The sequence below is a fragment of the Nannobrachium achirus genome, assembly GCF_963921795.1.
Source record: "Nannobrachium achirus genome assembly, chromosome: 12".
In the NCBI taxonomy this organism is placed as follows: domain Eukaryota; kingdom Metazoa; phylum Chordata; class Actinopteri; order Myctophiformes; family Myctophidae; genus Nannobrachium; species Nannobrachium achirus.
Window position 1 is genome coordinate 35,942,469 of NC_137832.1, and position 144,179 is coordinate 36,086,647.

General features: G+C 42.1%; 4 protein-coding genes across 4 annotated transcripts; 3 read left to right on the forward strand and 1 right to left on the reverse strand.

Moving 5' to 3' along the window:
- Positions 1 to 4,998: 4,998 nt before the first annotated feature.
- On the forward strand, positions 4,999 to 16,846 carry lox (lysyl oxidase; the record flags this gene model as incomplete). Its single annotated transcript, XM_080738613.1, has 6 exons — positions 4,999 to 5,518; positions 11,596 to 11,707; positions 11,978 to 12,109; positions 13,117 to 13,273; positions 13,886 to 13,981; positions 16,727 to 16,846. 6 exons carry the CDS (start codon positions 4,999 to 5,001, stop codon positions 16,844 to 16,846), a joined length of 1,137 nt encoding a protein of 378 aa, XP_080594739.1.
- A 6,172-nt stretch (positions 16,847 to 23,018) lies between these two features.
- sncaip (synuclein, alpha interacting protein) lies at positions 23,019 to 38,042 on the forward strand. The gene is made up of 12 exons (XM_080738938.1): positions 23,019 to 23,123; positions 26,237 to 26,320; positions 26,721 to 26,793; positions 27,706 to 28,259; positions 28,883 to 29,060; positions 29,699 to 29,958; positions 31,167 to 31,346; positions 31,857 to 31,970; positions 32,285 to 32,410; positions 33,784 to 33,953; positions 35,019 to 35,108; positions 36,075 to 38,042. The coding sequence occupies exons 2-12, from the start codon at positions 26,264 to 26,266 to the stop codon at positions 37,147 to 37,149; spliced, it is 2,877 nt and encodes a 958-aa protein (XP_080595064.1). The 5' UTR covers positions 23,019 to 23,123; positions 26,237 to 26,263; the 3' UTR covers positions 37,150 to 38,042.
- Positions 38,043 to 54,667: 16,625 nt separating this feature from the next.
- On the reverse strand, positions 54,668 to 66,278 carry rnf214 (ring finger protein 214; the record flags this gene model as incomplete). Its single annotated transcript, XM_080739179.1, has 7 exons — positions 66,132 to 66,278; positions 65,940 to 66,024; positions 61,918 to 62,135; positions 61,187 to 61,320; positions 58,586 to 58,814; positions 56,457 to 56,660; positions 54,668 to 55,777 (listed from the first exon to the last, which is right to left on the reverse strand). The coding sequence occupies exons 2-7, from the start codon at positions 66,016 to 66,018 to the stop codon at positions 54,668 to 54,670; spliced, it is 1,974 nt and encodes a 657-aa protein (XP_080595305.1). The 5' UTR covers positions 66,019 to 66,024; positions 66,132 to 66,278.
- A 513-nt stretch (positions 66,279 to 66,791) lies between these two features.
- On the forward strand, positions 66,792 to 101,741 carry snx2 (sorting nexin 2). The gene is made up of 15 exons (XM_080739143.1): positions 66,792 to 67,020; positions 74,248 to 74,350; positions 75,097 to 75,257; positions 76,101 to 76,167; positions 79,693 to 79,736; positions 80,005 to 80,146; positions 80,818 to 80,896; positions 86,510 to 86,585; positions 88,725 to 88,838; positions 89,900 to 89,993; positions 90,667 to 90,872; positions 95,700 to 95,843; positions 100,314 to 100,394; positions 100,532 to 100,603; positions 100,720 to 101,741. The coding sequence occupies exons 1-15, from the start codon at positions 66,922 to 66,924 to the stop codon at positions 100,768 to 100,770; spliced, it is 1,533 nt and encodes a 510-aa protein (XP_080595269.1). The 5' UTR covers positions 66,792 to 66,921; the 3' UTR covers positions 100,771 to 101,741.
- Positions 101,742 to 144,179: the final 42,438 nt, after the last annotated feature.

The following is a 144,179-nucleotide window of genomic DNA, read 5'->3' on the forward strand; positions in this document are numbered from 1 at the left end:
TGTATCTCAGATGATGCCCTGTTAGGAGATCCACACTAACAGAATCCATATATGGTCCTATACCGACAGCTGCTATAAGCCAACCCTGGCGATAAGGTCTGAGTCGAAGAAATGCTTCTTTCCTGGCAAGAATTGCCCCTTTATACTGTAGGGCTCGTTTGTGTATTGTATGACATCACGCCACATCATCGGCTGAGGACTGTGTGATGTCATCATATCTCCATATATGGAGACATAAGTTGCTCATGCCCAAATATGGGCTGGTGAGGTCAGACTTAGTGTGATGCGTAGGTTATCTCCATATATGGAGATTCAACTTCAATGAGTAACCATGGCAAACTGTCAACTGCCCGTATGTCTTGATAATTGGTAAAACAAACTTTTGGCCTATTTGTGGAGATAAGCGACCAACGGTCGCTTATCTCCCGATTAGGGAGTCTTACTGGTGTTTCCTGTTTTGCCTATAGCTACTGTTATCTGTCTTGTCTCACCAACCTGTGATTAATGAAGCGTCAGCGTTAGTTTATGCAGGACACAAGAGTCTAGCCCCACCCAGCTGTCAGTCAGCTCTTTTCCCATTCCTCATTCACATATCAGCTGGTCATTACGTCACACTGTCATACTCCAATCAAAGCTCTCATTCGGTAGGGAAGGCTCCTTTAAATACGGCTTGCTTTCTCTACCTATGCTTGGTTATCCGAAGCCTCTACCTATGCTTGGTTATCCGAAGCCTCGGATACTCACTGCTAGCTGCCTCCTCCACCCCAGCCTCCACCTTTGATCAGTCGGGCTAAGCTCAAATACAGTACTTGCGATTATGTCTGATTAAGTTACATGTCATGTATTGCTATTGTTCTGCTATTGTATCCCTATTGCTTAGCGTTCCCTGATTTTGCTTAGCATGCTCAAAAAGCATGCACAAAATTCAGGGAACATCTCCAAACGCGGAGCCCTTCAAGCGCCAAAATAAACTGTATTCCATTTATGCAATAAATGGTTAAACCTACTTTGACGTGAGTGTTCCTGACTAAATTAGTTTTATCCACTGTGTCCTGTTAGTCTCCTAGCCAATCCCTGTGTTGATGTGTGTGTTCACCTGTGTAGGCTTCCCTGTGTGTATTTAAAGCCTCAGTTCCTGGGGCAGCTGCGGCTGAAGAGAAACTCCAATTCCCAGAATGCAACGAGAGATAACGTGATCAGGAAATCCGGTTTCCCAATACAGGCCAGTGAGATTCACAAAAGTGGATTTATCTTGTAATCGAACAGATCACGATTAGGCTGCCGTTATAAAAGCACTGATGGCTGCGATTGTCATTTTTCTGAGTGAAAGAAAATACTATACGCATGGAAATACACTGATTACATTTACTCAGATTACTTTTACTCTGAGCCTCCAAATAAGGAAAAAATTAAATACAGTGGCACTCTGCGAATAAATCCTAACCCTCTTTTTTTTACTGTTACACCGCTGGATAAGGAAAAGTGACACAGCAGATAATTGTTAGCAGATGTCCTGATGCCACTGCTTAAACAAATGCAGGATCACCACAGCATCCTGGGCCACAACTATACAGTATAACCTGTGCAATTTTAGAAACCAGTAAGACAAACTTTAGAAGGCAATGGTAGCCAATCAGGAGGGAATATGGGAAATGGGACAGATTCATGTTGATGACATGAGTTTAGAGATACTGTGTACCGCTTTGCGTGATTTTTAGGGCAAAATCTGTAGGAGCAGTGTCTAAAAATGTGTTTTGCAAGGAATCAGCCCCATGGTGGCGCTAGAAGAGGGCCATGTGAGAAATGGGTGGAGGTTGTGGTTTGGCAACCAAGAAGTGTGTGTGCAAAGTTTGGCATGGATAGGCAATGGTGGCGGAGATATGAGTAGGGGAAAAGTGTGACGTGACGGACAGACTGACTGACAGACAGACAGCAGATGGAGGTTTTGATAGTAACTGCGACCTGAAGGTCGCAACTACTGCATGATGGCAAGAACACAAACAGTATGTGATTATGATACATGATTTATTATATTTTCTTTCTATGCCTTTCACTTTGTCATTATTTTATACAATCTGCAGACATGACTTATTCAGAGTGACTTACAAGTGAGTAGTTTACATCAGGTACTGCATGGTATTGCTATTATTATTTCTGCTATATGTCCTGCTTCATAATCAAATGCATTGGACTGCATTTGGAGATTGAAATGTTGCTTCCTGCATGGGTTTTCCAATTATAACTAAACTATATACTTGTGTTGACATTTTAGGCCTGGGAAGTACTTAGGTAATTTAGATTCACTTTAACTGTTATACAACTTGCTTGACGTTGCTAATTGGAAAATATTTGTAAGTGACTTACTGAAATGTAACTTGTTTGAAGTAGCTAGCAGTATAAGTTTAAAAGGAAAGAGGAGAAGCACGTGTGTGTGTGTGTGTGTGTGTGTGTGTGTGTGTGTGTGTGTGTGTGTGTGTGTGTGTGTGTGTGTGTGTGTGTGTGTGTGTGTGTGTGTGTGTGTGTGTGTGCATGCTTCCGTGCATGGGTGCATGTGTGTTTGTGTGTGAGTGAGTGTGTGTGTGTGTGTGTGTGTGTGTGTGTGTGTGTGTGTGTGTGTGTGTGTGTGTGTGTGTGTGTGTGTGTGTGTGTGTGTGTGTGTGTGTGTGTGTGAAATGGAACATACGGTGCATGCATTTTCCCCTTTTTATTAGTGTTCAGGAGCACATCAATAAATCAATAAAAGTGCGTACTGTATAAAGCAGGTGATGAGCATATGCAGTAGATAAGTTAGACATCCAGATAAGCACCATGTTTGTGTGTGCTTTGGGCCACGTGGGTGGCACAAAGCACAACTGGAGGAAACCTCTCAGTCGGTAAGTGCCTCAATTCCAGCCTTTTAAAGCATCCTGAGGTCACAGCGGGGAGACAGGAATATGAAACATGGGGAGCAGGAGGGAACGCGTTCCACTCATAAAATAAAACAAAAGCCTGGGCTGTCTTTATAACAGGGAGTTTACTGTACGTACACCACTGGGCGAATCCATTTCACTAGTTCTCAACTTAAGAATACTAAGGTCCGGGCACGTGCACACATAGACATCAAAGGGGGCTTGAGCTGTCTGTAAAAAGTGCCCTCTCCATACCATGAATGCAGTTTTTACTATGGTGAAAGAAAAGCAAATGCATGCCCTCTTTCCATGCCATACCTGAAGGCAGCATTCAAGATAATTGCCTTGTCCAAATTCAACCGGAACTTGAATGCAGCATCTTATATTAAAAGAATTGCCCGCTAGGCCACATCTCCTGTATTCACTTGATTATGCTTAGTTCAGTGTGGTATCAAGCAACGAAAATAGCCGACCTCCAAGCTCACCGAAAGGCCCTTTTAGAAATGTCAGCCCCTGCCTCTATAACATTCTCTGCACGTCCCTGCTAAAGTCCTTGTTAAACAGAAAGCGGTGTTTTAAGTATACGTGTTGTAAGGTAGGCTAAGTGTTTGACTTAACACCTGACATTTGTAACTGGTTGACCACAGGCTGCTATAACTCGTTCCAATGACAACTAAGCAAGCAAGGTGAGTTGTTGTTGAGGTTAGAGCAAAAACCTTGACAGTTTACATCTGCAGATGGTCTGGAGAAATCTCAGAAACTACAGTCAATGTGCCCTGCTCTCCACTTGAACAGGAACTTTGACCTTGACTGTTCTAGTGGAGCTGCTCAGGGCCTGTGATTGAACAATGACTGCACTGGACATCCATAGTCAAAAATGAATCAAATCAATAAGGATAATGATATTAATAGTAATAATAATTTAACATAATATGGAGAGGGAGCAGAAACAAGAAACATGTCTATGACCCATATACCATTACAACCACTGATGTACTTTATAGGCCTATATGGCACAATAGCTATTGTTTATGGTACACTGTACTAGGATACTGAAGACAGACGATACCATACATATCAATCTGAGTTTAAAATGAGAGACCTGCTGCAAAAGAGATAATTAACTAGGTCACAGCAGGACAGCCGAGTGACCAAAAGAATGCCACAAATTACACCTCCTCTTGTGGAGAAAGGAGCAAATATAGCTAAAGTGAAAGAAAACAATAGGACAAAGCTTACACAAAACAAGTTCATTTTTTCTGCAATTCTATTCTATTCTATTCTATTCTATTCTATTCTATTCTATTCTAAAATTGTCTGTTTATAAATTAGCAAGAAACTGCTGAATTAACATGGCTGGTTAAAGCAAAAGTCAGGTGTGTAGCTCTGGTAAACTTATCTCAGCATGGCTACCAGTACTTAAGTGTCTGTCTTGGCCATCTATCTTGGCCATATGCATCTGTTAGTGTGGTTTTACTAACAGGGCATCACCTGGGATACAATCCCTTTTATGCCCATATGGAGATTCCTTACAGAATCCCTTATGCCCATATTTGGAGATCCCTACTCTGAGTATCTGACATCACTGTGATGTCATCTGTTTGCCCATATATGGAGAGATCCCTGCTCTGAGTATCTGACATCATGATGTTTATGATGTCACAGTGATGTGTCAGGGGAACCACAGTGTCAGATGTTACCCTTCCGGATGGATGGATACGGTCAAGCTTTGACGGTTCTGATAGTAAACTGCGACCTCAGGCGCAATAATTGAAATATCAGTTAAATCTGGATAAAATGGGAATGATGGTCAAATGAAAAGTTCACCTTCAATACTGGTGACACTATAGTCATAGAAGTCTAATCTCACACTAGGCTAGTAGATCATCTGCCCACATGCAGTGGTTTGTGTAACACGGAATCTGTTTAAAACTGAACTCCTCCTCTGCCTCCTCTCTCACTCTCCATCAGCATGCAGCTCCTTGGTGACCACTTCAATAGAACCCTTAGTTGTGAAAAGTAGGCCTACATTTGCGCAGCAACCGTAGAACATATTATTTTTCCTATAGCATCATTTGAGTTTAATTTATTGTTTATCTCATCTTCAGTAATGAAGGGACTGTCATTTGACGCGTTTTTGCTGTCCATCACACAGTTATGTTTCCTTTGTAGTTTCTTAGATAAGGGTCGCTGTCAGGACGAATCTCGAACAGGTGAAGCACTGAGGCAGGGCTTGACATGGCAACACAACGGCCAGGTTTTCAGCATTCGGAGCGGCGGTTCTCAATACCAGCCGTCAAACCGGAGACAACAACGGAATCCCGTCGTCGTCGTCAGTAACAATAACGACACCGTGGCCGCTCCAAGGCTCCCAGCGAGCAGCGGCGGTGCGCAATTACGCGCCGCGCGCCAGCAGCGCCCAAACCGGCCACCAGCTCCCCGCGCTCAGGACGCACACGGTGATGATTCTGCACCCGTTAGGCGGGAGGACATGATGGTCGGAGATGATCCATACAACCCCTATAAGTCATCTAACTATTATCCTTATTACAACTACTACAACTCCTACTACAGACCGAGGCCCGCTGCGAGAGCCAGACATGGCCATGGCACCAGCTATCACCAAACTGGTACGGGGAAGTTCCATTCTAACATTATAACGTGTAAATGTATTGTATTAGTTTACCAATAGTTTTCTATACCCTCTTTTTGCTCATACTAAAATGAGCAGACTGCTTTTTATGGTTGCTATCTTCACAAGATTTCAAAATCTGTAAGATTGTAGGCTAATAGTGTTTTATGCTCTAAATAACGACTAGCCAGTGTTGGGCAATATTACTCAATGGAGTAGGCTGTTATGTTACTATATGTTATTACTCCTTTAAAAAGTTATATTATTATATAAGCTCCTTTTAGAACTGAATACATTTTTGCCCCTGAATAATAATCATAATAGGAGTCACCAAAATGGCTATCAATAGGCTATATAGTAATCTCTCTGCATTTAAACGAAATGTTTTCAGGAGGCAGCTAACAAAACCAGAGTAGGCTACTATGTCATAGGTCTATGTTAAGTTGTATGTTCTAGTAATATGGTATAATATTCCAGTAATATTTTACTAGTACCTTAGTTACTGCCCAACACTTCTAATAGCCTATACTGTATTCTAATCTTTGCATGCAGTCAAATGAGATTGTTGTGGCTTAGTTATTTAACACTGTGCTGTGTTGCAGCCACAGATGTGACTCATAGTTCTATCAGGCACTGGCAAGTTCTAAGGCTCTATACCTTTTTGACTTGTGGGTCGCTTTGTCACATTACTTTAGGATTTTATTCCCCCGAATTGTTTTAGCTATAGATAAAGTCTGATGCCTCTCAAAACAGCCTATTTAAAAAATCACACAAAGCCTACCTCACTTAAATGTTTGCATTTGAGTGCATGCAATGCAACAAGTCCCATGCTTGTACATGTATATGGATTAGATGAAATCCTATGGAATTAAAAATGCTTTTAGTTGGCTATACTCACTCCTAATTATTGCTCATGTTGTCCTGCTTACTCCATACTGGGTGATTGCTTCCAAACACATTTTAAACAAAAATAATCACAAGTAGAATAAAATGTGCTTTGACTTAAAGGGGAAATAGACAACATTCAGCCACTAGATGTTGCACTTTTACAACCCCTGTTGCATAAGGTTCTCTATTTCCCCATATCTCCCCATCATGATTATAAGGCAGCCTGGGATCAGTAGCATTTTCTGGTTTCTGATCCGGTCGGGAGTGGAAACAAATTACGTCATGTTGTAGTCATCAGACGGACTACAAAAAGACGGAAAGATCAAACCGGAAACAGTTTTAACTCAAAATAATTCCCCACGCTCAAGGGCATAATTTTAGGTCCCATACCCAACAAAACCCTTGATGCGGTGTAGTTTTGCTTATTTTTGGAATAGTTAATTTGGTATATCCATCTTTTAGACCAACTCGTTGCGACTGGCAAGACTATACACTACTGGAGCATTTGGGATTGGAGAAACAAACAGGGGGGACCAAAACAAAGGGATGCCGCTTCTTCTATACCTGTTGCCGGTTTAGGCCACGCCTAGACTGGATCACACAGCCCTCCTACAAAATCACACCCGTGTGAACTGAGCGGTGGGTGTGTGTGTGTGTGTGTGTGTGTGTGTGTGTGTGTGTGTGTGTGTGTGTGTGTGTGTGTGTGTGTGAGAGAGAGAGAGAGAGAATATTGCAGTTGATGCTCAGACTAGACTCAAGAGCACCCTCTCTGGTCACTGAGTGGTAGTTCAGGCTACATACACACATACATACATACATACATACATACATACACACACGGATACACGGATACACACACGGCCATGCTATGGAGCGGTCTACCACCGCTCTACCACCGCTCAAAAATGGCTTACAGAGCTGTGGAGTTGCCAGACCGACAAAAGTATTAAAATGATTATTTCACAATCATAACAATGTTATTCCACGCCTTTTTACAAGCTCTCTTGATGCCTATTATTTCCTTATTATTATTTGTTTTAATGCAATTCATTTTACAACAAATTACATCTATATAGTATATACACAAGCTTTGAGGTGCGTATTTGTATAACCGCCCATGTTCACGTGTGTAATGAGGTAAGGCCAAGGATATAAGTCCCCACCCATATCAGTTTGACAGTTACAGATGAAGATGGATGACAATGAGAGTACCTTTACCTTGCATTACCATTACCATGAAGGCTTTAGAGTCTTTAGACAGTACCTGTGGAAATGCTGGTTTCTAAATTCTAGACTCTACAGGCTTTTTCATACTTTAAATCTATTAGGCCAAAGGTCCTGCTGACACAGGGAAACAATTATTAATAAAATAGGGATTTCATTTGATTGACTCTTAAGGGTTTGAATCCTTGTTGGGACATACAATGTACGCATTGATCTCTTCATCATCATCATTTGCATTTAAACACAGGCAAACAGAGATCGGAAAGGCACTGCCAAAGTTCTTATGATGCAAGACTATACTGTCAGTAAACCACTAGGGGCCATATGGCCCATATTTATTTGTATCTCCTATGGTGATAAAATGCGGAAACAATATGATGTTCAGCTAGCTGAGGTGTTCAGCTAATTTGAAAATCTTTGAAGAACTGCCAAACAAAACATCATAAAGGCATTGCTGATGTTCTTGTGATGCCATTTTGTTCTTATTGACCTGCCATGGAGTATGCTGCAGTCTTCACTGTTGGCCACATTGCCATTAGTGTTGCAGAGTCAGAAGATTGGATATATATCTTGGAAGAACAAGATATATAGCCAATTAGCCATCTGCATAGCTGGATGTTGGTTGGTCCATCACATTAATCCCAAACTTTGTGTTTTGCGATTGTAGTGATGCGCGGAAGCGGGGATTGAGCCCAGGGCTACCACTCGTCAGACCAATGCACAAACCGTCGTGCCAATAGGGCTGGGCCTGATTGGCAGGGCTGTTGGCTGGTTCATGGCTGTACTAACTGTGGGGACTACAATCACCCCCCTGATCTTTGGAGTGTGTCCTCGCGATTCACACTTCACGCTGCGCGGACGGCCGCACACAACGTCCCTCATATCCCTCACGCGAGGATATCACGCTCCTCGTCCTGCCGACTACGCCAGATAGTAGTGATGCGCGGAAGCGGGGATTGAACCTGGGCCTCCCACTCGCCAGACCAATGCACAAGCCGTCTTGCCAAAAGGGCTGAGGCCGATTGGCAGGGCTGTTGTGGGCTGGTTCATGGCTGTACTAACTGTGGGGGCCACACAAGGGATGGTGACCCCATGGCCTTTCCTCTAGTGCCAACCACTGACCACAATGTCCACTTACCCAAGATATCTAAAAATCTAATGACCGCATTACCATGAGTAAATTCATGCTCCCCAGTGGATGAAGTGTTCTCCTTGACGTCAGAGTCAAAAGGGGTGCCGATATTGGCTCTGACCACCATCTTCTCATGGGAGAACTCAGAATGAAACTGGCAGTGAAGAAGAAAGTGGAGAACAGGGTTCTGAGAAGGTTCGAGACAAGGAAACTAAAGGACAATAAAATGTGTCAGGAATGGGGAATCCACCTTCGCAACAGGTTCCAAGCCCTAGCAGAAGGAGATAACATAAACAACAAATGGGAAAGATGCAAGATGGCTATCACTGACACTTGCAAAGCTGTCCTGGGCTACAGAGACCCCAGAAGAAAAGACTGGATCACAGATGCAACTTGGAGGGAGATTGAAGCAAGACGTGACATCAAAGCCAAACTCAACAGGGAGACAGACAACAACAACAAGAAACGCCTCCAACAGATCTACCAAGAAAAGGACAAGCTGGTACGTAAAAGCTGTAAGAGGGACAAGAAAGCACAAGTGGAAGAGCTGGCCAGTGAAGCAGAGGTAGCAGCTAGAGAAGGTAACTCTAAGGAACTGTATAGAATAACCCGTCAGCTGTCGGGGAAAAAACAAATCACAAGCCGGCCTATCAGGGACAAGCAGGGGAACCTTCTCACCAAAGAGTCCCAGCAATTAGAGCGCTGGAAGGAACACTTTGAAGAGGTCCTTAATAGGCTCCCCCCAGACAACCCCCCAGTCATTGAGGAAGCAGGTCAAGACCTAAATATCAACTGTGGTAGGATAACAAAGGAGGAAATAAGGAGAGCTAACAAAAAATTGAAGCTGGGCAAGGCACCAGGGAAGGACAACATCCCACCTGATGTACTGAAAGCAGACATCAACACTACCACTGATATCCTCCATGGGCTCCTAAACGACATCTGGGAAAAAGAGGAGATTCCTGATGACTGGAAGCAGGGGTTAATCGTCACAGTCCCAAAGAAAGGAAATCTCAGTGAATGTAAAAACTGGAGAGGCATCACACTCCTCTCAGTCCCCAGCAAAATCCTCTGCCGTATTCTCCTAGACAGAATTCAAGAACCACTTGACAAGATTTTCAGGAGAGAACAAGCTGGATTCCGTAAGAATAACTCCTGTACAGACCACATTGCATCACTCAGAATAATCGTCGAACAGTGCATTGAATGGCAGTCAGCATTATTCATTAACTTTGTTGACTTTGAAAAGGCTTTTGACAGTCTTGACAGAACCATTCTATGGAAGCTGCTTCGCCATTATGGTATACCAATAAAACTGGTCAACATCATCAAGGGCATGTATGATGGATTCACAGGTCAAGTCATCGCAAATGGTAAGCTCTCGGACAGCCTCCATATAAAAACAGGAGTACGCCAAGGTTGCCTACTGTCACCCCTCCTCTTCCTTGTCGCCATCGACTGGGTAATGAAAACGTCAGTGGATGGTCAAAGAACAGGACTACAGTGGAACCCTTTCGAACATCTGGAAGACCTCGATTTTGCAGATGATCTGGCTCTGATCTCAGGAACACACACACACATTCAACGCAAGACCACCTCATTATGCGAATGCAGTAAACAGCTAGGACTCAGAATAAACGTGGGGAAGACCAAGGTCATGAGGCTCAACACCAAATCCCACCAACCGATCACTATCGAGGAACAACCCCTGGAAGATGTGGTCGAGTTTGTGTACCTCGGAAGTAACATCAGCACAGATGGAGGAGCTGATAAAGATGTCGAGCTGCGCATTAGCAAAGCAAGACATGCCTTCAGAACACTCCGACCTGTATGGCTGTCTTCCCAACTCTCCAGAAACACGAAAATCAGAATATTCAACACAAATGTTAAACCTGTCCTCCTTTATGGCTGTGAAACCTGGAAAACCACCAGATCAAACACAGACAAACTACAAGTGTTTATTAACAACTGTCTCAGATACATACTGAGGATTTGGTGGCCCAACAAGATCTCAAATGTAGACCTGTGGAGATGCATGAAACAGGAGCAAATTACCACACAAATCAAAGCTAGAAAGTGGGGATGGATCGGACATACACTTAGAAAGGATCCAAGAAACATAGCAAGACAAGCCCTAGACTACAATCCTCAAGGCAAGAGGAAGCCAGGTAGACCAAAATCCAATTGGAGGCGGTCCACGCTTGATGAACTATCCAAGACAGGGACCTCCTGGCAAGAAGCAAAAACCATTGCACAGAGGAGAGTGAGGTGGAGATCCATGGTGGACGCCCTATGCTCCCAAGGGGGCCAAGAGGATTAAGTCAAGTAAGTCAAGTCAACATCAGGCCAAAATGTCCACATGCATTCAAGATATCTCACAATCTAATGGACAGATTTCATGAAACTTTATAAGCACACTGATGCTATTTGAGTGACCCCATGACCTTTCTCTAATGCCACTGTCAGTCAGAAGTGTCATCATTGCATGCAAGGTTATAGGGCATAGCAGTGTCGGCCATTTTATGGTTCCACAGATAGAAAGGCCATTAATGTTTCCCAATTAATTCTGTATGGAACCAAGCAAGCCATCCAGGCTCATGGTGAATCACAAAACACTCGATTCTTGCGTTTTCAGTCTCACCGCCACCAGAGAGCACGAGGATGGCAATGGCATCCAGATCAAACACATTTTTCTGGTTTGGTCAGCCTCTGAGTGCCACTGGTGGAGCTTTTATATTCTTACGTCTTTTTATTCAATGTTGGATTGGATCCCTTGTTCTCTCTTAACTGTCATGTTGGCTGAGTGATTTGTGTCCTTGTCCTGAGTGCAGGAGGTCTCCCTGACCTGTACCCTGACCCCTACTACGTCCAGGTTTCTACATACATCCAGAGACTCCCCATGTACAACCTGCGCTGTGCTGCAGAGGAGAACTGCCTGGCCAGGTACAGTACTCTCTACTACACTACTAAAGAATACAACGCAATACTAATGATTTACCATATTGTGTTTAATATGCTATCAGTATATATTATCAGTATCACATGCACTTTGCTTCCCAAATATGCAGGACCTGATGTAACAATTCCTTGTCCAATAACTCTTGTCATTCCATTTCCTCTCCTCTCCTCTCCTCTCCTCTCCTCTCCTCTCCTCTCCTCTCCTCTCCTCTCCTCTCCTCTCCTCTCCTCCTCTCCTCTCCTCGTCCTATACAGTTCAGCATCATATGCTCACGACTATGACACCAGGGTCCTGTTGAGGTTTCCTCAGAGAGTGAAGAACCAGGGAACAGCTGACTTCCTCCCCAGTAAACCTCGCTATTCTTGGGAGTGGCACAACTGCCATCAGTAAGTCACACTTGTTACCGTGAGACTTGAATCATTTTGAGACAAACAATGGAAATATTTATGAATTTATATTATTGTGCAGTAATAGGGCAGTAGTCACACTACACTACACAAATGGTCAAGTCTGAGTTTCTTAATTAGAAGTTCATAAGCATGGGGCGCCTTCTGGCCTACCATACCATTTAGGCGTTGCCACATAGGCATGGAAGCCTGGCGGCGTCGCCGGTTCGATTCCCGATCCGGACGAACTTTGCAGCGTGTCACTCCCCATCTCTCCCCCCCATCCTGTCCAGTCTACTGTCCTATCAATAAAGGCATAAAAGCCCCCCCCCCCCCCCAAAAAAAAATAACATCCAATTAAAACACTAACTAATTGTAAATCACTCGCCCACTACGACCAGGCTCTCTAATTGGCGGTGGTCATGGCGGGAGGGGGGGGGGGGGGGGATTTCGTCCTTGTCACTGCTCTAGAGACCTCTGGTTGGTTGATTGGGATGACTGTTCAGCAGGGAAGTCTGCACTCCTTCTTGTCTATCAGAGGAGGAACGTTGTTGTCTAGTCCATCCCGAGGCCAAGACTGGGACTACAGTACACATGGGGGGAATTGGCAATGGCTGAAGTTGTTGGAAAACTAACACATTTGATTTGTGTGACATTAGAGCTGTCACCTATAGTCAAACAATATATTATTTGTTCGGTTTGGTCTTACTTGATCTAGACTTTGTTAGACCAAAGTAGATTTTTTTATGCTGAATTATTTCTAAATGATCTGTACATCTATTGTAAACTCTAGATAATATGACCCTTTAATTCTAACAATCCGTAGGCCAATAGCCAGCATTGTTCCGTTCTCACCCTCACCAACCTGAAAAACATTTCAGAACAGCATTTCAGATTTGTCAATTGAATCAACATTACATACATTAGCACAATTATTAGTTGACTAAGGATGTGTTTAGTCAAGGACGGCCCTAAATGACAATTGCTCCTGTTGTGCTGTTCCTCAGTCACTTCCACAGTATGGATCAGTTCAGTCTGTATGAGCTGCTGGATGCCAGCACCCAGAGTCGGGTTGCTGAGGGACACAAAGCTAGCTTCTGTTTGGAGGACACGTCCTGCGACCCTGGATACTACCGCCGCTACGCCTGCACCTCTCACACACAGGTTGGGATAAGCCCCAGATCTCTGTTGTTGTTGTTGTTGTTGTTGTTAACTCATTTAGACCAGAGGACCGATTCTATAATTGTCTTCTAAATCCTAACAGTTTTCTGAAAAACATATCGTCGTTGTCGGGTGGAAACCTCGTATCTCCAAGTTTCAAATTTGTACGTTCTTTCGCAAAGTAAAGCCCTGCTTCATCATACAAGGCTGTCGCACAAAAGTAGTGAAAACAGCAGATCTACAAGCACACAACGCCTCGCGGCGCGAGGCGTTGTGTGCTTGTAGATCGGCTGTTTTCACTAGTTTAAATCCTTTTTAAAATGATAAATGCAAAACGAACGGTTTTGGACGTACAAGGTTTTCATCGGACAACGACGATATGTTTCCATATCAGTGGATCTTTTTAAAATCAAGAACCCCTAGAATGACATGTATTTGACCGCAGACCCCCATCTCATAGCGTGGCACTCTGTGCCGTGCTATGAGCTTGTATATGTGCTGTTTTTCAATAGTTAAAGTAGCCTATAAAATAATGGTTAAAGTGGTTAAAATATAAATTGACAAGATGCTTTCCAGGTCCCGTTAATGATGATGATAATGATTGTTTCTGTCTAGGGTCTGAGTCCTGGTTGCTATGATACCTACAATGCTGATATTGACTGCCAGTGGATTGATATCACCGATGTCTCACCAGGAAAATACATACTCAAGGTCTGAGTCACAGTTAGACAGTGTGTGTTGACTGTGTTCAGTATACACAGTACAGTATACTGTACACTTCATCCTTGTAAATCCTATGTACTGTACTTTATTGACTAGGGTCTATACTTGGTCCCCTCCTTTTGCCTGCATACCAAATCTCTTCACTGAAAATAGCCAATCTACTCTGAGATGCAAATATTTGCCTATTTTCGTGGATTGTTTGCCTGTTATGACATGCCCAGAATAGGACCTATTAACATACCCTAAACACCAAAGTGCAGTAACTATATTTTTGGACACAATGACTTTACAGTATTATTTATTTGTCTCAACGGTAAAAATGGCCTTCATGATATTGAGGGATAAACAGTTGCCTCAAGAACAGATATAATCTCCTGTTTTGATGCGAGAACTTCTAGGAACTCAGATTACTGTAATATATACGGTAAGTAGTGCAATGTCATTTATGCCCAACACTTTTGTCTGGCCTATTGAAAAACATTAAAGTCCTTTTTTATCAGTTTAATTCTTTTTGTAGTTACTGCACCTTTGCTTTGTATAGGGACACCAACGTTTGTGGACAAGATAGTATGCTTTTATTCCTATATTGTGACAGGCCCTGTCACAATGGACAGTCCATACTGTATACCATGGGTCTTCAACAGGGGGTCCCAGGACCCCTAGGGGATCCTCAGAGTTACTACAGGGGGTCCTCCAAATCTTTGAGTGATAGAAAGTTTTTTTCTCTCCACTCGAACCCCAGCATCCATATTCTCAGAACTTTAGCCAAAAATAGCAGATCTACAAGCTCACAACGGCTCCCGCTGCGAGGCGTTATGAGCTTGTAGATTGGCTATTTTCGGCAAAGGTGGTGTTTGGTGTAGAGGGGGAAAAGCAGACCACTTAGCAGACTAAGTACAGAGTGAAAGGTCAAGTTTATTAAGTAGTGACGGTTCAAGTGGTTAAATATCTGAAAACACAAATTGACATGAATCCAAAATACACTGATGACTGTGCTGTCAAACAATGAAACTACTGTATATGGAATCTATGAAAAGGTTGAGGGGGTCCCTGCTTCATCTCTCTCTCAACTAAGGGGTCCTTGGCCTGAAAACGTTGAAGACCCCTACTGTATACTTTACACTTAATCTAACCAACTCCTAAGTCTCCTATATACTTTTTTGGAGCTGTGTGAAGCACAGGCTCCCTATACGTGGCCGTGTGGGTCTGTCTGTGTGTCTGTCTGTCTGTCTGTCTGTGTGTGTGTCTGTATGTAGCCTGAACTTCCTAAACTTCGGCACGCCACTAGTCCCACAGTTTTGCCACCACACACTCGCGCCATATGTCAAATCGAACGGCTTACTCGGGAATCGTGGGCTATTACTTTTCTAAGAGAAAGGTTCTATAGTTTAATTGATATTAATTTATTAGTGAATTAATTTTCCCCATTGACTTATAATGGGAATCGCAAAAACTCACATTCAATTATTTGTCTCTCGCAAACCATAGGGGCTAGAGTTTCAAGACTTGGAGAGGAGGTTCATAATGATTTCAAGGATTAAATAAAAAATAATTGTGTCATTTGGCCGCATGGTGGCGCCATAACACCCCACTTTACGTTTTGGCCTGTAACTCTTGAACCGTAGGTCGGAAAATTAAAAATATTTTTTCCCTGGATTCCTTGGGTCATGACGCATCTCCCCATATAGGCCACGCCCATTTGCACCATGATAGATTTTCCGCCATCTTGAATTTTCTCCAAAACACACTTTTTGCTCCTTTTCCTACATATTTTCTTCAAATGTCACAAAAATCGGTACACATGATCCACACACACACACACACACACACACACACACACACACACACACACACACACACACACACACACACACACACACACACACACACACACACACACACACACACACACACACACAGCTCCACTTCACACGGGTGTGATTTTTGACTTCTGTCCCCCAAGGGTCTATACTTGGTCCCCTCCTTTTGCCTGCATACCAAATCTTTTCACTGAAAATAACCAATCTACAATCTCACACTACAACGCACTGTGAGAATTTTGATGTGCCATTTCTTTTTCTGCTATTTTTGCTGATTGTTTGCCTGTTATGAAATGCCCAGAATAGGACCTATTACACTTCACTTTCAAAAAAACTTTTGTTAATTTTATCGTCTAATCATGCTTTTATGAACACCCTGAACAGTTTTTAAGTTGCTTGATTCAATATTTAGATATTTGTAAATGTTACCAGGCCTTCCAGGCCCAGGGCCTCTCCCCATTCACCCATTAACGTCAAACATCATTTTAACCATGATAGATTCATTGAAAACACCCATTATTTTTTCTGGTGACTCATAATACCCTCCTAATACGTGAGCAGGCTGTGTTTTTTCGATAACTTCATTTATTTTTAATAATTCTTCATTGTATTAAAATGTTTCCATTTTCTCAAAGAATTATTAAAAATAAATTAAAAAGGTTATCGGACACAGCCTGCTCACGTATTAGGAGGGTAGTATGAGTCACCAGAAAAAATAAATGGTTTTTAATTAATCTTTCATGGTTAAAAATGGAGTTTGAAGTTACAATGGGTGTGTTAGGGGAGAGGCCCTTTGCCTGGAGGGCCTGGCTAAGAGTAATTTGTATACAATAATGTTTGTATTCTTATATTGCCAGTGGTATAGGCAATAGATTTTAACATTAAATTGTTGTGTGTTTGTTTGTCTTATTAGTTGACAGTAAACCCAAATCAGCAGGTTCCAGAGTCCAACTTTAACAACAACGTAGTACGTTGTGACGTACAGTACACTGGCACAGCAGCACACGTCTCTGGCTGCAGTATCACCAGGTAAGACTTTCTCCTCTGTTATAGCAGGGGGAGCGGTTTACTGTTACCACTAAAACCCATTCTTTTCCCCCATAGACCTTTACAAAAATATTGATATCAATTATTTTAAGCCTAGAATCAAGCCATCCAGGATTGCGGTGAATCATGACCACAAAACCTTTAAACCTAACCCTTCTGTGAAAAAAAAAGGAAAAAAAGAAAAGAAATGGAATTATATGTTCTACTACATTTAATAAATGGCCAATACCCTAGCAATTTTCACGTTTTTCTTTTCACAGAATCAAAGGTTTTATGGTTATGATTCACCAGGATCCTGGATCATGGCTTGATTCTAGGCTTATAATAATTAAGGGAAAAATGAATGGGAGATCTTTAGTGGCACCAGTAAACCACGCCCACTGCTATGTCCTACTACGCATGCAATGATACACAATTCAGTAAAACATATTACACACAGCTGCCCATTGCTCTTGCTAGCTATTGAATGTTGCCTTTGGATTGGAACAGAGGGGTTTAAAACTTTGCTATTGAAGAGCGATCTTAAAGTCAAGTCAATTTGTTTACAAAGCACATTTAGCAACACATGTTGACCAAAGTTCTGTACAATTAAGTAGAACTAGTCCTTACCCGTTCAAAGATATGAGCTCCGAAATAATGTGCAGTGTGTGGGTTATGGGGTGTGCACTGTGCACAGTATATGAGGGATGGAAAGTAACTTTCTGGTGCTTGCATGATAATATGTAGGAGCATCAATGTAAGAAATACCCGTTTCGTTTAATGGCTACAGAGATACTGTGTACTGATCTGCATGATTTTTGGACAACATCTGTAACAGGGCCAGACCCCCCCCCCCCCACACACACACACGCACGCACGCACGCACGCACGCACGCACGCACGCACTGACGCACGCACACACACACACACACACACACACACACACACACACACACACACACACACACACACACACACACACACACACACACACACACACACACACACACACACAGCTGGTTAAACATGTTGCCCCATGCTAGATGCAGAATAGATAGTAGATACACCATAAAATGCTAATATACAGCATATTATGATTTGTGAAAGTGACAAACGGGCTTCACAGTTATGTCAGGTGTGTTCATATGCTAATGGTGATGCGATTTCAGATCAATTGCTCCAGCCACTGAGGAGAAACGCCACACACACACACAGCTGGTTAAACATGTTGCCCCATGCTAGATGCAGAATAGATATGCCTCATGCTAGATGCAGAATAGATAGTAGATACACCATAAAAATGCTAATATACAGCATATGATTTGTGAAAGTGACAAACGGGCTTCACAGTTATGTCAGGTGTGTTCATATGCTAATGGTGATGCGATTTCAGATCAATTGCTCCAGCCACTGAGGAGAAACGCTGTGACAGACACTCAGACAGACAGACAGACAGACAGACAGACAGACAGACAGACAGACAGACACTCACTCAGACAGACATTCGGAAAATTATAGTATAGATTAGTTGACCGGGATCCCCTAGGGCTCTATATTTGGTACACTCTTTTCCCCATCTTGTAGATCAGCAAATTGAGAATTTGAAATTATGATGTAGCACCATTGTTCTGAGTGATTTAGTCTTATTACATTGTCTACTGTAACAATTCTGTCTGTCCCTGGCTGATTTAAATGTTTTTCTGTGTTTTCACAGCAACTGAGTCTGAAAACAACAATTAAACGAATCCAGTGGAGCTGAGGAGAAACAATGCTAAACATGCTGACACTCAGAGGCTGTATTTATACCAGCACTGCATGCACTGTAAAATATTGAGTGTTAATTTAACTTTGAAGGCTCTCTTTTGATTGTCTTAAGTTCCAGCTCTTATGCCTTAACTTAAAGGCCTGTCCAAACTTTTCGTCTGAGAATTCCGACTTTCCAACGTGCAGCTTTCCGAACTCTAATTCGGGGTAATGCTTTTCAGAAGATGCGAGTGACATCATTTTGTAGTTGAACCGGACCTTTCCGATGAAATGTTCGGTGGTCGGAGACAGTATGGACAGGCCTTTATGTTAGGGCATAAGAGCTGGTAATCAGACCAAAATAGAGCCCTGAGAGTGTAAAACTCTTGGAGTTACAAATTGATAAATGAACACTGAGGATTCTACCCTGTATGTGATTTTCAACTCTCCCTGAGTGTCATTGGGTCTGCCTCTGTGGGTACATTCATGATGCCTATGGAAATGCAGCCAAAATGCTGATGTTTCACTTCTACAGTAGTTTTGTAATTGCCTGATTTATTTCCGTACATTATAACAATTGTTTTTAACCACTTAAGCCCTATATAACTTGTTGTACTACGAATGGTGAAAATAGCCAACCTACAAGTTCAAGTGGCATTGAGATGGGAGATCATGCAACACCTTGTGAATTTGAAGCTTGTGGATTTGCTATTTGTTTGCCACTTTTGAACATTTGGGACATTCTGGAACATTGGGGATTTTTTTTTAAGATTTGTTTTTGGGCTTTTTATGCCTTTATTTGATAGGATAGTAGACTGACAGGAAATGGGGAGAGAGATGGGGAATGACATGTGGCAAAGGTCATCCGGATTGGGAATCGAACCGGCGACGCCAGCAGGCAACATAGCCTAGTATGTGGTATGCGCCTTGACCACCAGGCCAGCGGGCGCCCCAACATTGGGGAATTTTTTAAGATTTTCCCAATACTAACATGCCTAAAATACGGACGCCAGGCTAAAAAGTTGTTAAAGGGATATTTCACTTTCAAAAAAACTTTTGGTAATTTTATCATCTAATCAGGCTTTTATGAATACCCTGAACAGTTTTTAATTAGCTTGATTGAATATTTAGATATTTGATGTAAATGTTATCAGGCCCTCCAGGCCCAGGGCCTCTCCCCACACACACACCCATTGTAACTTCAAACTTCATTTTAACCATGATAGATTCATTAAAAACACCCATTATTTGTTCTGGTCACTCATACTACCCTCCTAATATGTGAGCAGGCCGTGTTTTTTCGATAACTTTTTTCATTTCTTTTTAATAATTATTTTTTTGTATTTCATTTACAGGTATTCAATTTTCCCAAATAATTTAAAATAAATGAAAAAAGTTATCGAAAAAACACGGCCTGATCACGTATTAGGAGGGTAGTATGAGTCACCAATATGGGTGTTTTTAATGAATCTATCATGGTTAAAATGAAGTTTGAAGTTACAATGGGTGTGTGTGGGGAGAGAGGCCCTTCCACTGCTCCCTAGTGAAAGTGGAATATCCCTTTAATACATTAATGTACAGTTTATAGCTATATATTTACAGATACAGAGAAGAAATAGAAATGAAGGTCCGTATGAGAGAGAGAGAGAGAGAGAGAGAGAGAGAGAGAGAGAGAGAGAGAGAGAGAGAGAGAGGACAGTAATAAACAAAGATAGGCCTACGGTAAAAGAGGGGTTAGAGAGGAGAAAGAGTGCAGAAATCATACACGGATTAAATGAGATACTGACATCCCATGAAGAAACATCTGTGTATTGTCAGACATACCATATACTGTTTTGATGTCTATGTAATGTATGAAAGCGTAGAAAGGCCATTTTGGTTAATTTCATGAAGATAAACATGAACAGGTTTAAAATCTTTGTTTGGTTACATTTCACTAATGGTGCTTAAATACAAAATATTGGTGTTTACTGTAACTGTGTTTTCATTATAAGAGTTGTTTTCTAATTGTGAACCTAAATCTAAAACACAAGCGTACTGAGAGATATAATGGATTTAAGTCTGAAATATGCTTTGGCATCTAATAACAAATAATTATGTATTTTCAACTGAAGATATACCTTATTTTTGTTTGAGTGACATATTTTGCACATCATTTTGTTGCAGAAGCATAAACCAGGCTTTGGAATGTGGTGGTCAGTCTGTAAGGAGAGATCTGTATATAGTGCAAGATGTCTGTTCATGAAGGCCTGTACTTGTGGAGTATATTATCTGCAGAGCATGTATATTGGCTGTCAGGTATCAATAAAGTTTGCTTGAATGTGAATGTGTGTGGTTTATTATTTTTACTATTATTATAGTCTCCGCCACCACTACTATTGTCTCCCTAGTCCCTAGAGCAGGGGTCTTTAACGTTTTCAGGCTAAGTACCCCTTAGTTGAGAGACAGATGAAGAGGGGACCCCCACAATCTTTTCATAGATTCCATATACCGGTAGTTTAATTGTTTGACAGCACGATCATCAGTTTATTGGATTCATGTCAATTTGTGTACTGTTTTCAGATATTCAACCACTTGAACCGTCAATACTTAATAAACTTGACCTTTCACCTTGTACTTAGTCTGCTCTTTTTACCCTCACCAAACCACTTTGCCGAAAATAGCTGATATACAAGCTCACAACACCTCACAGCGCGAGGCGTTGTGAGCTTGTATAGATCTGCTATTTTTGGCTAAAGCTATCAGAATATGGACACTAGGGTTCAAGTGGTTAATATCGAAAAGAAGAAAAAAGTTTCTATCACTCAAAGATTTGGAGGACCCCCTGTAGTAACTCTGGGGATCTCCTAGGGGTCCCGGACCCCCTGTTGAAGACCCAAGGTAAAACATCTGGCCTGCATTGTTCTAATCTGCCTTTGGAGGTGGACTTTTGCGAAACAATTTCTTTTCTATGAGTCCATCACATTTTATCTTAGCACGTAAATCAGTATACATGATATTTTTGGTCATGAAATCCTATTCAATCTCTTCATCACCATTCAACCCACAACATCTAGACACATTTTACACGCCTCAATGATCACTCAATACCAAACAATGCACTCTCACAACCAACATTCCATATGATTCTGTCCAAAATTCCAGCCATATTGATGTGGTATAACAGACAAACTATGATCAAAATTCAAATTCTTCTTCATTCTCTAATTGTGTAAACTTCTTGTAAATAAAGTAATGCTGATACACTTTATGGCTGGGGACCACTTGGAACCTCCTCACATACCCCAGGCCAGTGAGATATCATCCATGACCATGTCTCACTGTACGTGGCAAAAAGAAGAAGAAGAAAAGAAGAAGAAGAAGAAGAAGAAAAAAACTTTAAATTTTTTTACACTCTACATAAATGTATTAGAAGTTTGCATAGGAAAAGTGTAGACCAGTTTCCACCTGGTTCTGTCGTCTCTCACCACATGCATTATAAACCTCTTATAAGTCAAAACTAAAAAGTGGCTTGTGACTGGCCCACGGGCAAAGAGCAACGTTGATAGAGAAATGTTGTTATTTGACATATTATGTCTTTTCAAGGTCAAGGCTAAAAGTCAGCTCTCAGTGAGCATCCATTGAGAACAAGAATATGTGCATAATGTATTAGGCCTGGTGACTGAAACAGGCCTACAGTGTAGGCTACCAGTAGGTCTACTGTCTGTATACTGCACATGTCACTGCACTATGATGGAGGCCAGTATTTATATTTCGTTTCTATTAATTAATTAAATGTAGTTGCATTATTATCCATAGCTGTAGATTTCAGAATAACATGAGAGAAAGCTCCCTACTTAAACCTGTGTAAGTTTTGGATGTGACCACAAGATGGCACTGTTGTATCTAAAATCTTAATGTTGCGATCTTATAATACCCACAGGCATTCAGAAGGCTATAATTATGGAACACTATGTTTATGTCGCAGACTCGCAGTGCAACCCCCCCTCTCTTTTTTTCTTTTCTTTTCTTTTTGCTGACAGATAAAAGTATGGTTGTATTTCATCGGCCGAATATACAATGCCAACTTTAAATGTATAAAATGGCTCATAGTTACAACTAAAACCACCCCGAAAAATTATAAATGTACATATTTGTTTTAAATATATTATTATTATTACAATTATTATTACCCATAATCAGTTAAATGGCAGTTTATATAATCGCATACATTTACATAAAACAATTAATTAGAATGTCCACTTTTTTCTTTAATTTTTTCAGAATACCTTAAGATAGAGAAAGTAAAATTGTTGGAATAGCCCTTGGTGTAAAGTTAATGGATTTTATTCTAGGCTTTATTTCTAAGGATAACGGACCGATCGAGCCAACTGCAGCCACTTCCGCTCTCTCAGCAACTCCCCATCATATGTCAAAGCCTTTGTGCTTCAAGACAGCAAGAAGGAAAAAAACAGCTGGATCCAAGGATTCTATAGCTAGCGCTTTAGCTAGCTCTCAGTTTGCCAAGCTATTACTTTCCTCATCTCATCATCTTCAATAAGGTACGGTAGATTAAAGTCCTTCAGTTGTTTTCAGGAAAACAAGTCTTTGTATTTTGGTTGTGTGTCTTGTGCACAGTGTGCTGCTGTAGGACGGTTTTACCTGAGCCATTCTGTTTTGACCTAATTTTCCAAGTGCTTGACTGTATAGCTAGAGCCAGCAAGCTAACTAGCTAGCTTCTTGTGATGCTGATCAGCCATCTAGCTGTACTATAATTAGCGAGCTTTTGCTTTTTGCTAGAACTAAGCAAATTATGGCTAAACTGGCTACATCCCAGTCTACCGACCGTTTCCTGGGAAGGTACAAGATGTTACAGTAGCTGGCATATAATGGATCAGGATCACTTATAACTTGCAGGGACAAGCTTAATAATATAAATACTTAAAGGCTGGCTATCAAGAGATACTATATCTATCAGTATTTCCGATGGTTAATGTATTGATTGATAGAAGCATTTCTTAGAATGTTGCATAGGAAAAAGTACAGTTTCATCATGACAGTACAAAGAAATCACTGGTACAAGGTCAACTAAATCTGCCTATATGTTGTCAAAATGTTTTGGAAAATTTATGGTGTAACTTGTTGTTTCTGTGTGTTTGTTTGTCACAGCTGGGTATTGTCTTTTCAAAGTAACATGATGAGATGATGCAAGTCACACTTACATAAATGGTTGCAATTTTGATCAGTTAATAAAATGCTAGCCTTAGATCAAGACTCATAGATGTATTTTATCCAGTCTGACTTTTACTTCTATGTGAAATCGATCAAATACATCTATGATAGATGATCTCTTGATCCAAGACTAATCAAATGTAAAGTATAGCATGTCATTGGATATTCATCCTTATATTTTACTATAACTGTACATTTAATAATATAGTAAATTCTTGTTGAGATCTAATGACAGTCAGGGTTAAATTGTGGGCTAGACCCAATGGACTCAACAGAACAGTCAGGCTTACTAATTTGGATGACAGCTCTTTTTCCATTCTGCACCAAGTTTCACAGGTATGCTTGTGTAGTTAATTTGCAGTTGGCTAGACTTTAAGAGCTAGACAAATTCACACACACACACACACACACACACACACACACACACACACACACACACACACACACACACACACACACACACACACACAGAGAGAGAGAGACTAAAATTGGTCTAACACTGGTTTAGAAATTTAGACGTCTATATGTAGACAGACGTCTATTAGACGTCTAATCAACATATAGTCCAAGTTTAGACATCTAAAAACTTTAATTTCTAGACCAGTATTAGACCAATTTTAGACTGTGTGCTCGGACACACACACACACACACACACACACACACACACACACACACACACACACACACACACACACACACACACACACACTGACACACAGAGAGAGAAAGAGAGAGAGAGAGAGAGAGACAGACAATCGCAATCTGAGATTGTGTACTGTAGATAACAGTAGAAGACTCTTGGCGGTGATTCTGAAGTTCTCTCCCATCCTTCTCTCTCTCTCTTTGGCTGCTCTACAGATTTATCAACTTGGCTGTACCATCTAACAAAACGAAACATGCAGTGCAGTGCTTTGATTTGGTGTATCAGCCTAAAGATTTGAAGTCGACTGTAGTTGTACAGTTATCCATTGTCTTAAGATTACAGTGCTCTGAAGATTACAAAAAGTACAATGGTTAATTTAGTTGTGCGGTAAATGCCGATTGGTACGAATGATTGAAAAGAATGTGGAAAAAAACAGCCCCTTTGTAACATTCTGAGCCCTTTATCTAACTCAGAACCAGGGATGGGACGATAAGCGATATTATCGTTTATCGTGACAAAAAAACACTCATGATAATCATATCGGGGAGATTTAATTTATCGTGATATCATCCTCCGTCATCAATTCACTTTTTATTTGCCGAGCTGCATATCCGGTACCACTTAAACCCTCTACTGTATAATTGGTAAAAGGTACTTTTACTAATATACATACTCGATACAGTCTTTTTTCACTCTATATCAAATGTCTTTGCCAAAAAATAGCCGATATACAAGCTCACAACTCTTCTATTTTTTGGCAAATGTTCCGCCCCAGGATAATGGATTTTGATTATCGCGATAATATCGTAAATTGCGATTACTTTTATCACAATCACCGTGATATGACATTTTCATATTGTCCCAACCCTATTCAGAACAAAGATCTTTCCACACTTCAGTGTTTGAAAACACAACAATCCTAAATAAAGCTCTGCAAGCTTCAACCCTAACATTAGAAACTTGTGTCCAGCTGTTGCCATTGTATCGAGACCTCAATCACTCAGAGAGTTAAAAACATGTCTTATGTTTAGGTTACAAGGCAAGAACCCATCCTTTTGTTTTGAACACACAGGCCTAGGGTGGGAAATAACATCATAGTCACCAGCCAACTACTGGAAAATCTCAGCTATGGTTGGCAACGTGTGTCTACACTACCAGACATTTTAGCAAGTATAGCCTACTGTAATCATTCAAGGGTTACTATTCTATTTAGTTGTTGAAACAGCTGCACTGTGGTTGGAATGTTTTAAAACATAGTGGACTTGTAATGTTAAATATACATACTTGTTAAAGAAAAGGAAAGGTCGCCACTGTGTTGTTTGTATAGGGTGGTGAAATGCGTCTTTTTAAAGTGTGTCACACTGCCGTCTAATTATACCTGATTATCCTAGAACCTTTTGTTGGCTTTGATCTAGAGATTAACCAGTTTGCAGAGGATTAAGTAGTCTGTCCAGCATTGGTCTGGATTTCTACATCCAGGACCCAATCAGAAATAGGCTTGTTTTGTGTTTCGCTTATCAGCTGCTAAGGGGAAAATCCAATGCTCCATCGCGCAACCGTTTCACTTGCCAAAAAGAACAGATATACAAATAGCACATGCATTGTGAGCTGTTCTTTTTGGCAAGCAACAGCATCATACTTAAACTAGGCTTAACATAGAATCAAAGTGTGTATCACTATATTGTATGAGTAGGACACAACATGTATTTATTTAGTAAGAACTATGGCATATTGAATGTGACAGTCCTGTGTTGATTATACATTGTATATCAGTAATGTTGTGTTTGTGTGTCGTACAGTACAGTGGCTGATGATGGTGTGTGAAGATGGAAGCTCCTGAATACCTGGACCTTGATGAGATTGACTTCTCTGATGATGCAGTGGTCAGTATTAATTAGTGACCTTAAACGCACGCACACACGCACACGCACACGCACGCACGCACGCACGCACGCACGCACGCACGCACATACACCCACACACACACGCATGAATTGAGCCAACCTTTGGGCAAATCTGCCCACAGTTAGTTGGAGGAAAAAATGGTACCACTGTGTACTATCATTTGGAAATTGCTAAATAAAAATATTGCCCCAACACAATCATTTTTGTATCTTACTGTCATCTGTGGACCCCCCAAAATCATGTGGGGGACGACCCCAAGACGAACCAGTAGGTGTTGGCAGTGACAGGGACAATATATGCAGCACCTAAATTGGAAAGGAAAAAATAAAATACTTTCACTGTATTCATTAGCCTTACTCTCTCTGTTGCTCTCTGCAGTATGCTGTGACGTCCCTAAAGAGCATTCCAGAGCTGTCCAGAAGGAGTGATGTCCAGGGAGAAGACAGACCAGGTAGAGCTCCCTGAAGCCTCCTTGTATGGTGTTATTCAGCATGGCTGTAAATGTCCATTATTTTCTTATCGATTATTCTATCGATTGAATCAAGCAATTTTCGTATTTTTTTATATATCAACAAATCGATGCAAAAACATTCTACAGGTACTTGATTTTTTATAATAATCTAAATCAATTAGATTAACTACTTAAGCACTATTTTATTCTTCTTCATACAATAAGGTTGAAGGTCCTGGAATATAGCTTTATCGACCTCATTAAAGATATCAAATAAGATGCTGAATTTGGAGGGGGGAAATGAAGTTAATATGTACTGAACTAAATCTGTGCATAGCTTAATCTTATGTTAGTGTGTATATGCGGTAATTATCCCTTGTACACACTCAATTAGAGTGCCGTCGACTAGCTTAAAGTGGATTCGTTTAAATTAAATGACACATTTCAGGTGTCTTGGCGACTAAGGGCTCTATTTTGATTGTCTTAAGTACCAGCTCTTACGCCTTAACTTAAAGGCCTGTCCATATTGTCTCCGACTACCAAACCTTTAGTCGGAAAGGTCCGGTTCAACTACAAAATGACGTCACTCACATCTTCTGAAAAGCATTCCCCCGAATTAGAGTTCGGAAAGCTGCACGTCGGAAAGTCGGAATTCTCTGACGAAAAGTTTGGTGCTCGCCTGCACGGAGACAGCATGGACAGGCCATTAAGTTAAGGTATAAGAGCTGGTACTTAAGACAATCAAAATACAACCTGTAGTCCGTTAATGTGTTCCCCACATAACCTGTGTCCTTACCCTCTCTTCCCTGTCACCTTCTTCTGCATTGGCCAATGTAGCAGAATTACCACCAAACACTGTACATTGAAAAAAAGGGAAATAATGTCTTAACTTTTCCCCCCGGCTTCACCCAGCGCCAGCCATCAACTGGAGCCGCGGTGTCTCGTCTCACTCTGGAGGAGGGATCAAACCCACAGGCCTCGCTGACGTCCACAGCAAGTTCCGCCCGGTGAAGAGGGTCTCCCCTCTGAAACACCAGCCAGAGACCAATGACACAGACTCAGATGGCAAAGGCCAGGGCCACGGCCAAGGACAGGTACAGGGACAGGCACCGGCAGAGCAGGGGGAAGACGGCAAAGAGGACTCGGGCACGGATAAACTAGCCCAGCCTTCAACCTCTTCTGACGGTCAGGGGGGGAAGGCAAAAGGCTTGGGTGTTGGTGGAGGAGGCAACAATGCCCAGGCTCTGTTTGGAGAGCTGGAGCACTACGATCTGGACATGGATGAGATCCTGGACGTGCCTTACATTAAATCCAGCCAGCAGATGTCCACACTGCCTCGCGTGCCCCACGACAAGCGCACCATCACTGGCAGTAACCTGGGAGGAGGCACTCTGGAAAGGAACCCGCGAGGGAGCTTGAAGAGCTCAGCCCTTCCCCACAATGAGCCTCTCAGTGCCCAGACACAGGTGAGGAGGTCTATGGGCTGTGGACACCAGGCACGTGCACACATAAACATCTGAGGGGGCTTGAGCCCCTGCCCTTTTACCTGTCTGTAAAAAGTACCCTCTCCAGAACAATGAATGCCGTTTTTACTATGGTGAAAGAAATGTTAATGCCCTCTTTCCATGCCATAACTGAAGGCAGTGTTCAAGAGATTTGCCTCGTCCAAACTCTCCTGAACTTGAATCCAGCATCTTATGTTGAAAGAATTGCCCTCTCATGTGTAGAAACACGCTGCGACGCGTTGTGAGCTTGGAGGTCTGCTATTTTAAATATTTTCACCAAAAGGCCCTTTTAGAAATGTCAGCCCCTGCCTCTCTAACATTCTCTGCACGTCCCTGGTGGACACTCTTCCTTGAAACGACTACATGCACTTGCTAAGATCTGATGACTATGTTGGACTGCTCGTGTTTGTTAGGGGTAGTTTCAGATAAAACTCAAGAGTGAGTTGTAGGGTTTATTTGCATTACATCTGTCTAAATAGCTGTGATAGTGCTCTCACCATCTCTACTCTTTCCATTCAACTGCCATTCAATTATGTGCCCAAGTTAACCATAATCATCTTTTCTCATCTGAACTGGTTCTACAGTACTGTGTGCTGTCGCCAGTGAAGTGGTCAGACCTGAGGAAGTCTAAATCCATGGACCCAGACTTCCACCACCATCACCTCCACCGCTCCCCTGCTGCAGGAGGAGCGTACCTCCCTGACCACCACTCCCCTGGACACCTCAGCTGCTCCTCCTCTCTCTCCTCCTTCTCTGATGCAGGTACTATGTTTGATAATTATCTTTTTACCTCCTTGGCTAATGTCTTGATATTTTCAGGTCTTTTTGTCTCTGCCAGGCCAAAGGCTTGGCCGAGAATATGTTTTGCACCCTGTCTGTCTGTCTGTCTGTCCGTCCGTCCGTCCATGTGTCCGTCTGTTATAGTGCCACTAGGAGGCCGATTTTTGCAAAATACATGTTGTGATATAACTCCTACAGATTTTGTCCAAACATCACCCAAATTGGTACACAGTATCTCTATAGTCAAGTGATCAAGACCAATCTGTCCGATCTTTCATATTCCATCGACCTAAGATTAGCATCTAAAGTTTGCAGGAGTGGTTCGTTTTGAACAAAAGGCCTCAAATCATGAACGGTCCAATTGCCGTGAAAGTTCACACATGCTTGTTTTAGCACCACCAGGAGGCCCATGCATTCCGAACATTGCTGGCCCACAATAACTTACCTTACCTGGCTAAGACCTGTGTACCGAGGAGCACTTTTTCTAGTCTAAGCATCTCTTTTCTGTTTGTTATTTCATAGCTATCTCAGTTTTCAATATCAATATATTTGTATTGTTCAGTAAACTATAGTTAACTATATTAAATCATTTTTACCTAAATACTGATGTTCATTTCCAGATAAGCTGCTGTCAGCGAGGGTATACTCAGACTCCCAGAACCAGAGGCCTGGTTTGGAGGCTCCAGGTGGCCAGCTCCAGGGCATGAAGTTCCCCATGGCAGGCTGCAGTCTGAGCAGGCAGGACAGCTCCAAGGGCAGGCCCCCTGGAGTAGGAGTCTCCAGAGGCTACGGAGGAGCAGGAGGAGGCGAGGTGGACGAAGAGACAAAGAAAAACCAGAACATCATCAACATCATCAGAGAGGGACAGATCTCGCTGCTGGTGAGTGTGACATCGTCACAGAGGGACAAAACTTGCTCCTGGTGAATGTGACATCATAAGAGAGGGGGCTGTTAGGGGAAATAGGACATAAAAGTGTTGTTACTTGTGCCAGCTGAGCGGGCAAGTACTGCGTTCGGTGGTGTTCGGTGGCCGGCCGCCTTGCCAATGAGGGACCAGCATTCTTGGTGACATCACCATCAACAAGTGTGACCTGATATAAATGGCTGGAGGTGAGTGAAAGCGGGTGGAGGTGGTTGAAAGTGATCGGAGGTGGGTGAAACTGGGTGGAGGTGGGTGAAAGTGGATGGAGGCAGGTGGAGGTAGCCAATGTGGAAACGGCATTCTCGGTGACCACCAACAAGTGTGACCTGATATAAATAACCCTCGCTCTAGATGTGAGGTCTGAGATGTCACCACCAACCAACCACCAAGTGTCGTCACATACCCACATACCTGGCACTGATCGCAGTACTTGCGCGCTCTGCTGGCGCGCAACTACGCCATATATGGCCACGAGTGCACAAGACGCAAGTTGGCACCTTGACAGAGTGCAGTCTAGTTTCTGCGGAACTCAAAACAAGAACCCACAGAGTGGGATGCAGAGTCCTTATTTATTGTTCTTGGTGTTACAGTGAATAGAGCTGTAGATTTGTTTTAACCCTGCAAGACCCACATTAATTTCTACTTGCCAAAAAAAAAAAAAAAAATCAGATGGTGTTGTAGGAGTCCTAATCAGAGGAAAATGTAATGTTTAAAAATTAATAATGTTTTTGTAAGGTTTTATTGCCATAAATCATAAATCATGCTCTAATTTGCATTTTGGGGATATTTTTCACAATAATAACATAGGTACATGTTCTAGACATTCTAATGATCACGTAAAAAAAAATATATATATATTACATGCATTTTACTTGTGTTTTTGTGAGGAATAGCTTCAGTGAAAAAGTGAGATGTTGTTCGTCTAGACTCTGGATTCCAGAGATCTTGAAGTTGTGTGAATGTCAGCCTCTGTGGAGGGTATTTATATGCATATATCGTGGCCAATGGTATTGTAATACTAAACAATAGGATTTCATGGTGATGTTAATGTGAAAAAAAGATCAGGAAAACCCTTATAACATTTTTTTCAAAAATATTTAAAAGATGTTGCCAAAAAAGCATCGCTGGGCCTTGCAGGGTTAAACTGCCTCCTCTCTGCTCTGTAGCCACACCTAGCGGCAGACAACCTGGAGTTGATCAGGGACGAGGAGGGGAACAACCTGCTCCATATCTCAGCCTGCCAGGGCCATGCGGATTGTCTCCAGCACCTCACCTCTCTGATGGGGGAGGACGGCCTCAATGAACGCAACAGCCAGCAACTCACTCCTGCAGGCCTGGGGGTCAAGGTAGGGCAAAAGGAACGACACAAGTTCAATAAATAACTACAATACAATGTATTGGGAGAGCAGACAATCTAATAAAACAGTGGTGGTAACAAAAAGTAGGACCAATTCAATTCAATTCAAAGGGCTTCATTGGCATGAGAAAACATACGTTTACATTGCCAAAGCAGAAGTGTACACAATACAATACAATACAATACAATCTGAAACAAAATATGTACAGGTTACTTACACACTCAATACCATTGACAATATTAACAGTATAGAGGGTATGCGCATGCATAAAGTGAATGGCAGATCGAGTGGCAAAGTGAGTGGCAACGTTAGTTTAACTACGTTTAATGCAATCAGAAAGGACTTTTATGTTTGGATGTATGGGCTGTCAAGGCCAGAAAGTAGTTTTTTGCCTCTCAGTAGGCGTTCCCGCTTAACTTCCAGTTATGATGATGATGATGTCACGCATACCCTCTTTAAGCTGGAGAAATCTTGAAAACGTGTGTGTGTGTGTTTCAGAATGGCCATCTGGAGTGTGTGAGGTGGATGGTGAGTGAAACAGAGGCCATAGCAGAGCTCAGCTGTACCAGAGAACACCCCAGTCTGATCCACTATGCTGGCAGATACGGACAGGTAACCAACACACGCGTTTTATTTCTAAGAATTGCCACGGCTTGCAGATTGTGTGCCTATTTTGGGCATGTCATCATAGGCAAACATTTAAATAGTGAAAATATAAAAGTATATAGCAGGGGTCCTCAACAGGGGGGGCGCCGACTTTGTGTAATAGGATTTATTTTTGTATTACATTAACCACTTGAACGCATCCTTATTCTCGGGTCATAGAGTGAAAGGTCAATATTATTAAGTATTGCACGTGCCTGGAGGTGATGCTCTACACGTGAACGATGTCTCTGTGTGTGATTTTCATCTGACTCTCTCTCCAGGAGAAGGTGTTGCTGTGGCTGCTGCAGTTCATGCAGGAGCAGGCCATCTCTCTGGATGAAGTAGACCAGCATGGCAACACTGCTGTTCACGTAGCGGCCCAGTATGGACACCTCACCTGTATACAGGTAGGCAAGGGTGGATGTAGTATGTACAGTACAGATGGGTGATACACTAGTGGTGCTCAACCTTTTTTGTGCCAGCGCCCCCCTATCCAATATCCAGGTCCCTTGCCTCCCCCCTCCCAAGCCTCACCTGTATGCAGACTGACTGATGGATGGAAGGATAGATGGAGAAAGAATCAAGTGTCCATCTCAATGGCAACAATGCACTATTTTTATTACCTACATTAATACGAGGCACCTACTGTAGTCTGATCCGCAGGCCTTAAAGGAGTGCAAATCCCTAGCCTCCTTCAAAATTGGTATGAAAAGTCACCTTCAGACGGCTGCTACTCGAGACTTGTAAATAGACTAAGCCCCCATGTCCCCCCCCCCTTCTCTACCCCCCCCCCCTTTTTCTGCTTTTGTAATTGATGTTATCCTATTGAAAGTACAATGTTCTATCCGTCTGTCTTTCAATGTTATATGGGATACATAAAGGTTTCCTGTGTAAATAAGCTGTAAAGCTTACTAGAATCCCCTTTTAGTTGACCTTGTACCAGTGATTTGTGCTGTCATGAAACTGTACTTTTCATATTTGCAAACTTCCAATCAATCAATCAATCAATCAATCAATCAATCAATCAATCTCATTTCCTATTTTCCAGCAGTATTCTGCCTTGAACCCATTCCGATTTATATAATATATACCACACAAATACATAACATATACAACAAAACGGCATTGTATTCATTTTAACACATCGGGTGCTGTGAAAGCTGTGGCGTGTTTTCTTTTGCACGTCTATGGAGGGCCCGATGTTATCAGTCATGCCTGTTTCCTGTGGGCCAAACTGGCCACCAAACAAAAGTCTGGAATGAAGATACTTTACCTCCACAGGACCACGTAGTCAAGTAACATATTGTGTAAAACACACTGAAAGACCCTCAAAGAGACAAGAATAATGCTAATTTTTCCACTGTAAGAGACAAACTATTGTTTGCACAAACAAAATAATGTGTAACGTGCAGAAGGCTCTCAACTTTAAGCGGGCTAAACAATAAAATCCTTCCGCTTAATTTATCCATGTGTAACTGTGGAGCCTTATGGGTCCATTTGGTTCCATTTGTACCCTCTCAGAGTTGAATTAACACTGAGGATTTCTACTGTGTACAGTGCAGTGACAGAAACATGAAGTTAAATACAATGGATAATGAGTCTGCCTTGCCCAGCGCTGTAGTGCAAATAAGACTGTTGAATAGCTGCCAGTCAGGAAGTATGTCAGCCGGACACAAGCTGCTGTGGTCAGATTAGTTGGCTGACTACCTCATCTTGAACAAAACATTGTGATTCTACAGTAACCATGTTCTTAACTGTGTGTGTGTGTGTTTGTTTCCAGACCCTGGTAGAGTACGGCTCCAATGTTACAGTACAGAACCAGCAGGGAGAAAGGCCTTCCCAGAGTGCCGAGCGGCAGGGTCACACCACTTGTGCACGCTACCTGGTGGTTGTTGAAACCTGCATGTCTCTGGCCTCGCAGGTGGTCAAGCTCACCAAGCAGCTCAATGAGTGAGTCTCTATTGCTGTTAACCACTTGTGCCAGGGATGGGCAACATTGATGATGGAGAGGGCTACTATATTTCCACATTCACTCCAGAGGGCCACAATGCATACACAAGTCAAAATGTGCAAAAATAGCCGATCAGCTATTTTTGCTATTTTTGAATTGGAATCCAGGATTATTTTTAGGTATTTTAATTGGATTCCTGAGAAGTAACATTTTTATTTAAATTCAAATGAATTTATATGACTGTTCTTATGCTAACCTTTTGAACTTAAATTCAAATACATTGGACATAAAAAAGACTTGTGTCAAGTGATTAAGCTATATAGACTGAAGTAATTAAAGTGAGTCATGTTTGCGTGGGTGGAATTGTAACAGCTGAAATCAATTATATATCAGTATTCCAGTATTAACCTGTGGGCCGCATTAAGTGAAGGTGCCGCCAGTTGCCCATGTATGCCCTATATAAAAGTAGTCGTAGTAAAGTAGCAAAAATAACAGATCTACAAGTTCACAATGCGTTGAGTTTGTAGATCTTTTATATTTGCAAAATTGAAAAGAAAAACATTTTCCAAATGTGTCATTTGTACACCTACATATCTAATGACATGCCCAAAATAGGAATGCCAGATTTACTATCATTGTGGCTAACTATAAAACCTTGATATATCAGAAATAGCAAGAAAGTATCAGGCACTATTATGGTTTACTTACTAATAGAGATCGACTTACTTACTGTTATGGTCATTGTTAACCATTACAGCAATACTAAGCTTTGTCAGACTGTGTTGGTGGTCAAGCTCATTTGTAAAGACAAAGAGCATAATATTCATATTAGCCAAAGTGCATATACAATGTTTCTGAGAATGTAAGCGAGAGAGAAGTGTGTACCAGAAGAGGGACAAGAGTTTACCACTTTCAATTCCTATGTTGAGCATGTCATTATAGGAGAAAATGTAACATTTATTTTCAAAAAATGTCAAACCATTTCAGGAAAAAAGAAAGAAAAGAATGTATAGAGAAAATAGCCGACCTACAAACTCAAACGTATGTGTGTTGTCCACCTGCAGACAGGCCACAGAGAGGGTGGCTCTACAGAACCACCTGCAGAGACTTCTGGATCCCAACAAGACAGAAGGAACACCCAACAGGTCACCCAGGTAACAAACACACACATGAGCACATGCAAAACCCTGGTTTCTTAACACTGCAGATCAGAACTTAATATTGGTGGATTCCCATGGAGTATGTTTCTAATACCATGGTCCCGGGGTGAAAGACTACTTTTCAAAATTGGGTCATTAGCTGAGAAAGTTAACGTTCCCGAATGCCAAAACTGTTTTAATTCAAACTAAAACAACATTGTCCTGTTAAAGGAAAATTCTTCACAGAAAATGCAGATTAGATTGTTATCTCTCTCTTTACGGTATTATCTGTGAAAGAATGGAAGAAATGAGCCAATTCTGTCCAATTATTATTCTATGATGAATAAGGTCTTAAAGGTATTAAAATCACAACATACAATTTGCTGTCATATCTCAGCTATACCTTTTGGCTCATGTCCCCTTCAAGAGTGAACAGCACTGAACAGTGCACAGCACAGCACACCCCAGTAGGCTAAAACGCACACTTTTCAAACTGCCTTCCCACAAAATCTAAATTCTCTGAGGACAATAGCTTACTATATGAATGCACTCTGCTCAGCTACTTTAGTAAAACTGTGTGTGACAGGTCACGGTTGTCATTTCTTCATGATTTATGTAAGTGTCCCCCAAAGGGACATTTCAGAATAGAGCTTCTGTGTATCACTTCTATAGTATTGGTTTCAGCTCAGAGATAGAACATGCTTATTACGTGATCGTGATCATGTTACAGTTACATCCACATCTTTGCTAGAGATATTGACTAAAAAGCTGACTGCAGCAAATTGTTGTTGAAGCTTTCTAAAAATAGAAATAAACAGTTTTTACATATAGTTTTACGTATAGTTGGTAGCGGTGTTGGTAGTAATAATATCAAGTGCCAGTGGAAGTACCGTAGGTGTGCATGCCATTAAGAACCTAACTGCCAACACTGATTTGTGAAAATAATAAGAGAGACGTTATCTCTCCCTCTCTGGACTCCAGTTCCCATCAGCCCTCAATGGAGGCGTGGTCAGAGATGACACTGACAGCAGAGGGGACTCCTGGAGACAGCCACTGGGTTGTTCGACAAGGGGGTGTAGCTCCAGACTCAGTGATCCGGCAGCTCCTGGGAAAGGACATGTCGGAGACTCTATGTCCCAGAGATAGGCTGCCCACGGCTGTCAGCCTAGCCAGAGAGGGTCTCAGTAGCTCTGCGGCTCCTGGGGGTCCCCCTGGAGGTCGCAGATTAGGACTAGTCGAGAAGAGAGAGCTCAAACTAGCGAGACTCAAGCAAATCATGCAGCGCTCTCTCAGCGAATCAGATTCAGACACTTACCCGCCCGAAGAGGGTAAAAACCCTGGAGCCCCATCTGCAGGTGGAACACGCCCTGATAGGCCTACCCACCTGCCAATCACCGAGGAGGAGCCAGTCACAAATAATCTCAATTCGGTGACAAGGAAGCATCTCCCCTCATCTTCCGCTTCCTCTACTGTTGAACGGAAGCTGGCATTTGCTCATGGGGGTTCCAAATCAATTGACGTTGCCGGCTGCAACCCTTCCCCGACCTCTTGTGATCCAGAGACTATGGATGGTAAGCCGGCAGATGGTTCTGGTGAGTTTCATGACCACAGCAATGGTCAGAAAGTTGCCACCAGTCCCAAAAGTGCCCTGAAGTCCCCTTCGTCTCGCCGGAAGACATCCCAGAATCTCAAACTGAGAGTCACCTTCGACGAGCAGGTCCACAAGAGCTCCAACCAGGAAGCAGAGCCAACCAAGGGGCATCATGGGAAAGAGAGGACTCCTACAGGTTCTGAAGGTAAACGACCATTTGGAACATTTAGATCCATCATGGAAACATTGAGTGGCAACACAAACCACAGCAACAACAACAACAACAACAGCAGCAGCGGTAGCAATCAGTCAGCCGCTGCTGTTAAACATTCTGCTGGTGGAACACCTGCAACTAAACATTCTGTGTCGGGAAGCACTCAGAACTCACCTGGCAGGAAGTCAACAGAAAGTAAAGGCAGTCCTGGACAAGGCCCCAAGGGCAAGAACAAGAACAGTAACGTTTAGTTCAGAATAAGTGCCTACTAAAGGGCAGGGAACAAAACTGTAGCATTGGCTTTTATAATATTCAGCTTATTAAGGTCTAGATACAAGGGCAACATTTAGAGACAATGCAGTTGGGCAATTTTACCTTAAGTTATGACCAACTATTACTATTTTCAGTTTCCCTATCTAGACTTCCCTAGCCAGTCTGGGAATTCTAACTGGTAACCTTCCTCACATAAGACTTTTTCAGTTTTTTGTCCCAGCAGATTACAATGAATTTTCTTTTTATCATCCATCCGGTCCCTGCTGAATTTAGTGCTGTTAATCAATAGTAAGACTTTTTCACTCAAAATGTTGCTCATGTATGATAACCGTTTACAGTGTTTTAATACAATGTGGGGCTGAAACATTTGGAAAAGCTTGTTTCTAGTCTGTTATTTCAATGTTATCGTTGGCATGATGCATTTGATATGATGTCAACTGTAAGAGGTGAATGAATGAGAACCTGTGTATTTCATACCACTTTTGAGACGGGGGGGGGGGGGGTTTAAACAGATTCGCTGATGGATGTTATTCTATGGTTATGTTGGTTTGTTTCTATTTGCTTGTCAGCCCTACAGGAACCATATCTCCAGAACTGAACTTTGAATAGGAAAACAAATACAAAAAAAATATTCTTACCCATACATTTTACACAAATAGTTTGACCTAAGCCTGAGTTATATTTCTAATGCACGCTGTACCAAGCACCGGAAATAGCCACTCTACAAGCTCACAATTCATCGCAGCGTGACACGTTATGAGCTTGCACAGTAGATATGGATTGATGGCGCACACAACACTGCTGTGCAACTAAGTATAAATCAGGTCATAAAATAAAATAGAATAGAATTATCAGTGCATGTAATCTGAAATTGCAATATTCTTTTTTTTTGGTGGTAGACCAGTGGTTCTCTACCTTTCTTGTTTTTAAAGATAAAATATCATGACATCTTGCTCTTGGTGTTTTGCCGATTATTTGGGGGCCCACATGCAATATCGTCACGGCCAACCAGTGGGCCCCGGCCTCCAGGTTGAAAACCACCGTGGTAGACGATTTTAGATCATGTCTAATAGTAATGAGAAGAAGTCAAATTTTGAGGTTTTGGTCAGGATGCTGCTGACCCTGTGTTACTGTAACCACACGTTTGGACATTGTCCACTTAATAACACTAAAGATGAAATTGTAAAGTATTAGTATTTATGTTTTATGCACACAATTATATAATTAGAAGTTTAAAATGACGTGGTTATGTTCACCAGCACAACAAATGTATTTGAAACCACTGTATGTTTAACAGTATTTAAAGTTTTATTTTATTTTATATATTGTATTCCACTATTTTGTATTCTCTTTGTTTTTTATCTATGCAGTATTTGTTTGGCATTAATTAGAATTTAGTTGGGTGTTGTGACTATGGATATGGTGAGATTGGGACGTATAGTGGGATCGGATGCACCTTCTATTAACAAATAACTGTAGTTGACCAGCAAGCTGACTACAGGACAGAGAATGCAGATGAGAGAATCCAGAGAATGTACACTCTGTCACTAAGCTGTCCTGTCATCAAGTGGATCTGTGTTGTTAGCCTATTGAAGCCTTACAACACATAATACATAATGTTTTGAGGTTGTTTTCAATTTCTATTTTATTGCAGTGTGTGGTCACTTGGCTGCTTGCTGCTATTTTGAGTTCAGTACCTGGCCCCAACTGATTGTTACTTTATGCCTAGCCTAACATCTCTAATTCGGGGAGATGCATGTTCATATTCACATAATGAAGTTGTTTTAATTACACAACTCATGTTCACAAATTAGGTTTTTTTAAATGACAGCAGAACCTCTTTAACCCAAATCTCCTCAAGAATGGTTGCTGTAAAAATGAATGAAATACACACACACACACACACACACACACACACACACACACACACACAATGTAAAACATGCATGCACGCACAGTTAAATGTCGTTTTTTTCCCTTAAATGAGCTAGTCCAATAATTAGGCACAACCTACAGTATAGCATTTACTTTAAAATGACTGCATGTGGTGTTCAATATATCTGTTCAGTAGTCTGCTAAGGTCAGAGGTTTGGATAAGTAAGGGTTCTTCTTTGCAGTCGAGTCTTGTGTTTAAACACTGACATTGGTTTTGTGTCCATAGTTCATGAGTGATGGTGCATCTTTAGAGGCAATTGAGATGGGTAATATTTGAAAGACAGCACTCCAATTTTACACAGGGCAATCCACTCACCCACTCACAGCTTCCTAAGCATTTATTCCATGAGTTCAAGGTTTTATGATCTCTGCAGTGAAATGATGACCCTTGACCAATATTTCAGATCACGTATTTCCCTGAGCTCTGAGCATCACCAATGTCCACTTTGATTCATTAACAATGTGTGAATGAACCACATACGTGTGTCTCAGAATCTTCAGAATTGTAAAAATGTGGAGTCTAAGTGAAAGCGGTTGATTCTAGGAGTTTGATACAGGCGAAGATGGTATTATCTCAGTACACACAGTACACAGTAAGGACAGGGATCGACAAACTGGGATGAAGACATTGTCGATGACATTAAATATTGTCTTGATTGATTGAATACTTTATTAGTCAGAATTAGTCTCAGCCTTAGGGACCAGTATTATTAATGTCTCTTGAGATTTGCTTGGAATGCAGTCTTTCTGTTTGAATTAAAATCACATCGAAAGTTTTTTATTCATAGGAAATAGGATATGTCCTGTTTCAAATCATGGGATTGTCAACAGAGGTGATTTTGTTTTTTTCCATGTTTTTCTTAAATTTGTACCAAACATACCTGATTTACATGAGATTATAGATCGACTTTTTTTTCGGTGCCTGGCCTTAGGATTGATTGATATCAGCATAACCAGCCACTTGGATGTTTACTCTCAATGCAAAAAAGGATAAAACAAGTTATTACACTACTATTGCAATAGTTGTGAATGTTGAATCATGATTGTCTGATCTTAGTGATATCTTCCTTTTAGTTTTGTTTCTTAATAACCTACATATACTGTACAGAGACAGACAGAGCTCAACATTGAGCAAACACAACGTTCTCTTATCCTTTAACTATTTAAACATTTTGTTGATCAACGCAGAACTGAAATAAACTGTAACTTTGTTCTCTGTGTGCAAAATGTTTTACTTTCACTGGATACTTTTGTCTTTAAATGACTGATAGTTAATTGGAACTCAGATAAATATCTGTCTCAACAATGATGAGCCGATATACTTTTCCAATCTTAGAAGGCAGGACAATAACATGTCAGCAAATTAAAATATTCCAATTAAACTAATGTGTATGACATTGCTTATCGTATTAACTTGGTAATTGATACAAGACAATGTGCTTTGGTGTATGTTTATAATAGCTCTCATACTGTATTATAGGACATTAGGAATATCAGAGGCTTAGGGTGATGTCTTAGACAATGTTATGTTGGCTCCATGTTTTGTGTAAAGTCTTAATACTACAACCATTTGGAAAAGATCAAAGTGCTGTCAAAACTGAGCTCTAAAATTGCTCAGAGGCCATGGGGAGATGGGGTTGTTGACAGCTGTCAGTGGCAATAAGGGCAGAGCTTTAGTTATACTGTGTCATATGATATGACTCATATCATAGGCATGTGGCATTTGACAAAATGTCACCCCAGTTAATAGTAATAATAGTGCTAATAATAGTAATCCATATAGTGGGCTTTAAAGACCCAATCAGTGATACAAACTAAAACAAATGGGCAGGCTCACCACCAAAAACAAAATAGCAGTGGAGAATTCTATAGTTGAATGCATGAGTTTGAAACTATTTTGTGGCTGTAACAGGTTTGTTTAAGTTTGAAATGTAAACCGAGTAATCTCACAAGACAAATTACATTTATTTTATTTCTTTGTTTTCACCGAATGGGTTTCCAGATTAATTGGAATAAAACATATTTTAATATGTGATGCGGAAAGAAAGTTCAGCATATTTACCATCTACCAATCAAACTCTAGAATGTATGTGAATATCAACCCTAATTTATGTTCAACATCTCAGATTGTGCCTGTAATCCACAGTGCACCAGTGTGATGTAGAGGATGCATGCAGCTCTTCTCATTCATTACATTTCTTGCCTTTTGAGGGTTGATTTGTCCAGTTTCGCAGCATATGTCTCAAATGTGAATTAATGCCATCTGTAGCCTAAATAAACTTAAGTTTATATTGGCATATGAAAAAAAATGACATTTTTTGTTGGGGGGAAATCCCTAATTGGAGGCATTTAATCGATTCACAACCACAAGCCATAGCCTATAGGATCCATCTGTAAAATTCTAACCATCTTAGTAGCTCCTACTTTTCCCACATCATACAAATGTCTATGACACATATTGTGTAGTTTGTTTTGGGGTCCGTTTATCATTTTCTAAGATTAGAAGTAAAAAACTGAATTGTCCTGATGTATAGGTTACATCCGGTCTGAGTGAGAAACTCCCCTGACATCTAGATTGATTTCATCTGTGAATTGTGTCTTCTGGTTATCTAATGGACAATACATAATGGACCATATATTTATTCCTCTGAGCTTCACAGTATCAAAAACAGTCACTTAACAGGGCAGGATTTATGGTGTTTGGGTAGCAAATTGGCCTTTGATGCTTCTCTCACAGTCCATGGGTTCTCCCTGCGGAGTCTAATGGGTCTCGCACTAATAGTGTCCCTCAATCATAGTCTGGAATATGAAACATGGTTTTATTGCCTGACAATTAGCAAAACAACACTGAGAGATGTGAGGACATGAATGTAAGGAATGCAGAAGCACGCACGCACGCACGCACGCACGCACGCACACACACACGCACGCACACACGCACACACACACGTTTTTTTGTTTTTTGCAGGTCTTTCAGTCCCAGTGTATCAAAAAAGCAACTGGGTTAAGCACCCTTGGTCCGACCAGTTTAACATTCACCAGGTTATCATTCACCAGCGTCGGCAGGTTATCATTTCACCAGGTTATCATTCACCAGCGTTAGTTCTACTGAGGTTAGGATTAGGGTTAAGGTTAGGTTTGGTGTATCTCCGTCCCCCGACATTCGGCGCAGCCAATCACAAGTTTCCGCTGACCGCTGCCTTAAAGGACAACTTTGTTTTTTTACAACAAGGGTTCATATTTTAGATTGTAATTAGAGAAAAGAAAAAGTGAGTAAGTGTTTTCATTTGCTTCGTTCTATTGTTTTATCGCGTTTAAACTAAAGTTTAACCCACTTGCCTTTTTGATACACTCAGACTGAAAGACCTGCAAAAAACACTCTCCCGGGGATACATGGGGTTCCAGAGAGCTCGGGCACCCAATTACAATGGCCAAATTCTCACACCTTCCCTTTGTCCTCTCCTTGGAGGGAAACACGCACAGCACAGCCACACTCCCATAGTACTGAAGTACTGTAGCCTACTCTGCCCTACAAAGGCAGAGTGCAGTAACTAAGAATTTCACTAAAAAATGGGTTTAAAAGTATTACAGCTAATCAGACAAATGAGATAAAGGCATTAAAGTGATATTTCTCTTTGGTAGTAGAATTTTAAGGTATTTGTACTTTACTTATTTCCAATTTCCAATACTTTTACTTCTACTCCACTACAGTACATCTCGGATCCAAATATTGTACTTTTACTCCATTAGCCTACATTTATTTGAAAGGATTAGTTACCAGTTATTGTGTAGATTTGGATTTTTGGAGCGGTGAAAGCGCTCCCAATAGACAGGTATGTCCGTGGGTATGTGGGTGGGTGGCTGGGTGGCTGGCTGGCTGGCTGGCCGTGTCCGTAGCCTGGCAATACCTTGAGTGGCCACACACAACACACTAGTTAAAGGAGGGGCGCTGTTTTGTGCAGGCCAGGCACACTCACTCACACGCGCACGCAACACACACGCACACACACACACACACACACACACACACACACACACACACACACACACACACACACACACACACACACACACAGGGTATAGCTGCTCAGATTCACCGCTCCACTGCGAACCGAGGTTTGATTTTATTACAAAACATAGATTAACCACTAACACTTCAGCCCTATATACATTTCGACCCTTTGAAAATAGCCGATGTACAAGCTTACTTTGTAGATCTGCATGCGCTATTTTCAGCACATGCAGATGGGGGGGGGGGGGGGGGGGGGGCACCCATTTGAATAGAGAAAAGTCAGCGCCCATGCACACACACACTGGTATGAGCACCCCGCAGAGGCACAGACATTTTCCACCCACCACAACAACACCCGCTCCCCCAGTTCACGTAACAAAAAACAAGACCTATTCTTTTTCTCTCTTCTCCACTCTTCTTCCTCTTCCTCCTCTCCTTTCCTTGGTGGGAGAGAGGGGAGGGGAGGGGAGGGGAGGGGAGGGGAGGGGGGTGAAGTTAAACTGATAAATTAGACCTCATTTATTGGACAACAGTCTGAGTCAATACCCAGGGTGCCTCTCGTCCACACCTTGGAAGGAAGGCGCGGGAGCCGGCTAATTGGTGCATGCTGTGAGGGGAAGGAAGCGTTTAGGGTGCGAGGCGAGCGGGGCGCGTGGTGCTGCTGGCGGGCAGCGCACGCCACTAAAACGGACGAGACGAGCGCTTGATTTGACAGTTGGGGGAGTCGTGTATGGATTTTTGTGTCTGTTGTTTTGGCTTATTTGTGTGCTTCTTTTACTCAGTCAATCAAATTTAATTGACACCGCTGGGCTGGGGCGGGGGCGCGCGGCAGGGATGACAGGTCTTTTAATGCCAAAGAGAGGAGGTTCTTCTTCTCCTGAAGGGGTGGCGGTGGGGAGGGCGGTGTTCTAGCCATGCCCGCCCCGGTGACAATTCCTCCTCCGCCGTCAACGGCATTAATTGATGTAACGACAGCGATGATGGATACTAATAAACACAACCTTTAAGAAAAAGCTAATTAGATCGCCTCCTGTGCATGCCATCCCAGACACACTGGGGCCGGTGGGCTTCCATGATAAACACCATTTGTCTTCTTATGTGTGGAGGCCTTTCTTTCTCTGGTCCTGTCTGTGTAATTTGTGTAAACTAAACTCATAGACTGGATTCTAAAGTTAACCCTAACCCTAACCTTAGTCAGACTAATGGGATGAGATTTTCCCAATATGCATAGGTGTTATTAAATCAAATGTTAGGTTTGCAATGTGTGAGCATGCCTCGCCCTCCGTGTAGGCCCAGAGGCCTAGTCAAGGAGTGTTTAGTGATGGTGATGATTGGCTAAATCAATGGTTTGTTTGACTGACTTGCTCTTTCTGATATGGAACAGTAAGTATTTACATGGGAATCAAAACCAACCATTGTTCTGGTGCTCTGCCTTTGATGTGAAGTCGTGACCCATGATGACCTGTGATGTGTGTGCGTGCGTGCATGCGTGACTGCATGACTGCGTGCGTGCGTGCGGTAGGAGCACATGCGCAATGTGGCCAAAGGGCAGGGAGGACTGTAGTGAGTATGGTGTGGTCACAAATAATGAACCTCATGTTAATACATTTTAGAGAAAACCCAGACTTATATTCTTTATAGGTTCCTATCCTATCACCCACCAAATCAAATCACTCCACACGATTTGGAGTTACAGTAGAACCCATGAACGTGCCATGGGGCGCCTGCTGACCTACCGGTCCAGGTGCATAGGCTCTGATGCCTGACAGCGTGTCGCGGGTTCGAGTCACAAAATCCCTTTGTTGCGTGTCACTCCCCGTTTCTCTCCCCATTTCCTGTCAGTCTACTGTCCTATCAATAAAGGCATAAAAGCTCAAAAATAAATCTTTAAAAATATATATAACCATGCCATGATGATACTAATTTAGGCTCTAAACTAGAAAGATGCAATTGGAAATTGCAAGTGTGGTTGCCTTGAGGCGATTCACACTTGCAAATATCTCTGTATCTGTGAGTCCTTGTCTCTATTTGAGCGGAGCTAACCATTCCGTCCTTGTCCCTTTTATGCCCTTATGTGGAGATCCCTGATGTCATCAATATTAAGCCCATATCTTGGAATGCCCATATATGGACATACTGTGTCAGTCTCATGTGGTCTATGATGTCAGACATCTATGATGTCAGTCATCTCCATATTTGGGAAAAGTAAAATCTTTAATTATTACAGTCAATGGATGAAAAAATATAAATTAAACTATATAACGTATCTCTTAGCAAAATGCAAGGAATCGCGATTCACAATGAACCCGTCGATTTGATTTGGCTATGGTCCAAGTGCGTGCCACCAAAACTGTTGGAGTAGTAACGTGGCAAAATAAGTTTATCTGGGAGGAGAAAGGTGCCATAGGCTGAAGTCACCGCTCATCACCACAAAGCGTGGGGTGGCTCAAAGTAGCTGACAGAGTTTTACAATGGGCTTGGTGTGCAACTACACTTGGTGTGCAACTACACTACACCTCCAAGATACCCATATGTACCTGACAAACTACTTCCTAAAGGTCAAGGATGTCCACGATCACAACACCAGTGGCAGGCAGCTCCACACTAATCACGTTCAACCTAGATTTAACACTATAAAAGGCTAATTCGTTCCGCAGCTATACCACCAACATGTGGAACGCCCTCACGCAAGCCTTAAAGGAGTGCAAATCCCTAGCCTCCTTCAAAATTGCTATAAAAGTCACCTTCAGGTGGCTGCTACTCGAGACTTGTAAATAGACTAAGCCCCCATGTTTCCACCTCCCCCCCACTTTTTTTCGTCCCCTTCTTCTGCTTTTGTAATTGTGGGCTCACTGAAAGCGAGAACACATTGTTATCTTCATTATTTATATATTAAGTTCTCCTCAAAAATGACATAATTTATCAGTCAAGTTCTCAAGTTCTCCTAAAAAAAATTACATAACCTATTACGTAACCTATTCTCCTTGACAGTACAAAGGCAGTAGCCTACAGTCAATTTCTCCTCGACAGTATAAAGGCAGTTCAGTACAAAAGACAATATAAAAGATGAGGTGCAACCAAAAGGTAGATCTTTATGCCCATACATGGTGTTACATGCGAGCCCTCACTGTTTCGTAGGAACAGTATTTCTAGTTGATGTTATCCTATGTAAAGTACAATGTTCTATCCGTCTGTCTTTCAATGTTATATGAGATTCATAAAGTGGTTCCTGTGCAAATAAGCCATAAAGCTTACAATCTCCTTTTAGTTGACCTTGTACCAGTGATTTGTGCTGTCATGAACAAGTAGGCTACTATAGTCTGGTAGCCTACACTAACTATTTGGTGCCAACACATGGCTATAAATGGTCGATGATTATGGTTGTGTAGGCCTACTGTTCTGTTCTAGACTAGTGCAAGGAAGTTGTTGGTGAGCACAGCTTTCATCAGCAGCACCAACACTGGTAGAAATGAAGACTGTCCATTAACTGTTGTGCCAGAAGAGGGCAGCATTGCTGTTCTCATTTACCCCACTGTGAATAACTAGTGTACACGTAGATGAGCTCTTTTGGTGGTGGAAAAATGTGCTCAGTTTTAATAGGCTTAACTCCAAGTCAAGTAATCAAAGCAGGATCTGTTACTCAGCAAGAAATGAAATAGTATTGTTTTATCGGTTGGTTCTGTATTCTGTACTGCTATTGTGTGTGTGTGTGTGTGTGTGTGTGTGTGTGTGTGTGTGTGTGTGTGTGAGAGAGAGAGAGAGAGAGAGAGAGAGAGAGAGAGAGAGAGAGAGAGAGAGAGAGAGAGAGAGAGAGAGAGAGAGAGAGAAATAAACGTGTCCTAAAAGATTAAAAAAAATAAAGAAAAATATTTTTAATCTTTTGGAATAACTTTTCTTTTTATGCATGCCTGACCAGAGAGAACATCTTAAATTAAGGATCAGTGTGCTATTGAATAATATATAATAAAATACAAATGTAGGCATACATATATGTATAATACATATCATAAAATGCGAAAATGCTTGTGTGTGTGTGTGTGTGTGTGTGTGTGTGTGTGTGTGTGTGTGTGTGTGTGTGTGTGTGCGCGCGCGCGCACGTGAGAAACAATAATTATGAATCCATGGATCCATGGATTTTGCTTTTAAGACAAAGAGGAGAATGTTAGATGGGTCTCAGTCTTCTAAGAGTATTCTGGGCTTCAGCCATCCTTGATTTTGCCTAGGGAAAAGAAGCCATTTATTTACAGAGTACAACAGCTCATTGTAGCAGTGTAGTGTAGCCAAACATAAGCCTCCAAAGGGACACCCAATTAATCATTTTACTTTGACACTGACAGATTGTTTCATTTAACATTTGAGCACAATTTCATGACACTCATGAGCTCATGCCTTACTTAATTCTGGGAACTGAGCTGGCCCACAGTTTGCTGCTGAGGTTGTTATGGGGCATAATCTGGCTACCCAGTTATGACTCCCAACACCAATATTCGCTGAAGGATTTGTACATATTCATTAGATACTGAGGGTGAAGGAGAAATTCTAACATTGTTAGTGCAAACACTAGTGAAATGAGAGGGAGCAAAATAGCTTGGCACGTTCAAATTAACACAACGATATGTTGCCAATGTAGAGCAGGATTTTTACATTTTGTCATACAGGCTGGCTCAGCCATAGGAAATTGTACCTTAAATGTTTTGGAAAAATTGGTAGAGAAAGATACTGGTTAGGTTCCATTACTTTGTTGGTTTCATGACCCTGGCTGAATATAACATGGTAGGCATACACTGTAGTAGGTAGTCTTCTAAAACTGGGACTGCCTAATGTGCCTATATAGTTGAATAAAATAGGCTACACTAGAGTTGAAGGTCTCACTGCCATGTAACACAGAAAAGTTCATACATCTGTACCCCTCCATTTTCCATCTACACAAAATCTCTTTTCCGAAAATAAGATCTATCTATACGCTTAGAATTTGCTGTGTTGTGATGTATTTCTGTGCTTATAAATCTGCTATTTTCATTGAATGTTAATCATATATTTTTTACACAAAATCTCTTTTCTGAAAATAAGATCTACAAGCTTAGAACGTGCTGTGTTGTGATGTATTTCTGTACTTGTAAATCTACTATTTTCATTGAATGTTAATCATATATTTTTGCTAATTGTTTGTCTTCTATGGCATGCCCAGAATAGGGACGCTAGGCAGGCTTCATGTGTGGTTCAAGGACCATACCTGTTGGCATGTTTAGCCTGATTTCTAAGGAAGCCATGAATGGCATGGAAATCAACTTGAACAGCAACTTGAAACTTTCTTGAAATAAGTAATTCAACACATGAAACAATCATTATGATCATTATGATATTTTTTTTTAAATCAAAGTTTTGTTATGGTTGTGTTTTAAAAGTAGACCTTTTATAAAGCACAGATTTATTTTGAAAGTCTAGGTGAAAATGTTCCCAGGAGGAAAGCTTGATTTATTAAACTGCACAAAGATGTTTAGCCAACATTGAGTCAATTATTCAGCTAATTTCAGTAACATTTTTGTGACTTTGGAGAAAATATATATATATAAAAAAATGAAATCTAAAAATTAAGACATTAACAGATAAATTGTCTTTAATATGGCAAAGCTGTGAATAGCCAATGCCATTCATTGATACCACTATGGTCCTTTAAATGAACCTATTAAAAGGTAAAATCTTGAGTGTTAATTGAATTATGAGGGTGTTTAAACACTCAGGATTGTATTGTGAAGCTTGTTAATGTTTTGTTTCTGAATAGCCTATCTATTTTCATCCCCCCCCCCTGTGTTGAAAAAAAAGAACAAAAGGCAAAGAAACAAAATGTGAAGGAAAGAATCAGTCCTCTGAGGGAACCAGTATAGATCAGACTCCCTATTAGGCCTGGTATGTGTTTTTTATGGTGTTATTTGTATTCATCTACAGTCATACATACCACCCTTCAGCCTGTATTTACCCAGCGTGGGCTTCAGCCATGTGGGCAAAAATATTGACATGAATTCTTTTCATGCTACTATGGGCGAGTATGCATCAAATGGGTTTAACTAGCCACCAGAGGTTTGGCAGAATATAAACAATGTTAAAATGACATTTTAAAGGGCTACATTAAACACAGCAATAATATTTCTGCACCGTTGTTTCTCAGCCAGTGGCTTGGGACCCAAAATGGGTCACAAGATATTCTGATAAGATTGTGGACAAAGAACCACGTCATTGGTGGTTTGAATCTTGTAACTAATAAAGGATGTTGTATACTGTGAAAGTGTTCTTTAGTCAAGAAGCCCAAGTGACAGCAGTACCAACAACATGAGATTATAATGAAGCCTTTGACTAGAGTATGGTTAGAGTTGCCAGAATGTCAGAATGGCCTAGTGGTTAGAGAGGCCCTGCTCATGTGATCCCCACAACAGTGCTTCTTGGTCCCAGAAACACACAGATTTTGTAAAAGCTCATTTATATTTCATCGAGTCGCTCAACATATAACTGCTATGTTATTCTAATCTTGAAGCATACATTCGTTATAAAAAACCTTCCAAAAATAACAGATCTACCCTAAAGTACTATAAGCTCACAATGCCTTGCATATTAGTGTCACATTGTGAAGTTGTAGATTTGCTATTTCCTTTATTTTAGAAAACTAGATTTTCAGACCGCAACGCAGCTTTCAAATCTAGTCCTACATTGTGCTGAGCAGAGCACTGCATGGTCAGTGAGTTATGGCCATTCGAAGTGTTAAACACTGCTGTGACGCCCCATATGTGTGCAATTTAGATCGGTGTGACTATTCTCATGCCAGACCTCTGAACAGTGTTTGTGCCAATTTTGGTTGGTGAGGAGTGGAACAGCGGTGCGCCTCAACGTGTGGCCCCTTGGGCCCCCTGGTAGCAGTAAGCTGGGTTGTAAAACGTGGCCCCTGGCATCACTAAGCTGGTCTGTACAACGTGTGGTCCTCAGGGGCCCCTGGCAACATGTTGAACTGTTGTGCACCTGGGAATTGAAGTGGATGTGTGTTCACTACCGGTATTTTAATTTAGTCCCATGATACAAAATAATAGTCTGTATTACTGTGAGTTTACAAACAGTCAAATAAACCGATGACTGATCACGTACGGTCATTTAATAACATTAAGTGAAATAATTATACCTCAATAAAATTTGATTGGTTGTTTCACAGTACTTACATTGAATAAGAAATTGTAATTATTATAGACTACAGTGTCCTCATTTTGCCCAGGACAAATCTCTCCCAACGACATGTACAGCAGGGGTTTTCAAAGTGGGTGACAGGGCACCCTGGGGTGCCGCGACGGCAGTCCAGGGGTGCCGCGAGATCATTTGATAATATTTGGAATTTATTTGGACACTTGAAAAAATATTTAGTATCATTTTAAACTTGAAGTACAAAGTTATTTTCAGTCAGTTCTAACCAAAATGGCTATTACCGTATCTCAACGTTTTCCTCGCAATATAATCACTAAAATATCATTACTGTCAGGCAGAAACCTCTGTCGCAGAAAACTAGTGAAAACAGCCGATCTACAAGCATCGCGAGGCGTTGTGTGTTTGTAGATCTGCTGTTTTCACTAGTTTAGTACATTTTATAGATGATAAATACAAAACGAACCATTTTGGACATACCAGCTTAGCTTTCCACCCGACAACGATGATATGTTATAAATATAAGGTGCTTGGAGTGAAAATTATAATGTAGGGGTGCCTCAGATTAAAAAAATATTTATGGGGTGCCTTGAGACGAAAAAGTTTGGGAACCTCTGATGTACAGATCCCTGTCTCCCATGTTGAGAACCATGCAGGTTTACAGTGTCCAGTAATGATGCTGTAATGACGCTGGCAGCCTGTAAATCAAAGCAACATTACTGCTGTTATGGCAACCACAGGAGACACGGTGGGTCATCACTAATCCCAACCCCTGGAGGCAGAAGACTAAGGATCTATAAGACTGGACGGCGTGCAGAGAGGGCTGAAAAAATGGGCCTGCAAAGAGGTTATTCTAGACAGTAAAAATATGTAAAGCTGTGTTGTGCTATTTTCGAAGACATGCCACCACCCATCCACAAAATGGATGGGTGTTTGTTGTTTATGTCTCATAAAACTGGCTCATATTTTCTTTTCTCTAATTTCAATCTAAAATATGAACCCTTGTGGGGACTGCCCATAAGTCCGAAATCTCATTAGTCTTACATCTCATTAGTCCGAATTTAGTTAGGGTTAGGTTTAGGCATAGTTTTACTGAGGTTAGGGTTAGGTTTAGGCATAGTTTTACTGAGGTTAGGGTTAGGTTTAGGCATAGTATTTTTCACCAGGTTAACATCACCAGATTCTGACTAATGGGATGTAGGAATAATTACATTTCGGACCAATGCCATGCTGGCACCACCATTGTTGTAAAAAAAAAAAACAAAGTTGTCCTTTCATGTGTAATCCCCAAAATATAAAACACATCTTGGAAACATTGAACTTCTTTTTTTTTTTTAAACAATGCTGTAGCCTAAGTACTTTGGCATGTTTTAGAACAAAACAAACTGTATTGTACTATACAATACTTGTACAAATAATACAATAACTGTACAAATATTGTATCAAATGTACTGTACGTATGTAATGTTGCTCACTGCCACCTTCATTTGAGATTCCGCTTTGAAAAGAAGTAGTGCTGATTTTAGTAACTGAACCTTTACCATCAAAAGTTTTTATTTTCCTGACCATTATCCATTCCTTAGGCGCTGTGTGAAATGTGCTGCTTTATTGGCATGGCCAGCTGTAAAATCAGTAACTGTCAGCGCAGGGCAGAGACTAACCTTTGAAGACCAAGAGAGAGAAACAGAGAGACCGAGAGGGGAGAGAGTAGTTTGTTAGAGGAGGGAGATATTGGACTTCAGACAGTAAACAGGAGGCAGCCAGCAGTCCAGAAACACACCACAGCTTTGTCATCTCAGCACACTGCCATTATTTCACTTTCACACGCAGACACACAAAAATGTGCGCACACACACACAGGCATACTGTAAACAGACACACATACGGCGTCATTGATCAGCAAAAATCTCTCACACAAACACACACACGCACGCTCTCTCTCTGCACATTCAGCGTGCCCTGAATTGACTCTTTTCCCTTTTCGACTGATAACGATACAATTTCTACTCCACGCTGTGTGCCTGTGTCTATCCGTTACTGTATATGTCACACTGTAAGACTGTGTCTGTTCCCGACTGCTCTCGGCTCTTGAGACACTTGCAGAGCCAGCCTCCCTCTGTGGATATTTATTGGAATGCAATGGCTCCTTTAACCTATCCTATCGACCACTGAGTGGCTCCCATTAAGGCAGGCTGGGACATCCCCAGGGACCTGCAGTCAGTCCCTCACTGCCTGCATGTGATTGTGTACGGGCAGTGTGCGTATGTGTTTATCGGAGGAAATCTTCAGGGGCCCGGTCTCTTGTTTGTCAGGGTGCTTGTGTTCTCGTGTTGGAGAGGCCAATGTGTGTGTATGTGAAGACACGTTTCAGGATGTGTTCGAAAAGGTCTATGCACACATGTCCGTTTCCTAAGTTTGTGTGCTTCGTTTGTGCTCGTCACTCGATGTGTGTCCGTGCATGCTCAACCCCTCGTTCATGTGTGTATCTATGTTCTGCAAGTATGTCTCTCTCTGTCCCTGTTGTGGCCCTCAAGGGACCACATCACTTCTAGTAGAGTGTCTTCCAGGGCTGCTGGCTCGGGCCCTTTTATTTGGTGTAAATAGCAGCTCATTACCGCTCAGACAAGTGCAGCACTGGCACATGCCTCAGCGGCTGGGGGGGTGGGAGTGTGTCTCAAGGGGTACCATCAACCTGACAGGAGTTCAAGGGGACACACAAGTTTGAGGATGTAAAATGTTTGGTTGCACACATTCCAGCTATGGGAACACACAAGGCAGAGACACAGCTCGCCTCCACCTCTATGAATGTACACACACACACACACACTCTTTTGCTGTCACACACATGGCCCCCTGGTGGTGAATACCTGTTAGCAGTGACAGTGAGTTAAGAGGGGAGACAGATGTTGAGGCAGTTTTCTCTGGTCAGCCATTGTCGCTGTCGGTCAGAAACCTTGTATCTCCATTCTCCAAGCTTCAAATGTGTATGTTTTTTCGTAAAGTAAAGCCCTGCCTCATCATACAAGACTGTCGCACAAAACTAGTGAAAACAGCAGATCTACAAGCACACAACGTGTGTGCTTGTAGATCGGCTATATTCACTATTAAATCTTTTTTTTTAAATAACAAAAAGGGGAGGGTTTTGGACATACAAGGTCCCCCGACAACGACGATTTGCTCAAGTGTTGTGCTTCATCTGGCACCAATTTCTGTCTTCACCATAGTCCACACAGCACACATGGGCTATCATAGCTTCATTTGTTGAGGCTGACACCGATGACAACATTTCTCTTCACTGACCTCTATCTTCCTCAATTCTCCATCTGCACCTTTTCATCCTCCAGTCTTCTGTATCTAGCCGGGGACCTAGTCACCCAAAATATGAGATGACCTGTGATGTAATGCCGTACGAAAACATTCCTTGGGCTAAAAACGGCCCACAAAACTGAAGTGATGAGTCATCACCTTTCAGTTTTATGGGGCTTTTTAGCCCAAGGAATGTTTTTCATACAAAAGAAATGCTTGCAATGGATTCAGAATCATGAAAAAGTGACCCCTCGCACGCTAGTTAAAGCAGATTTCTTTTTTTATATATATATACACGTTTCCGGTAGAGCAGGCCTCTCATTCTGTGGACCTTATTGACCAAACTAATAGATAAAACAGAAATAAAAAGTATGGCATGACATCACAGGTTCAACCCTATTCCTTGAGCTTTTGGGCCTGTGGGTCCCCGACTAATCCCCATATAAAGTTCACGTGATTGTGAGTACTGGCACACTGCTGCAGATAGAACTAGACATTACCAATCTTTACTTGGAAAAAAGCCCAAAAAACTTTTATTGTATGTCAGTTTTATACTCATTTACACAAAAACCCAAATAGGTCTGGCTTCACTATCCCACACTATAACTTATCATTTTTAGAACATGAAAAAAGAAGAAAAAAAGAATAATAATGTAATTTTAACCTGAGTCAATTTCAATGTGGATTAAAGGCTATTAATATTGTATAACTGTTACATTAATGTCTTCACATCTGGCATTCAACAATACTGATGAGCAAATAATATTCTAGTGAACCTCCTGGTGAACTGTGGAGTCTTGTTAAAGACCGGCATCATGTTGTTGATATAGAACAGTGGTTCTCAAAGTGGATTTCAGGGACTCTCGAGGTTCCTTTATGGGGGTCTAAATTGACCCGTACAAGTCTGTAAACTTCTGTAACCTTGACAGTGTACAAATGGAACCAAATGGACCCCAACGGGTCCATTTGGTTCCATTTGTACACTGTCAAGGTTAAGGGGAGACCCTCAGATTTCAAAGTTTGAGAACCACTGATATAGAACACATCATCCTCTCATCGCTGAATCACTTGGAAGGACAGAAGGGGCAGGCCTGTTTACTGGTCTGGAGCCAAACACTGATGCAGTCCCTGTGCACAATGTGAGGGCAACTCATTGGCTGCTGGCTCTCTGCGTCCACCTGGTTCTGGCACACCAGACATAGCTTTCTGCTAGTGGTGGTGGCAGCTTGCTGAGGGGAGGGAGGTGGAGAGGGGGTGTATGCAGGCTTGTTGTGGAGGTTCTGAGGTGGGTGTGTGGGCCTCTGAATGGGCCCTGGGGAGTGCTGGGGTCCAGAGAAGCCCCTGGCTGCTGTCGTGGCACTGGCGGTGGGCCTGCTGATGGGGCCCGGTGCCGGTTTGTCAGCCAGTTTTTGCCCCACCTGCTCAACCACCTCTTCCATGGACAGACCAGCCATGGTGCCGCGAGAGCTCTTGATCTGCTGGAGCGCAGACATGAGCTGGGCCCGGGTGTATTGTGGGAACTTCACCCCCAGCTTCTCCAGGAGCTTGTCCAGTTTTCCAGCAGAGGCGGGTGGGGCGGTGGAGGAGGTGGATGTGGCGGTGGGTGCGGGGTGGAGGGTTTGGGTGGGGGGCTGAGTAGATGGAAGTGTGGGGGATGGAGTAGCAGGGTGGAGGGTCTGGACAGGAGAGGAAGAGAGCTTGGGTGGTGGGGTCACTCTCATCTGGGGTCTGAATTGTAGATGTTGTTGTTGTAATTGTTGTTGTTGGTACGAGTGGGCCTGGTTTGGTTGTGGGTGGGGCTGGTTTGGGTTTGTGTGGAGCTGGTTCGGATGTGGCTGACTTGGATGTAGCTGGGGTTGGTTCGGGTGTGGGTGGGGCTGCTGGTTTGGGTGTGGCTGCTGGTTTGGGTGGGGTTGGTTCAGGTGTGGGTGTGGCGGCTGGTTTGGGTGTGGGTGGGGCTGGTTAAGGTGTGGGTAGCGCTGGGTCGGGTGTGGATAGGGTTGGTGTGGGTGGGGATAAGGTTGGTATGGATAAGGTTGGGGTGGGAAGGGGGGACGTTGCCGGGGCATGAACCCCATGTTAGCCATATTAGGAGGCAGAGGCCCCATTTGATAGGGTAAGAATGGGGGGCGGGGCATTGGCTGCGGCCGCATCTGACTGATTATCAGATCCACCTATGAGAGTCAAGGAGAGGAGCCATTAGATCCAAGTCTACCGACATACAACATAAAATAAAATAAATGCTTTCATTCAGGACAGGAGTTCTCAAACTTTCTTTCCCAAAGGTCCAATTGAAGTGCTCCCTACGATTTACTTTTTTGCTCAATAGGAATACATGTTTTAATTGCAGTTTAAAAAAGGTAGGCTACAAATTACAACCGTCTCACTTTAGACTCCATCTCAATTCACAATTCTAATTCGTTATCATTACAACCACAATTTTGTAGAGAATAATAACTTTAAAAATCCTATTTTCCTTACAATTTTGCAAACCCCCTAGCTGGCAGTGGCAAATTCCCCCTCTGGGTTTGCGAACCCTTCGTTGATAATCCTCATTGTAGGAGATTGCAGTCAAAACCTCTTTGTGGTCTTTCGTTGTATTATTTATCACTGATAATCTACAGAGTAAGGCAGGGGAGCGTAGCGTTATTACGACGTTCAATAGTTCGACGTGACATTCGTCCGACGCTGGTGAATGCTAACCAGGTGAAATGCTAACCTGCTGACGCTGGTGAATGCTACTATGCCTAAACCTAACCTCAGTAAAACTATGCCTAAACCTAACCCTAAGTAGGACTAATGGGACGTCGAAATATCGAGATTTCACGACCGGCAGACAATCATGCAAGTTACCATGGGAGTCTGCGGCAGAGTCGGTACGTTGATCCTGGATTCAACCTCGTTGCCCTTTCGGAGCTGCAGCAGGACTTCCTGGAAGGTGATTTGGAGCTGGCCCCGACTGTTCCTGACCAGGCTCTCGTGTTTCTCCCATTCCTGTCTCAAATGGCGCTGCGGTGGCGAGGGGTCCATTCTCAGAACATTCAAATACTGACCCACCTGCAACACAGGAAGATACAATAATGGCCTGGGCGGTGGTCCAGCGGTCCAGGCACCTAGGCTGACGTGTAGCCTGACAGCGCATCGCGAGTTCAAGTCCCGTTCCCAGCGATCTTTGCGGCATGTCTCTCCCCATCTCTTTCTCCCCGTTTCCGGTCTGTCTCTACTGCGAATCTATGAATGAAGCCCAAAAAGCCCCCAAAAATCTCTTAACAAAGAAAAAAAAAGAAAAGAAAAAAAAGGAAAAAAAAGGAGAGAAATACAACACTAACCAATGGCGGAAAAATACTCACATTTTTACTTGTAAAACTATCAATACTGCAATGTAGAAATACTCTGTTACAAATAAAAGTCTGGAATTCAACATTTACTTGAGTAAAAGTACCCAAGTATTGGTATCAAAATGTACTTAAAGTAACAAAAGTAGAAAGTACTCATTAGGCTGCAGCCACACCAAAATACCTAGAGTGGAATCCACCAATGCATTTCAATGAGAATGGAGCGGTTTCATGCCAGTAGAGGATTTCTGCAAAAAACGCTCCATTCTCATTGAAATGCATTGGCGGATTCCACTCTAGGTATTTTGGTGTGGCTGCAGCCTTATGCAGAATGTCCCGTTTCAAGTTTGTAAATGTATGAAATCATTTGAAAATAGCATATCTACAAGCTCGATGCGACGGATTGTGAGCTTGTAGATCGGATATTTTCAAATGGCTGAAACGTATGCAGGGCTGAAGTGGTTAATGCATGTTTTGTAATAAACATGCATTTAGGGTTGGAGGCGGTAACCGCCGTACCGCGGTATACCGCAGTGTCATTGTGCTTACCGTGGTAAAAAGACAAAAAAAAGGTCTATTTTTTATTGGAAAACAAGCGAGTTTTAAAACGGGGGAGAAGCGAGGACCGCATGCGCTCCATGCCACTCTGCTCTGGGCCGTGTACCACACTTTGGAAGCCACATACGTCACTCAGACACAGACCTGCACACAGTGCACAGGGGAGTAGAGTACGGAGCACAACTCTATGACGGAGCAGCATAAACTTTCTCTGTAATCCACTCGACACAAGGATGTTAATACATACCTTGTGTTGTGGCATATCTTTTTTTATTCATACGGATTACTGGCGGAGCGCGGGCTGCGTGGACTAAAACCGAAAATGAAACTATTTTACTTTTTCCACCGCGTCGCACGTTGTGCCCCGTCCGGCGGCGCGTCAGCGATTTTATAACCTTTTCTGTCAAGTCTTGTAACTAAAACCTGTATATAGCAGCACTCAATCACTGCGATTTGAGAGTTGAGACGTGACGTGAGTTTACAGAATCACTGTACACGATCTGACTACCCTTCCTCTTCTGGTTTGTTCACACAGCTGTTTGTGTCTGAAAAGCCCAAGTAGCTAGCCTACGTTACTATGGTAACCCGAGTGCAGATCTAAAAGCTCAGAACGCGTCGCGGATGCGATGTGTTGTGAGCTTGTAGATCTGCTCCTTTGAAAGCCAGACCCGCTGTGCTGTACGGAGAAGTATAACTCGGGCAGTCAGGCTGTGTCGCCTCTCCACTGTGGAGAGGCGACTTTTGGGAAGATGATTGCAATATTTTGGCTTATCGCCGAACCTTAATTAATAGATACGGGGGTGCGGTAATTACCGCAGTACCGGCGGTAAATGGGAAGACGGTAATCGCGGTAACAAAATGTCCATACCGCCCCAGGCCTACATGCATTAGTTACTTTATACCAATTACAATAACAGTAACAGCCACATCTTTATGTTTTGTATCTCACAATGTTGCCTGTAAATCACTATGAATCGTTTAAAATGTTACTTTGATTGCCAACTGGATGGAAACATAAAGACACTGTCTTAAAAACATGCAAACCCATGACAATGTTAACTTGTTGGCCTCTTTGCCACTGAATCGCACCTCTTTGAGCCAGGCATCGATGCGAGCCATGGTCACCTCTCTGTGTTTTTCCACGGCTGTGATCTCGTCCTGCAAGGCAAGCACCTCAGCATCCTTGGCGTCCTTCTGCACCCTCTCCATCTCCTTCCTCAGCTCGTCCAACTCCTTTTCCCATGACTGCTTCTCCTCAGCCTGCTCCTCCTCCAGGAGCACCAGCCTTTTCTCACTCTCTTCTAGCTCCTTAGACAGCCTGGCAGCAGGAGGAAAGAATGGAGGAGGGGTGAGCAGAGGAAGTGAGAGGAGACAAGAGGGGAGAGGGGCAACAGGTTAAGCCTGTGGGGCAGAGGTGTACTGATTTTATGAGTACCTAATTTTATGCACCTACCAATAATAACATAAACAAGACGGTTACGCAACAGAACTTACCAGGCCTGCAATTTCGTCATTTTAGGGGCAAGGCCACTTGGCCTTTGGTATTGTCCATTTTTTGAGGGCACAAAAAGGCCAAATACCAGGGCAGGAAGGCCATCAAATAAAACAAGATTTTAGTCCATTGAAATAATTAATTTAATTGTAAGGGTTAAGGATGTATTGGTATTTACAATCTGATCAGCCCCTCACATATCAAAAATACTGGATTGGTTTAAAAATGGGGACAAAATACACATGTCTATATGACAAGAAAGAGACAGGTGTCTACATATTGACAAGACAGAGACAGAGGAGAAAATATTACAGTCAGCTGGGGCATTAAGGCCACTGTGGCCTCAGGGCATGAAGTACTCATGTGTATACATTTCTGGCAATGCTTTATTAAAGTGCAACAGATTCATTTTTTCCTAAACAATGTTCAGTGGTCAATACCGATATATCACCTTTTCCTTTATTCCAAAAACTGTCATTAAAGTGTTAAAAAGCTGCATTTCTACGGACAAATCCAACAGCTTATTTCTGGATTTGACACTTGTAGTCACCAAAGCACTTTTCTCCCAACCCATCTGTCTCCTACGCCAAGTAGCAATGTTTAACACTTCTATTAAGGTTAATCTATTAATCAAATAACTACTTCACAAAAACAATGCTTATGTAACAAAGACATAATCTGCAAGAAGTAGCTTTTTAGACAAGCATGGATTACATAAGAATGTTGAATGTTAGACAAGGAGTTCCACATTCTCAACCATGCATTTCCTGGTTGTTGAGGTTAATCTATTAATCAAATAACTACTTCACAAAAACAACGCTGATGTAACAAAGACATAATCTGCAAGAAGTAGCTTTTTAGACATGCATGGATTACATAAGAATGTTGAATGTTAGACAAGGAGTTCCACATTCTCAACCATGCATTTCCTGGTTGTTGAGGTACATTCACAATTCTGGCACATTTTTAATTTTGAGTGACACAATTCGAGTACTTGGAGATCACGTAGAACTCCACGCAGAACCTGTTATCAAGGTACTTGGAGGCAGTGTTAATTTATGACGATTTTGTGACTAAAACTATGACGAAACATTGTTTGTCAACTACCTTTTTCACTGACAAAACTAAATAAAAACTAAGATATGATGAGTCAATTAAGACTAAATATATTGACAAAATATTAGGGACGGACTAGCGGAGAAGAAATCCAGGGGGGGCGGGAACCGTCATTAATTCGGCTGTTCGGTGCCACCAAGATTTTGTTACTCCCAGAACCGAAATAAATTCGGCTCTAAAAGTAGAGTATGAATCGGCCCTTTGACGTCAGTGATCCTTGACGGGTTCCCAACCCATGGTGACGCGTCTATGCAGCAGACGTTGTAGCCACTACGTAGAAAGGTAGTTACTGCCGGAGTAGGATGGGCTGAGATGGCAAGCAGGTTTATCTATGGAGCACTGATCCATTTCCGGTTACCGGAGCGGACTGCCGTAGCCGTCCTTGCTTAAACTCCCTATTATGTCAGGAGTGGGGTCTGTTATTTTTGCTTGTTTGCTAGAGCTTGCAGGAAAGACTCCCTCACATATTTTAAAGTAGTTCACCCCCAAAATGACTTGAATTGAATTTTTTCCTAATGATTACTCATGCCATGGAGACTTGAGTTCAATGCATTTGGGTCCCCATCCGGAAATCAATTGGGGTAAATTTACTATAATCAATTAATTTTTTGTCTTAGGAATGCGACAAATACAAAAAACATATTATTGAACTCTCTAAGGTGTGAATCAATAGAAAAAAGTAATTTTGGGGGTGAACTAGAGCAGTGGTTCCCAAACTATTTAAGCTCAAGACCCAAAAGAAAAATTAGACCTTTGCCTGGAACCCAAACTAGTGAAAATAACAGATCTACAAGCTCACAACGCGTCAATCTGCACCACATTGTGAGCTCGGTTATTTTCACTACTTCTTAAACATTTGTTTTCTAATTTATGGAATTTATTTGATTTCTTTATGAAATTACTGGGGGGGGGGGGGGGGGATCATTGAATTTAGTTTTTATGTATTTTTTTAATAATGTTTTGAAATAATAATAATTAGGAAACAAGAAATAAACCAGTGGACTAGAGAAGCAATGCCCACTTCTTATATCAACTAACAGAATAAAGTACTGCATCTTAAAAATCATTGATGGAGTGTTTACCTGTTCCTCTCCTCCTCTGCTCTGGCCTTCTCTGTGCTCAGCTCCTCTTTCTTGGCTAGGAAGTTCTTCCTGCTGGCCTTGGAGTTATTAAGCTGGAGCTTAACGCGTACAGAGTCCAGTTTATCCATCAGGGCCTTGGGACAGAGTTGCAAAATGTTAAGTGTTTTCTCTGGATGTTAACCTGCCACAGCATGTATGGGCATGCACATGAGTGTGTGTGTGTGTGTGTGTGTGTGTGTGTGTGTGTGTGTGTGTGTCAGTGTGTCAAAGGGGGCTTGAGCCCCTGCCCTTTTATCTGTCTGTAAAAACTGCCCTTTCCAGACCATAAATGCAATTTTTACAATGGTGAAAGAAATGCAAATGCCCTCTTTCCATGCCATTCCTGAAGGCAGCATTCAATAGAATTGCCTTGTCAAAACTCTCCTGAACTTGAATGCAGCATCTTATGTTGAAAGAATTGCCCTCTGTGTAGAAATCCATGCCATTATTACGCCACATCTCCAGTATTGACTTGGTCATACTTAGTTCAGTGTGGTTTCACACACTGTAAATAGCTGACCTCCAAGCTCACAACGCATCGCAGCGTGAGCTTGGAGGTCTGCTATTTTTGGTGCTTCCACGAAAAGGCCCTTTTGGAGATTCCAGCCCCTGCCTCTCTAACATTCTCTGCACGTTCCTGTGTGTGTGTGTGTGGGGGGGGTGCGTGTGAGAAAGAATGGAGTGATCCGTACTTGTTGCTGGCGTTTCCCCTCCACCTTCTTCTGCTGAAGTTGATGTTTGGTTTTCTCGTGTTCTGCCTCCTCCTGCTCCTGTTGTGTGAGCAGAGTGCTGTGCTGTTTCTCCAGGCCCACCCCGTACTCTTCCATGGCTTTAATCTGTCCCTCCCAGTCCTCGTCTGTGTTTACGCCGATCTCTGACATTAGGCCGTTGACATGGCCGCCCTCAGGGTCTAGGAGGGGAAAGTAAGGAGAGCGAAATCAAACCGGGCCAAGTTGTCACAAATAATTGAAAGCCATTCCCACATAATCTTCTAAGGGAGGTTAATGTCTAAACTTCACACTAGCTGAGGAGGAGTAACAATTTAAACACTTAAATGTGATTATATACAGTATATAGAGTAGACTTGCAGCAACAAGTCTATCTATACTATAATTTTGCGAATGTCTGAGTGAGTGAGTGAGTGAGTGAGTGAGTGAGTGAGTGAGTGTCTGTCTGTCACAGCGTTTCTCCTCGGTGGCTGGAGCAATTGATCTGAAATCGCATCACCATCAGCATATGAACACACCTGACATAACTGTGAAGGCCGTTTGTCACTTTCACAAATCGTATGCTGTATATTAGCATTTTTATGCTGTATCTATATCTATTCTGCATCTAGCTTGAGGCTCATCTATTCTGCATCTAGCATGAGGCAACATGTTTAACCAGCTCTCTCTCAGGGTGTGTGTGTGTGTGTGTGTGTGTGTGTGTGTGTGTGTGTGTGTGTGTGTGTGTGTGTGTGTGTGTGTGTGTGCAGGCAGGCGGGTGTGTGCGTGGGCGGGTGGGCGGGCGGGCTGGGGGGTAGCCATTAAACGAAACGGGTATTTCTTACATTGATGCTCCTACATATTATCTATTATCATGCAAGCACCAGTTAAAGTTACTTTCCATCCCTCATATACTGTATGCACAGTGCACATCCCATAACCCACACACTGCACATCATTTTGGAGCTCATATCTTTGAACGGGTAAGGGCTAGTAATGTTAACACACTAATTGACATTTTTCAGATGACACTTCAAAACGGTGGGTCAACTTTTAAACTTACTGTAGGTAAAATACCAGTAAGACTCCCTAATCGGGAGATAAGCGACCGTTGGTCGCTTATCTCCACAAATAGGCCAAAAGTTTGTTTTACCAATTATCAAGACATACGGGCAGTTGACAGTTTGCCATGGTTACTCATTGAAGTTGAATCTCCATATATGGAGACATAAGTTGCTCATACCATAGCAACCATGTTTTTTACAGGGCCTGGGATTGATGACATCAGAAATCTCCATATATGGGCATGAAAGGGATTTTGTTTCTGGAAATATGTCTGTGGGGTGCCACATTTGGAATAAAACACTTACATCACACATCTGGATATCCATACAGCCCATCTAGTTTGCCTGTGTCCATTTATGCCCATATATCTGATGACATTGGGACACTGATCTCCATATATGGGCATAAAACTTATGTTAATTAGTAAAGCCTGGGGATCTCCATATATGGGCATGAGGGGTACCCTAAAAGGGCATCATCTGGGAATAGCAAATATAGTTATCCTAGAAAGTGAAAATCTTACATCAAAGGCCATAACTACCTACCTACCACCATACTGCATTCCTCATTAAACTACCTACCAGTAAGATGCCTATAGGGAGAAAAGCAAAGGGCGAGGTTGCACCATTTCTTGGTCTTCTGGCCAGTGATGTATATCGGACCATTTAACCATATATGGAGACATCTGGTACCCAAAGATATTCACAGATATGGGCTTAATATTGATGACATAAGGGATCTCCATATATGGGCGTAAAAGGGATTTGGTTCCCCTGGCATCACAGGGATCTCCATATATGGGCATAAAATGGATTTGGTTACCCTGGCAACACGGGGATCTCCATATCTCCATATATGGGCATAAAAGGGATTTGGTTCCCCTGGCATCACAGGGATCTCCATATGGGCATAAAAGGGATTTGGTTCCCCTGACATTACAGTGATGTCAGTGGCTGGTTCTACAGAGGGGATCTCCATTTATGGGCATAAAAGGGAATGTATGTATGATGATGTCAGATATCATAGACGTCATAGGACTTTCACATAACGAATAACTGAGTAAGCATGTAAACCCGTAAAATCTATATTTGGGCATGGCTGATTTATGACCTCATCATGATGACACGAGCAAACACAGCTGAATTGTATAAATGATCAGTGCAGAAACCAACAGAAGTATTTGACCAAGACTCTTCGATTTAAACATCAACAAAGGTGTGACGTTTGTTGATGGTCACAAAGGTGTGACGGACGGACGGACGGACGGACGGACGGACGGACGGACGGTGGAGGTTTTCATAGTAAACTGCTCCCTGACAGTCGCAACCAGTAAGACTCCCTAATCGGGAGATAAGCGACCGTTGGTCGCTTATCTCCACAAATATCACAGCCTCCACCTCTCACGTCATACGGGCAGCCATAGTTACACCTGGAATGTTGAATCTCCATATATGGAGATAACCTACCCATCACACAAAGTCTGACCTCACCAGCCCATACCTGGGCATGGACGACTTATATCTCCATATACGGAGATGGCCATATATGGAGATACGATGACATCACAGAGTCCACAGCTGATGATGTGGCGTGATGTCATACAATACACAAACAAGCCCTATATAAAGGGGCAATTCTCACCAGGGAAGAGAGCATTCCCCACTAGCTGAGTATCTTAAGATGGTTGGATGTGATGATAAGCCACAAATAGGCCAAAAGTTTGTTTTACCAATTATCAAGACATACGGGCAGTTGACAGTTTGCCATTGTTACTCATTGAAGTTGAATCTCCATCTGAATCCCTTTTATGCCCATATATGGAGATCCCTGCTCTGAGTATCTGACATCACTAATCCCTTTTATGCCCATATATGGAGATCCCTGCTCTGAGTATCTGACATCACTAATCCCTTTTATGCCCATATACAGTATGGAGATCCCTAACAGAATCCATTTTATGCCCATATATGGAGATACCTGCTCTGAGTATCTGACATCACTGTGATGTCACCTGTTTATGCCTAAATATGGAGATCCCTGCTCTGAGTATCTGACATCACTGCGATCTCACCTGTGATGTCACAGTGACACATCACCTCAGTATCTGTGATGTCACAGTGACACATCACCTCAGTATCAGGCGTTACATGTATACATTGAGCAGGGCAAAGGTGTGACGTGTGTGACGGACGGACGGACGGACGGCCGGTGGAGGTTTTCATACTAAACTGCGACCTTACGGTCGCAATAAGCACATGACAAGTTAACATGGCAAAAATGTGTATAGTGATGCTACAGGGTGCATCTCTCCACTCCGACATGTCTCCATTCCGACACTAACCCTATCTCTAACCCTAACCCCTATGGGAGTGTCGCCACTCCGACAATAAGAAGTCAATTTCGGAGTGGCGACATGTCGGAATGGAGAGAGCCTCCCGATGCTAAATGGTTACAGCCAACGCCTGGTCTGTTTGATGAATGGGCTCTCAATGGTGGGTGTTGCAACTTTTAGATGCAGATAGCATCTTGTAGTACCCCCCTCCAACTGTATATACGATCCCCTTTTTCAACAGTTTTTTAATCATATTTCAACACTTGGTTTGGCAATGTAAACCTATGTTTTCTCATGCCAATAAAGCTCCTTTGAATTTAAAATTGAATTGAATAGTAGTTTGCTGCAATAAAGTGCAAACCTGGACTAATGTTATAAATTAAATCGAATCTATGTACACCAAGTTCCACGTCTCTTCTGCAGTAAGTAACAGTGCGTGAAACAAAGTGAACCCCATTAAACAAAATGCAGTATGGTGGTGACGTGCATGCAGACCATCACACCAACCCTTCACTTCCCATCACACAGTTCCAAATGCAGCAAAGGAAGCAGTAATCTGGAGCCAACATGGCGGCCATTACGAAGTACATTCCTTATTCACTTTGATTACCTCGTCCTAAATGATTCCCCAGGTTTGCATGAGGACCTCCTGAAGTCATCGCTGTGACCAGCTCTCCAACACCGTCCATACCAGCCTGCTTGAACAGAAACGAAACGAAAAGTAAAGTTATAGTCTGGTATCAACACAGCGGTGAGTTGACGTTACCCCCAGTGTAAGTTTTAAATCACTCACGCGCCTCACCAAAATGATAAATTGACGAACAAACAGGAACAAGGCTTCAGTTCAGCGTTCTTCCACGTAACGTTGTTATTCGGTCGTCGTCTTATAACAATAACTACTATTACAGCTCTAGTAAGTAACACTATCAGCTACGTGCCGCTAGCACGAACAACAGGGGTTTGGTTTGACACGGAAATGATTGGAACAGGCGGAACAGGATCATGAAGAACAGGATCCGCACGAAACCCTCCAATCACAAACCGACGCAACCGCGTACATCCCATAGCCCAGGGTGACGTCCGCGCTGTCATTGGCTAGTTGACACTTGACAGTCTGTCACAGCCGAGTAGAAATGATAGAACAATGGGAGGATACTGTTTATAAACGACTTTGATCGCCATCATTTGTATATTCTGTGGAAAAGTGCAATACCAGATTAACAACAACAATAATAATAATTGTAATAATAATAATACAACAACAACAACAACAATTATAATACTATTACTACGTATATCGAACTTATATAGCGCTTTTCTAGGTACTCAGATACGCCTTACAAAAAAATAATAATAAAAATAAATATATTGTTTTAACTATGTTCTTTCACAACGTGGCTGTCCCTTCGGACACTGGGATCTACACTTTAACCTCTTTCCTGTGTGAGAAGTCACATGACAGCAGTGGGAGAAGAACCTCCTGACTGACTCCCCTCTCCTCTCTCCTCTCTCATCTTCTCTCCTCCCTATCGACTGTATTCTCGATCGGCATATTATTGTTGTTATCGAAGCCAAGGGAGTGAACACTGAAGATGGCGGACACGGCCAGGGATCCCCCACCGGAGCAGACCGACTTCCAGGAACTAGAAGACGGGGAAGATCTTTTTCCAGAGCCGGCCACAACACAGGAGGTGAGGAGTGGGTGTGGGTGAGGGGACCACTGGGCGTGATGCTTTCATCTGACACATATATAAACACTGACATCCTTTCAACGCTGAGAGTAATAACTTTACACCATACAACCAAATGGACCCCACGAAGGGTGGTTACATTTGTACACCCTCAGAGTTACAAATGCATAGAATAAAACAGATGATATATCACTATGCACACTGTAATTTCAGCTAAGAGTGTTTTCATGGAATGCCCAGTTGTGCATTAGATTAAAACGCAGAATGTGTGTGTATTTTGCCCTCTTCCGGGTTTCACTGTGTCAGGTCAGGTGACAGTCAGTCAGTCAGTCAGTCACAGGTAGGCAGAGAGCCAGCCAGTCAGTCTTACCTCATGTGAACTGCTTTTAAATGCAGTCTGTGCCCAGACCCCTGATTATCTCAGAAGGAGAGGGACCCTCCCCACAAATTCCTTGTGTCCACAAATTCTAGCTCGAAACAAATGCTATGTATGTACCTTGACCAAGCCTCTCCAAGTATGAAGTTTAACATGGGCTGAGAAAAGGGTTAGAATGGCATGGACCTAAAACACAAATTAGCTTACGGAACACAACAAATGTATATTTTGGCCACAAGAGTGGAAACAAATAGCTCTCTGGTTGTACAAATACTGTTTGTATACGGTGCATAGCAAAATGTCAACCTCTGCCCTGACATAGGCCTAAGTGTTGTTTGTGCACAAGTGCATGCTTAGTTAATAATATATCTAATATATCTGATATCTAAAGGGGAATGAAACCAAAAAAGCTATTAATAGAAGGGTATAAAAGTATGGCAGGCTGCCGCTGCATAAGGCTAACCTTATAGTACTGAGATGTAGCAGCACTGCTACAGCTAATCAGTCATAAATGGTGGGTTGGATTTAGGTGTAGCAATGAAGCATTGACATTACAGTTGACTACTGTCTATACTTGCACATTGGGACAACCTTATCACACCTTTTTTTCATGCCCCTTTTAAAGGAAAAGTCCAGACTAAAATATTTACCGTATAGCCTTTTTTCTCCTACTTATATTGACCCCAAATGACTGGCCTTGGGGACTATTTGAAGAATTGTCCATGTCCAGTTTCCCCCTGTAGACCCCATGGGTGCGTAGCCCTTAACTCTAACCCTAACCTCAGTAAATGCCTAACCCTAACCCTAACCACCGTAAGACCCCATATACCCCAGACCCCATAGCATAGAGTGAAGTCCCTAAGCATATCGCTACTTAAGCTATTTTTGAGCGGTGGTCACAACGCTCCTATACGTGGCCGTGTGTGGGGGTATGTCTGTCTCCGTCCGTGTCTGTCTGTATGTAGCCTACAGTACCTTTTTTGACCACACATGTTAAGGGAGGGGCGCTGTTGTCCAGGCCAGACACACACACACACACACACACACACACACACACACACACACACACACACACACACACACACACACACACGGATAGATAGATGGATAGATGGATGATGGATGGATGGATGATGGATGATGGATGGATGGATGGATGGATGATGGATGGATGATGGATGGATACCAGTAGCGGCCTGAGTCACATGCATTTTATTATTAATATTTTGTTTAATATTGTTTTAATATTTTTTATTTTATATATATATATATATATATATATATATATGTAAGCAATTTACCCCGAGTGAGAGGACATTATGCTCTGATAATGTCCTGTGTTAGGGTGTTATCGGACGAGGCGAAGCCGAGTCCGATAACACCCTAACACAGGACATTATCAGAGCATAATGTCCGACCCCGAGTGGTAAATAGCTTTTCTACCACTTTTTCCCTTATACATGAAAGAAAACACATAGTTGTAACTTGCAAGGATCTTAAGTTACAATCATTATTGCCTATAAAACTTCCGCGAGACAGCAGATAGTTCCACCAACAACATCTTCTACTCACCAACAGATGGCGCCAACTCCATACTAATCCATGCGTCTAGCTTACAGCTAAGCTAACGTCAGTTAAAAGCACCGTTCCGGCTGTAAATAGAGGCTGTTCGCTTCCAGAAAGTCATAGGTTCAGAGAAAAGGGGCTTTAAAGTTGGCGGATTGCATTGGATCCAAATAAATCGGCGACGATAGTACGCACGTTAGTAAACATAGGACCGCTGCGACCTTCATTTGTTGGTTGGGGGAAAGGTGTTCCGACTACCTCCTGAAGTCCCCGGATGTACACTGAGGCGCATTGATCTCGGACAAGTCTTTGCGGCAGTTGTCCTCTCATAACCTCCGGAATTTAGCCAATCAGAATCCAGTATTTGAACACGTGACTCGAAAAAGTGGTAGAAATATATATATATATATATATATATATATATATATATATATATATTTGTTTTGCTGTTGCGCAGCCTCCACGACCACCGCTCAGTTCACACGGGTGTGATTTTTTTCCTTCGTGTGAATCTGTTGTTCGTTGTCATTACACATGCATCCATACTTTGGTTGTCACGAGCTGCCACAGTCTCGTAAATCATGTTTTGGGGTGAGTGTTCGAGAGACATAGAGACTTGTTTTTTTTATTAAGAGTTAAAGCTACAATATAGAAATACATGAAAGCATTCTTTTAATCAAGCTGTACTTAATATCATTAGCACATCTGTAGCAGTGGTTGGAGGTGGTCTCACTGGTCTCCCCCTATCTCCAATAGAGAGATTTTGACTGTTGACAATGTTAGTGAAGTTATTTGAAGTGTATTTATTTATTATTATTTATACATCTGACAGAATGTAGCTGTTGCTAATAGTAATACACCCTGTAATAAATGATAAAAAGCAGTTTAGACACTACTTATTGACATAGCATGCTACAGTTCATGTATTGGCTCCCTAGTCATGGTCACACTTTGGGCGTCTATCATTGTATCCAGTGCAAAACGGTGTTGCTCAGGGGCTAATTACTGTTCTGCTTTATGTGGTTGCATCTATAGAGATCTGTCATTCGTATTATGCCGGAAGCACTTTCACCAGTTCTGGACAGAGTATTTGTGGCAATGAAGATTCTTCTTGTTCTGTCTTTTCCTTTCTCTTCCCTTCCTTACTGCCCACTCTGTCCTTCCTCCTTCTACATGTTATTATGGAAAATAATCATATATCTATGCAGAAGGTGAATGCCATGCAATAATAGACATGGCCAGATTTGTGGATGATGTATGTCACACCATGGACCGTAAAGTTTAGTTGTGGAAATGTTTGTAGTGGCATATCTCTTCTGTACAACATTGCAATCGCAACTCTCTCCCCCTATTCCACACACACATTGACAGATATATGGCGATGCTCACTGTGATCATGAGACAGGCAAGCTTGAAAAGTCCATATCCATATTATGTTTGGGTGTCATCGTGCAACCTGCTCGGTGTAGGGTTGTGGATGGGCCGTGGTTGACCTTTTTGCAATGGGAGTCGGGACGCACGAATAAGAATAATATATGTTGTCCAATATTGTCATAACGGATACTGTACATAGAAAACACAAAATAAAATACTTTTTAAGTGAATTTAGTAGTAAGGCTGGCCTATTTTGGTAAGAAGAGTTAAGGCAGGTATGTGAGTTAATCAACATCTCTCACTTGCGCACACACAAACACATAGTCACAAAGCCTTGTTTTTAGAACACGCCAGTATTCTGTCTTCTCTGTCCCACTGCCTGAGCACTGTTCTTGCACTGACATCGCTGTTTCTCTGGTGTACTGTGTATGAGTATAGGTCGTTTGTCAGTGGTTTTCCAGTTTGTGTCAATGGGTCTGTCATCTTCCTTCCTTGTGATCAGATGAGTGAGTCTGGGCTTTTATAGTTAGTACGCTCCCTAACTTATTGAGTCTAATAAACACAATATATTGGAGCTGCACGTGAATTCCTTCTACACGTATCCTACTTACATGAATACAGTACAAAAGCTTTACGCCAGTGTTCCACTGCAGCCATCACGTGTCATGCTGGTGTTGACGCAGGGAATGTTCCCTTTTTAATCAATAAAGGGTGCTCCATTGCCGACGTTGCGGTGCGTTTGGTGACGGCGTCCAACCTCAAAATTCACCCTGGTTATTTATTTTTTTACGCCGGCACAACGTCTAAGCTACAGTGGAGCACTGGCGTTATGGTGGACTGTTGTGCTAAAGTGGGGTTTTGCCTACACAGATCTGTAATATTAATCTGTCGCCATAGTTAAATTAACAGCACAGATTTCAGTGTCTGGCTTTAACCTGACACTTTTTCCTCCATGGTCTGCACTGCAGCCTGTGCAATGATTTTGTCCGAAAAATTGAATTTCAGACAGTCTGCTATGTCAGTTAGGCAACTAAAGTGATGGAGGTTCATTGGCAGCTCTGATGGACATATGTTCTTTTTAGGATTTCCGTTTTGGGACCATTTGTCTACTCACCACCAAACCATTCACCTTTCTGCAAAAAAACAAAACAAAAAAAAACATGTCACAGTGTCACACTGGTAGATGGTAAATGGTGCATTTATATAGCGCCTTTATCCAAGGGGCTTTACAGAGATTGTGCATTGCATTTACCCATTCACTTACACTTTCATACACTGATGGCGGAGGAAACCATGCAAGGCACCAACCAGCTCACCAGGAGCAACTAGGGGTTCAGAGTCTTGCTCAAGGACTCTTAAACACTAACTCTGGGGGAGCCTGGGATCGAACTGGGAACCCTCTCGAGAAAGGAAGCACATTGGTGATGACGTAGCTCGGGATGGCCTGCGAGGTTAGTCTAGATGTAACCTTTATCTCCAACTTGTTTTCTTTATGTTTTATTTTATTTTTTATATATCCTTTGTTCTATTTTGAAAGCTTCCCTGGAAAACACTGAATCTGAATCTGAATCTGCATCCTTCAATCATCACAAAAGGCCTTTTCAGCTTCATATTCAAACAGAAATATTATAAAAGAAAATATCGCCTATGGGGTTTATTTTGCCAATGCTGATTTGACCAATATTTCATTTTATTTAGTAAATATTGGTCAATACCGATATGATGAATGATTAATCGTGCATCCATAAATCTATGCCTACGGTGTAGTACAAACCATAACAGCCACTCTGACACTTTAGCAGTCTGTAAAACCGTCTGCTGACCAATGATGCCAATAAACTAACCTGAGAGAGTGCGTCCAAAGGCCTGTGGTGTCCCTTTCTTGCTCTAGCATACCCTTTGGAATCTCATGTTTCTTCTCTCTTGGTTTTGCTTGGAGTTGGATCACAGGAATATTTCAGTACAATGGCTCTGGTAAATGTCTATGTAAAATGGTCAGACAAGAGCTAAAATGAATAGGTTGGCCACTTCCTGGTTATCTGATATGAGAGATTTACTGGAAATTCATGCTTGCAGGGATGCACAATTAATTACATATAATTAAAATAATAATAATAATAAATATAATATATAAAATGTGCATGGCTACACACACACACACACACACACACACACACACACACACACACACACACACACACACACACACACACACACACACACACACACACACACACACACACTTTGGCTGAGTAAGGAAAGAGGAAGCAACTCTTTATTATCACTCACATCCTCTCCTTTCCTGTCCACTCATTCCTCCACTCCTCACATCCTCCGTTCATCCTTTTCTTTTATTCTGTCCTCTCAGCTCATTCTTCTGTCCTTTCCTCTCTACAGCAGCACATCTTCCTTCCTAACTCTTTACCCCAGGCCAGTTCAACATGTTCTGACAACTGGAATCCTTATATGAACCCAACAAGTATTTTGGTCATATAGGTATATTCACAACAAAGAAGCAAGGAAACGGAAGCAAGGAATTTAGTTATGAATCATATCGTCGTTGCCGGGTGGAAACCTTGTATCTCCAAGTTTCAAATGTGTGCGTTCTTTCGCAAAGTAAAGCCCTGCTTCATCGTACAAGGCCGTCGCGCAAAAGTAGTGAAAACAGCTGATCTACAAGCACACACTAGTTTTCACTAGTTTAACTCATTTTTAAAATGATAAATGCAAAACGAACGGTTTTGGACATACAGGGTTTTCACCAACAACGACGATATGATATCTTAAAATCGCCGATCTACAAGCTCACAACGCATCACATTAAGACTCATTGTGAGCTTGTAGATCTATTAAAAAGAAGAAAAAAAAACCTTTGCTTTTGGTAATTGTTCATTAATGGTAATCGAGGCAAAGGTTTGAAATAATCGCGATGATCTGAAGTCATCGCCCAGCCAGCCCTACTTTGAGTTTCTACAAGTCAGTTTCTGCACTACAGTCATTTGTTATTTTAACTAAGAGATAAACTTGACGCTCCGAATGTTACAGTATACGTTTCTCTTGTAGCGTTTCAACTGTGGTCTGCATCAGGGATGTTCTGTGGAAGAGCAGATCTGAGGGTGTGATTGTGTTTCCTGTATATCTATTAGCTGTCAGGAAGGGAGCAGGGCTTGTGCCATGATCTGTGGTTAACTTAAGTCAGGACGATGAGACATGGCCCGCAGGGAGTAGAGCGTTTCACTGGAATATGCACACATACAGATGTGGTTGTTGTGCAACTTCTGCTTTTTATTGTGTGACCTGCATGCACTGAACAGTCAAAGAAAAATAATAAAAGTAATAATAAAAATCTGCTAAGAAGTTGTAACTTCTAGTGTCATATTTCCTGGCACTTCTCTCTTAATTCCTAGAACGATGGTCCTCCTGACCTTTGTATTCTTTACTATTGTGTTGCTGGTGCTGCAGCAGAATGTGTTTCAACACTCATTAATCTTGGTGAATAACATACTTTATTTTACAAGTTGGTAGACTTCTATAACCTTGGTTTGACTAACCGGGAGCCAGGAGGATTGACGTTATCTTATGGTTACTGTCTGGAATGAGTCCTAAGCTAAGCCTTTTCCTCAAACACAGATTAAGTCCAAAACTATTCTGGGATCAAGAAGGTTTATAGCATTTTTACCATTTTTGAAGTTACCCAGAAACAGATCTATGAATCTTGAATTTGGTGGAAATCTGTCCCAAGACCTACAGTAATGTGTGTGTGTGTGTGTGTGTGTGTGTGTGTGTGTGTGTGTGTGTGTGTGTGTGTGTGTGTGTGTGTGTGTGTGTGTGTGTGTGTGTGTGTGTGTGTGTGTGTGTGTGTGTGTGTGTGTGTGTGTGTGTGTGTGTGTGTGTGTGTGTGTGTGTGTTAGGAGTCAGAGCCTGCCAGTCTGCCCCCAGAGGATGTCAGTAGCAACTCTAATGGCCCCAAACAGGATGCACTCTTTGATGATGACCCTGAAGACTTGTTTGCAGGTACACGCATGTGCACTGCAAACACAAGCACACACACAGAGCTTATTTACAGTCTCATTATATTGATGTATACCGGTAGCTAATTACTGTCAAATAACAATACATACACACGTTCTACACAGGCCTGAAAAACAAACTAGAAGTCCTGGTAAAAAATGATAATGCCAAAAGTAAAAGGAGAAATCAGACTATTGTGTTCTCAGAAGTGATTTAAAAAATGTCTTAGCGCTTGTATTTATTTATTTTTGTATTCTATCTGTTGTGGAATGCCATATGTACACTAAAGTTTGTAACTTCCTCATCCCCTCACAGTCTCAACTACACTAAACACACACACACGCACAAAAGCAGCAGCAGAGATGCATCTTATATTACATTTGTAAACTGCAGCCAGCGGTTTTTATTTGTCACCACACGACCAAATGCAGCACTCCAATTGGCTAGGACTGATCACGTGGCACACGGAGTTCCTAACCGGAAGTGCGTCCGGCGGTCAAATATGTCCGACCGGAAACGTGCGCTGCGGCACAATAGTTCCGCCACAATAGTTCCCCCCCCAATTTTTTTTTTTTTTTTTTTTTAACTTTTTTTCTTTTTTTTTTTTAACCAGATTTGAGCGGGCCGAAGGCCCGCGAACCTCTAGTACTGTACACTTGCGTCCCTGGCGCATGAACACGAACTTCTGACCTAACCTATTTGCGCGCGCGCGCGCATGTGTGTGTGTGTGTGTGTGTGTGTGATTGTAGAAGCAACAGAAGAAGTATCATTGGACAGTCCAGAGAGGGACGTCCTCCTGTCTGATGGCCCCTCCCCCGCTATTACCCCCATAACCCCGCCCACCTCTGTGATCACGCCTCGCCTTACGCTGGATCACGATGACCTGTTCACACACACGTCCTTTGATGAGGTACACAGACACACTTTGACCTGCTCACTTACACTTCTTTTCACAAAGACAGTGGACCTCATTGACTAAGCTCGATTTTGCACATCATTTGTACTTTCCACATTCAGGCTCTGATTCATTCATCTTTTTTTTTTTGGTCCGTGGATTTGGACGACGTACAGTACACTCAAAATCACGTCTGCCCGGGAGCAGACTCATGGGACCAAAGCCTGCTCACATGATTAGAATGCCTTATTCTTCATGCAAAATCAATTGCATTGGTGCCAAACTTTGAATAAAATATTTATGGATACAACATTTGTCATCACATAAAGAAAATAGAAAAGATGTCAACGGGGGATCCATCAAGGGAAGTTCTTTAAGCACACTCCAAGGCAAGGAATAGTTTAAAAGCCTTTAATGACAATGGGCTATTACATATTAAAAACAGGCGTTAGTGACCTTTTATTGTTTTGACTTAGCTTTGGGGCTAACAGTCACAGTACACACACACGCGCGCACACACACACAACGCCACTCACACAACGGCAACGCAGATTGACACGCTTTGATGCCGGCTCGTAAACACCATTGACCACATGTCAATAGGATGAAATGAGCGCCTCTACAAAAGTGTAACTACTGTATGCATACCGAGTGCATAACTAAAAGCCTGCATATAGTTGGGTGCGCACAATCCTCAGGAATGGACTTGTATAAACCAATTTCTTTTTTAACCCAGCACACCCAGGGATTTATTAACATTTAATTTGAAGGTTTTAGGAACCTTGTCTCGTGCTAAGCTGAGGTTTATTATGCTTTAATTACTAATTCAAAGTAAAATGCTGTTATTGTTCTGTGTAGATTGAAGAGGAAGAAATTGGAGACTTGATTGACATGCAAATAGCAGTGTCTGACCCAGAGAAAGTTGGTGAGTACACATGATATTGACTCTTACATCCTATTTAGTCCCCCTACATATGTATGTTCATACATACATTATGTGTCGAAAATCGACTCGAAAATCCCAATGCCCATAAAAGGGGACAAGGACTGGGAGACAGATACTGACACGCACAGACGCATGTCTGGGGTCTCACAGCACACGGTTGGTTCTACAGACAGGGATCTCCATATATGAGCATAAAAGGGATTGTATGTATGATGTCAGACGTCATAGACGTCATAGGACTTTCACATAACGAGTAACCGAGTAAGCATGTCTGGGGTCTCACAGCACACGGTTGGTTCCACAGACTCCAACGTTTGCAAACGGCTAGCTCAGATTTTTGCCTATGTTCTTAGCTGATTCCCCTGCCGTTACTGTACTTGCACAATGTTTTGTCGAACCGCCGATCCAACCAATATGCCCATACATGGATCTCCAAATATGGTTATCAGGGATCTACATACATGGGTATCAGGGATCTCCATACTATATGGGTAACTGGTCTGATATATATTAATAATGAATTCCGTCCTGTGCGAATTCTGTCCTGGATGAGGTCGTTTTCGCCCTTAGGCGTCTTACTGGTATAATCTATCTATAAATGCGAGAAGTCTCTGCGTGTGTGTTTGTAATCCGCGTATCTCGAGAACCGTTCGTCCCACCGGCTTCAGATTCGGCACGCGCGCTCCCTGCCGCGGCACGGAGTGCAGTGCCGGGCCTTGACCCGACCCGACGCGCGGTTTTCCCTAACCGGCGCGAAACGTTCGGAATCTCCTTATGCGGGGCTGATTGTTGACATCAGGCTGTTCCGGAGGAAATCGGCGCAAAATCGGTCATTGTGACATCACTGCAGTGCCGGGCGCAAGCGCTGACTCATTGTGACATCACGGCAGTGCCGGGCGTTGCCTCGACCCGACAGATATCTCTGTATATGGGCATAAGACAGAGAACTCCATATATGGGCATATGGGCAGATACAGAGATCTCCATACAGTATATGGGCATATATAGACAGATATCTCTGTATATAGGCATAAAAGGGACACAGACTAATACAGAGATCTCCATATATGGGCATATGGGCAGATACAGGGGCCTAGACCCGACAGATATCTCTGTATACTGAGATCTCCATATATGGGCATCTTGCCTCGACCCGACATATATCTCCGTATATGGGCATACGACTGAGAACTCCATATATGGGCATATGGGCAGATACAGAGATCTCCATACAGTATATGGGCATATATAGACAGATATCTCCGTATATCTATCTATAAATGCGAGAAGTCTCTGCGTGTGTGTCTGTAATCCGCGTATCTCGAGAACCGTTCGTCCCACCGGCTTCAGATTCGGCACGCGCGTTCCCCGCCGCGGCACGGAGTGCAGTGCCGGGCCTCGACCCGACCCGACGCACGGTTTTCCCGAACCGGTGCGAAACGTTTGGAATCTCCTTATGCGGGCTGATTGTTGACATCAGGCTTTTCCGGAGGAAATCAGCGCAAGCGCTGACTCATTGTGACATCACTTCATAAAAGGCTCTGACATCACGTATGCCACATGAGTCAACAAAAAATGGACGCATAGTGCAGTGCTCGGCCTCGACCCGACCCGATACACGATTTTCTGGAACCAGCACGAAAGGTTCGGATTCTGATGACTGACATCAGCATTTTCCGGAACTGGCACTGTGTCTGCATAGATCTCCATATATGGGCATAAAATGGATGCAGACAGACAGATACATATATCTCCATATATGGACATAAATGGACACAGGCAAACAGATGGTCAAAGATCTCCATATATGGGCATAAAGTGGACACAGACAGACAGATACAGATATCTCCAAATATGGGCATAAATGGACACAGGCAAACAGATGGTCAAAACGGGTCCTATGACAACAGGTATAATGGGGTTTGCATTAACTCACTGAACGCCATAAACGTCTTATACGTCTTTGGACCTCGGTGCCATAAACGTCTTTTACGTCTTTTTAATTAATCAAAAGTTTTATAATTTTTTCATAATTGTAATTTCAAAAAAATCGCTCTAGAAGTTGGCCATATGCCTCCGTGACCTGAGCGATACGGCCGATTTGACTGTAGCACCAGTGTAACACAGTCCGGCGGAAAATCGGTATAGCCGAAGATTGGTTCCGGCCGTTTAAATGTTATCTAAAACGTTCGTTTATACACTTTCCCGTGCATCCCTGACGAACTATAAGTACTCAAAAAACGCAGAAAATTCTCAGGATTCCAGCGGTGCCATCCATTCTTCTCTACCTATCCTTGATCGCGATCGCCAGGGTTCCGAAGTGTGTAGCATGCTAGCTAAAAGGCCTGGCCAAAATGTAAACAACAGGCCCAAACCAAAAAAAAGATGGACGTCTTCTTCCTTCTTCTGTTAGTTGATCAGATAGTAGGAGACCACCCTCTGGTGGTTTTCAAATGGTATTGCACTCCAGATTGCACACAGGGCCCATCACAGCACACACATATGATGATGATCAAGACATCTTACACATGTTCTATTGAAGCCCAAATCTAATGATAGGATATATATATATAAATATACATGTTTTCCTTTGTAAGAGGGGTAGTGTGGCTTTCGATAGAAGCATAGATTTATATATGTAATTTAAGTACAAAATATGATTTTGGCCCCCATAAAAAGGCAAAATTAAGCAAAATGGCTGGCACCAGTTTTGTAGATTTTGAATAAAGGGTGGCATTCACTGAGTTAAAGGGGGAAACGGCACTGTGTCTGCAAAACAGTCGGAGGCACAGACAGATACTCCATATATGGGCATAAATGGACACAGGCAAACAGATGGTCAAAACGGGTCCTATGACAACAGGTATAATGGGGTTTGCATTAAAGGGGGAACCAGCACATGTGTCTGCAACACAGTCGGAGGCACAGACAGATACAGAGATCTCCATAATGGGGATAAAAGGGACACAGACAGACAGATACAGAGATCTCCATATATGGGCATAAAATGGACGCAGATAGACAGATAACTCCATATATGGGCATAAAATGGACCCAGAACTATATCTGCAGTGATCTCCATATATGGACATAAAATGGACGCCGACAGACAGACAGATACAGATATCTCCATATATGGGCATAAATGGACACAGATGGTCAAAACGGGTCCTATGACAACAGTATAATGGGATTTGCATTAAAGGGCGGGGCATTCATTCCCTATTTACATCGTTCCCGAGTTGGCCAGGTCGCCGACTAGACGCTGGGCCGCCCGTTCTAGTATATTGAATTGTCTTGCGTCTGGTGTGAATGGTGTGTGAATGTTACACACCTTAATATTGGGTAAAGCGCATATAACCACCGATTTGGCCAGAAGAAATGTTACATTAATATATGTAATATTATGTATTTGAATCATATGAGAAGTCTGAGTTGTAGTGTCAATATTATTGAAATGAAAATAAAAAAAATGGGGGTGCTTTATGTGTGTGTATTTTCCAGGTGACGGGATGAATGCTTACATGGCCTACAAAGTATCTACCAGGGTAAGCTAACACTTGATTCTGGTGTCCATTGTAGGGTGTCGGAGCAGTAATGACTTGATATAATGAAACTATTCATAGCAGGAAAAAGAAAGTACATATTACATTTTAAGTATGTTCAAGTTTTCTTTCTTCTTTTTTTTTTTTGGTAACTTGACTGTATCTACCTGCTGACATGGTATGATAATATAGCACATTTTATAAAATCTATTATAATTCTCTCTTTGTCTGCGTCTCTCTGTTTCTACCTCTCTCTCCCTCTGTTGCTCAGACTTCTATGACTATGTTCAAGCAAAACGAGTTCTCAGTGAAGAGACGTTTCAGTGACTTTCTGGGCCTTCACAGCAAACTGGCTTCCAAATACTTGCACATAGGATATATAGTCCCTCCTGCCCCGGAGAAAAGCATTGTGGGTAAGTCAACATTGTTCATTTGACCTTTAGTTTACTTTATTTAAGTTAAAATGGTAAAGAAAAACCGAAAGAAAAGAAGGTATGTATGGCTGTACCATGTATCTGCATTCAGCATGTGCAAAATTGTGGTCAGTATTTTAGGGGGATAGTGTGAATTCTTGGACCAAAAAAAAACATTACCCTTTTGGAGGATTAACACCAAACACTCGTTCCAATTGACACCAAACACTAGTGCTTCGTACATACTACATAACGACGGCTTGGAGCAAAAAGGGCGTAAGTGACATTTCCTTTTTTTTCACAGTACAGCTTTTCATTGATTGTAATTATTTAATTAAAAACAACATTAAAAAGTATATTTTGAAGTACATTCATTGAAGCCTAATCTGTATTAAAGTATAGACTGATTAAACGTATTGATTTAAATTAAATAATTACAATCAATAGAAAGTTGTCCTGTGAAAAAATGTAAAATGTCACTTACGCCCGGTCCGCATATCACCAGGGATGCCCGTGTAAACACATGTTCATTGGATGAAAATACCAAGGGGGAAGGTCCTATGTTGGAGCTTAATTGACCCTGTAGATGGACAGCGTACATGCTTAATATGCATTTTAATTAGACATGCTTCTCTGCCTTATGTTAATTCCTTATGTTAATTTGTCCCTAGGAATGACCAAGGTGAAAGTGGGGAAGGAAGACCAGTCTTCTAATGACTTTGTGGAGAAAAGAAGATCTGCTTTAGAAAGGTAATTAAGTCACACTATTGAGTGCTGTAATTCTCCAGCTGCAATAGGGTAAGATTTTTCATCAGAGGAAGGGGGCGCTCCAGATGGACAGAAAAGGATGTTGTGTGGAATCCTCGGCTGATGAGTCAAGTTAGAGTAAACTAGCCCTTACCCGTTCAAAGATATGAGCTCCGAAATGATGTGCAGTGTGTGGGTTATGGGATGGCCGTTCCATTTAACGGCTACAGTGATACTGTGTACCGATCTGCATGATTTTTGGACAACATCTGTAACAGGGCCAGAACCCCCCCCCCCCCCCCCCCCCCCGTGTGTGTGTGTGTGTGTGTGTGTGTGTGTGTGTGTGTGTGTGTGTGGGTTTGTGTGTGATTGTGCATGGCCTGAACAACAGCGCCCCTCCCTTAACATGTGTGGTCACAAAAGGTACTGTAGGCTAAATAGATATAGATACACCATAAAAATGCTAATATACAGCATACGATTTGTGAAAGTGACAAACGGGCTTCACAGTTATGTCAGGTGTGTTCATATGCTGATGGTGATGCGATTTCAGATCAATTGCTCCAGCCACCGAGGAGAAACGCTGAGACAGACAGACAGACAGACACTCACTCACTCACTCAGACATTCGCAAAATTATAGTTTAGATGTCAAAAAGCAAATTGAAAGTGACCATATGATGTCAAACACGGAAGAGAAAGTAATCACTTCTTAGAGGTCTCTGTGACGTGTTTCTCTTGATATGGAAATATGAACATGCGTTGGTTTGGCCACTGGTTCTCAACATGGGGTCCAAGGGGTGTTTCAGCGGAGTATTTCGTCGTTGACGGGTGGAAACCTTGTATGTCCTAAAAACGTTCGTTTTGTATTTATCATTTTAAAAATGATTTAAAATAGTGAAAATAGCCGATCTACTAGCACACAGCACCTCGCATCGCGAGGCGTTGTGTGCTTATTTGTTGATCTGCTATTTTCACTACTTTTGTGCAACACTTTTGTATGATGAAGTAGGGCTTTAATTTATGGGAAAAAAACATACACATTTTAAACCTGGAGATACAAGGTTTCTGCCTGACAGAGACTATTTGGTACTTATGAACCAATGCAGATCTTTCAAATGTTTATCTATTCACCCATCTAACTCTTTTTCTCCGATACATGCGGTCGCTCTTTCTCCCTCTCAGGCTTTCTTTCACTAACACACCTTCCCTCTCCCCGTCTTGGTGTTAGAGGCTAGTTAGAGTGCTGCGTTGTCAGGTTGTCAGCAGTAAAGTAGGAGGTGAGATCCTCAGCACTGGAAAGATCAGACCTGTTCAGATCTTTACTGCTTCAAAGGTTAAACCACAAATATTAGGTACATCATTATCACAACACACACACTGCCGCCGCAAAGCTGTCAGCGATACACTGACACACACACACACACACACACACACACACACACACACACACACACACACACACACACTGAACACACACACACTAAACACACACACATACACAAAATAATCCATCGTCGCTTTCGGGTGGAAATCTGTTCGTTTTGTATATATCATTTTGAAAATTATTTTAAACTAGTGAAAATAGTCTAATCTACAAGCACACAACGCCTCGCATCATGCTTGTAGAGCTGCCATTTTTTACTACTTTTGTGCAGCTTGTATGATGAAGCATGAAAAAAAGAACGTACACATTTGAAACTTGGAGATAACAGTATAAGGTTTCTGCCTGACAATGATGCCATGTATACACATAAAGAAACATACACACACACGCACAGTCGCACACACACACACACACACACACACACACACACACACACACACACACACACACACACACACACACACACACACACACACACACACACACACACACACACACACACACACACACACAAACAACTACAACGGAGTCATGTTTCAGTGTTTGTTGTGTGTGTTGATATGTTTGTACATGTACACAGCACGCTCACCTTTGTGTGTCCGAGTCCTTGGTGAGTGCGTTTATCCGTGAGCGTGTGTCCAACGGTTCATGTGAGCGGGCACACGTGTATCCGTGTGTGTGCGCGCATGCGTGCGTGTGTCCAGCTTTTGCCCTCCTGATGGATTGAATAAAGATGAGGTGAGGGCTAAAGAGGGTGGGGCTGACATTCTCCTGCCCTTTTCTATGCCAGCAGTGATTGACAGGAAGGTCAGCCAGTCTCCTGAGCCCAGTGACAGCTGATGGGGCTCAGAGCTGGAGAACTGCAGCCTGATGGATGCTGCTGGCTCTCAGATTATACACACTGTAAACATATCACCAACTGTAATGTCAAATATTACAGTCTATTGTAATTCATGTTAAAAGTCTTCGTCGGTGGTGTTAACACTGCTGAATTGCTGCTCAGGTATTATAGTTGTGGTGTTGTTGATTGAGCGTGTATGAAAAAATTAATCACCCATGTTATACCTGTTATGTGACAATAAAGATTCTGATGTATTTCAGATATTCAGAAGCCTGTTTGTATTAATGTTAGGAGAGTCTGGGTGGAGCAAAGGGTAAAGTTCTATTTCCTAGACTATGTTTATTTTAGTTTCGTTTTTTATTACCTTATCAGTCCAGCAGTAGAAATTCAGTTTTCAGTTGCGTCCAGCTGATGGCTGGACGCGGCATAGCTGAATGATTAGGGAGCACGCCTGGGGAACCAGAGCCCCTGGTTGTCCCTGGTTCGATTCCAGGCCAGACCAGCAAATTCGATGTGTGCAAGACTCTTAACCCCTAATTGCTAATTGCTCACGTGCTCCTTGTGGGCAGCGAATCAGCCAGGTTGGGCTGAAAATACGTAATTTCGCTGCAAAAAAGAAAGTAGGTAACTGTTATCTCAGCAACCATAACCCACAGCGATCCTCTTTAAGTATTTTTAAGCATCCTGCGCGATAGAATCATATTTACACTGCATCTAAAGACTCCACCTTTTGCACAAAAATCGCGCATTTTACCCCAATGTTCCTAGCAGCTTCTCCTGAAGCCATTGAATTTGCACGATGTACACTTTGTAGAAAAGTAATGTGTGGGTTTACTATGCAAATCTTTCCCCAGAGTTTCTCCTACGCAATTTTCGTCACCAAAGTATCAGGTTACAGCGACCGAGAGTGTGTGTGTGTGTGTTGCTAAAATGAAAACATTGAAATAATGAAAATAAAACATTGGCAGGCCTATTATAGTAATACTAATAACACAATTAGGCCAAAACCTTTTTTTTTTTTCAAAAAACTTTTTTTTTCCAAAAAACTTTTTTTTTTCTCAAAAAATTCTTTTTTTTCTCAAAAAACTTTTTTTTCCTCAAAAAACTATTTTTTCTCAAAAAACTATTTTTTCAAAAAACTTTTTTTTTCCAAAAAACTTTTTTTTTTCTCAAAAAATTCTTTTTTTTCTCAAAAAACTATTTTTTCTCAAAAAACTATTTTTTCTCAAAAAATTATTTTTTCTCAAAAAAAGAACTATACCATATTTGGCCATTACAAATCCATTTGATTGCTGGTATACCGTGAGGGCCCCCGGAGGGGGCCCGAGCTCTAGATTTGAGGGCCCCCAAAGGGGGCCCGAAATTCTAGTTATTATTATTATGGCTGCTCAGATGGTTGTGATGAGCCCTCGGGGGGACGGGGAGCCCCATAGACCGGGGCTGGGAGGCGAGCTGGTCACCTTCTGATTACCAGACAGCCTCTCTCTACCCACTAAGTTAATCCTCTGTGTGTCCCGTTTGGCCTGGTGCTCAACCAACACAACTGGAAGGAAGCCAGAGGGGGCTATATCTATCTACAGCACTGTTTCTCAACCTTTTCAGGCTGTGACCCTCAAAATAACCATATTTTAACTGGGGACCCCTACCCTGACGAGCACTACTTGGAGTTGGAGGAGTTTAACTTGAGGCATTACAATTTGTTTAACACGATTCTATGGTTACATGCTCACAAAGCCTCACAATTTCTGCCTCTAATATTAGACAATTTGACCAATGAGTAATAATCCCATTTTCTGTTCCTACATTTAATTATACACACTTTAAAAACAAAGGGTTGTTTACATCTAAGTAAACACATCTAAGAAATATAGTGAAATGTACAAGCTCGCAACGCTGCACGAAAGCGACGTGTTGTGTGCTTATAGATCTGCTGTTTTCACTAGTTTGGGTCCTGGGCAAAGTCGTCTAATCTCTCTTTTGGGTCCCGACCTGAAACGTTTGGGAACCACTGATCTACAGTATGTCACAGCACTAGCGACTCCTACAGCACTAGCGACTCCTACAGTTTGTTCAGTGGTGAGCTGAACTGAGAGGAATAGCGTGTTCCTCCACGTGCGGTACGTCCTCCCTGTGACACTCATCGCTGTGAGTCGGAAAGAACTGGCTTTGTGATTAACCCATTTAGGCCTAGAATTATTTAATGCTTTTTGAAAATTTTGAAAAAGATCTTGAAAATGTTTGCACATTTTTCAATATATATTTTTCAAAGCAAACTCTAACTCAAATCTCTGCTTCTGGGGGGTCCCTAGAACAACATATTTTGAGATGGGGGTCTGTGGCCAAATACCTGTAATTTTGGGGTCCTTGACATGAAAAAGCTGATTTAGAGTTAGGATTCAAGTCGGGTCAAAGATCGGGTCAAAGATATTCAAAGACTTGCACACATTTTCACGATTTTTCAAAAATTGCAGATCTACAAGCTCACAGCGCGGCACTCGGTGCTGGCCTACACCCTCCCTAATGACCAAACATGTAGGAGTCAGCAGTGACATGGGACTACAGTACAAGTCTGTACAAAATTGGTAGAATTTGCTAAAATAAAATAAACAATTAATAATTTGCTATTCAGTCAGTTCAACCCAACAGGCTGCACTTCCATGGGTTTTGAACTACTTCAGAATCAACCGTACTTTATTATATTTATCACATCACCACATGAGTGATGATGTAAAATGCGAAACTCTTCTTTGTACAAACTTCCAACTTTGGTACTTGTGTACAATAAAGGTCTAGAGCTACTGTATACATTTTAATGTTCTATATTTTATTGCTATATATTAACAAATGTTTGAACCAGCAATATCACCTCTGCCGGTTCAAATTCATTCAGAATGGCTGGGAGTCTAGGACGCTAAAAAGATTTATTGCAAAGAGTAAAGATTCCCACATGCATATCAAATGAGTAATCAATCATTAGAACTAATTATTAGCTTTCATCAAGTCTTTTTTTTGCTGCCTCATCTGAAACATGATTTGATGATTGGAAGTGTTAGCATTAACATCTGATGCTGATTAGCCTGTCTCCATGACAATCTGCCAACTGTCCAACCATGGACAGTCTATATAGCGAGTTAAAAGAGTTTCTGTGATAGTCATACAACTAAAGTGCCTTTGTCCTTCGTCACAAACATTACAACCACATATGTAAGTATGTCTTACAAGGGTATGAGATTTACTGTACAACTCAACATTCATGTCAAGCTAGAAGGTCAGTTAAGCAGAAAGAGAGTGTGCCAGATAAGAGATAAGGTTTAAAGTGATTGTATTTGGTTGCTAAGATTTTGTTTGAAAACATTAATATTGTCTCCATCTTGTGTCCCGTCTACCAGATATCTGATGAGAACAGTGAAGCACCCTGTCCTGCTGAAGGACCCAGATGTTCTGCAGTTTTTGGAGAGTTCAGAGGTACAGTAGAAACCAGATGTTTTTACTCAGAAACGCCTCTGTGCTGGTTATGCTGTTACTGATCTCTCAAGCTGAATATATACTTTATACCGTCTACTAGAAACTACTGAAATAGTCAGGAGTTGTTAAGCACTTAAGCCTTATATAATCTGTTGTGTTGATGAATAATGAAAATAGACAATCTACTCCTCACTTGTTCAAAATAGGGACGCAAGGGTTCAAGTGGTTAAACGAGAATTAAACCCTTGAACCCCCTGGAAATCAGATCTACAAGCTCACAAGCCTTGTGAGCTTGTAGACCTGCTATTTTTGGCAAACATTCACCCCAGAATAGGGATGCTGGGGTTCAAGTGGTTAAAAAAACTGCCATTTTAAGTTAAGCATATTTTGATTATCGCGATATTATCGTTAATCACAAATTATTTTTCGCCACAATAATTGTGACATGTAATTTTCATATGTTACTATCCCCAACTACCATACCTTGAAGCGTGTAGCTATAACTCTATAGCCCATTTCATAGTGTGGTATACGGAGTATGGACTGAACGTTCAACATCACCGTCCTCATCCTTATCGCGCTGCATTTGGGGATACAAATACAGAAATCTAACAAGCAAGTTGCATGCTATGCTTATTAGTGCTTATTTCATACTATGCTTATTATCATTATATTCTTGCTACAGCATTTTGTATGGTTGTTTTAGCACAGTCTTTTGCAGAACATGTCCCATCAACATTTTCCTGCTCGTACCTGTAAAGAGTGTGTGACAAATAAACCCCTCATTCTACTGTCCTTTTGAACTGTTAAGGTAAAAACGCCCCCAAACATAAGGAAAGGTTCACCGAATAGTCCTTGTTTGGAAAAAGAAAACACCAGAAGAAGAATCTGTTTCAGTTTTTCAGTAGGCTTGAACCCTCACTTCCTTTACCCGTAACTGGGAGCTGCATACTTTCCAACAGGGGCAAACAAACAAACAAGGGCCCCTGTTAATGGCTAAAAACTAACTGGTTTTATTGGCTTCCCAGCTATTTTCTGCCTCATTTTATTGCCGGCCATCGTTTCAACAAACGCTCTCTTAATTCTTTGTTATCAGGCCTCCGTTCTCCATTTAAACCATGTAGGGGGGATTAGGTTCAGAGCTAGCCCGGTGTCATTTGGGTCCCAGAATAAATGGCCCAGTGTCACAGCTTTAAACAGATGTATCGGTTGGCCGCCTGACCGAGCGTGTCCCTTCATCCATCTGTCCGTCTGTCTATCCCCTCTTAATGAAATGCAACTAGAGAACCAAGGAGGGGACAAATGGGACCACTCTCAATTGAAAGCTATTTTTGCCCTCCTCCCTCCCCCCTCTGTCACCTCTCCTGAGGGTCCCAGGGCTGTGGTTTTCCCCAGGCTGCTGCCTGCTCTATTAAATGAGATTGTACTGGTCTTGGGAGGGAATTTACTACTGTCAGCTCAGAGGAAAAACCTAGTATCTCCACTCTAAGTAAACTTAGCTAGAATGGAGGAGAGGCAGACCTTTTTTCAGATTGGCATCCTGTTTTGAAGCTGAAGCTTGTCTTTTGTGGGATGTGGGTGCTGGTGAATTTTAGAGTTATACGTTTTTAAGACTATATATGAGAGGTGAGAAAACCCAACAACACTTTAAGGTAGCTAGCTGTGGCTTAGTGTTAGTCGCAGCTACAAAGACACAAAGGAAAGATAGAAAAGATAAACCGTTAACAGGAGCTGGATTAAAGAAACGCTGTAAGACCTGGAATGGGTGACGGGAACAGAGAGACAAAGACAATCAGAGAGTATAACAGAATTAGAGCAACACAGACACATAATTGGTGAGAAACTGAGTTAAAGATTGCAAGACAGAGAAAAACAAACAAAGAAAAATGTGGAAAAAAAGGACAGAGACGGAGAGAACCAGGCAGAGACTTGAGAAAACTATACGAGAGAAACGGCAAAATAGAGCAAAAGAGAACTGGAGAGAAACAAAACCAGAAGTGAAAAGAGAAATGTGCGGTGCGGTTCGTTACATCGTGGGATACACTCCTGTTTTTTTTTTCTCTCTCTCTCTTTTTCACCTACTAACCAGTTTGTACCTGCTAACCCGTTTGTTGGCCCCTATTTGTCTTGGTTTCCAAGCTGCCGCGGGCCGTTAGCACCCAGGCACTGAGTGGAGCGGGACTCCTTCGTATGGTCAACAAAGCTGCTGATGCTGTCAACAAGATGACCATCAAGATGAATGAATCAGACGCTGTAAGTGAGATGAATGAACGAAGGACAACATGATCACTAAGATGAATGAATAAGCTTCCGTATGAGAGGAACCAATGAATGAACCAATTGACAAGATAGGGGTGGGCAATATGGTGATAAATATCGTTGAGACGATACAATGTCTCTACGATATGCATTTTCAGAGATATATATATATATATTGTGATACTATGAGGGAGCCATATAAAAAATCCTGTTGAATTGTTAATACAGAGATTTATTGCAGCATTCATTTAAATCTGCATTTTGGTCTAAATCAGTAGTTCTCAAACTTTACTATGTCAAGGTCTCCCCTTAACTCTGACAGTATAAAAATGAAACCAAATAGACCTGTTAGGGTCCATTTGGTTTCTTTTGTATACTGTCAGAGTTACATACTTGTTCCCAAAAGGATCTTTTTCTTTTAGTTTTTGTTACCTTGTAGGTGGTTGTACTGTTAAGTAATTTGAAAAATAACCATAAAAACCAACATGAAAAAGAATCGTGAAAAGATTGTGTATCGTGATAGCGCTTGGAAAGATATTGTGATATTGTATTTTTCCATATCGCCCAGCCCTACATCAAGATGAACAAATCAAATGCCGTAAGAAAGAGCAAATGATGAAAGCAAAGAATGAGTGAGTGAATGATCGAGGGGTATATGGAGGTCTAGCGGAGGCGGGTGAGGTGTGGAGGTGATGGAGATTCGAGGAGAGGAGAGGGTGGAGAATCCTGGTGGAAGGAGAGATGGAGAGGGCAGGGGTGGAGGAAGGGATGGATAGAGGTGGAGACGAGAAGGAGAGGAGGATAGAGGGAGGCGAGAGAGGCAAGAGAGAAAATGAATGAGGGGAGTGAGGAGTGATCAAATGAATTTGTTTACATCTGTGCTTTGAGAAACTATGATGTTTGTTTACCTCTTTCTGTGTGTGTGTGTGTGTGTGTGTGTGTGTGTGTGTGTGTGTGTGTGTGTGTGTGTGTGTGTGTGTGTGTGTGTGTGTGTGTGTGTGTGTGTGTGTGTGTGTGTGTGTGTGTGTGTGTGTGTGTGTGTGTGTGTGTTTTAGTGGTTTGAAGAGAAGCAGCAGCAGTTTGAGAATTTGGACATTCAACTGAGGAAGCTTCATGGCAGTGTAGAGTCACTGGTCTGTCACCGTAAAGGTATTGTGCCTGATTTACTTTATTCCCTGGGTGTTCATCTATGTACAGTATGTCCTATTACCAGTATGGTCACAGAAAATGCAGGCCGATATCAGATGATGATCCAGCCCACATTCATTCATGCTTGTGATCTAAGCATAGACCGTAAAATATATGGACAGTGCGAAGCCATTGGTTTCTATGCAGCGCAACTGAAGTATTTTGGGTCCTTGGCATGGGTGTCGCCATCATAGATTGAAATGCGACCAGAGGAGGCTATTGGCTGCCAACGGTCACGTGCAACCGCAGAGATACATGGGTGAATGTGGTCGGAGCCTCCCGAAATACAGCACACGAAGAAGAACACAGCCGGCTGGTATCAGTTTAGTTGGCCACGCCCCCCGCAACTTTATCATCAATTTTAACATAAATGGAACGTTATTTTCACAAAACGCATATCATCGTGATTGAAAGGCAATTTTTAACTAGCGATAGGAACCATAAAGTATTTATGAAAATGTTAATTAAGGTTAGGAAACGAAAGGGGGAAATTAATGGGGTCCAATGGAGAACAATTCTTTTTGCGATCGGCCAATCATAGGAAGTTTTAGTTCCGTATTGGAATCATTTTAAATCGGTGGAACTATGCCCCTGGATCTAACATTATTTTCCTCTCCCCTCCTCTCCTCTCCAGAGCTGTCGGTGAACACAGCGCTGTTTGCCAAGTCGGCGGCCATGTTAGGTAACAGTGAGGACCACACAGCTCTGTCGCGGGCGCTATCTCAGCTGGCGGAGGTAGAGGAGAAGATAGACCAGCTCCATCAGGAACAGGCCAATGCAGACTTCCACCTCTTCTCTGAACTCTTGGGGGACTACGTACGCCTTATCACTGCAGTCAAGGTAAGATGAACGCTCGTTCATTCTGCTCAAAAACAGAGCAGAGAAGAATTTGTAAATTAGACACTACTAAATAGTCACAGGGGAGCTGTCAGAACCTTCCCTAAAACATCAGACTCCACCTTAGAACTTCTACCTGTAGAACTTGCCGTAGCACTTGCCATAGCCTTGACAACCTTGCAGGCTTATGCAAAGGCTAAAATGTCATTTAGATATCATGTTATGTAGACAGATGCCAGGTCATTGTTGACCTGTCATTAGGTCGGTCACGATTATGACATTTTAAATGGCGATTAATTGTCACTCAAATAATTGCGATTTAACAATTTATTTGTGTTTTTGTCGTTGACAATTTCATTGTTGGCTTGTAGGCTTTGAAGTTGCACATGGCAAATCTGATGCATAATATGACACCTACAGTAAATATACAAAGAAGTTACTGACATACCGTATTTGACAACTTTATACTTGAAAAAGAGCATTGATAGTGGAAATAGACGATCTATAAGCTCACAACATTGTGATCTTGTAGATCTGCGATTTCCACTATTTTTTTAAAATGTTTGAAAATATTTCAACATGGAAACGATTATGACAAAATAATTGCGATTAGATGATTATGTAATAATTGTGACCAGCCTACCTGTTATCCTATAGTGTGTTTCAATGTACAGATTATTGACTTTTTGATATTATACTGTTTAGACTGATTATAGGTTCTTGGACTAATTAACCTTAATCCTAGATTACTTTTTCTATGCATTTGATACCTTGTGTTTACCTTGATTACTGTAAATCGCTCTGGATTAACAGCGTCTTCTAAATGCCTAAATTATAAATAGAATAATAGCTAGAAATGAGACCAGGCCAGCACAAACCTCTAACTCATCTCTAAACTGTTTGCAGATAATGTACAACTAATTATTGCTGTTAGGGTCAATTTCTTTAGAGTAGTAAATACACCAGGACAACCTGCATCAGACCAATGAACATATCTTTTATTTATATTTTTAAGATTTGTTTTTGGGCTTTTATGCATTTATTGATAGGACAGTAGACTGACAGGAAATGGGGGTCGTCCGGATCGGGAATCAAACCGGCGCCGCCGCCAGGCATCCATGCCTATGTAGCAATGCCTAAGTGGTATTAGCCTGTACCAGTAGGCGCCCCCCAATGCACATTTCTACCTCTCTTTCCTCTCACTGCATATGAACGCTGTTAGTGTAAGTATGGGAGCAGTAGCATTGCTAGGTAGAAGGCCAGAGGTTTGCAAGTAGGGATGCACAATTAATGTGATGATATGAAAAAGCCTTTTTTGATGACGAATGCTGCATATCCAATCAGTGTTTTCTCTGGAATCTTTCAAAAGGGTCAAAATGTTGGAAGACTCTGAAGAAAGAATACTACATTTAAGTTGTTTGAACTAATATGTGCATCTGTAGGCCTAATAAACAGGTAAATATGATCTGTTTAAAAAGAAAATCACACCTGTGCAAAGTGAGTGATGCAAACTAATTCCTGCAAGGGTGCCTGTGCAAATCATAGGCACACATGGCAATATTATTTTTGTAGTGTATGATGTCAGACTAGTGTCACTCCAGGATATGGGGTTAGTCAGATCTGGCCCTCGGACTTTGCCTGGGTTTTGGGTCGGGTCGGCTGGGTGCCACCTGGGACATGAGACAGAGACACAAACGTAACATGCCCATACGGCACCACTTGAAACTGGATTTTCAGGTTGCTTCACATCCTGAAAAAAAAAAAAAAAAAAAAAAGTAGTATTTCAAAAAGTATAAAACATATGGAGTGCTGATCTGTCCAGTGGTTTGCAAGATTAGCTCTGGACATCATTGATGGCTACCCTCTTGCTGAGCCACACCTGGCCCATTCATGCCACATTATAACTTGCCTGACTGCGCCAGACATCTCACACCCACCAGCAGGGGGGAGTGATGTGCGGACTGAAGTGTCAGGCTACATTATAACACCCCTCACTACACCGTAACACCATTGTCTTGTAGTCTCTTTTCTATTGGCTCTGTTGTTGCATTTGCTCCTTTAGAGCTTGGTTAGTTGCATTTTCTGAGTATAGAGCAGAATAATTCTCCCTGCTGACTTACCTATATACCACCCCTCTTGTTTAAGCTGCTGGATCTCTAACACCAAAGTCCAGGTAGGATTGACTCACTGAAAGATAGAAGACATGGCTGAGCTCAAGACCAGGCTGAGCAAATGGACAAGAGTAAAGTTAAACAATAATAATTTATCCTAACTACAGTATAACAAAGTATCCCCCAACTGCTTACATCCTTGCACTATTTGGAGCTGGATAGTTCTACTGCTGATCCCTTATTATTATTGGCAGTATCCATATTAGTTTTCTCAATAAAACTGCTTTCCCATGAATGAAAATGCAGGCAGTTTTGCATGGAGCTCCAGTCCCAAACCATGTACAGTATACTCTATATTGTCATGATGATGGAACCATATAGCAACTATCCAAAAATAAAGAAATATAAATAATAGAAATATATGTGTTAAAAATCTGTAGGATGGCTTTGTACCTTTTTATTAAATTGTATGCTCAAATCAGAAGTCCGTCACAACAGATTAAACACTACTAGTCTAACAACACATAGAGTAAACATATCTGACTGAAAAGGCTACGTAAACATTTGCTTTAAATTCTTGCAGAATGTCCAATCATCTTGAAAATAAATGTCATGATTATCTTGAAAGCTGTTTTTTCAAAATCAACTCTGAATTTTGAATTAAAATTCATACAGTAAATAGTGCTCAATAGAAAGAAATGCATATTTATAGTTTTTGGTTTTCAGTATCATCAATCAAACACACAAACATGTCCACTATGTCTAGATTACATTTATTACATTTTTATTGCTTTTGTTTATCAAACACATTTTCTTAATTTCTTTCAAGCCCTAGTGGTACTTTGCACTCTCGACAGAGAAGCAAATGCCAGAGCAGGCTATGGAATGTTATATTCTTGGACTTCCTTTTAACTGCGGGTCTAACGACAATTAAATATATTCGTATTACCAATGACAAACCTTGAGGTTTGCGCAAAATGTGAATTGTTATTATATTTCTGCATGTTAAATGGCCTAATGTATTATAGTCAGCCTGGGGGGCGCTCTCCATTCCGACATGTCGCCACTCCGACAGTGACTTCTTATTGTCGGAGTGGCAACACTTCCATAGAGGTTAAGGTTAGGGTTAGGGTAAGAGATAGGGTTAGAGTCGGAATGGAGACATGTCGGAAAGAGTCAGCCTTATCTAGGGAAATGCACATTCTACAAATATTTCTTAAGTATTTCAGTACACCCCATGAATACTGTATGAAAATATCTGTTTCATTTCACTCCTATTGGTTATACTGTTTAACCTATATGTCCTACTAAGGCCTTAGCCTAGTGATAAGACTCTCATAATCAGAAGTTCAGAAGTGGGACCCCGGGCGCTAACTGGGTAAAGTTGCAACTGAATTTCCCATGCCATTGACAGACCCAGTGTCTCAGTGGTTAAAGTCATTGCCTCACAGTAAGAAGTTGCAGGATTCAACCGCATCTGGAGCCTTTCTGTGTGGAACCTCTCTTTCTCTTCCCTTTACCCGGCCCTGACACATTGCTGCTTGCAGCTATAATTGAATTGGATCTATAGCATTACCCACTTAAGCCGTACACATACAGCATATACTTAGTTGTACCATAAATAGCGCAAACGGATAAAACTACAAGCTTGTGAGTTGGTAGTTGGTGAGTTTGGCTATTTGGGAAGCTAGGATGAAATATAATGAATTAGACAGTGACCTTTCAGTAAAACTCTCCAAATCACACATTTCATGAAAAACTCTTCACCTCTCAGCATCTCTCTGATAAAATAAGCTGACTTGTGCTGTTATAAAAAAGCCCAGTGATCATACATCAACTTTTCCCCTGGTGTTTACAGTAAACTGCCCATTTTAAATCAATATACATTTTCATGACCAAAGTTGCATCCAAAACCTCCTCCTACTTAACGCGACACTGTCAAACCTCTGTACCAACAGTTCTTTAGGTGGGATGGAAGATGAGCTTTGAAGTAGAGCAGTTAATCCAACTAATTGATTTAAAAATCTACCGAATTTAGCTAATCTACAAGCTCTGCTATGAGCTTTGTAGACATGCTATTTTTGGTATTTAGCAGGACACCGTTTTAATGTTAAAGCATAGAAAACGTCTCAAGTTCTTGACTAATCAATTTAGTTAATTATAAAAATGTATACTTTTATAAATTAAAAATAAAATATAAAACACAAAAATGAAGGGATAGAATGAAGAAATAATAGTCGCAGCCCTACTTAATAGTTATTTTTCTTTTTACCACCACTCCCACTAAAAGTACATTTTATCATTCCAGACATTGTGTGTATTTTAGAGCAGTGGTTCTCAAACTTGGGGTCGGGACCCCAAGTGGGGTCCCCAAATAGTTTTGTGGGGTCGCCAGATTTTCTCACTCAATGGTAAACAAACCAACACACAGTATAAGTGTATACAGGGTATCTGCACGTTTATAAAATGACAATTTTAATACCAAACTGTCAAATATTAAGTAAGCAACAGGCGAACATATTTGCGAGGCGTTGTGAGCATGTAGATCGGCTATTTTCACAATATTTATCTGTGGAACCGAGTCACATTAATGTAATACCTACAATTCCAAGTGCTCGTCAGGATGGGGGTCCCCGGTTCAAATATGTTTATTTTGGGGGTCACGGCCTAAAAAGGTTTCAGAACCCCTGTTTTAGAGTGTGTTTTGGCTCATTTCCAGGGAGTATTTGACCACCGCATGAAGACGTGGCAGAAGTGGCAAGACACCCAGCTGCTCCTGCAGAGGAAACGAGAGGCCGAGGCCAAGCTGCAGTACACCAACAAGCCTGACAAACTGCAGCAAGCCAAGGAGGAGATCAAAGAGGTAGGAGCGCACAGCCGCACACGGCAGGCACAAGGAGAATAACAAGCAGACAGAACGTAGAACAGGGGTTTTCAAAGTGGGTGACGGGGCACCCTGGGGTGCCGTGACGGCAGTCCAGGGGTGCTGCGAGATAATTTGATAATATTTGGAATTCATTTGGACACTTGAAAAAATATTTAGTATCATTTTAAACTTGAAGTACAAAGTTCATACCAAAATGGCTGTTATCTCAACGTTTTCCTCGCAACATAATCACTAAAATATCATCACTGTCGGGCAGAAACCTTCACATTTGAAACTTGGAGAAAGCAAAGCCCTGCTTCATCATACAAGACTGTCACACAAAATTAGTGAAAACAGCCGATCTACAAGCACACAACACCTCGCGATGTGAGGCGTTGTGTGTCTGCTGTTTTCACTAGTTTAGTACATACAACGACGATATGCTATAAATATAAGGTGCTGGGAGTGAAAATTATAATGTAGGGGTGCCTCGGATTAAAAAGAATATTTATGGCGTGCCCTGAGACAAAAAAGTTTGGGAACCCCTGATGTAGAAAATGGAAAAATGGAAAAGAAAGTGTGGAGCGATAGCAATGGAAATAAAAGGCCCAGAAACACATTTACACTCGAATGTGTGAATAGTATTGATCAGTGGTTCTCAACCTCTGGGTCGGGGGTCCCCATATGATTAACATAATGTGCAACATTGTTTTCTCTCTGAACAGTAAAGAAACCAACAAAGTAAGCCGATCTACATGCTCACAGCGAGGCGTTGTGAACATGTAGATCTGCTATTTTCACAATAGAACCGTATTATACAAAATGTAATTCCTCAGCTCTTAGTGCTCGTCAGGGTGGGGGCGGGGGCGGTCACCGGTTAAAATATGATTATTTTGGGGGTCGCAGCCTGAAAGGATTGAGAACCACAGCTATAGATGATAATAATGAGATGCATGGATGTACATACTAATATAATGTTGTGGCAGCAATAACATATTGAGGCGGCATGTTGTTAGTAAAATGAATGTATTGTACCAGTTGTTCTCAAAGTGGATTCCAGGGACTCTGTGGGTTTCTTTATCAGGGTCTTAATTGACCCATACAAGTCTGTAACTCTGACAGTGTACAAATGGAACGGGTTCATTTGGTTCCATTTGTACACTGTCACGAGTTATGGGGAGTTTGAGAAATACTGACTTAAACCATACATACTTAAATGAGTCCCCCAGGGTTCTATACTAGGCTCCCTATTTCCTCCTCTAAACTAAATAGGCCTATCTATGCCCCAGAATGGGGGCGCTAGGCTTGATGTGGCTAAGATTATAATTCATAATAAAATCATGTATAGTACAATTTCCCCTGTGGACTGGAGCAGAATTCACTATTCAGTCAAACAAGGTACAGCACAGGCTAGGAGAGCATATTTTTATTAGACTGCTGTAGCTGTCACTATAGAAATTCAACCTCTATCACGCTTTGTCAAGATATAACACACACACTCCCTATACAGTAAACACTAACACACACACACACACACACACACACACACACACACACACGGCGGAGTGAACGGCGAAGGAGAAGGGGAACTACCTTGGCAGGGGGTCTGGTATTAAAAGAGAAAAACTGTCAGAGGCGATGCGCAGGGAGAGAGAGAGCCTGTCAGATAGTGTCTGTAGAGGACAGGCCAGTAGAGTTACAACCAACATTTATTTTGAGTAAGATTAGAGTTTTGAGTGGTTGTCAGGAGACAGTGTTTTGGTGTGGTGCCTTGACAACAACAGCCAAAGAGAAAACGACCTTCTCTGGCGCCGCTACAGACCAGCTACCTGGTGGAAATCCTAAACTGCAATCTGTGTTTGTCCAGAATAGAAACACAACCATGTCAGAATTGAGGTTGTGGTGTTTTTGGTGTTGCTGCCTTCCAACGAGCTCAGGACTTGGACAGAACGAAAGTTCCAGTGAACTCTGTATTACTACGGGTCAAGTCAATGTGTTTCATGCTTTTATCTTTATTGATAAAATGGTAAAAAATAAGAAGATTTAAGAAAACAACAACAACGATGCAATAATAGTTAAACGAGATACCTAACACGTACATCACAATCAAGAGATTTAATAAAACACAAATGTTGGTCCTACTGTAATAACATATTTTAAACATTAAAAAAAAAAACACAAAAAAGCGTGCGCGTGTGCGCGTGCGTGTGTGTGTGTGTGTGTGTGTGTGTGTGTGTGTTTGTGTGTGTGTGTGTGTGTGTGTGTGTGTGTGTGTGTATCTAGCTGCTTGCATCTCCTCTCCTCTGTCAGATCATTAACCCACACTGCCCCCTGTGGGCAGTGATAAGTAACTGCACTCAGGGTTACTTTCACCTACTTTTGTGTAGATTCAGATTCCGGATTCGCACTCTGCGTGTTTCCGCAGCAAAACAAAAAGTAATCAACCGTTATATACTATCAATATATTATTTTTTCATCATCAATCAAAATACAACCTTTTGTCATGATTGACATTTCAGAACTGTTGTGTTTCAATCACTTTCACTTTTTTCCTAAATTAATTTTAGCCTGCTGTATGTACCTCTTTTTTGCTGGCTAAACATCACATTGCACCTTACTTAGGTTGTTGCCAGCTTTTCTCTCTCTCTATCTTTCTCTCTCTTTCGCTCTCTCTCGCTCTCTCTCTTTCACTCACTGCTTGGCTGAGTCTGTGGAAGCAGTGCCTCTACAGAATGAACCTCTTTTTTCTAACCGCTCCTAACCAGCTAAGTGCCTGCCTTAGTACCACCTGGAGATTCCTCTCTTTATGATTTTGAAGCTCAGAGCGTTTATTTTATTTATTTTTTCTCTCCCTGCCTTTAAACATTTGTTGCGTTTTCCCTGCCATGCCTTCAACCAGGAGATTGAGGAGGTAGGACCTGCCCCTGTTTGTTTGTCTGTCTGTCTGTCTGTCTGTCTGTCTGTCTGTCGGTCTGTCCATCTACGCCTTTATTTGCTGGCATTTACCCGTTTAGAAATTGTTTTGTAATTTCCTGCCACTATCATGATACCATCTGTTAGTTTTATTTGTTGTTTTGCGTTCTCACTGCTGAAGAGTCCAGAGTCACATGAATTTGTTTGTCCTAATGTATTTATTTACATGCAAACCCCTTCATGTGACAAATCATTCATCTAGCCTAATACAAGCTTATTTTTATGTGAATACAGTAGCTTAATTTATGGATTGTTATAGGATAATTTCACTCTAATTTGTCTAATTTGTCATCATTGTCTTTCTGCATAACATCACCCAAATGACTGGACAAAAAAGGTGCTAATTCTATGAGCCTTTTAAAACCCATGTAGCTAGATTGTGGTGGCCATCACCATTCAGTTAGTTTTAATTAAGTTAATACCCATCCTCTAAATGCGTCTCAGTGTATACAATTAATTAAGTAATACAATTAATGGTACGGATGGGAATGACTAAATCTTATATAAATACAGTATATACACTATACAGGGTTGTGTGAGGAAAACTGCAGCTTTTTTAATACAAATTCAGAATTCTCCTGGTTTCTAAGTTAACACAGAGAAAAGTTAAGCTAACGTCCATAAATGTAGTTGTCAGTGAAGTTGGTATAATTTCCCAGCCCTACTCACCGGTACACTTGTTCAGCTGAGAATCTCTAGTAACAGCCTAGTATACTGTATGTATGCTTTGGGTCAATTCACTTTCAAGCCAATACTGTATGTTCAGAATATAAACGCGTGCATATCTCCTTGTATGGGCCGTTCTGTCTGTGATGTCGGTTATCTCCAAATATGGAGTTCCGTGCTCATACGGACACTCATACAGACATAGGGAACACACACAAAGCCAGACATAGGAGTGGTTAGCACTGCTCAAAATTAACTGTCTTCAGACAGTGAGCTAAAATAAGTCATAATACTGTAGAAACATAATAGAGTTGTAGACCCATTGTAATTCATGTCCAAAGGAGGTTTCATAATAACTTCATTATTAATTGTACTATTTGCTAGTATTCTGGCGAGTACCATGCTATTATCACATCTAGCTAACCACTATGTTTATGTTTGGAGAAGAAATTAACTATCTGTATTGGCTCCACTGAAAGTGAAGAAACCCGTGATTGTGGTGCTGAGACAAAACCTCCTGTTGTTAACCATTGACTTTTTAAATGGATGCCTCAGCTCTCATCTGTTACCATTTTGTATCCATCATATCTATAGAAGTCAGTTTAATTTGACAATCCTTCACTTGAAGAATCATATGAGTCTGCTTTAAGTTTTGATAATTAGTGTTTAAAACTAACAAATAAAAAGGCTTCTGTTGAGGATGCAGAATGGTGCAACTAAAAACAACCATTGACTTGATGCTGTGGTACTTTTGAACTTCTATGGTATTTAAAGCATCTATCTGTCTGTCGTTCTGTCTCCTTCTCCGTGTCTGTCTTCATGTTCCAGTTGGAGGGGAAGGTCCAGCAGGGGGAGAGAGATTTTGATTTAATTTCCAAAACCATCCGCAAGGAAGTCAGCCGGTTTGAGGTTAGTCGACTGGATTGGTGATGAATGAATTTATTTCCATCATGGCGTCATGTAAGCCAGAGACGGTGGTACTTCTTGAACATCAAAGAAAAAAAAACACAGTTTTACTTGTCTTTTCTTGTTGTTTTCTTCTGCAGAAAGAAAGAGTGAGGGACTTTAAAACGGTCATCATTAAATATCTGGAGTCTCTGGTCCAGACACAACAACAGGTACAGTGTGAAGAGAAACAAAACAAAAAAACAAAACACGGTATTACCTTCCTATCCAAATCCTATGCTGTTCCCTTCACTGTCTTCATTATTTTTCTTTCTCTCTATTTCCACAGCTGATAAAGTACTGGGAGGCCTTCTTACCTGAAGCAAAGGCTATCTCATAGACTGCTGACGAGCTCAAGTCAAACTACACTACCCAGAAGGCACCTCTCTTCCCATATCCCCCTTTCTTCTGTTTACGCTCAGAGGAAAGAAGCAGCGAGGAAGTGAATCATCTATTACCTTTTCATGGCTGCCGTTATTAAATACCACTGTTTTAATTTAATGTTAATTTCTCTCAATAGCTCACACCCGTCTTGTATACTCACCCCCCCCAAATCCCCCTCAAAATACTGAGCTACTATATATACCTGTGATGTCAAAAGAGGACAGCGGTATCTCTTGTATACAGCCCCTGATCTGGTGTCTTTCATATTTTACACCAACTAGTGATTGTAACAATACTTTGATATTTTGAATTTCAGGGTGAATTTCAGGGTGTGTTATATTTTTTTCTCCACCAGGTACAGTACTTATTGCATGGTGGGAGAAAAGCTATGGTCTTGGCACTTATCTAACTAATGCCTTGTTAGCATTATTGACATTCCTTAATCACCATTGGCTTCAATAGCTGTTTCCATCAAACTGTCAAATAAATTCAAGCTAAACTTTGAAATATACAATTGCAATTGTTATTCCATTTGTTCTGTCAAAACAAAAAGGGCTACCTGAGAAGAGAATAACCTTACACTCAAAAAGTGGGAACTAGTGTAATGTTCGGTTCCGTTTTCTTCCACGTTTTATTGACATTGGCCCTTTTTCTTTTAGATTTTTTATAATGTGATACAGCATTATAGGCTTAAAACATAGAAACCTGGCTATTGTAAATACTACTAATGCGGTTATCAGTAATACATGTAGAGGAAATGTAGTCTCCCCCCAACATTATGTAACCTCTGCCTGGCAGTAAAAAAAGACCACCCATAGATGTGTAATACACGTTTTGCTGTACATTTTGTCACCAGGTTGATCTCTCATGCTCCAGGCATCTGAAAATGGTGAACTGATGTGTTGCTGTTAGGGATGAGACGATAAGCGATATTATCGTTTATCGTGATAAAAAAATCGTATCGTGGAGATTTAATTCATCGTGATAACCTGCACTGGTATCAATTCACCTTTTATTTGCCGAGCTGCATATCTGGTAGTACTTAAACCCTCTGAAAGGTTCTTATGATATACGTACTTGATACAGTCTTTTTTTCACTCTCTATCAAATGTCTTTGCCAACAAATAGCTGATCTACAAGCTTGTGTCATGAGCTTGTGGACTGCTATTTTTTGGCAAATATTCCGCCCCAGGATAATGGATTTTGATTAGCACGATAATATCGTAAATCGTGATTTCTTTTGTCACAATAATCGTGATATGAAATGTTCATATCGTCCCATCCCTAGTTGCTGTATGATCATTAGGGAAGGCAACGTTTTTTTCCCTCTCTCTTTTCTGAGCCAAGGAGAGAGGAGGAAGCAACATCTCACATCGGTTCAGTGGATTACTCTCAGATGCGCCCCCTTCCCCTAGGTGATATTTTATAATATGACCAAATGTCGTTTTCTCTTTGTTTTTTTGAAGATCCAAATCATTCAACACATGCAACAGAGGCCTATCTGGGGGTTTTCTTCTTTTTGTACTTATTTTAAAACATTCCTTAAAGGGATATCTTGGCATTTTGAATTTGATGCTCTAAATGTTCAGCCAGAGGTAGTTACCGCTGAAATGTGGAGGTTCTCGATCATTTTGGAAGAAAACACCAAATCAGTTTGTTAGCCCTGCTACAGTACATTCCTCGCTCGCTTCCTGCTCCCTTATAATCCGATGCTGACAAACGCTAACGGGCTGCTTTGAAGATAAATGAAGTGCAAACACTGAAATGTTATTTGTGTGTAAAGGAAGTGTTTAGGAGGAATAACAGACTGAAATTCAAGAAGACAAAGTATCCCATTAATAGTATTATTAATATTAGTTATAGAGTGTAGGAGACTTTTAAGCGTTAAGAGAGAGAGTCCTGTAACTGGAAGTTCCTATTGTAGGTTCAAAGGGCAGCTTGTCCGTTTTAAGTGTCCTTGAGTAAGACACGGAACACACTCCCTCCTCAATCACTCAAAGTTGCTCTAAATAAGAGTAACAGGTAAATGGCTCACTTGAAACCTGAGTGGTTGTCATGGTGACAGATCGTCCGTCCATACGTTTGTCCGTCCGTCTTTCCGTCCATCCTTCTACAGAATATGTTTATAGTGCTCAAATTGTTTTCAACACTAGGATTGGGTATCGCCGGAATTGTTTCAGTCCCAAAGTTTGAAATATTCAGTGAAAGTACATCAAATCTTTTTGTTCTTTGTACATGCAGATTCTAGACTTCTGATCGTACTCCATTCATTTGACCCCTTTTTATATGAATACACCAAAATCAATAGAAAATCATATGGATCATGGCGAGAATCCGATATTGAGAAGCTTTTTGCATCTTTTGCTAGTTTGAATATAGTGATACTGAAACCACAATGATCTTCCGTACCCAGTCCTCATCAACCTTATTCATATACACCTCGATTAGCATTTTTCTGTCTTTTATGTCATTTTTTTGCTACCTAATGATGTGCAATGATTGAGAGATTTCAGTTGATTTGAGTTTTTAGTTTTTTTGGATATTATAAAGCTTTGTGTAAGCAGATCTTTTTGGATTGTTTCTTTGATTTTTACTGTATGTTCCTGCTTCATCACCGCTGGGGTCGGACAACTTAAATTACAAATAAAGGAATGTATGTCATATATTGCTGCCATGAATTTTTAAGTCTGAATCTAAATTGATAACTTTTGACTCTCAGGACCATAGTCATTACTGACAAAAGAAACATTTCCCTCGTCTCTACCACAGGCATTGGTACACTTGATAGATAGTGGTACTACTTATGACAGTTTGTTTTCATTGGCTTTCAGTAATAACCCAACATTTTTGTACTACTGATATATATAGAAAGCACAATATTTGCAGCGCTCACTCGCACAATATTTTATTATTTCTTCAAATTATTTCTCCCAATCTGTAGGTGTCAAGACCCAGTATTTTGACGCTACAGTGTGATTCTTCCTCTTGTGATTGTATGTAGTGAATTAAATATCATCTGGTGATATGGTAAAGCTGTACAAAGCCGAGAGAGAACATTGGGGGGCATACAATACACTTGCACCTGTGATTATCTGAAGTACATGACGGACGCCTCCACCCACTAGGCTGCTTTTGGTCACCTGTATTCCATTATTGTGAATTTCCATTTAGCCGACAGCCTTCTCCTCTCTGTTCTGGCCTGAGTGTCAGTGGGCTGGTGTGCTTGTCATAATCTCATCCTGATCGCAGAGCCTTGGGCTGTAAAACACTGAGACTTAAGCAGGCCTCTGCTCTGTCACACACACACACACACACACACACACACACACACACACACACACACACACACTGTCAGGAGACTCTGCATCACTTCTACATATCATTGCTGCAGGGTGGAAACCTTGTATGTCCAAAACCATTACTTTCCAAGAAATGGAAAAAATGATCTACATTCCAGTGGATCCAATGTAGTTAGTACGCTATTACTTGTGTATATTATTGTATTATAGAAGGAAAAAAACACAATAAACACACACGCACGCACGCACGCACGCGCACACACACACACACACACACACACACTTATCACTTTCACTTGACAAAATAAATAAAATGAATTTAAAAAATAGCCAATCTATAAACCCACAATGCATCGCGATGTGACATGTTGTGAGCTTATAGCAAGTTTTGCCACACTTATGATTGATTCACCAAAAACAAAAAGTTGAAATAGGGAGATACAAGGTTTCTGCACGACCGCAACATTCTAAATGCTGTAGACACGGATCCATCGAACACGTTCACATGCACACTGACAGGCAAGCACACACACACAATGTGCACGCCCTCACAGGCAAACGCATATGCCCAACCTCTCACATTTAAACACACATGCATGTGCTCATACAAATGCACAGACACATTCACACAGGGCCCGTACACAGTGCTGTCAGAAAGTGGGCTGTACATTACTTTGCATTGCAGGGGTGACAGTATTGAGTAGCTGTCATATTTAGACCCTGGCTCAGGGTGTCTGTGGAACAGGAAGAAATTCAGATCTGAGTTTATTAACAGGCACTGATGGCAGCTCCTGGCCACACTGTGTGTGTGTGTGTGTGTGTGTGTGTGTGTGTGTGTGTGTGTGTGTGTGTGTGTGTGTGTGTGTGTGTGTGTGTGTGTGTGTGTGTGTGTGTGTGTGTGTGTGTGTGTGTGTGTGTGTGTGTGTGTGTGTGTGTGTGTGTGTGTGTGTGTGTGTGAGAGAGAGAGACTGGAATGGATACTGAACTATATGTTTGTTTCTGAGAGACGTTCGGTCATAAACCTCGTATCTCCAAGTTCCAAATTTGTATGTTTTTTCGTAAAGTAAAGCCCTGCTTCATCATACAAGGCCGTCACACAAAAGTAGTGAAAACAGCAGATCTACAAGCACACAACGCCTCGCACCTAGATCGGCTGTTTTCACTAGTTTAGTTCATTTTTAAAATGATAAATACAAAATGAGCGGTTTTGGACATACAAGGTTTCCACCCGACAACGACGATATGCTGTACATTAGAATCTTGCTATGTGTTTGCTGATGGTAAATATTCATAGAGTTGTTGCAGGCCGTCTCTGATGGGGATTTAAGCAGCTGTCTCTGATCCTGGCTTCTTATCTCCCAATATGACGAGGGCAGCAACAGTTAACCAAACTAATCCATTCAGTCAATTGTACAAAGAAATCACACACACACACACACACACACACACACACACACACACACACACACTTGAATACAATAATCAATATAGGTAGAAAGACATTTAATTATTCTTTTTTGTTATGTTTTAAAAAAAAGATAATGTAACCCTAACCCTAACCCTAAATACAGGTTGTGTTGATTGTGAACTTGTAGATCTGCTATTTTCTGTTCTTTTACCAAGATGGCAATATACCAATGTATGACAAGGTATGAAATAGGGCTTACATGGTTATCAGACTAATAGATTTAGTTGGTTATGAAAATATATGTTGGAAATGTTTTGCGTCTTTTTGTTGTTATATTAAAAATACCACAATTATCAAAAGATTTGATTAGACTACTCAGAAACAGAAAAGCAATCATAGAATTATCACTAAAAAGATAAAGGAAAGTTGCAGCACAGTGTATTTGAAATAGCCTGGCAGCCCCATTGAACAAATGTACTCACCTTTTGTTACTTGGTGGTAAAAGGTTTAATAACTAACTTTTCATTATTATGGTAATTCTAACCAAGAATTACTTGCAAAGGCTTCAGTTTTAAAATAAATATATTGTCAGCCAAGGATACAAATGACGACTATCCAGATTTGTTTTAGTTTTGTGTTATACATTTTGCTATAGATACAAAAATAGTACTGTAGATTTCTACCTTTATGATGAAACTCTGCGTTAATTACATTTCTTGTGAAACTACCATTAAAATGTTACATGACTTCCTAATTGTTTAGTTAGTTTTAACCTTAATTTATCCTCATCACACGTTTTGCTTGCCAAAAAGAACACATTTTCAAGCTATAACAACATGACACGTTTCTGTATTTTCAGAGAAGGGAAAAAAAGGCCATTGGTCATTATTCCAAAAACAGATCTTTCCACCTCAATAGTACAACTAGCTATTTCCTCCAAAATGTCGCCTTTTTATTTGCATTAACGTATTAAGGTAACATTGATGCTAACAGTCAGTGTATTGAGTATTTCCTTTTTTTAAATTGGTGGATGTCAATGAATTTCAATGAATGAGTTTCATTCCATCATTATTCATCGTCTTTGGATCTACATTTCCTTCATGATCTATTTTTACTAACAAATCATAATCATTTTCCTTTTCCCTTCAGAATCGGTTCAGTAAATATTTTATTAACTTTGAGTAAGCTGTGAAAATAACTGGGGAAAATATTATAAATAATTAATACTAATAGTAAAATAAGTTAATGGGTTAATATAGTATCAAAGTTTTACCTCTATACATTGACTATGTGAAACATTCACCACATAAGCGTGTAGATCTACCATTAAAAAAAGAGTGTATATATATATATATATATATATATATATATATATATATATATATATATATATATATATATAAAATCTTGTATGGGGGTCCCTGGCACAACATATTCTCAGATAGGGGTCCATGACCAAATACATATTCATTTGGGTTGGGGGTCCTTGACATGAAAAGGTTTGGGAACCACTGACCCAGATAACCCCTCATTTTCCACCATGACATGAGAATAATGTAGGCACATGTATTATTTCAACTCACTCCAGCCCTCCCTGTCTCAGTCAGGTTTAGTATAATGTACCTACATTTATAACCCGGGGCTCGCCATAGCCTCTCGCTATCAGTCCGGGCCCTGGAAATAATGGCCGCACGCAGCTGAAACTAGCATTTCCATCTCGCTGCCGTTTTAGGGTCAGAATGCATGCAGGTACATTTATTACAGCTCATCAATTACACTAAAACACAGACGTAGTCTCCATATTCTCCTGTGGCTAGTTTAGTATTCACTCTTGTCCCTAGACGCACACGCACGCACACACACACACACACATAGGGATGACACTCTCAGACAAGGTGTGGAGAGGAACAGGGGGGGAGAAGAGAATGAAAGCAAAAGGCGCTGCTATAGCAGATAACAATGTTGTTGTAGCTAACCTCTCTCTTTATTTATCATATCTCCAAATGGCTGTGCTGTGCAGTGCGCTGGTCAGGATACAGTGACCTTAGTTGATCAACTACCCCCCTAGCAGTCTGATAAGAAGACCAATATAATAGAGAACAGAGAGAGGGGTTGTACTGTAATTATTTCTCCGCTGTCAAGGCAACGGACTCTGGACCTCTACGCCGATTCAAATCTTGGCTGCTCCGCGGTGCGCTGCAGCATGAGGCACGGTGGTGTGCTGTGGTGTGCGGGGATGGGATGGGGTGGAGAGAGGGCCGGGTGGGGGTAAGTGGGCAGCGGTGCTACAACAGCAGCACCACCATCACCACCGTGAGACAAATATCAGCCGGCCGCCGCGACACGCCTGAAATTGGACCAGTTTGTCATGCACACGGCTGCCAAGGCCTGGCACGCGCACAAATTCCACACGCACACCCCCTATGGTCCTGCAGGAAAGCGCACACACACACACACACACACACACACACACACACACACACACACACACACACACACACACACACACACAGATATTGTTAAATATGACTGCTGTGCTGGCAGGCATAAAATATTTATTTGGGTACGCTCAGGACTTTCACGCAGACACACAGAAAAGATTTGCAAAAGTATTCATTTGAAAAAGTTGGGCCTCTCTCCCATCCTTTGTCCTTTACCGTCCTCTTCCTTTTCTTGTCCACTTTCATTTTGTCTCTTCCTATCTCAAAGTTTCTGCATTTTGATTTTCTCGTTCTGAGATGAAGATGATGGAGGATCAGAGGAGCTGACGGTGATTGAATGTGAATTGAAGCTGGATTTGAGAATGCTTCTCAGGCTTGATTCCCATGGATTTTACATACCGTTCGCTCTGTTAAGAACTTCATATTTCATAGAAGCTCCATCAGAAACAATTGCAACGTTCCAGACAGCCTACATGTAATTATTCCGAAAAGGAATGAAGCTAAATGTTTTCTCAGCTGCTCACTGGGTAATGTTAATCTATGAACCACTTTGCTCGATTCTAAACTGATGGGACTTTGAAACTACAAAGAGAAGAATTTCACCATACACAGCAACGTCTTCAGTGTTTGTTTAACTCTGAGATCGTACAAATGGACCCAAACGGATCTGTATCCATTCGAGTATATTTTAACCTCACAGAGTTAAATAAACTCTGTGAATTTTACTGTGTGTAGTGTTAGTGAAGTTTAGTTTGACCTTGGAAGCGGCACCGTGTAGCCCAACACAAAACAGAAGCGAGCTGGGTAGCTGCGGCAGCAATAATTGTGTATTAAAAAAAAATACGAAAAGAAAAAATGTCAATCGTGACTTTTATTGTGAAGCAGGGAGGATGTATGGGTCTGTATGGGCCCGGCTGGCTGGGTGATAGATTACATGATACGGAGGTTTCCTGATTTCGCAAATTTCTATGAAATGTGTCCTGAGTTCATGTAGCCACTGAGATAAGAGGCTGAAAGTGGCTCGGCGGCCAATGGGATTCATTCATTTCTCCTCCTTATCTGCTGATAGGGAAGGAGCGTCTCCTCTCCTCCTCCTCCTCCTCCTTCCTCTCCTCTCCTCTGCTCTATACTTTTTCCTGTCCTCTCTTCTGGTTTCCTCTTTTCTACTCTGTTCTTTTTTTCTCTTCCTCTCCCCACTTCTCCTCGCTGCTCCATTACTCTCCTACCCTCTCCTCTCCTCTCCTTTATTCTCCTGAACCAGGCTTCTCCCCTCTCCTCACCTAGATGATACTCCTCCTGCAAGAGAAATGACTCCTTTTGCACTCGCTTTCATTTGGTGCGTGTGTGTGTGTGCGTGCGCGCACGCGTGTGTGTGTGTTGTGTCTTACAACTCTAATTCTTAGGCTTGCACCACCGAGTGTCTCGGCTGCCAGTGCTAAGGTCGCGCAAGTCAGGAGAGATGAAAAGCGATAGCCCACACACACACACACACACACACACACACACACACACACACACACACACACACACACACACCAGTGTGCGTCCTCAGACTTGTGCTTAAATGCAGAATGTGTGATAATCTCCATTCAGGTGACTGTTAAAGCGATCCAGAGCTCTGCTAAATGAGAAGGTCAATGGAGCCTGCCTGGAAGCACAGCTGCAGTGTTTAAGCCACAGGCCGGCAAAACAAGAATCCTCGTTGGTTCACAAAGCTAAAGCAGCCCAGACAGTTTGGCAATAGAGTTATTTTATTTGTTGCCTTGTTGGCTCATATAGTAGCTGTTTGATCCTGGTGAATTGTTAATGATAAGGCCTGGCACTGACTGTTAGACACTTGAATTGGATAGAATAATACAATAGCACTACTTTGTCTAGAGAGGAGATTTCCTCTACGTATCAAACCGTGTAAAAGTTGTAACTCCCTGGGTCTTCTGTATTGAGCCAGCCTGTCTGTCAACCATCAGTGGTGACACTGTGCAGGGGCGTCACAAGGGGTAGGAAAGTGGGACTGAGTTACTGGGGCCCAAGGTTGGAGGGGCCCTAATAACTTTATCTATTGAAAAATAGCAGATTTACAAGCTCACAGCGTGGCACCGAGTGCCGCGCTGCGAGCTTGTAGATCTGCTATTTTTGAAAAGTTGTGAAAATGTGTGAAAATCTTTGAATATAATGCATTTTTTAAGCGAACATTTCTAACTCAAATTTTGCTTCTGGGGGGTCCCTGGAACTAAATATTTTGAGATGGGGGTCCGTGGCCAAATACATATCATCTTGGGGGTCCTTGACATAGGTTTCTTGCACACATTTTCACGATTTTTCAAAAATAGCAGATCTACAAGCTTGCAACGCTGTGAGCTTGTATATCTGCTATTTTTCAATAGTTAACATTCATGGGGGGCCCGCAGTGAATCCTTGTACCCAGGGCCCAGAATTTGGTGTGACGCCCCTGACACTGTGTATTCCACATCTCTAGGGGTCTAAAATTACACTGTGTCTTGTTTATTCTTTATCTCTAAACAGAAACAAGCCTCTTAATCTTAATTGCTTGCGGCAAAAATGTCCAGGCGATTCAGCCATCTAGCAGAGCCAGTAGATCTTTAGGGTCCTCTCAATTCAGCCCCCCCCCCCCCCCCCCCCCGCTTTGCTCACTCTTTTCTTTTCTTTCCTTTTCTTTTTTTCTTTTCTTTTCTCTCTCTTTTTTTAAGATTCCTTAAAACAACATTGATTGTTTCCCCGAATGACTTTCTGTCGCGGTGGTAATGATTATGCAGATGTGGCACAACCTTTCCATTTGACGGGCGGCTCCCATGGGTGGGTGGGCGGGCGCTGGTGTGGCGGCGGCGGTGACACCATGTTTGTTGCCGCGCCGACAGGACATGGATGTGTCTCACCCCCCCCACCCACCCACTTAGTCTGGTCTCTCATTGTGCATTTTGTGTGTCTGTGTTGCTTGCATGCGTGCTGTTAATCAGACTTCTTTAGTTTGAACATCTGCTCAGTTTGTATAGAAAATTATGTACAACTTTTAACTATCACACAATCATTTTAGTGACATGGGATATAATGTTTTTCTTTAATTCTTCAATAAGCTCTTCATATTGGCAGTATTATTGTGTGTGTGTGTGTGTGTGTGTGTGTGTGTGTGTGTGTGTGCGTGTGTGCGTGCGTGCGTGCGAGCGAGCGAGAGAGAGAGGGAGACCTGAAGCATTTCTTTAAGGAGAGGAACACATATCAGTTGAAGGATGTGAAGTGACAGTATAGAAATACCATAAGACTGTCCGTTAAGCTCCCCCTCCAATCCCAGTCCATCTTCATGTATTTGCTGTGAGGATTGGTCAACTGGCTCTATATTTGACAGTGGTCCTCTAAGCAATATCTTCTCCTCTTTTCCTCCTCTCCGAACCGTTTTTCCTCTCATATTAAGTTTTTTCCTTTTTTTTCTCTGCGTCTTGATTTTATTTGACAGAAAATATTCCTGCGCGGTGCTGCTGTGGTTGTAGATCTCGGCGGTGGCAGACGTATCGACCGGGCTGATTTGCATACATAAATCTATTGGCTATCTGACACTTGCCAATATTTCCTCCGGCCTGGAGGCTCGCTGCTGACTCGGCCGGCTCACATTATCATTGGTGATGGGCCTTTGATGAAGTGTGACAGCGCAGAGCACGACCTGAACTGGATGACTGGCCGGCTGGATTGGTGGCTCGCTGGATGGCTGGCTGGCTGCTTTGCTGCCTGGATTATTGACTGACTGAGTCACTGGATGGCAGCTTCACTGGTTGGTTAGATCAGTGGTTCTCAACCTTTTTAGGCCGTGACCCCCGAAATAATCATATTTTAACTGGGGACCCCCCCACCCCCACCCCCACCACCCTAACGGGCACTAAGAGTTGAGGCATTACAGTTTGTATAACACGGTTCTATTGTGAAAATAGCCGATCTACATGCTCACAACGCCTCGCACTATGCCTCTAATATTTCACAATTTGTCCAATGTTTAATTTGTCATTTTAGAGGTATTAAAAAGTCCTTAAATTGTCACTTAAGAAATGTGCATATACCGTCTATACACTTAAACTTTATGTTGGTTTGTTTACTGTTGAGTGAGAAAACAATGTTGCACATTAAGTTAATCATCTAGGGACCCCCTAATTTGGGGTCCCCCCTGGGTAGGGACCCCCTAATTTGGGGTCCCCCCTGGGGGTCCCGACCCACAGGTTGAGAACCATTGGGTTAGATGGCTTACTGGCCTGCTGACTGTCACAGTACAGCCCAGGACCTTGACTGACTGGCTGATTCACTGGTTGGCTGGCTGGGTGACTGACCAGTGGTTTTGCTGACCAGTGGAGGAACGTAACTAACTATATTTACTTAAGTACTGTACTCAAGTACAATTTTGAGGTATTTGTACTTTACTTGAGTATTTCCAATTGCCAATATGACTTCTTCTCCACTACGTCTCGGATCGTACTTTTACTCCACTACATGTATTTGAAAATGTTAGTTACTGTAGATTAATAATTATTACAAAACATACATTAGCCACTTCAGCCCTAGATTTCGGCCATTTGAAAATAGCCGATCTACAAGCTCACAATGCGTTGCGATGACTTATTTACTGGGCAGCTGGATGACTGGTTGACTACACATTACATGAGGGTCTGGTTGACTGCACTAGGTGGCTGGTTGACTGGATTCAGAGGATGGTTGACTGATGTCGTATATGTCTCATGTGAGATGGTTATTTTCCTTAATGTGCTTTTTTGTCATACTGTATAACAGCAACTTATTATAATTATTGTACTTCAATTGTAAAAAAATATTCCAGAAAGAACAGATCATATGGTGTATATACTCTATATAAAATATATACAGTGTGTTGCACAAAATCTCTCCCAGTCTCATAGTCAGTTATGAACCAAGTTAAATGATTAAAGTTTCATTGTGCGCGTGCGTGTGCGTGTGCGTGTGTGTGTGTGTGTGTGTGTGTGTGTGTGTGCGTGTGTGAGAGAAACAGCGAGGCTTCTAGTTTCTTTGTTTCAGAGGAAAAGGTCAGCGCAGCAGTGGGATTTAATTGAAGACCGAGAGCATGCAGCTGCTACTGTCACCTTATCCAAGCCTGTGTGTGTGTGTGTGTGTGTGTGTGTGTGTGTGTGTGTGTGTGTGTGTGTGTGTGTGTGTGCGTGTGAGACTGACTGCTGTTAAATGAAAACCTCACATCATCAAGGAAGTTATTTCTTTCTTAAGACGAACAGCTATTAATTTGAGAGGTTTATAGGTTTCTAAATAAAATGGCCCCTCAGGAGTCCCTGCGGTTATAACTGAATTACACAGCACCGTTTAAATTCAGTCTAAGCCTGTAACCATTCAGATCCATAAAACAACAATTTACAATATGTCATTACATTTCAGCATGCACACAGTATGTGTGTATACTGTATGTTTCTGTCCATTCATGGAAGTGTGCGCGTGTGTGTGTGTGTGTGTGTGTGTGTGTGTGCGTGTGCGTGTGCGTGTGCGTGTGTGCGCGTGCGTGCGTGCGTGCGTGTGTCTAGCACTGTTCCCGGGTCCTATTGTGCTGTGGGAATGCACGTTGACACCTGGAGCTTTTTAGTATGCAAGAGACCGCCACAGCAACGAGCGTCCAGTTAATAGCTCCTCCATCGCAGAGCCCTGATCCCTTCAACAGCCATACCTGCAGCCGGCTGCTCGCAGCGCTGTGATACAAACACTAAGTGGCACAATTTAATGAAGTTCTGCTCCTTAAAGCAAGTGGCACTGTGGAGCGATAAGAGGGAGGAGGCGGGGAGGGAGCAGAGGGAGGCTAACATCTCTGTTCTTCTAACAATCAGCTCATCTGTTTCTTTGAATAGTTTGCACGGCGATCGATGCAGCAGTTTTCTCCTGGCCTTTCTGCGCTGTCACCCGTCATTGAGGGATGCAAATCCATGTCAGAAACTAGCCTGACACTTTTCCTTTCGCCCCCCCATATGCGGGGAAATTACTGAAGCTCAGCAATAAATGCATAGCTCAGAAGGCCAGGAGAGACAAGAGAGAGATGGAGAGATGGAGGGAAAGTGAACGTAAGAGAGGACAGGGTGAGGAATAGAGAGTGAGAAGCAGAGAGATGGAGGGGGGGGGGGGGGGGGTGGAGAGTAAAGATGGAGAGAGAGAGACCTTTTCCATAAAAGTTTTCTCTGTCCATCCTGACAGAATAAATGTGTGAAAGGACACTTTGTAAAGTTCAGCCCTCTCTGTTGACAGCAGAGTCTGAGAGGCGGCAATGGTAAGAGTGAAAGAAAGAAAGACGTGTTACTTAAATTCTTCACTTTTTCCTGATACTTCAGGACAAGAGATGATTGTGCTGCTGCCGTGTCGCCCTGTCTGCAGTCACATTATCACTGACATATCGTCATTATCTATACTATAATTTTGCGAATGTCTGAGTGAGTGAGTGTCTGTCTGTAACAGCGTTTCTCCTCGGTGGCTGGAGCAATTGATCTGAAATCGCATCACCATCAGCATATGAACACACCTGACATAACTGTGAAGGCCGTTTGTCACTTTCACAAATCGTATGCTGTATATTAGCATTTTTATGGTGTATCTACTATCTATTCTGCATCTAGCATGAGGCGCATCTATTCTGCATCTAGCATGAGGCAACATGTTTAACCAGCTCTCTCTGTGTGTGTGTGTGTGTGTGTGTGTGTGTGTGTGTGTGTGTGTGTGTGTGTGTGTGTGTGTGTGCAGGCAGGCGGGTGTGTGCGCAGGCGGGTGGGCGGGCGGGCTGGGGGGGGGGGGGGGTAGCCATTAAACGAAACGGGTATTTCTTACATTGATGCTCCTACATATTATCATGCATGGACCAGTTAAAGTTACTTTCCATCCCTCATATACTGTATGCACAGTGCACATCCCATAACCCACACACTGCACATCATTTTGGAGCTCATATCTTTGAACGGGTAAGGGCTAGTATATCTAATCTGGCACTATTACTATTAATGAGAATATTAACAATTTGAAACTTAGATTAGCTACTCAGATCTACCAGCTCACAACATGTCATAACGCGATGCGTTGTGAGCTTGTAGATTGTGTGAGTGTCTGTCTGTAACAGCGTTTCTCCTCGGTGGCTGGAGCAATTGATCTGAAATCGCATCACCATCAGCATATGAACACACCTGACATAACTGTGAAGGCCGTTTGTCACTTTCACAAATCGTATGCTGTATATTAGCATTTTTATGGTGTATCTACTATCTATTCTGCATCTAGCATGAGGCGCATCTATTCTGCATCTAGCATGAGGCAACATGTTTAACCAGCTCTCTCTGTGTGTGTGTGTGTGTGTGTGTGTGTGTGTGTGTGTGTGTGTGTGTGTGTGTGTGTGTGTGTGTGTGTGTGTGTGTGTGTGTGTGTGTGTGTGTGTGTGTGTGTGTGTGTGTGCAGGCAGGCGGGTGTGTGCGCAGGCGGCGTGGGCGGGCGGGCTGGGGGGGGGGGGGGGGGTAGCCATTAAACGAAACGGGTATTTCTTACATTGATGCTCCTACATATTATCATGCATGGACCAGTTAAAGTTACTTTCCATCCCTCATATACTGTATGCACAGTGCACATCCCATAACCCACACACTGCACATCATTTTGGAGCTCATATCTTTGAACGGGTAAGGGCTAGTATATCTAATCTGGCACTATTACTATTAATGAGAATATTAACAATTTGAAACTTAGATTAGCTACTCAGATCTACCAGCTCACAACATGTCATAACGCGATGCGTTGTGAGCTTGTAGATTGTGTATTATTTTGGTTTATTATATTTTATGTAGGAAGAATACCAGGTTGGGACTTAATGAACAACCACTTGATACATGTTTACTAAATCGTTAAAATCACTAAAATGATAGAAAGCGGTAAATGAAAACATTTTAACACTCATCTTTTCTTTTCTCTAATGACTGTCTAAAATATGAACCCTTGTTGTAAAAAAACAAAGTTGTCCTTTAACTCGAAGTTGGAGTTGTGGTCTCACCAAAGCATTTTGTGTCTATGTCTGTGTGACCTTGGGAACATGTTCTGTCACTGTTCTCGATTTTGGTTCTGTCCAAAATTGTGTTACGTAGGCTATTAAACCTTTTCTTTTTCTTTTAGAAAGCATTCCATGTTACTTGAGAGGCTTTCAAAACTAACCATTTTTGGCTGATTGTCTCTTCAGTGTCTGTTGACCTTTGCAAAACGGGAGAGCTTCCAATTTCAGACTTTCCCCCAATTGTCACACAAAAATGAATATAATTTCGGACTGAAAAATGCACTACCTTTTTCAGTTGGAAATCACAGTGTGGCATCGACGTACATCGAAGTGTGAATTGGGCTTTGGACAATCCCCCCTCTCTGCCAGCTCATGGCAACACAAATGGAAGCAGTCAGGTGATAACAAGAGAAGTTGCAAGGGCTGTGTGTGTATGTGGAATTGTACCGTCTCCCTCTCTCGCCTATCCTCCCTCCTCGGCTTATTAAGATTTCAAAGATACAAACCGAACCCGGCTGATTGCTTTCAGGGAATCTGCCTTTAATAATTACAGGTGGAAAAGCTGGGACTAAAATTAGAGAGGCAGAGCCTAATGGAAAACGAGATTTTTTCACTGAATTAGAGCAGAGGCACAATCCATATATTGACAATCCATCAGTGACCCACAGATCAGGAAAAGTGTTTGGGACTTGTCGGACGGGACGGCGGCAAACTGGCTCTGATCTTCCCTGGCATCTTCTCTCTCCTCCTTTTCATCCCTCCACCCCCCCCCTCTCTCTCTCTCTCTCTCTCTCTCTCTCTCTCAGCCCACTGCAAAGGACCGTAGAGGAGAGCGAGAGATCACAGAGGAAGAAAGAGAGAGAGATAAGTGAAAGAGAGAGAGAGAGAGATCACAGTGGGGTGGGGGGGTGTTACCTACAGCCACGCACGGCCAAACCTGGTTTCATCTCAGGACGGAGATTGTAGAGAGAGGAGAGAAGAAAGGAGGGAGGGAGGGATGGAGGGATGGAAGGAGGGGTGTTGAAAGGCCACAGAGTTAACCTTTTGTTTGATGACTCTGCCCCCCCACCTCCTCTCCCTCGCTCCAGGGGTGTCGCACCAAGTTCTGGGCCCCGGGGTACAAGGATCCACTCACATTTTGTGCTTTAACTATTGAAAAATAGCAGATCTACAAGCTATGCGAGCTTGTAGATCTGCTAGGTTTTTTTTTTTTTTAAACATATGTTTCTATGTCCGTGGTGCTCACTTAACTTTTTGACATAAAGGACCCCCAAAATGATTTGCCACGGACCCCCATCTCAAAATATTTAGTTCCAGGGCCCCCCTCAAAAGCTAAAATTTGAGTTACAAATGTTTGTTTAAAAAATACATACATTCAAAGATTTGCACACATTTTCATGACTTTTCAAAAATAGCCGATCTACAAGCTCGCAGCGCGGCACTCGGTGCCGCGCTGTGAGCTTGTATATCTGCTATTTTTTCAATAGCTAAAGTATAAAACAATTAAGGCCCCCTCCACCTTGGGGCCCTTGTAACTCAGTCCCACCTCCCCCCCCCCCCCCCCCCCCCCCTTGTGACGCCCCTGCCACCCTCCCTCGCTCCTCGTCACCTCCACCCTCCTCTTCCTCCAGAAACAGAAGCTGAATCAAAATGTAAATTTTTTGGTTCCTCTGAGAGCGAGGAGGGCCTTTTGTTTTCTCTGATATTGATTAGAGGAGGTGAGTCGGAGCTCGGAGCTCCGCTGCTCCACAACAAAACGTGTTCTTTCTGCTCGCTCTGTGACATGAATTTACTAGTATTGAACTCTTTTTTTTTCATTTTTTTTTCTTTCTTTCTTCTTTTTTCTCTCCATTTCTTCTTTAATGAACATTGTGTGGGAGCGAGAGACTCTTTTCACTTTGTGAAATTAATTTACTGATATTTCTCTTTTCTGCCAGTGTTTCTGTTCTTAGAGAGAGAGAGAGAGAGAGAGAGAGAGAGAGAGAAAGATGGGACTGCAAAGGAAATAGCATTCTTCAAAGTCACAATAAAATTTGAAGTGTTACATGAACTACAAAAGTGTAAAAATCATCTCCAGATTTTACTTTGCAGTTTTACGTGTACAATTTCAGCAGGACATGGCTTGAGCTAGAGCAGTAGCGTATTATTTCTTGAGGAAGTTATTTCTTATTATTTAAGTTATTAGATACTGTGAGCTATGGGTACTTAGTAAACTCAGTCCTTAGTTTAAACTTTAAAAGATGTTCAACTTTGAAAGGGTAGTTTCATTTTATTTATTTAAAAAATTGTATTAACTTTATTTTACAAGTTAGCTAAATGTAAAGGTGGAACAGGCATCCATATATCGTTGCTGTCGGCTAGAAAACGTGTTTCTCCATATTTGATCTTTTTAAGTTATTTCTATATAAAATGTCACCGTAATCGAAAGCTTAAAAGCAGAACATAAAAAAGTAGCTTAATTACGCTTATGGTCAGCAGCACTTGTGAATAGAGGACTTCAAGAAAAACTGCTGAATTTGACAATGCCTGTCAGTGACCAGCAACTATCAGCTACCATCTGTGGTCACATGCCAGCCTGATTGTTTCACATGTGCTGCTAACTGACACGCAGGTGTGTGGATTGCAATAGTGATAATAATTCATTCAGATTTCAGTGTCATATATTTATACTGAAAATCTTTAGGTAAGCAACACTTTCATATGACAAAGTATAAACTAGAACTGCATTCTGTCGAGGTGACAACTTGCGCCTTGTGCACAAGCAGGCCATACATACAGTATAAAGAGTAGATGCTGATCCCCACTGGCATCATCAGGAATGCTGCTCCCCCATTGGCTGTTAATGATGACGTTACCAGAAATGCTGGTCCCTGATTGGCTACGGGCTACAGTACCTACGAAGCCGAACGCAGTACTTGAGCTGGCGCAAGTAATTAGGCTTTTGTCCTTCACACCCCATCCCATCCAACTCCAACTCTTCAAAACAAGGGTTTTGGTTTGGGAAGCGTTGATTATATTCTTGATGTGTGTTTTCCAGGCATGGCACTCCACAGAAAAGGAAATTAAACAGACAGACAGTCAGAGAGAGAGAGTGCTTGTGTGTGTGTGTGTGTGTGTGTGTGTGTGTGTGTGTGTGTGTGTGTGTGTGTGTGTGTGTGTGTGTGTGTGTGTGTGTGTGTGTGTGTGTGTGTGTGTGTGTGTGTGTGTGTGTGTGTGTGTGTGTGTGTGTGTGTGTGTGTGTGTGTCTATGCAGGTGTTCATATACACCATATATACAGTATGTCTGACGTTAATTCAACTACACTTAGAATGTATAAAGAGATCAGAAATAAGGAGGGTGCTCCATATGGTTTCACCTCCAGTTTAACAAAGTCAGGACAGTTGGTGAACTTCCATATCTAGGTCTCTGCGTCTCAGGTGAACGAATGTTCTCACCTTCTCTTTTTCTTTCAAGCTGACCCGCTTCCTTCCTCCCGCCTTCTGTGCGTCTGCGGAAACCAAAGCTGCAACAAATGATGTGATTATGATGTATCATGTAATGGAGAAAGTCTCTTTGTTTCTGCTGGGAGAAAATCAATACGCGGAGCCCGTGTCGGTTGTGGTCGGGGGCCCTTCGGTTTCTCTCTCTCTCTCTCTCTCTCTCTCTCTCTCTCTCTCTCTCTCTCTCTCTCTCTCTCTCGGTTGGACTGACCGGGTAAGGCTACGGCTGCTGGGGCCCAGGGCCTGGGGCCTCTGGACTCAGGAAATGCTGATTCTACATTTAGACTTGACAGTGATACATGCCTCGCTCGGCACCCCCCCCAGCCCCCCCACCTCACCCACTCCACCCGCCCACCCGTCGTCCGGTTAAAGCCCCCCTATAAATGTGTTCCCCCGCCCACCTCACAGGCCCCTGGTGCATCGTACCTGAGAGGGTCCGAGCAGACAGGGGCGTCACAAGGAGGGGGGGGGGGGGGGGAGTGGGACTGAGTTACAAGGGCCCAATGTGGAGGGGGCCTTAATTGTTTTATACTTTAGCTATTGAAAAATAGCAGATCTACAAGCTCACAGCGCGGCACCGACCGAGTGCCGCGCTGCGAGCTTGTAGATCTGCTATTTTTGAAAAGTCGTGAAAATGTGTGCACATCTTTGAATACAGCCTATGTATTTTTTTTAAGCGAACATTTGTTACTCAAATGTTGCTTCTGGGGGTCCCTGGAACGAACTAGTTTGAGATGGGGGTCTATTGGCCAAATTCCAAATACACATCATTTTGGGGATCCTTCACATGAAAAGGTTTGAGCACCACAGACATAGAAAACATAGGTTTTTTCAAAAATAGCAGATCTACGAGCTCACAGCGTGGCACTCGGTGCTGCGCTGTGAGCTTGAAATAGCTGCTATTTCTCAATAGTTAAAGCACAAAATAATGCATAATAATGTGTTCCCAGTCTAAATGGGTTAAACCCCCCTCCCCCTATGAAGAACATTCGGGCCCGCAGTGGATCCTTGTACCCAGGGCCCAGAATTTGGCACGACACCCCTGCGAGCAGAGGTGCATCAGCTGCTGTGGAGAGTGTGTGGTGGGGGTGGGGGGGGCGGGCAGGTGGAGGGATGCAGAGGCCAGAAACCGCTGCTTATTTTTAGACCCTGAAGTCTGGGAGAACGGGAGGACAGGGAGTTGAGTAGAAGGTAAAAAAAAAGAGAGAGAGAGAGAGATTCTCAACATCCTGGGGTCTGAGGGAGTGCTGTGCGCGAGAGAGTACTTTTCAGAACACATCTTAGAAAAGAAGAAGGGAACGGGAAAAAGTTTTGTCGTGCAGTAGAGTAACTGTAAAATCAGTTGGGCGCTGGGATTCGTTATAGATTTGTGCATTTTAGATACTGGCGTCTTTTTCATGGATACATTAGGAAGAGAGCGCGTTTTCTCGGTATGCAATTCATCACGGTTATTACCAGGAACAGTATTTACTATATGGAGACTGTGTATGTTATTGAAATCATTTGAAACATTGTGACACAGGCACCATTATCGCTCTCTGATGTTGACCTCTGCACCCTGACCCCACACTGGAGTGTGTTGAGGGTCATCATTAGGATGGTTCGGGAGCCACCTTAAGTCCCTTAGCACACCTACGTGTCTCTCTCTCTCTCTCTCTCTCTCTCTCTCTCTCTCTCTCTCTCTCTCTCTCTCTGTCTCTCTCTGTCTCTCTCTCTCCTCTCTGCCAGATGTACTGTAATTGGACGCTACTAGGCCACCCATCCTATAGTCTTGCCTATTAGACCAACATATCGTCGTTGTCGGGTGAAAACCCTGTATGTCCAAAACCGTTCGTTTTGCATTTATCATTTTAAAAATGATTTAAGCTAGTGAAAACAGCCGATCTACAAGCACACAACGCCTCGCGGCGCAAGGCGTTGTGTACTTGTAGATCAGCTGTTTTCACTTGTATGACGGCTTTGTACGATGAAGCAGGACTTTACTTTGCGAAAAAAACGTACAAATGTGAAACTGGGGGATACAAGGTTTCTGCCCGACAGCGACGATATGATAAATACTCGGCACAAAAGGCACTATAGCAGACTGTGCCTTTTGAGCTACAAGACTACTCAGAGTCTATTAACCGGATTAATTAATCCCATGTTTATTATGCTGATTTACCTGATCCTCTTTTTCAAAGCAACTGAGTGAGTGCAGTCTCAGAGTAAGCTTCAGATCCCAAATCCGCAATAGAGTAGTGCAAGGTTCGGCGCCACGGTCCCTTAGGTTGAATTAGAACATAGTACCACATATAAGAATGCAGTCTGTGTTTTACTTTTTGTTTAGCCAGGACCTTCCAGGTGCAAACGGAACACATTTGATGATTAAAAAGAGAAGAGATACAATGAAAAAGACAAAGCTCAACACCATTGTTTTGATCTGCAATGTTTCTGGACATTTCCGATTCCAAAGACCATTCCACACACCAATTCTCAGAGGAAATAGATGATGTTTTTATTGTTGTTGTTGGTGTTGTTTGTGTACAACTCTGCTTACAGAGACAATGGTGTTAATGAGCCTCACATATCACCTGCAGCACACTCCATCATGTGGAGGGGAGCCCATGTGCACAGGCTCTTCAGTCAGCTCCTTTCTTTTCTAGTTTTTGGTCCGCAGCTTTCTCTCGTGTGTGTGTGTGTGTGTGTGTGTGTGTGTGTGTGTGTGTGTGTGTGTGTGTGTGTGTGTGTGTTAGGGAGAGGTGGGGGGGTGCTTTTACAGGTGTGTGTTTCAGTAGGTCAGGGGCTGAATATAATGCCAAATTTCTACTCAGTGTGACAGGTCGCAAGCTTGTAGCTTGTCTATTTTTGGCATAGGACACTATCCATCGTACGCTCTAAATCTAAATCAGTCTAAGTCAGGGGTCTTCAACGTTTTCAGGCCAAGGACCCCTTAGCTGAGAGAGAGATGAAGCAGGGACCCCCACTACATATTGTATATAATTGTGTTGCAGATTAAAAATGTTCATAGATTTCTTAGACAGCTTAGACTTGTTTGACAGCACTGTCGTCATGTTGGACTAATGTGTGTTTTCATACATTTAACCACCTGAACCGTCAAATACTTAGTGTGCTCTTCTTTTCCCTCTACAAACCTATTTGCCAAAAATAGCCGATCTACAAGCTTACAACGCCTCGCAGCGCAAGGCGTTGTAAGCTTGTAGATCTGCTATTTTTGGCTAATGTTCCACTCAGAATAGGGATCTAGGGTTCAAGTCGTTAATGTAAAAAAACATGATCCTATCACACAAAGATTTGGCGGCCCCCCCCGTAGTAACTCTGAGGACCCCCTAGGGGTCCCAGACCCCCTGATGAAGACCCCTGCTCTAAATCTAAATCAGTCTAAGTCTCAACCAAACTTGACAGTGTGAAGGGTCACGTTTTCGGTTGTCTTTGCTCTAGAAACGTCTTCCATTTCAGACCAACTTAAAGCCAACCCAACATCTTCAATCTTTATTCACCTAACTACTGTAGATAGTATGTTATGATACTGACTGACACTCAGCTAGCTTGGCATGAAGCTGTTTCAAGTGTAATGCTCATAAAAGAACTACCGGCAACACGCAGCTTAGGTATAAGCACGCAGACAAGTCACCTGCTTAGAATTACATTTCTTAGATTTTAAAGATTTTGTCTTGCTGATCAGTCAAAATCTCACTAGTCTAACTTAACGCGGACATTGTATGCTGCCCGGCAGATCTCGCCGGGTCCTCCGACGTCGCGAAATGATGCGGAGGGGGACATGACTCCTGCTAGATAGCTGCTTTGAGTAAATGAGGAAGTGATCCGCGGTGAAAAAACAAGTGATAAATCATAGCGATTTTATAATGGATAAGCCTAAACAAAACAGTTCACATGAACAATACAGATGTAAAATAAGATATCTGAACGGTATATCTGAATTTATTATATATACAATTAAAATGTCATGAACCGGCACAGTAATAGTCTTGCCCAGGCTTTATTTTTCTTCCGATCGCCAAAATAAGCCTGGGTTTCCCAAGGCTAAAATGTTACAAATGTGAGTGTTATTTGCAGAATGTCAGTTGTCCTCACTGGGTGTGTCCTGCTGTCTGTCACTGTGTGGATAATGTAGAATTTCTCTGCTGGAGACTCCGACTCGGCTTTGCCATCTGTCAGGTCTGAACAGATCGATCCAACCCTGAGGTCACCACGGGCCCTGACCCCATGTCACTGCCTGACACACACACACACACACACACACACACACGCGCACGTGTGTGCGCACGCATTGACGTGCACACATGAAGATACAAGCATGCAGGTAAGCATGTGTACAAATAGAAACCACACACACGCACACACACACACACACACACGCACACGCGCGCACACGCGCGCACACGCACACACACACACACACACACACACACACACACACACACACACACACACACACACACACAGGGAAACGGATACAGTGACAGCAGTGTGACAGTCCCGGTGTGGTGGTGGAGGTGTGAGCTATGTCACTGTCAGCCTACAGCAGACTGTCCTAATCTTTATCACTTACCTCTTTCAAACCTACTGCAGGCGGCAGGGGTGTGTGTGTGTGTGTGTGTGTGTGTGTGTGTGTGTGTGTGTGTGTGTGTGTGTGTGTGTGTGTGTGTGTGTGTGTGTGTGTGTGTGTGTGTGTGTGTGTGTGTGTGTGTGTGTGTGTGTGTGTGTGTGTGTGTGTGTGTGTGTGCGTGTGTGTGTGTGTGTGTGTTCTGTAGTGTATTTTGGTCTAAATGTACTTGACATGTAAATACGGAAAAGCAGAATGTAATACCATTTGCAATATAAAAACATACCGGCATATCTAAGTATTAGTTGTAGGCTGATAGTATAATATGTTCCTCTCATTGATTGAACAGCATCATTTCAGTCATTGTGGGTCTGCAGGAAGTCCAACTACATATATCTATACAAGTGGTTCCCAAACAGGGGGTCGAGACATCCCTCCACCTGCCCGCCCCCCATTTTTGGGTCACGGACCAATTTTTATCCACCTCTTTCCGCGGAGAATGTTTTGCACCACACTGCACCACACTTCCGGTTAACAGCAGACATAAAAGCTCGCGTCGCAGATGCAGCCGTTGTGAGCTTGTAGATCACACTCGGCTGTGGCGCCGGAAGCTCCGTCCAATTTCTGGGCAATGCACGATGGGATGTTGGAAACTTGTGGATAGGTCACGATTCGAGTATTTGGTTTGGTTCCCTCCAAAAGAGAAACTTGACATTTGCCTGGGACCCAAATAGTGAACATAGCAGATCTACAGTCACGCTCACAACGGTGTGAGCCAGTGGATATGTTATTTGCACTACTTCTTAAATACTTTAGAATAATTGTGTAATTGTTTTTAATTGATGAAAGGTTCTGTTAAACTTTTTTTTTATCTTTTGAAATAATATACTGTATGCAAATATCTTATAGGTATACAAGGGCCTATATTTTTGTCCATGCATTAATCCAACGTCTTTGCCTTTTTTTACTATTTTGAAAAACATTTAAAAATACAATCTACATCGACCCATTGTCAGCTATTTGAACATTTCAGAAATGTTTTTCAAAATAATAAAAAATGGCAAAAAGGTTTAGGGATAAGGGGTAGGGCATGGACCAAAATTGAGCCCATAGTCTTCTACAGTCTATTCTATAGTCTACATTGCGACACGCTTCCATGCACGCACGCACGCACGCACGCACGCACACACACACACACACACACACACACACACACACACACAGAGCACAGAGCACACCCAAGAAGAGGAACCTGCAAGCCTGTGGGATAGTTTTTCTTCTTCATTAGTGTTTGTGCCTGGGAGTGTTAAATAATATTAATGACCTCCAACACCATTACTTACCTCTCCACTTGGCCCCGGCTTAAGTGATTTTATCGACCCTGGGCCCTGTGTGTGTGTGTGTGAGAGAGAGAGAGTCTGTGTATGTTCATATGGGCATGTGCGTGCATAAACCATGCGTGAGTGTTCAAGTGTGTGTGTGTGTGTGTGTGTGTGTGCGCGCGCGCTTGCTCACTCGCACGCATGTACAGGCTGCCCTTGCTGCTGTGTTTGCGGCGAGATTATTCGGGCCCGATATTATCAGGAACTTTAATAAGTTGATTAGCGGTGCGACGCTATCTGCTAACAGGATCTAGATGATGATGTTGATTGGAGGGAGCGCAGCGCCATCCATCTTTCTGATTGGCTAATAACTGAAATCCATCACTGTTTCTGTTTCTATCTGGGGGAGGGCTGTTCCCTCTCTCTCTCTCTCTCTCTCTCTCTCTCTCTCTCTCTCTCTTCTCTCCCCAGTACTTCTTTCTCTTTCTTGCTTTTCTGCTCTCTCCCTCTGCTCTCCTTCGTTTCTCCTCACTCTCTTATTCTTGTTCTCATTACCCTCTCCTCTCTCTTTTGCTCTCTTGTGCTTTTTTCCCTCTCTGTATCCCTGAGTTTCCACTTTTTTCCCCTCCGCGTCCTTGTTCTGCAACATCTTTTGCTCCTTCTTTTCTTCTCTTCTTTTTTCGGACTCCCTTGCGTTGGTGCAGTCTCTGCTCCTTTCCACTCTCCTCCTTTTTTCTCTTTCTCAATCATTCTCTCTCTCTCTGTCTATCTGTCTCTTCCCTCAGCACTCCTTTTTCACTCACATTTTTACAGAGCTTGGTATATGCCAGTGTTTCTCAAACTTTCAAATTTCAAGGTCTCCCCTTAACTTTGACAGTGTACAAATGGAACCTGATGGAATGGATTATTATTATATTCCATATAGACAGTTTCCCCCAAAATGATTGAATTCACTCCCACACAATAAATGAGACCACACAGTGTAAGTCCGGTTTTTCTCTTACTGTATATTAAATCAATGAGCATACAAAATAGATGTCCAGTACAGTACAATAAACATGTGTATCTTTTCTTTCTCAATCTGAATCTTCATACAATGTAACATCAGTTCACAAATATACTTCAGTAGGTACAGGGAAAATAGATTTGTCAAGCATTCATTGGACAGTTAAACATAACAATGGATCATGAGATGGTGTTGTGACTGAGTCTCGTGAACTCAGAAAGGATGTAGAATGTTTTGGCTTCTCATTATCCAGTGTCCTAGACACTTTGACATTTCGCTGGTCAATCTCTCTGTCCCTGTAGTGGGCAGATTCTCGTCACATGCATTAGTTATCAGATCAAAACAAAATAACCTTGTCACTTGTAACACTGAAGTTGGTGTTTTAAATATAATAGATATTAAAATGTTTTTAACCCAACAATTCCGCCCTAAAACAACAGCTGAAGGAGTTAAAGTGTCGACCCTAGAACCCCAAACAAATGCTGCCAAAGGGACAGAGAACTTATGGTTCACTATCAGCCAAATATTTAATTAAACTCTTTTCGATAGCAGAGTCAAAGAACTGTATATTTCCAAAGGTATTTAAATCAGAACATCTAATAATTGAATCACAATAGGTACAAATATTTTGATAACTTTTAAAAGTAGAGCTAAAAGAAAAATATAGCATAAGATACCACTTAAGTCTTTCGGACCTCCATTTAAGGCGCAGTCCCGGGCAGAGACCCCTTTCCACTCGAGGTCTGCGCCCAGGCAACCCTGGACAGAGAGTTCAAGTTCTCCTGCTTCCCGGTGTCTTCTTTTCAAAGCCCACCGATCACAGGAGACACAGCTCGCCTACTGACGCATTCGCTTTTGGCTTACTGTGGCCTGACTGTACATTGGATCGAGCACAGCGGCCATCAGTCCTCAACAGGCACTGCATGGTCTTACTGCCATATGTGACCCGACCGGCCGGTGACCCAGTCGATAGCGACCCCTGACCCCGTAGTGATGATTGGTCACCCAGGGAGGAAGCCGACGGTCTGATCCCAACCCCACTTGGCTATGGGAATTGAAACTTTGACCGTTTTCACCAGCCTTGCCTGTTCACAGAGGTCGTCCCAAAAACCGCACCCTCTGCTAGGTGTGGACTGTCATCCACGTACCACGTGTTGCCTCCACACTGCCTCACAGGGTCTCACGATGTGCGACAATCACGCCGACTAGACGGTACCACGGCAGGATGTTAACTCACCCTTCACTAGACACGGGGGCCTTCAGTAACTCCCCAGCACTATAGAAAGTATTTATCGTGCCCTCGGAACCTTGCGATTCCGCCGCCGCCTGTTAGCCCCTAGGTTCGGGGTGCCCAATCCCCTCCCTAAGGGCTTTACAGTCAAAACAAGACGAACTTGACTCTTCATCATTTATTTACTTTAACAAGACAAAAGAATTTGGGTTAAAGGAGACAGCATTCTGGTTTTGCCTACCCTAGTAAACTAGACTCCTCTGTCTACGAGGCTAGGTTTGACGCAGAACCAGCCGTGGGGGCCATAATTTCCTGCCCATCCCCGATTACCTTATGTAAGGTGTTCGTCCCTTGACATGGGGAGATGTCGGAAACCGGAACCTCCTTAAGCCAAGTGTTCCTTCCTTTTTACCCTTAAGGTTAGTTATTGGCTGCTTTTGTCCGAGTCAATTTCTGTAAGAAAACACTTTACAGCGGGAAAAACGTGTGTAATGTCTTTTGATACTCACGAAATACCATATAGAATTTCAACTTCCTTTTGACATTTCTCCTTTGGACAGACAATGAGGGTGTCTGTCAAATCATTCTCAATTATCATCGAAATATCTTATCTGTAAGACAAAGGAAAAGAAAAGACAGGAAACAATCAATCAATACTGTAAGCAGTAGGTTGTGGGTAATAGAGTTTTTTTTAAATGTTTAACATCATAATGATTCCCAGAACAGAAATTAAACAAACTACTTTATAAAATACTTTAGACCGTATCAAACATTAAACAAGGGAATGTTGATATTAACTGGAAGAGAGCAGGTCTAAATAATCTCTCACACACAGACCATCTGTCCTTGAAGGCTACAAATGTCTTCTAGCCACACATACGCACACGTACGCACACGCAAGCAGAGACAAGAGTTGGAGAGAAAGTGGGAAGTTGATAAGGGAGTTAAAATCAATTAATGTAAAATCTTAAGTAATAGAAAATCAATGTAAAATCAAAATCAATGTAAAATCACGTTAAAATCAGACACACAGATAATAGGCAATCAGATAAACTCCCCCCTTGAACACACAATGTCCATTGTGTGTGAAAACATTAAAGCATAAATGAACTTTTTTTTTTTTTTTTTTTCAATAATCAATAATCATACAATTAATTAATAATCTTTAATAATAATCCTTTTTTTTTTTTTTTTTTTTTTTTTATAATGAATCCAACTACTGTACTGTATAATCCTAACATGGCCTAAGATGGGCTGGCTAAAATAATCAAAAGTGGGCTGTCTACTAGGGCCAAACACTGTGTGCCCGTCGTCCCCGCAGACAGCATACCCTACCAAAATAAATCAAAGAAGGTAAACTGACAAATTAAACGCCAAAACTATACTAAACCAGCCCATTTATTTTTTGTTAACAATAATTAATACTATTCAAAGAGAGTAGTCAATAATTAATACTATTAGAATGAAGGTTACCGCCCTTAGAGACTTTGTGGCTGCAGCGATGTGGTCTGGTTGCAGCGGGCGTCTCACACCATAGAGTTCCATCAGGGTCAGAAAGGCCAGGGAAAGGCAGCCATGGTTCTGCTCCGCCCTGGACTCCAACAACTGCAGGCTCTATGAGTGGAGAACTGACAACAATACTAAATTAGGCATGAAATGCAACTACTAGGGTTGGCACCGTGATCAGCCGATCAACGGGGTGCCACACATCTGAAGTGTAGAGTAGTCATTATCATAATCATCAACAATAGCCAAGTTATCTGGGTGGCATACGTGGGTGGCCCAATGGGCCTTTATCTAGTCATGATTGTACTTGTACCTGACCTGACTCAGTTGGGGGACCGGGACCCTGTGTAGCAGGGTTCTGCTGCTGTTGGGCCTGCCACTTCTTTCCACAGCTGAAACAGGTGATTGTGTGTGTATTGTTCTGGGCCCTGTTAGTGTTTGTGTTGATGTTGTTACCTTGACTCAGTCCTTCAGGTCCATTCCCGGCTGGGGGATCCCGCTGATCACCACTGGGACCCCTCTTCGGGTTATGTGTTCGGTGGAGTGTCACTTGTCCATCATCCGACATTACGGCTCGCAACTTAACTAGTGGCTTGGGCTCTGGAACGATGTTGTTGTAATACCTGGCTAGTATTGTGATCTCATCTGTCGTTCTCAATCTCCATAGCGGGTCATGCATAATGATCGCCTGTCTCAAATGGGGGCGTAAAGCGTCAATCAAAAGCTGATTAAGCACACTAGCATATCCTGGCAGCCCTTTTGTGAAACCCGAGTGGCGGTCAAACTGAGTGGTGAAGTGATGGACGAAATCAGAGACGTCCTCACCCTGCCTCATCTTAATGTTAGTGATTAAGGAAAAGTCCACGTTACCCCTAACAAGGTCCTTAGCCTGATTAATCATAACCTGTACTGCGGCTTCATGTGGGGCGTACCTGACCTCACCTGCAGGGTTACTACCTTGGGCCGGCACAGGCCGCATACACTGGTATGGGTGACCGTCTGCCTGTAGCCAAGACCGTCTGCCTTTAGCAGAAATCTGATAAGGAAAAGTTTTAGGTGTGCAACACATAGTAATTAGTTTTTTAACTTCCCAGGTGTCTAGTCTTAGCTCCACAATTTCTGCCTTTACAGATTTTTCCCACTCATCAGGGTTGCTGTGGATATCGGGTAAACGTTCAGCCGTGTCTCGAGCATCCACTGGGTACCAATTACGGTACACAAATGTAATTTTGCCATCCTCTGGGTACGCCAAAAGAGAATCGTTAATTTGACTGGGTGCGGGTGTGTGAAACTGTTCCCGACGCTCACCTGTGTAAACCTTTTCCTTAGTGAGTGTATGGCCATTCTTAGTGGGTGTTGGTTTTGGTGGTTTGCGTGGAACGCCGGGGAGGGGCGGATTCGTGTGGTCAGCGGGATCTCCCAGCTCGACCTGATTACAAGGAGGAGAAAAAACAACTGAGTTATTTAAATCATTGTCACATCTTTCTCCTTCATGTTGCCTCCCCCCTCTCTCTACCCCCTTCCTATCAGATAGAAGTGTAGGTAATGAGGTTTGCATGTCAATGTGATGTCGTGCATTGATACCCCCCTGGCGTGGAGGCCCGTGAGTCACAGCCACAGGTGGGGGAGGTTGTGGTGATGGTGTTCGTCCAGCCGGGCCGAGCTCACTGTTGTCCTTCACCTCTGGTGTGGCACGGTGTCGTCCAGCCGGGCCGACCTCACTGTTGTCCTTCACCTCTGGTGTGGCATGGTGTCGTCCAGCCGGGCCGACCTCACTGTTGTCCTTCACCTCTGGTGTGGCATGGTGTCGTCCAGCCGGGCCGAGCTCACTGTTGTTCGCCCCTGTTCTGGCACGGTGTGAGGAAGGCAGAGGCTGGCTGTCCGATTCTGAAGGCCTCTCCTTTTCTTTTCTCTCCCTCGCTGCCTCTCTTTCTGCAGCCGCCCAGCGCAGCTGCGCCAGAGTTAGAATGCCAAGCCTGGCACCCTCTTTTTGGGCTTTCTTCGGACCTCTCCGTTGTGAGATCTTATCGATATGTTGATACAGTACTCCAGAAAATCTTGTCAAGTCCTCAGTTGTGAGGGAGTCATCGTATCCGAATTCCTTTCTCCATATGGGCAAAAATGGTGCAATTGTGGGGCACCTAGAAACAACCTGTTTCATTTCCTCATTGTCTATCTTAGCCGTTACGGCTGTTATCAGTTCATTCTCCAAGCTTTGGAGAGAGGCTTCAAACTCAAAGTTGTTGTTCAGTTTGTAAAGAGGTTGTTTAGATTTCGGCAGGTGTTTTCTACCTCCCTGTGCATTTCCCATTTTCCAGCTGGTCGGATAGGAGGAGGATGAAATCAAAGCTAGTTTGCTTTCTACCTCAGCTGGCGGAATAGACGGAATAAAAAAATAATAAGACTAAAAAAAGACGAAACACACCAGATAAGACACAACATGTAAGCGTAAAGCATGAAGATTTCCGTCAGAACGTTCTGTTCTGGAACATAAAGGAAATCTACCAATTAAAATAACCACGCTATTTCTTATGTGATTAAGTGGCTTGAAACAGCCGTATTGGGTTATGCACTGGCCAAGAGATTCTCCCTTCAGAACAATTGCTTTTGTTCTGGGTACACTAAACAAAATCGTGTAAAGATTTCCTTCAGGACAGAAATAACTTTCGTCCTGGCAACACTAAACTGGAGTCTCGTGCTAAATAACACCAACTAATAATATGGACAAGCATGAATCTGTGACCTACAGTCTGCTATGTCCTCAGAACAGGAAACCGCAGTCCCTATTCTGTTACTCAAACGTGCAACAAAAAGCAACAAAACAATATACTAAAAAACATTAAACATTAAACAATCAAAACGCAGCTTGGGCTAGAGGTAGCAATTCTCTAACTTAGCCGGTACAAATCTTTAAGTACTTGACCCATCTGTGATTTTCAGTCCAAAAAGGCATGAATAAAATCAAAACTTACACTGTGTGCTTTATACACACTTCTCAAGTCCCATGGTAATTTCTCCGCGCGCAGGAGGAAAAACGAGTGGGAGAGAATCCTTTCAGTGATAATCCGTGGGAGTCAGGGGAAATGTCTGATAATATCCTCGGCTGGTTGTTTCTCTAGCAGAGATGAACGAGGACTCCAAAACAAACTGTCCAGCAGTTTATCGAATCCATAAACGTCAACTCAGTAGAAATCCGCAAGAAGTGACCAATTGATGGAATGGATTATTATTATATTCCATATAGACAGTTTCCCCCAAAATGATTGAATTCACTCCCACACAATAAATGAGACCACACAGTGTAAGTCCGGTTTTTCTCTTACTGTATATTAAATCAATGAGCATACAAAATAGATGTCCAGTACAGTACAATAAACATGTGTATCTTTTCTTTCTCAATCTGAATCTTCATACAATGTAACATCAGTTCACAAATATACTTCAGTAGGTACAGGGAAAATAGATTTGTCAAGCATTCATTGGACAGTTAAACATAACAATGGATCATGAGATGGTGTTGTGACTGAGTCTCGTGAACTCAGAAAGGATGTAGAATGTTTTGGCTTCTCATTATCCAGTGTCCTAGACACTTTGACATTTCGCTGGTCAATCTCTCTGTCCCTGTAGTGGGCAGATTCTCGTCACATGCATTAGTTATCAGATCAAAACAAAATAACCTTGTCACTTGTAACACTGAAGTTGGTGTTTTAAATATAATAGATATTAAAATGTTTTTAACCCAACAGAACCAAATGGACCATTTGGTTCCATTTGTACACTGTCAGAGTTACAGACTTTGTATGGGTCAATTTAGACCCCCATAAAGGAACCCACAGAATCCCTGGAATCCACTTTGAGAACCACTGGTGTATGCGACACAGACACTTTGGACATACTGTACCTACAGTAGTATAACCTGCAGGCACGCACACGCAGGCACACACACACACACACACACACACACACACACACACACACACACACACACGGGTGTGTCGCGCTTCTTTCTCACGCAAAGAGCCACTTTACCTTGTTAATATAAAGTAGAAACTATAGGAAAACGCTCAGAAACACACCCACCGAGCTGACGACGGCAGAATGTAGCAGCCAATACAAAGCTGTCATTTGAATGCAAGCGGGCAGGCCACAGAGGGGGAAGAAAGATAGAAAAAGATCAAGTGAGACAAAAAAGCAAGGAAAGGGCGATCAAATGAAAGAAAGAAAGAAAGAACTAAAGAGCGTATTGCTACATAGCCCACCATTGCAGTGCATGCTGTATTGATTGCAGTAGTAACCACATGTCCATTTGCCGCTGTCTGGGCCAGCCCTCTATTGATATCTAGGGTCATTCAAGACAACGGCTCTTTGTTCAACACCTAGGGAGGGCCTGGCTTACCCAGTCAACTGTGAAGTACATGCGCACGCACGCACGCACGCACGCACGCACGCACACACACACACACACACACACACACACACACACACACACACACACACACACACACACACACACTTACACAGGAATATGCTATGCTCTCACTCACAGAAGTGCATGAGGGGCCAGACACACACTCGCTTAGATAAGGATATAAACGCTAACATAATTATGTGTCTTTTTTAAAACACGCGCAAACATGCACACGCAAGCAACACACACGCACGCGCGCGCACACACACACACACACACACACACACACACACACACACACACACACACACACACACACACACACACACACACACACACACACACACACCTCTCATCAGAGCTGATAAACCACTTGTAACCAATTAAGTTCCAACTCATGTTCTCTGCTGTTCCTGTTTGTCCACAGCTTACTGCTCCTATAATACCTCTACACCTGTTGACTGGCTGCAGCAAGGCTGACAAAAGGTGTACGTGCGTGCATGCGTGCGTGTGTGCGTGCGCTTGTGTGCATGTGTGCGTGCTTGGGACACACACACACACACACACACACACACACACACACACACACACGTGCGTGTGTGGGTGATGGTTGGTCTCTAGAGTTGTGCTGGTGTTGAAACAGACTCTATACTCTCTGCTCAGTCCAATGACTAATTACTCAGAGTGGCACACACACACACACACACACACACACACACGCGCGCACGCACACACACGCGCGCACACACACACACACACACACACACACACACACACACACACACACACACACACACACACTCGCAGGCGCAGCTGAACCAACCAACACACACACAAAAATACACAAAATTACATTTACAACTGCAAACCACACACACACACACACGCACACACACACAAATGCAGGCGTAGAAACTCTGTAATGGTGCATAGGCTGAATAAAAGGGTTTAATAAATGGAGAATGACCCAACTGTAAACAAAAAAATGTAGCATTTCTCAAGTACACACACACACACACACACACACACACACACACACACACACACACACACACACACACACACACACACACACACACACACACACACACACACACACACACACCCCTCCCCCTGGCAGTGGCAGCAGCAGACCAGCAGTATAGAAGCAGGAAAAGATTAATAGTTTGTTGTGTTTGTTGTCCCAGCGGGGAGCCAGGTCACTTAATAAAGAAAAATAATTCCTCCCTCCGTTCTCTCCTCCTCCTATCCCTCACTTCCTCTCCTCCTCTATCCCTCCTTCCTCTCCTCTTTCCCTCCATCCTCGTCTAAGGATCTCAGAGAGAGAGAGAGAGAGAGAGAGAGAGAGAGAGAGAGAGAGAGAGAGAGAGAGAGAGAGCGGATGCTGCCAGACAGCCAAACACCATTTAGACCAGCGGTTCTCAACCCTTTTCATGTCAAGGACCCCCAACTTAATATGTATTAATAATAATAATCTTTATTGTCCCCAAAGGGAAATTTGTCTTCACAGTCTGTTCAAACAAAGAAACAACACATAACCATATAACAACACAAACACATCACAAAGACAGATTATAAGTACCCCACTATACACAGAAAAACCCTCTTAGAGACGGGGGCAATTGTTTAGCAGATCGTTAAGTGCAGCAATGGCTGAGGGGACAAAACTCCTGCTAAACCGAACCTTGTGCCACGCAAGAGGTCGAAGTAGCGATGCAGAGGATGATCGGTGTCATTTGTTATTGAGAGTGCTAAGCGTGTGATGGCCTTATTGTTCATATCAGCAAGGGTGGGTGTAGGAAGTCCGATGATCTTGGAAGCAATATGGGTGATACTGTAAAGTTTGTTTTTGTTTGGCATGGACAGTATAGTGAAGAAACATGCAGAGCAGTACAAAAGAACAGGTTGAATAAAGCTTTCGTAGAGTAATAACAGAAGATGGGGGGCAACAGATAGTGATCTTAACTTTGTTGAAAACGTTCATGGATGGACGTTGATGGAATTTTGGATCATATTCCATATGGATAAACAGTTTCCCCAATCATAATAAAATACTCCACACAATGAATGAGACCACACCGGAGAATATGCGTTTTTGTGTTGAAGTTTAGTCAGAGTTCAAAGTACTGTACAAGTACAGTATAGCAAAATCACCCATCGTAAGCTCTCTGAGTACAAAGCATAATGATTCACAGATATATGGAGTTTACAGAATACATTAGTCACATTCTGATTGGACAATTACACATAACAATGGATCATGAGATGGTGTTGTGACTGAGTCTCGTGAACTCAGAAGCAAGGATGTAGAATGTTTTGGTTTCTCATTATCCAGTGTCCGGGACACTTTGACATTTCGCTGGTCAATCTTTCTGTCCCTGGAGTGGGGCAGATTCTCGTCTCGTGCATTAGTTATCAGATCAAAACATCATGGCATTGACTTTTAACACTGAGAATGATATCTATACCATGTTAAACAACAATAACATATTGTACTATCAATTCCCTCCTGAGATAGCATTTGAAGTGTTAAATGTCAAGGCAGCATAAACAACAAGGGAAGAAAACATGGGTTAAACTTTTTTTTAAGGTATTTGAAACAGAACATAATAATTGAACAATTTAAGTCAAAAACATTTCGATAGTTTTTGAAGAGTAGAGTCAAAAGAACTGTATATTTCCAAAGGTATTTAAATCAGAATATCATAATTGAACTTGGTTTTTGTTTTTGTTTTTTAAGTAGAGGTAAAAGATTTTTATTGTCTTAATTATTAATTATTATATATATGTATTTTACAAAGGTTCAATGTGTCGAAGATTGATTGGAAATTATCCATGTCAAGCAAGATAAAAACACATCAGCATCACGCTCCCGGGTGGTTATTACAATTTGGGGCCGATTTTAGTCAAAACAAGACGAACTTGACTCTTTACCATAATTTAGGTTAAAGACAAAAGCATTCAAAATGTATTTAGACAGCATCCGAAAATCAGCCGTTTGGCGGTCATAATTCGTACACCTCCGAGGTTACCTTTAGGTAATGAGTGGTCTTAATTGTCCCTGCAGGTTGGGGACATTTATAGTGAGGTGTCAAACCGGAGCCGCCTTAAAGCCAACTGTCTATTCCTCCTTACTGGCTTTTGTCCGAGTCAAGGTCTGGAAGAAAACTTTACAGCGGGAAAACGTGTGTGATGCAGTTTCATACTCACGAAATACATATGGACTTTTCAATCATCCTTTTTGACATTTCCACTTTGGACAGACATGTAGTGAAGTATGTGTCTGTCAACTCATTCTCAATTATCATCTCAAAATATCTTTATCTGTAAGACAAGGGAAAAGACAGGGACAAATCAATCCATAATGTAAGGCAATAAGGTATTTATATATAGAAATTGAATTGAAATGTTTAGATACATCACCAAAAAGGGGACACAAGTTGTGTCAGTTTGTTCTGTTAGGGGAAACAGATTAACCCTGTTGAGGATTGGAATCAACTTCACAAAATGAAATATATTTAAATGGGATGAAATGAAAACAAAATGAAATATGAAAATATGAAATCAGAAAATGAAATATGAATTCAGAAAATGAAAATATGAAAGAAATAAAATTAAATGAAAAAATATTAATTCTAAATATTAATTCTCCAAACACATTCCCTCCCGTTTGCCACAGCCAAAAATATTGGGTGTGACAAAAATTGTTTTGTTGATGTTTGGAGGCAATATGGTTAAATGAGAAACAGATGGTCCAGAGGTACAGTAAACCTTGTGGATGGACAGTGATTCTGCTCACTGTCAGAGTTAGTGAGCTTCCAGGCCTGTGAGGGGGGAAGTGTATCATAACAAGATAAGGTTTTCCCAAAACAATAGTTAGCGAGGCCTGCTGAAAGGCTCTCTACTGAAAGTGTCCCAGAGAGAGAGACTTTAAAGAAGTAAAATAATAATAATAAAAATACATAACATAATCATAATGTCATTTTTTTTTTCCATAATGTGTAATCCCGTATAAGCCCAGTAGGGTTGTAATAATTGTGGAATTTGACTGAAAAGGTTTGAATGAGCCCAGCCATCTAAATTGTTTTTGGAACCGTCTCAGCCTGCTTTTACTCAAGTAAAGAGGATAAAGTATTACCAAAAATAAACCAACATGAGAAATTAAAGGTTGAGTAAAGCAGGGCTAGGCCTCTTCCATCCTTAACCCATACTGCAGTTTATGTGTTAAGAATGGTAAAAGTAAATGTTTTTGGTACATGTCCCTAAGATGTGGTTTGAAAGAACAACGTTCAGTTGTTACACAGGAAATAGTGTTTTTCACGACAAAACAGGAGGACAGGAGAAAACTGGTTAAAATAAAATTGAAATAAAACAGTCAGTCAGTCAGTCACTGATAGTTGTCAGTTAAGTTGGTAGCGAGTTAGTGGAGTTAGTTCCACTATACCTGTTCTGCCATGTCATTAGTCCGTCCTGTCCCCTAAAATAAAATAAAGCCCACCTGTCATTGATGGGAAGAAAAAAATTATTAAGACATAGAAACATTCAAATAAACCCAAGCGTTGGTTGTTATCAGTACGAGTGTAGTCATAACAAGAGCGAATGAGATCCCCTTTGAGAGAGAGAGAGAGAGACAGTCATATGTGTAAATAATTCCTAGTTTTGCAAACCAGGCAAGTGAGTTAGAACACAATACAGAGGGAGAAAAACCCAAGACAGATTCAAATATAACCCCAGCACATTGTTATCAAGCCCTGTATTAGAATGTAAACAGTAGATTATACAGAACAAGAGCGAATGAAACCCATTTTTGAGAGAGAAAGAGAGAGCAAGGTCACACAGAAACTGAATCGGCTCGTGGCCTCTCAAGGTAAAAATAAGAAAAATGAAATAAAAAACAATTCCAGCAATCCCCTCATAGTTTTTTTTTCCAAAATAAAACAATAATAACACATAGGTCGTGCCAGCCTATAAGCAGCGTAAGCAGCTCACGCGAGCAGCAGGCATTGAGCAAGCAAGCAGCATAAGCACCGCTCACTTTATACTTGGTTTGATTTTCCTGCTTTCATAATAGACAAACCGAAATGTAACCAGGGGAGGAAAATTGGATTAGAGATGATTAGACAGACAATATATCAAAAACATTTAACAGATGGGTTTGTCAGTCAGAACTTGATTTTTTTTTCTTTTTTTTTCTCTCAGAAGTCGTACTTAGTCAAAAGTAAACAAAATATATAGTACCATTATCTCGGGCGTCCCCAGGGTCAAAAGAGCGTTTGTTCTTTTCGGGACATTGTAATCCATGACAGTCACGTAGCAGATCTACAAGCTCACAACGCGTCCCATCGCGTTGTGAGTGAAAGGCCAGCCAGGTTCGGCTGGGGGGGGGGGGGGGGGCTCTGTCAAGCCCTTCAGCATCTTGAAAACATTGCTTGCGTCCTCTGTTCCTTCCTGATGAGGTTCGAACATCCAGTGGCAAATAATGTCCGATTTCTCCACAGCTCCGCACATATCCATTGACATGTTCCAGGAAAAGTTTTAGGTATTGTTGGTAAATGGAATTCCCCGGTGATCTTCCAGAATAACTTGAGGTCCGGGTTAAAAAGAGGTTCTGGGTTTAGATTGTAACCTTTCATCCGTGTGGGTCCAGGTTTTACACGATAAAAACACTGCTTCTCGGAGCAGGGGGCTTTTTTAGCTTGAATGGTCATGTTTCTTAAAAATGTTCTTAGGAGCGCTGAGATAAAAAGCTCCTGTATTCAACATCTCAGAGTCGCCTGAGACGGAAATAAAATAAAATAAAATAAGATAAGACGAAAACGAAGCTTAAAGCATGAAGATTTCCGTCAGAACGTTCGGTTCTAGAGCATAAAGTGAAATCTCCTAATTAAAATAACCACGCTATTTCTTATGTGATTAAGTGGCTCTAATCAGCCGTATTGGGTTATCGTACTGGCCGAAGAGACATTCCTTCAGAACAAAATATGTTCTGGCCCCAAATAAAAAGATTTCGTCTCAGAACTTCTTGAAACAGCCGTTCTAGAGCATAAAATGAAATCTATATTGAAGTCTCGTACTGATACAAACCCAACCTTAGACAAGCAATCTCCGTGGCCAAACGGCTGCTATGTCCTCAAAACATGTAACAAAAAGCGACAAAAACAATAGACTACAAAACATTAAACAATAAAAACGCAGCTGTGTTAAGAGCTAGCTAGACTCTTAAGACAGCAGGTATAAACGTATGACCTGGGTTCTGTTGAATTAGGACGGTGTGTGAGAATGAAGCCCGCCTCTCAAGTCTCTGTGAGAGAAACTGTCTGTGTCCGGTCCCTGGTGTGGAACGCTGTGCCAGAGCCAACCCTGGCTGCCTCCATTTCGGCTTTCTTCAGACCGTTGTGAGATTTTATCGATATGTTGATGTGGGAGAGAGTCATCATATCCGAATTCCTTTCTCCATATGGGCAAAAATGGTGCAATTGTGGGGCACCTAGAAACAACCGGTTTCATTTCCTCATTGTCTATCTTAGCCATTAAAGCTGTTATCAGTTCATTCCCCAAGCTTTGGAGAGAGGCTTCAAGCTCAAAAATGGTGCAATTGTTCCGTTTGTAAAAAGGTTGTTTAGATTTCGGCAGGTGTTTTCTGCCTCCCTGTGCTCGGGGCGTCCCAAGGTAATTTCTCCTCGCGCAGGAGGAAAAAACGTGTGGGAGATAGTCCTTTCCGTGGGAGTCAGGGGAAACGTCTGATAATATCCTCGGCTGGTTGTTACTAGCAGAGATGAACGAAGTGGGATTCCAAAACAAACTGTCCAGCTGTATCGAATCCATAAACGTCAAATCAGTAGAAATCCGTAACTGGTTCTAGCAGCGGAGAAGACAAAATGAGTCCAACAAAGTTGAGCCCCAATATCTCCTCGGAGCTAATCCGGCAATCGAATGGGCCATTTGATGGAATTTTGGATCATATTCCATATGGATAAACAGTTTCCCCAATCATAATAAAATACTCCACACAATGAATGAGACCACACCGGAGAATATGCGTTTTTGTGTTGAAGTTTAGTCAGAGTTCAAAGTACTGTACAAGTACAGTATAGCAAAATCACCCATCGTAAGCTCTCTGAGTACAAAGCATAATGATTCACAGATATATGGAGTTTACAGAATACATTAGTCACATTCTGATTGGACAATTACACATAACAATGGATCATGAGATGGTGTTGTGACTGAGTCTCGTGAACTCAGAAGCAAGGATGTAGAATGTTTTGGTTTCTCATTATCCAGTGTCCGGGACACTTTGACATTTCGCTGGTCAATCTTTCTGTCCCTGGAGTGGGGCAGATTCTCGTCTCGTGCATTAGTTATCAGATCAAAACATCATGGCATTGACTTTTAACACTGAGAATGATATCTATACCATGTTAAACAACAATAACATATTGTACTATCAGACGTAATGGGTTGATCAAACCTCAGTTTATTGTCCAAAGTGAGTCCAAGATATGTGAAGCTGTCAACCTGTTCGACTGTTTTACCATGAATGACTATAGTGGGTTGAGTATTCCATCGACTCCCATCTGTAAATGTTCCGTGCTCGTAGGGACCCCCATAGAAGATTTGTGTTGTAACCTTTTTCACATTTCTTTCAAGATATATTTGATATAGGTGCGTGTTTATGATTATAAACTATTTCCATGTGTTTGTCTCCCTGTCGGCAGCTTTTTGGGCATATGTCTCGCAAGTGTGTGTGTGTGTGTGTGACTGTGTGTGTGTGTGTGTGTGTGTGTGTGTGTGTGTGTGTGTGTGTGCGCGCGCGTGCGTGTGTGCGTGCGTGTGTGTTGAGCAATCCTTTATTTTTGTTAACATTTGGGGTCATTCTGTTCTATGTTTTAAACCACAGTCAGCGTATTAGCTTCTCCACATTAGTTTCAAAAAGTGTTGTTAAGACTTCATTTCATGAGCCACCTTTTTTTGTTACACTGTATGTGGTCAGTATGAGGACCAATGAATGAAGTCCCATGAAGACATGCAGTGGCAAATAGAAGAAATAATTCTTAATTCATAGTTTACTCTCATCAGGCTTAACACTTGAACCAGGGGTCTTCAACGTTTTCAGGCCAAGGACCCCTTAGTTGAGAGAGAGATGAAGCACAACCACAACCTTTTCATTGATTCCATATACTGTCATCGTTTGACAGAACGATCATCAGCGTATTTTGGATTCATGTCAATTTGTGTTTTCAGATATTTAACCACTTGAACCGTCAATAACTAACTTGACCTTTCACTCTGTACCTAGTCTGCTATTTTTCCCCTCTACACCAAAATAGCCGATTTACAAGCTCACAACGCCTCGCAGCGTGAGGCGTTGTGAGCTTGTAGATCGGCTATTTTTGACTAAAGTTCTCAAAATATTGACACTTTAGGGTTCAAGTGGTTAATATAAAAAAGGAGGGGAAAAAATCCTCCTTTTTTTCTTTTTTATTGTTCTCTTTTTTTGTCTTTCTTAGTCTTGTGTATCCTTCTCTTTTTTTTGTCTTTCTTAGTCTTGTGTAGCCGCCCCGTACAGGAAGTGATGTCACAACTCGCTGACATCACACTGACATCACTTCCTGTACAGAAGGATTACAGAAGGTCACTCAAGCGACACGGTTTTTCAGGGTGAATGCGACCTTTGGTCACAATAATCAAAATGTTGTCTTAGGAATGCGACAAAAAACAAAAGATATTATTGAACTCAAGTCTCCATGACGTGAGTAAGCCATAGAAAAAAGGTCATTTTGGGGGTGAACTACTCCTTTAAGTTAGTTAAGTTCGGCAACAGTGGCAGACGCAGCTCCATTGCCGGTCGACTGCCGCTCCGACCGCAGCTGCTGCTGCCGCTGACGAAGAATCTCCTTCTGGAGATTTTGTCACCTTCCTGAAAATGTATTTTACGTTTATTAAAGAGACGGGGAGAGCCATGAGACTGAACAAACACTCTATACCGCAACGATTACTATCAGAATATAGTGCTTTAACATTTTAACAAAAAACCTTTTGTTTTAACCAAAAAAATATCACTTACCTACCTACTTTTAAATTATCTATTATATTTTTTATATTTGATTAAATCAATTAATTTGATTTCGTGTTGCAGCCCTACACTACATGCCTACAATGTCAAATGAGCTGTTGAAATACTACAGTGTTTCAGTAGACCCCAGAAGATCAGATAAAAAAACGCCAACGCATACACACGCACACACGCACGCACGCACGCACGCACGCACGCACGCACGCACGCGCGCGCGCACACACACACACACACACACACACACACACACACACACACACACACACACACACACACACACACACACACACACACACACACAGTGTAGGGGGAGAGTTGTATCATCATTTAGCCAGGCTTTATTTGCTGTGTTTCCTCATTAGAAACAGCAGATTAAAGCTACCCTGCCATTGGTCTTCATTTAGACCAATACAAACTCTTAATGGAAGGTGTGTGTGTGTGTGTGTGTGTGTGTGTGTGTGTGTGTGTGTGTGTGTGTGTGCGTGTGCATGTGCATGTGTGTGTGTGTGTGTGTGTGAGAGAGAGAGAGACAGAGAGAGAGAGAGAGAGAGAGAGAGAGAGTGTACGTAAGCATGTGTGTGTTTTTGTTCATCTTACATTGGTTATCTATTTGTTATATTCTGTGTGTGTGTGTGGGGAGGGAGGTGTACTTTAGGTTTGTCAGGTGAATGTGTATGTAATTAGCTGCGTAGGTCAGGATAATTGACCTTGTGGTATTACGGTTTGAGCTTACCTTGCCCTATTAATAGTTCCACCAAACACGCACACATGAATGCATACTCACGCTTGTAAGCACACATGCATGCCTGCACACACACACACGCATACACACATACAGATACACACATGCGCGACACACACTCACACACACACACACACACACACACACACACACACACACACACACACACACACACGTGTGTGTAAACACATTATTTAAACTATATATTTGATCTTTGATATTTCTTTGATATTTGGGACCCAGTGCCTCCCTGCTTGGCACTCAGCACCAAGGCTTGGAATGGAGGTAGGTCCCTGCGACATACTATAGTGTCATGTCCAGGGGATGTACTGGTACATCAAGCTGCCTCACGCTACAGACACAGGAGATGGGCTCCTGCCCTATGGGCCTCATGGCTCTGCAAGGCTTATACTTACATATACAGTATTTGATCAACATTACAAAATGCCAATTATCACTACTACAGTTTGGCTATTATTACAACTGTTTATTGAGTGCGTGATTTTGAGAGGCCCCGCCAAAGTTCTGAATGATCATTTTGTAATTGTTTTCTACCTTCAGCTGTGATCTATGCCACTTTATCAATCTGTAATTTGGAAGCTCTGACATGTTGCAGCTTATCATTTTAGCATAACTTTTGACTGTACTACCTGTACTGTTAATAATAATAATGTTAATAAAGTAATCAATCTATAAATGGTGTAGAACCTTCGCTAGGTGGAATTACAGACTCTCTGTAGCGTAGAGTTCAAAGATTGTGTAGTGTAATATAGAACTAGTAAGACGCCTCAGGGCGACATGCGACCTCACTGGCCAGATGGCCAGTGATGTATATGGGACC

What these genes read in the sequence shown, in the direction of transcription:
- sncaip (XM_080738938.1), top strand. Translation starts at nt 26,264, where the DNA reads ATGGAAGCTCCTGAATACCTGGACCTTGATGAGATTGACTTCTCTGAT. An exon ending in CTCTCAGTGCCCAGACACAG is followed by an intron (nt 28,260 to 28,882) that starts GTGAGGAGGTCT and finishes CTGGTTCTACAG; the next exon opens with TACTGTGTGCTGTCGCCAGT. An exon ending in CTCCTCCTTCTCTGATGCAG is followed by an intron (nt 29,061 to 29,698) that starts GTACTATGTTTG and finishes GTTCATTTCCAG; the next exon opens with ATAAGCTGCTGTCAGCGAGG.
- snx2 (XM_080739143.1), top strand. Translation starts at nt 66,922, where the DNA reads ATGGCGGACACGGCCAGGGATCCCCCACCGGAGCAGACCGACTTCCAG. An exon ending in CCCTGAAGACTTGTTTGCAG is followed by an intron (nt 74,351 to 75,096) that starts GTACACGCATGT and finishes GTGTGATTGTAG; the next exon opens with AAGCAACAGAAGAAGTATCA. An exon ending in CCAAGGAGGAGATCAAAGAG is followed by an intron (nt 95,844 to 100,313) that starts GTAGGAGCGCAC and finishes TTCATGTTCCAG; the next exon opens with TTGGAGGGGAAGGTCCAGCA.